Raw genomic sequence first — 138,461 nt, forward strand, 5'->3', positions numbered from 1 at the left:
GGGTGTCGCGAGACATTTGACATAATTTTTTTCTATTTGATCTCAGCTACTCAAATATGAAAAAAAACAAAAAAACTTTAAGGACAACGATAACAGGTATCGATGAGAGCTTAAAGTCAATTTGATGACTTGATCACTGGATGGACTGGGAAGTTTACATTCAAAAGAAGATTACACCAAAAGTACTTATCATAAATGTATTTTAATTATTTTACTATTAGTATATAGATGTATGTCTGCTGTGTAAAACTTTGGCGTGTCTAATTTAAAGTATCTCCAAGAAATTCAGTAAGACGTTTTTTAACTTTCTCCGGTCCAACCTACTCTATACTATAGTGATGATGTTGAGTTTATCTTTCAGAATTGATAAATTAGTCTTAGTATATTTTGAAGACTGTGAGGCTTTCACATATTTTAAATTTCAAATTAGAGAAATGTTGTGACCTTGTTTGATTTTAACTTCAAAAGAAATTACAGACTAAGAGCTTCAAGATGATATATAATCACTTTGAAATTTTTCTGATTTTTATCTAAACAATAAATTCATTGATCTAAAAGAAGATCAAACTAATTTAATGTGAAATAACAACCCCAAAAATGATTAAAAAAGATTTTATTACATCAAATATAGTAGTTGTATTATATAAGTGTTAATTAAGTATGAGAGAGATAGTCTTTATTCTTGGAGCAACTATTGATTCATTGGGCTTGAATATTTCTGAATTTCCTATTTGTAAGTCTTCTATCCAAAGGACACAAAGTCATCAAAGAAAAGATCGGGGAACACTTGATTTTAAAAATATAGTACCAGATGTTGTGGCTTTACTTTGGGATGGAAAATTACCATCTTCTTTGTATAACTGGAAAATGAAAGAAGAAGTTGGCTGATTGTCTTTACATATGGAAAACAATCCTAGACTGGGAACTCAAAGAAAATGTTGTTCAAGTTCTCTGCTGCGATACCACAGTGTCCTAATACTAGTCGTCTTAATTGTACCGTTATGCGACTGGAGCAACAATTTGAAAACTAAATGCTTTTATTTACTTGTCGTCATCATCTTCATAAATTGATTTTAAAAAGTGTTTTCGAAATGAAAATCTAAAATGTTACAACAAATCCAAATATTCGTTTCTTTCAAAAATTAAAAGATTATTGAAAAAATATAGATTCCTTCAAAATTTACACATTACGATCATTAGTACAGAGTAATCTATCCCTTTCAGAAATGGAAGATCTATTATAATATTATCGCAGTGAACTATCAAACGAAATTGTGGGAGATTATTACATGAAGCTCATAGAACAATGTATTATATTTTTATGTGAAGATAATGATAGCGTTTTTAGATTTATATTTATTGATTGTAACAATATATGATAAGGCTTGCCTTCAATGTATTTTTGTAGTCAAAGCACCATATAATTATTTATGGTTATTAAGATCATTCAAAGCTTACAATAGACGAAACAATGCAAAAGTAGTCTGAAAGAAACTTAGTCATCATTTATGGTATTTTACTGAGGAAGCTGCTGCCCTATTATTCTTCAATGATGATGTCGATCAAGGAGCTACAGATAAAATGGTCGTAAATTTGAATAATGAAAATATCTCAGGACATGGCAAAAGATATGTTGCATCGAATGGAGCATTTGATGTTTTTTGGTTTCGTGCGTGAAAGTTTTTAAATCTAGTGATAAATTTATTTATTGTTTTATTATCAACTCGTCTATCATTATATGAAATTAGATTTCAGATAAAAAAATATATAATACTTCATATCGGTCAAAAGCATGACACTGTTTTCCTCTTTCAAAATTGAAAATGATTTTCTTCGTGAAGTTCCATCTTTATAGGATAGTAATTCTACTTGGATTGAAGCCCGAAAAACTGTCAATGCTTAGAGCAATTTATTTTTCGGCTCAGATATACTTCAAAAGTTTACGAAAGACTTCCATGGTTTAATTCAGCGGTTGAGGGACAAAAAGCATATTATACTACGTTCCGTTCATAAACATAAGAAGATATATCTTGAATGTAAAATAAATCACTTAAAAGAAAATATTTCCAAAAACATTGATTTATTGTGTTATTAAGTAAAAATAATCCTAATATATGATATAAAGTCCTATTATTTATTAAATTCTGAAAAATAAACTCAACCTTTTTATTTTATATAGAGTAAGGTGGATCGGAGAAATTGAAACTAGTTTTACTGAATTACTTGGAGAATTAGACAAACCAAAGTTTTACACAACAGACATACATGTATTATCTTAGTTAAAATGTAATTATGACAAGTTTGTACTTTTTGTCTAATCTTTATTTGAATGCAAATTTACCAGTACACCCTATAATAAAGTCATTCAACTGACTTTAAACTCTCGCCGGCACCTATTATCGTTGTCTGAGAGATTTTTTTTTTCATATTTGAGTAGCTGAGATCATATGGAAAAAAATGGGGGTATGTATTTTTGAAAAATTACTTTTAATTATATGGGAAACCTTAATGTAGACGAATAGTACATATTTATAATACTTAATTTTTCCTTTCAGCTCCCTATTCCATGCACGTGAGGGTACAAATATACATTTATTTTGTACATCTATACACGAATATACTTATCTATATAGACTTATGCACATGATAAAGTATTTGAAAAAATAACTAATCAAGATATATAAAATGAAATAGATGATGAGATCTACGCCTTCACAACAGGGTATTCAAAATAACTACCTCTTTCTTTTTTAAGGGATTTCCCGCTTAGCAAATCATAATAATTACTTTAAAGATGGGGGGGAAGAGTCATTCACGGCCATAAAAATATATGGTAACCCTTGTTGGAGACATTATTTCATCTGATATCCTCCTGAGGATATCATGATGATCTTATTATTTTACTGGTTCATCTCAAATAGGGTTATGTCGGTCCTAATTTTTTGGTCCAGTTCTTCAAATACAGGAACAGTAGTAATGTTATATCATTCTGGATTATTCATACAGTGACTTTATAAAAATATAAATAATATAATTGAAGATTCTTTGAAAGAAGAAATAAATCTTCTTCCATAAAAATGACTTTTAGAAATCACAGTCTAGGAAAAGTGACCCACAAAGTGATTGAGCCTTTAAAAAAAAAGAAAAAAAAGTAAGTAAATATGTAAAACATGAAAGGTCTATAAGGTAGGTATGTACCTCAATTTGTTCAAAATTTATGGTTGATTTTGTATTTTATACGTTTTGTGCTACCTTGACGTCTCTAAATTTAATGATTTATTTCACCGTTCAACTTTATTGCTGGACGAAATGATTGCTGTCAAAAAAAAAAAAATTATAATTACAGATGTGAAAACTGATGGAATCCCAGTGAGCGTATTTACTTGTTATTACTTGTGTGCATCTTAATTAAAGACTGAGGGTATCACTAAAAATTTATTGGGGGAGTTTTATTTGTAAGTTCTTGTACAAATTGAGGATCGACATAAGAGTAATCCTTGTTTATGTCCTTGCTAAGTACGGATTTTTGATATGTGTGTATTCCTTTTCTCTCACAGCTACTTCCTGACGAGATTAGAGTCGAGATCCCTTTCCTCATTCTCGAATAATATACTGGGTTGATCCTATCTAGTGGTGCACATTATATTATTTTCAATCCGGAATTACATTGGTTCAAAATCACGGAAGAGGACAACAAGGCATCTTATCTCTGAACAGAGCAAGTTGAGACGGTTAGAAAGAGCAAAGAAGATCCTAAATTTCCTCAAAGCCAACAAAAATTCAGACAAGTTGTGCTCTTTTCGGAGGACAAAAAAATCACCGTTGATGCCACTGCGAATAAACAGACCAGCCGTTATATCGCCTTCAAACATCCAGACAATGTCTAAGATTCAGTGAGACATGTCTTCACAACAAAAAATACAGTGGTCATGATAAGTTTGCCCTCTCATTTTCCTGGAGAGGAAGGAACAACTTAATGCAGATGCTTCCATTGAACTTCTGGATAAGAAAGTGCTACCTCTGGCCAGAGGGAACAACTCTATTTTTACATAAGGACAGGGCTCTGTGTCATCGTACTGCTAAAACCTAGGGATTCATGAGAGACAACTTTCTTGACTTTTGGGACCTCAGCCTATGACTGCCCTCCTCTACAGACAGAATCCCTTTGTACCCTCTCTACGCGTGTCTGGAGGAGATGGCGTGTGGCACTCCTCACAGGAGTGTCCAGTTACTCGAGGCTTCCATCCAGAAGGAGTGGACACACTCTTGTCTGACTACATAGTCAAGGTCTGCAAGGGATTTAAGCCTCATATTGAGTCAGCTAATTGAGCTGAAGGGTTACATATTGAATAAAAGTTGTACCGAGCACTATTTTCCTATGATTTTGTTTTATAAATGACCTGATCAAAACATCTCGTTTAAATTTTACTTTTGAAAAATTAAAAAAAATAAAATTTGTACCACTAGATACGATCAACCCTGTATTCTGCGCTTTCCGTCAAGGTAGTTTTGTCTCACTTAGAGAAGTTATCAATTTATTTATTTATTGTTAAAAGATTGCGATAATTGAATAACGACTTTCTGCTGTCTCAAATTTTGAGATAGAAGGTATGACGTGCAGTCAAACTGATACACTGTACCCTACATTTGTATATATTTAAATATACATACTTAAAATAACATGAAAAAATGGATTTTGAATAATTCCATGGGATATTAATCTTCCTCGATGATAATGTCCTTGTAAAATTCAAGATATATAAACATGCATATACATTTTAGAAAAATAACTTATTTTAAATTCAAAATCATGATAAATATTCGTAGATAAATTTACGTCATATTTAGAACTCTTAATTCCCACAACTTAGGGGGAAAGAAATCCCACCTGAGAAACTCTTGCAAGCCTTTCAAAGTTATTTATTTGATTAAAATTTTATAGTCAAGACTCTTCATTACATTTATTATGTTCTTTAAGGATGGGACTTTTGTAGAGTTTAAGAAGAATGCCGAGGTAAGTCTTGTGGTACTATTGGTTTTAAAACCTTTTGTTCATATCTGCTTCCTGGTATAGTACACCATGCAACAAAATGAAGGTCTTGGAGCGCCTGCAGGCTGAAACCCTCATTCATTATTGTTATTCAATAAAATGAAAGAACTTTATAGATGAAAATCGGACGTTGATAGACTATGTCTGTGCCGAAAGGATTCGATCAAAAAGCAGGAAATACTCTTTTAAGAATATAATTAATTAAAAATTATATTCAATATTATATGTTATTATAGCAGGTTCTCTATAATTTGGGTAAAAAAGAGTATTTCCTTCTTTTTGCTCTTATAATTTTGCCACATATGTGACAAAAATGATTTTGCTTTATTTTTACACATCTTAGATGTTGTGTTGCACTAATGGGTGAATACAATTAATTTGAATATAAAGCATCTATAAACTTGTTTTAATCCCCTGTCTAGTTAGTTATAAACTCATAAGCGATTCATCCCCCTAGAATATTACTGTAATCTATATTCAACGCAAATGAACCAGCTCATTTTATTGATTTTCTTAATAAATATTAAAAACTAAATAGACCAAAAATTAATCAAGATCGTTTTTTTTTTCTCTTTATTGTTCTAGGGAAGTTATATACTAATAACATTATAGCTTATAATTAAATCCCTAAACTAAAAAAACATGATTAATATAAACATGATAAAAAGATAATGTAAATTATTACATGCCTTTTCTCTACAATATTGATAAAATATGTTCATAGGTATAAAGCAAACATTAAAATAATCCTAAGCACTCATATTAAAATATTTACAATTAAAAAAAAAAAAAAAAAAAAGAGAAACCGAACCTATAGTTTCAATGACAATAAAAAAGAGGCAACTTTTGAGGCGACTAACTTTTTAAACTGTCCATGGACGTGTATCAAGCGACGAAGAAACTTCCTATTGCTATTCGAACTTGAAGGGTAGTAGTGAATAAGATCCCCCGCATATTTCCATGATAGACTATCCAGATCAAGGATTTGGATGATGAAGGATGAATACCTGGCAGCGATCCCAATGAAAATAGCTCTCAGTTCTTCCTTCCTGACTGGTTTACCTTCAGTTAACATCCCAGCTATTCTACTTTTACAGCTCGAGATAGCAAACTCCAAGGCACGTGTCTCCCTTTGAGAATTAGCGACATTTGATCTGACCCCGAATAATAGTAGAGGAGTTACGAACATATCCTGTAGTCCAGACATGTTAAGGGAAATAAATTCCTTCATAATGCAAAGAGCAGGACAGTCAGCAAAAACTTTTTAAAGGCATTTAAAAAAATTGAAATATACGGTCTATTATATTACTGTAGTTATGATCTAAACCACTTGAAGAAAAAAAGATAGTCAAGTCCTTTATTTTACTACAATTTTTGGGGGTTATAGACAATTTTTATTAATTGTAATCAGTGTATGTAAAGTAATAAATAATTAATTTTTCAAATGCTGAAATGTTTGTATTAATTTGTTATTTACTTTGATTTTCTTATATATAGTGTTTTCATGTCGAAATATGGGACTGAATTGTAGTTATACCCTAAAACTCGATTAAAAAAATGCTTTAAAGGCAAAACCTTTAATGATTGAAAATTTTAATGGTCATTTTCGTGTTCTACGGCTTAAATAACAATAATAAATGTGGGGTTCAGCCTGTGGCCCAAAATTCATGATGTTATTTGTAAGGAGTAAAATTTTCAATATTATTGAGGTATATTATTGAACATTCTCGGTTCTTACATTTTAATATAATCTATTTTATTATAGATCATTATTGTAACACACATTATTAGCTAAAATACTTTAGATAATTTTTTTTAAATTATTTATTTTATTTTACTTAAAAGAGAAGATTTATTATGTTCTTTAAACGAAAACATCTCTCTTGAAGCATTTTCCCATGATTGAGTTGTAATTGCCTACATTTGATATTTCATATAGCTGGTAAATCAATAAAACATTACAAAAAATTTAAAATCCTATTTAAAATGAGTACTGTATGTTATAGCTTAAGGCAATACATAACTTATCAATCTATCGGACCAACTATTATTATTTACTCATCATTTAAGCAAATTTGGATAGGTTTAATGGTCATTTTTTACAATGTTTCGATGAACAATGTTGTAGAATACATAATTAACTGTCGATTGCTAAGAAAAACATTGTTCTAGTCGCCAACATGGAGACAAGTAGGAGAAGAGGATTGAGATTACAGCACTCCTCCGTGTGGGATTGTTTCTGAAGGTCATCCAGGAGCAGTCTGGGTCCTCGAGAAAGACGATTTACAATGTTTCCATGCGGTTGAAGGTCGGGGAGGACCTCAAACGCTCTCCAGGAGCAGGCAGGAAACCCTCCATGCCCGTCAGCTGACTGTTGACGTGACTTTCATGAAAAAGCCAAATTCCTCAATGGCGAACATGACCAGGAAGATGAAGAAGTCCCCCATCAGCGGTGTCCAGGGCTCTCAAAAGGTAGGAGGAATGTCTCTGCTGCCTAATACACGGCCTCTGTTGACAGGACACTTTGAGTATTAAAATGGGTATATAATAACGGTTGGTCCGGTATAAGTAATTGACCGACTTCATGTCCCTAGCTTAATTGGACAACTGTTTTCTGGCCACTAGATGAAGAAACGGTGTACTTCAACAAATTATGTATAAGGGATTAATGTACATTTATGTTTAGTTAGCACTATAACTCCACGATTATCAAAATTACTATTGGTAATGGTAAGGATTGGGTAACAAACAAAACTAATTTCTTTAGTGAAGAACTATGTATTCACCAAACACTTCAAACATTATGAAGCATAAGATGTTTTTTTTCTTAATTACTATATTTCTTTTATATTCTATACATATATAAGTATTTACACACACTATAAATCAAATATGACCTTAACACAAACATTAAGAACCTATAATTTGTAATTAGTCAGTTATATTTAAATTGGTAGATCAATTTTCATTAAAAAATGGTTTATGAGCACATCTATAATATAAAATTACTTATTTATATTATTAACTATAATTAAAAGAGACCAATTATCTAGTTTAACGACTTCCATATTTTTATTACTCTTACCTCTCTTAAAGAGGCCTTATAACAAGTAAATCTCCCATTAAAAATTCTCAAAAATATAGAAGCAGGTCAAGATTAATAAAAAACGCTCCTTGACTCCTTGAGTAGATGTTTTTTGTAAACATTATCATTAAAAATTATATCATGTGGCTAGAGTTGTGCCTCCACACGAGAAGGAGTCCATGATTTGAATCAAATTGGACACACAGTTTTGGAACCCGGCTGGAATAATCCCGTTCGTGTGCTTTGGCGCGTAGAGTATTTTTTGGACCTTAGAAATAATGTTCTCTATTTTGAGACACTCGTCATATGAAGTTGAGGTGACGACAAGCCAATCCAGCTGGGTGAGTCTCACTCCGAAGTAAGCTTTAAAAAATGGTGTAGAGAATATCAGCGCCCTCAGAAACATACCTAATGAATCGATCATTTCTTTTTGGACTTGCCGACAACTGCTTGGATTGCGCTAATGTAAATTCGTCGATCACGTTCAGGTGTCACTTTCTCGACTTATACGTAAGTTAAAGAGCTCAGGTTTGTTCTGTTTTGTAACTATTTTATTATGAATTAATATATCGAAATATGGACTAACTCCGATCATTCAGCCTTAATTAATTATTGAATTAGTAAGTTTTCAGATTTCAATGGGCGAATGTCAAAACCTAACAGGATCTCAAATTTTAATCACTAAGAGGAAGGTGAATTCAAATTACTCTATTGCTCTGTTGAGTTTTGCCACACCACTTGCGGCGGACATATACGGACAAGTCTTGCCGGACGTTAAAAAGTTCCAAAGAGCTCATTATATTCATAGCGCCATCTACAATTACAAGTGAATTGTAGAGTGGTTATTGCTTATAATTAAAATGTCCGTAAGCACGAAACAATTTTCTAAAGTTTATCAAATAAAAGTACAAGGTAATCGTTTGATCTACAAAAGTTCCAAAGAAAATACAGAATCCTTATCGAAAAAATCAAATAACTCCGATGCTGTCGAATGAATCTTAGAGATATGGAGCTACATCTAAAAAGTTAATTATATCTCGCAATGCTTGTTTTTTTTTTTGAAAACATACCTACTAATTACATATAAACACTATGAATAATTTATTTTCATCCTATGTAAGTGCATATTGGAGTATATTATAAATGCAGCACTAGGGAAGATTTCATAGAAAATATTTATATACCACAAAGTACCACGCCAACTATAGTCGGAGGCCCAGACCTTGTTGATAGAGTTATTCAGGGCGTAGGCGCTGTTGTGGCATCTTCTGCAGAAAGAGAGGGTCAACAGTAAAGGTATTCACATAAAAAAATATCACAATTAGTCCGCAGGTTCCCTTGAGGTGGTTCAGGATCTTTTTTGCCCACTGCACACGGATTTTTATCTTCTTTTCTGTCAAAAAAAGCCGAAGAATACACCCCTGAGACATTCTTCTTGCCTTTTTTAGAACCCTGGACACCACTGATGGGGACGAATTTATTTTTATGTCCATTTTGGGAACTGAGAAATTCAGTTTTTCCCTGAAGTCCAACTTCAGGTAGTTGACGGGCATTCAGGGTTTCCCGTCTGCTCCTGGAGAGTGTCTGAGGTCCTTCCCGACATTCAACCCTATGGATACATTGTATGTCCATACAGTATCCACACACAAAAATACTCGTTCGATAAAGTCAAGAATGATATTGAGTTAAGTTAATTATTTTGTGGCTAGGAGGAGGAAACTTTTTTTCATTTATTTTAAGTTGGTCCGAAAGCAAGCCACGGGATGAACATGACTGTGGAGCTTTCAGAGGCTTCATTTCAAAAATAGATCACCAACACTGTTTGACTGGATTTTATAAAAACTTCAACAAAATTGAACAAATCATTACAAAAAGTTTACCTACCCTTTACTTTGCACGTTCAAATAAGTCCAGATTTCCTACATGCCCAGATAAATTATGTAGTCGTTGCAAGTAGGCCTAATTGTATAATTTTACCGAGGTAAACTAATGATATTTTAAATGTAAAAGGTTCCCAATTCGCCCGATAAAAAAGTCGTATTCCTAGTTGTAGAGTAATTTCTTGTTACCTTTAGCACCCTTAGTGAATAAAAAAGTATTTTCGTAGGGTTTTAGGATGTTTCGCCACAGGGGGTTTCGCCGTGGGAACTTTTGCCCTCATATATAAATTATGGACAAAATATAATTTAAGATTTCAAATAGGTCTTCCTCTACTTGAAGTCAATTGTAATGCATTTTTGTATTCATTAGCGTCAAATGAGCGCATTTAACTCAATTTTAATATATTCAATTAAAAAAATAACAAACAGGGTTTTTAAATAATGAGTTCGAACCGATTTTTTTTTATTACCTTTGTACTTTTAATGAGAAAAAAAAGGAAAAAACAATATATTCAAAAAATACAACATTAAATTAAGTTTTTTCACATACCCAATAAGTTCACTGATGTGAAGGGCTTCTAATAAAAAGGGCCACGATAGATCTGGGGCCAGGAATCGCATGCAATACATCCGAATTAAATAAAAATGCCCTCATTTCAAGTTATTCGCCGTTGTACGTGAATTACAAAGGACTTCCAGTGAAGAAATACCCATTTTAAGCAAGAAAAATATAATGGGCAAGGATACAATTATCCTATAATATATATGTGTGGGGAAAAGTCACCGGTACAAAAATTCCTGGGGCGACTCTTCCAGTCACCAGTCGTCGCCAACTTAATTGGAATAAAAGTTGATGAACTGATCTTTTTTTTCTTATCTTTTTTGAGGCTATCATGAATTACTCTATAACTAACCAGGCAACCTCTATGAATTAATTCAAAATATTAATTCCACTAAGAGAAGAGAAAATTTTATACGTCACTTGGAAAAGTGACGTCATCTATTGTGTACTAAAAAAAAGCAAATAAGTTTCTACAAAAATTGAACATGCCTTTTAGTTTTGTTTAATATATATTAGCCATTTTATTATTTCTATGAATAAATATTGGCTATCATTTACAAATGTATAGCTATGTTTTCAATAAATAAAAATTATTATACAGTAATCAGTATCGAATAAAATCCTATGAAGGATTTTAATATATAAAATATTTATGTATATACATAAATGTAATTAATTTTAAAAATTGTGGAGAACTAATATGCCAATAATAGTTTGGATGTACTTGAGAGATAAATAGCAATTGGTGTGCTTTACTTTTTTGATTAACTACCTTTTTTCGGTTTCTTTTTAGATGAAAGGTTGTGTGATACATCAAAGGTAACAAACTGTAAGGTTTGTAGAAAAAAAAGAGACAATAAGGCAAAGGATTTTTGACAATAATAATACTAATATGATTGTTGAGGGAGCAACGGTTCGACTTGATTTTTTTTCTTCTCTAAACCTTATAATCTCATCTAAAAAAACGTTTTCAAAGATACAAACTAACATGCAGCAAGAATCATTTTTAGAATTTTACGGACTTTATTTTTTGCTACATTTGAAGCAGAAGAGTACTGAATTAATTTTGATTTCGGAATGTCGCGGGCAAAGCTGGGCAAAACCACTCTCGTATTAATGAAATCTTGGAGGTTTATTACATGTAGCATCGACAATGTATAAAGGGTATACTGTATATAGTGATTATTGATGTATATATTATACATATTTTTGATTTAAGGAATAATAATGTAGTCATATTAATGAAATATTGCAAGTGTTTTGTATGTAGCATCGAGCGTGCGCATCACATTAAAAAAGAGCAATTCGTATATATGTATAGAATTGTATAAGAACGGTATATAAAAATGAATGAAATCTCGCAGACGTTTGATCAACTCCTATTTTAATCAACTCTATACAATAAAATATGAGTTGAAGATTCAGTTTTAGGACTAAGGCTTTACCAGATACTGATATAGAGACTAGAGTTCTCCTTGGCTCATCATGTTATTTATTATTTTTCTGAAGCTGGTTACTATTATTCTTCTATTCTTGAGAAGCGAACATCTATGTAGAGGGTAACTACGTATGAGTGTGCTTGTAAAAAAACTGAGGGTAATACTAAGGATTTCTTGGGTAGTTATCTTATTATTATAGCAAAGTTTGTCGGCTCGACAAGTCTTAATAACTCTGAGCAATCCCGGGTATTATCGCTTGTATATAATAATGCAAAACATTCATTAGCAAAAGTTGCACCATGTTGCAAAAAAAAAAAAAAAATCAAATGCAGCGCAATCCTTTTGTTTCTGTTATTTATTTGAAAACAAGAACACACACTTTGGTCATTGGCGAGCCCCACATTGCCCTCTGTTTGTAAAACCTATTATCCACATGTGAACAACCACTTTTTTTGTTATTGTAAAAGCTATTAAGAATAACTAAATAGCTAATTACAGAGGATTAAGTCAAGTTACATTGTTTGCTTAACAATAGAGCTTATAAAAAATTTATCAAATCAAGTAAATATGGAAAACATCATTTATTCTGGGGAGGCAAGGGAAAAAACTAAATAACATGCGGATTATGACTTTTACATGCAGATGCAGGATAGATTTGGATTAGTCATGAATAAGTCCAAGGATACTGCAAGTCTTTGATTGGGGTCAAGTTGAGTTGCAAGTCTCAAAAATATTGATTCAAGCCCTCACCTTATCTAGGATTTATATATTTTTTTTTTTGAGAAACACTAGAATACATAGAAATTGGAGAAAAGCAGTTTATAAAATATAAAAAAATATTGATTTTACCATTGATTTTTTTTTTTATCGAATAAAATGTTTTGTTCAATAAGTGCTTTCTATCTATATCTGATGAAATAAATATAATTTGCAACGGCCACTTTTAGCGTTTAAAGTTATGCTGGATGAAATATCTTAAGAAATTGTTCCATCAAACCAACTTTATTGCCCATAAAGGTGTATTAAGAGAAGGAGAACATTAATAGAAGCATTTATCTTTATATTTATCAAATATAATTTATTGCTTGATACAGACTGAGTAAATAGACTAAAAAATAAATTATCGTTTACTTTATCAATATAAAAAATGATTTAGTATTTGCCAATAACTTTTGTTTATTTCCTTTAGAGTTATATTTTCGAAGGTGATATATTTAGGGGTTACTAAGATGGTGAATCTGATTTGTAAGGGTATTAATTATTGATGACTTTCTTGAGTGTTTAAGTCTGGTCTTTCTAATTTCTTAATTTAATGCTTCTCCAGCTTCTTCAGGAAAAGCCAAATTGGAAAAAAGGTTGAATCAATTACTTTTTTTTTCATGCATAAATACTTTTTTCATAGATGGAGGCATAATGTACATAAGTGTATATATAAATATTGGCTGACTGATTAAAGGATGGAAACATTTTAATTAAAGAAGGTATCGTCCCAAAATAAAAATTGAGATAGGAAAGATTTAACCATAACGCATGTTGCGTCAAGCTCCGTCTTGGCAATAGAAATGAACATAGATATACATATATATTTTTGAGGCACCCACTTTTCATATCCAAGTGTAGACGTGCAAGCCTTTATTACTTCTTGAACCCTTAGAAAGTCCCTTGATAATTTTTTTAGAAACATAAGATATTTTTTTATAAATATAATTTATTTAAATGACGCATAACAATATTATTTTACAACATATGGAAACCTTAGAGCGCTAAATTGGGAAGGGGTGTCTTCTAAAAATATATTTATTTTCGTTCATTTCTATTGCCAAGATGCAAATTTTGCTAGGGTTAAATCTTTGGTATCTCAATTTCTATTTTGGATGATACCCTCTAGATTGTTCAAGGTCATTTTGTTTTTTTTTGTGCTCACATCATTAAAATAGTAATATTTTCAAAAAATGAAAAAAATTATAAAACACACAAAAATTACTGTAAAATAGTTATTTTATTGTTTTGACATAATTTTATTAAAAATTGTATAAGAAGCTATACATAGCCTTGAAACTTTAACTGGATTATATTATATTATTGTTATATTCTCAAACGTATAATAAACTGGGGAATTAAGTAATATAATTTTTTTTTACTGTTCATTAAATTGATTTCTAATGCATGAACAACAAAATATAGACACATTTTTACTAGAAATATACAAAAAAAACCTAATTCAATAATATTAATATTTAGGGGTTTTGGCCGTTTTTTCTGTCAAATAAAGCACTATGCGCTGGGTAAAATGCCACCTTGTCACCCTTACATTTAAGGTTGAAAATTACGACGAAAAGAGAACATATTACTTTTGTTCAGATAGACCTGAAACTAAGGACCATATCATGTGGGCATGTCCTCAATTGCCATCAATCTACATATATGTTAAAGCTTTTGATGGGGGAGGGTTTTTATGAAAATATTGGAAGGGATAATTTTTTGTGGACGAGTCAAAATGATCAAGTTAATTTTGGTAATAACAAAGGCACAGTACATCGTTTATATTAGGTTGGGGAAAAGTTATTTCGTATTTTTTGCTTTATTTAAATGCTTTACAAGAAGTATTACAATCACATTTAGGATTTGATTTGAGCTAAGAATGCCCCGTTCTGTTCAATAACTTGTTGCCAACGAGAACCCAACTTCATAAAGCCCTTCTCGTGGAAGACCTTGTCCCTATTGAACAAAAACTCGGACAACCAATTTTCACTGTCCTCTAATGAGGCCAAATTTGTATCGCCAAGTACTTTGGCCATAGACAGGAAAAGGGGTAGTCACTTTGCACCAGGTCTTGACTGTAAGGTGTGTGAATAAGAACTTCCCATTTAAGCTCCCAGAGATTTTAGCGTTGTCTTGATGAAACACAATTTCTCTCCTATTCGATTTTCTTCTTGTATCCAGCCTTCTGTAATTGGTTCAAAACAATTTATTATTTATGTTCCTCTCCTGGGCCATGCTACTATTGCTAACAAGAAACTCAATCTTGATATTTCTATAATTTTATTGACATTTTCGGCGACAGGCCTGACAGTGCGTGGTGCATCATTAAGCTCCACTACACCAGAACGAAACTGCTCGAAACACTATTGTACAAGTGGCACGGAAAAAAGATCGGCCTTGTATACATCCCAAATTTTAATGGTCGCTTTCGACGTGTTTTTCCCTTTATGGTTGTAAAAATGTAAAATATGGCAAATTTCTTCCTTTGAGACCTCCATACTCGACTCACGATAATTTATGACTGAACTTGCCCACACAATACTATCCCATAAGAGTTTGTAGTATACATACATTCGCACCTTTACAACGCTTGATTGTATTATCCCATGTGACCAATAATGAATAAGATATACTTAGTTTTTAAAAAAATGCGATAAATACGAAAGTACTGTTCCCCCAATCTGTTACATTACGAACAATAGGGGAAAAGCACAAAAAAGATTAAGTATAATTTTCTCAAAAGGGAAAATCATACACCTGAAAAATAACATGCAGCCATCGATATTATCTCTTAACTTCAACTTTATGGCCTGTCTGAGAAGAGCAAAAAGATATTACATAATGAAATAACTCATATTCTAGACATAATTTTTTTAGTTGATACTAGACAGAATATCTATATTTATATATAGGGCCTTCCATATTATTTTATTTTTTAAGGGTTGACTTATATAGAAAAGACAAAACTTTTGGGAATTGTTTTTCTAACAAACAATAATTTGATGTAATGTTGACAATGCAAAAATTTATCTAAGAGGGCTAAGGCTAAGGCTTCTCAACCCCAACCCCTATGGAAACCCTGATAGAGATAGGACATATAGTCTAGAATAACTCCGATGTCAATCTTCGATTATTCTCTGAGTCCAAGAAGGCCTACACTTATTCATTCGCAGTGCCAAAAAAAAACAATTGTTTTTTTGTTTTTTTTTCTCATATAAAGACTTTATTCGTTTAGAGAAGTTACATATATAAATAAAAATTTTAGTTTATAATTAAATCCCTAAGCTAAAGTCAATACAACAATTAATTAGTACGGTGAGTCAAAAGATAAGAAAAATACTCCGTAGTCGTTTATCACATTTCATAAAAATCATCAATAAAATTAGTAAAATGATCTGGTAGAAAACAAATGAATAAAAATTATTAAAATCATAGAACTAAAAAAAAAAGTAGGATGGAGACAAAAAGAACAACATTTAAGCATTTGATGAACAAAACTTTTTAAACCGTCTGTGGATGCGTATTAGACGGTGAAGAAACGTCATATTGTCTTTCGAACCATTTGGGTAGTAACGTATCAAATCCCCAATGTACTTCCACTTTAGATTAGAAGAATCCGGAATTTTAATGGCAAAGACAGAGTATTTTGCAGCAGTCGAAATAAAAATAGCTCTAAATTCTTCATTTTGGATAGGGTCGTTTTCTGTCAGCTTCTCTGCTATCCTACTTCTACAGCTCGAGAGAGCTAACTCTATGGCGCGATTTTTTGTAGGAGCACTCGAAATATTGGAAGTGAGCCCGAATAAAAGAATAGCAGTCACGAATTTATCCCTTATTCCTGCTATGTTAAGCAATATGAATTTTTTCAGTATAAGTAGTGAAGGGCAGTCCGTAAAAGCATGAATAATTGTATTAAACAATTCTCCACAGTCCTTGCAAGGAGCATTGAAGAATATACATCCTGAAGATATTTGAAATTGCAAAGTAAATCGCTTTCCATCTTTTACTTTAGAAATTGAACCCATGATTCTCTTCTACCATGATATGGACAGTCCCAATATTTTTAAGAACTTGTCGCAGATTTTGTCAGCTTCCTCCCTATAATTTAATGAAAAAGATGCCTTCTCAAATACCATGGATCATGTGATTGTCTGCGGCTCTCTTTAGTGGATAAAAAAATTTCCCACAGTTGAACATTGAGTCTTTGCTCAAATCATGAAAGGAGATAATACCCCTCGATAAGGCTAACCATTCTAATTGTTTTGGTTCCACGAGGTTTTTAAAATAAAACTTCTTCTTACAGTTCTGTCGCACCACATTAATGGTGGAGGTGGATGAAAATGAGGGTGTTCTTTTCCAAATAATCCTATGTGCTGCCGCTAAAGATGGAGATAATTCCACCAAGTGATCATTTATAAAATATGTTCCCAGCATAACCCATGTGTACATCGGGTGAGAGGACATAGTGGCTCGCCACTCAGTCTCTGGATGTCTTGAAAGGTCAATTATAACTTTTTGATATACTTTGGGCAGTATTCTTGAGAGCAGAGATAATCCTCCACCCACAAGAGATCTAGGTCGTTTGATTTAGGGTAAATAGCTCCTATGATGAACATATTAAGCCAGGAGTCTTCTTCTTCAATTGCTCTCTCAGCGAGCCAGGGAATAGCTGTTGCCTTATATAGCATATTAGGAATAATTAAGAAATCATATAGGTCAATCCTCTTCTGAAGATTGAAACTTCTCCATTAGTAAATGGAAGAACACACATACTTTTATAGGAATGCCTAGTTTGAATAAGAGGCACCTTTTGAATCCCATAGAATTCCCAATATTTCCACTGTGTCCTTAATTGAACATCCGGCAATTTGAATAGCCTTACATGGGCTCAATTTACCAATAGGAAGAAAAAAGGTCTCGAGGTCCCAAAATCCACTCCAAACCCCTTAAATTTCTTTATAATGGAATCTCCAAGATCTTTTAATGCAGCTACGAATAATAGGGGGGATGAAGGACAACCTTGACGGCAACTCTTTCTTAAGGTAATTGGGACGCTTTCTCCCTCCCCCATCGAAATAGTTGATGTGCCATTAAATAGAAGAGCTCTAATGGGATTAAAGAATTCCTTTGGAAGAAGTCTTTTAACTGCTTTCAAAAAATTATCAATTTTCAAATGCTTTGCTAAAGTCCACAGCTATAATTGCACCAAAAACTCCCTTTTTACGTATAATTTCAACAGCAGACTGTACATTTCTTGAAATGTCTGTAATCTTCCTTCCCTTTAGGAAGCCTTTTTGTTCTTTCCTTAGTTTGGAGTTCAAAATGGGTTCTATTTTACTGGCAAGAACACCCAAAAGAATGCGATAGCTCTCATTGAGTATCGTGATTGGTCTCCAATTATTGATATCGGTAGCCACCCCCTTTTTTGGGATCATAACTATCCGGCCTCTTGTTATGGATTTTGGAAGCTTCCCCCGAATTTCCATAGACTTCCCCAGTTCAACTAAATAGGGAACAACCTCATCTACACATTGGGTGAAAATCTTCCCACCAATACCATCTGGACCAGAAGCTTTTCCATCCTTAAAATGCTTTGTTATGTAATTTGATATAACATTTTTTGTGAAGATTGAATGTTTTCTAACTTAGAACGAGGAAAATTAGCTCTTTCATCCCCAACAAGCTTTTGGAAGCACCTATGAAAGAGTTTCTAAATTTCCTGTGTGTCAGTGATAGTTTGGCTCTCGTCAATGATTTTCTTGATTAAGATAGTTGATCAGCCTTTCGGACACAATTTTTTTTAATCTTTTAGAAGTGTTTGTTTCCGAAACAATTTTTTCCTTAAACTCCATCTCAACAATCTCCGAAGTGCGATATAAATTGGCAGTATCTGCTGTAATTGAGCGTAAAAAGAGAGATCCGTTATTCAAAACATTTTCAAGATCCTTTTCAAATGGTATTGCTCTTTTCTTTTTTCTTCTAATAAATCGTATTGTTGTGGCCTTGGGGTCTTAAAACGTTTCCTTGAATGATACTTTTGAATATCAATTTCAATCATTTTATGATCAGATCCAGGATGAGGGCGATAGAGTGCATTAGTTGTTTTTGACCGGATAGAAGAAGCAAGAACTAAATCGACAATTGTACATTGTATAACTTTACCAGAACATTATGTTGAATCTTCCTATCTCGAAATTGCAAATAGTCGTAGTTCAATTATAGCAACCTTTTAACAATAAGGAAATAACATAGGTAACTGTAGCTAAGGATATAATATATTATTGAAGTAGGAGGAGAGAACACAATTACTTGAATTTTACGCTGAGACACCAATTGTATTTCCTTGGTTATTGTGTTGGAGGGTATCCCCCTCCTTAGGGAATAACTTTAATGAGTGGAAGATGAAAAAAAACAGAATTGATCCTTCATTAATTTGGATGGACCTTTCTGGCCTTAAAATTCATCAAGAAAAGATAAAATAATCAATGTAGCTGGATACATTTCAGGATCATTAGTGTACAAGTTTTCCTAATTTAGATACAACAACGTCAACATATATGATTATATCTACCATATGTTTATAAATGATCAAATATGTTGAGGCTTAGGGAAAGAGTTGGGTCCTTCCATCTCAAATAACCCAAAAAAAAAAAAACATAATTTGTAACCCTACCCTCTCCAATTTAAATTCTACTAGGCACAATTGATGCTTGTGGGTAGAAACTAACTCCTGGGAAATTTTGTCCCATTTGGATTAATGGAATAAGAGATGTGATCTTTGGAATTTTTGACTTTTTCGACAAATATGACCGGGACCCCAAATTTTAAAATCCCATATCTCCGCAACCACATGACTTATATCGATGTATGAACTATCATTGAAAAGGTAATAAGCCCAGCGAACCAATTCTGGTATTATTTTTATACTTGGAATATAAAAGGGTGTAATGACCTTCTAAACTGTAATTTGACCTTGAAGACTTCGTGACATTGACTGGACCTTGCATAGAAATTAAAGTTTATGCTGTCAGTATAACATATCAAAAACTGGAGGGTTATTTTTTTTTAATTCTCGCGTTGTTATCAACCAAAAAGTTCACGTCAGGATAGTCAAAAGGACTTTTTTAAATTTCAACTCAAAATAACACGAGAATAAGGAATAAATCAAAAAGTCATGTTGGAGATGGCAGTTAAATTATTGAGACTTTTTTTGAGAAATTATTCATACATCGGTATTGGTCAAGTGGTTACATAGATATGGGATTTAAAAATTTGGGGTCCATCTCAAGCCCAATGGCCTTTTGACGTTGATAGTGGAGTTGGAGGCTTTGACTGCTTGATGCTGCTCTGGTTGGTCTTGGTGTGCTGGAAGTGAAGAGAGGTACGACGGAAGATTTGTCCACAGTGACGGAAGAGTGTCATCTTTCAACCCCTACAAATTAATAATTAATTTTTCAATTAGCTAATAAGTAATACAAGTCTGTTCAGTCTTACCTTTGTTTTAGATCTATGTTTAGTTGGTGCCCATGGCCATGTTCCTTGTCGACCGATTTGGTGATGAAGTCATCATTTGTAAAATGGAGGCTGCAGACTCTTATATTCCTAGTTATTTTCTAAATTATGTCTTGGCTTTTTTTGTTAACTTTTGATCTTGGAATGATTCTTTCCCACTTTGATTGGAGCTCTTGATTAGGGGGCACATTGAAGCCTGAGAATCTGTAAAAACTGAGTCCATGGTTTTTGGGAGTATCGGCATACAGAACAACACATTTCCACCCCATCTTCTTGGAAGTAACGATGATTCGATCACAACATCAAGATAACTAAGCATTGTAGTTAGTACTTTTAATCAATACTAACAGAAACGAGCTAAATATCTAGGCTACCTTCTGATACTGGTGTGCGTTTCTTATTCTAAGGGAGCAGTCCAGATGAATTAAGAGCGTCGTTGATATAATACTTATCCCCTCTTCTTTAAAAATAATTTTAACGTCATGGCGTCTCAGAATCTTTTATGATCAGTGTTACCAAATAACTGATTTTTATCAGGTTCAGTTAACCTTAAAAACCGTGGCTCATAAGGACTTTATCACTTATTTTAATTAATATAAATTATAATACTCATATCAACAGATACATTTATCATACTGTTGCAATATTGAGAAAAATAATCTCAACTTGCTTTTATATTATCGCCACACATATCTAGTAATTCAGGGTTTATATTAATTTTCCATTTTAGGAGTTAATGGATTTGATGACATAGAAGTTACTCTCTTTGATAAAAATTACATTCATCCAGTAATTATACTGATATGGTTCATGGTAGATACAAGACAAAGTATTAGTGCTTTACTTCCGAACCTCCCCCCGAATATTCACAACTACCTCCACATAATGAGACCTTCCATTTATGTCATGATTTTCACATGGCACCAACATTTTTTATTTATGTTTATTTTTAAATTCATGCTATTCAATAAATACGGATGAATATCATGAGTGCCCCTTGAAAAACACATTTGATGATATATCAAAAACAGACTATAATCAAATACTGATACCCTTGAAAGGAGAAGTTTCAAAAATACTAATTTACGTAAGTCTAAAAAATTGTGTTATTTCATATACATATATTTCGAATATAAGAAATATATAATAACATAAAATACTCAACCTTTCATGCGAAAAAAAAAAGTTTCCTTAATCCGGATTTGACTGTATGTGCAATGTACATATATGTTATATTTAAAAAATAAACCTAATTAATTAAACTTGATTAAAAGCAAGTAGAAATACTTTTTGAATGATTATAATAAGATGTAGTATCGAAGAAGGCTACTTAGAAACTTTATTTCCGTGCACAGAAAATTGCCCTGAAGAAGTTTGCTACTGTGGAAAATTGCCATTGTGAAAATTTCCCGTCATTTACTAACAAAATCAGAATACCTCATCCCAAAACTTGTTTTAGTTGATAGTTAAAAACCATAGCAGCCACATCACAAACCATTGAGCTAACTTAATACTTCAAAAGGAACCACGGGTTAATAAATTCCAAAGTACATTAATTACGCTGCTAACAAAGAAAAACAATTATTTATATAACACATTGGTCAATAAGTCCAGGGCCTAACTACCAGATGACACCATTAACAAAATATTTTTCGGAAGTACAAACATTCAAAAGGTTACTGTCAAAATTTCATGACGTTTGGTTAATTATTTATCGAGTTATAGTGGTTTAAGTGACGCTACTTTTGTGATTCTTAAAAACGATGGATTCAAAGCAATTTCGTGTGTTGATTTATCATTGCTTTTTGATGGGAAAAAAGCCCAGTTGAAGCTTGGCTTGAAAAATGTTATCTGTACTCTGCTCCATCTAAAATAACAATCAAACTATGGTTTGCCGATTTCAAACATGGTCCTACGGATACCGATGATGCTGAACGCCCTGATTGGCCAAATGAGGGGTTACTCAGGAAAACTTTGAAAAACCCTGAAAATCATCATGAACAATTGCAAAGTAAAGTTGCAAGAGATAGCTGACACTCTGAAGTTATCAAAAGGTAGTGTTTACACCATTATACACGAACATTTGGGTATGAAAAAGCTGTTTTCCAAATGGGTGCCGCGTTTACTCACATCAGAGCAAAAGCAACAACGAAAAGATGATTCAAAGAGCAGTTTGGAGATGTTCACGTGAAATAAGAAGGAGTTTTTGCGTTGGAACATCTCAATGGATGAAACATGGATTCATCACTTCACTCCAGAATCAAAACGGCAGTCTGCTGAGTAGTGTGCAGACGGAGAAAGCCGTCCAAACACTCAAACATCGGCTGGGAAGGTCATGGCCTCTGTATCTTGGGATTCAGAGGGAATTTTATTAATTGACTTCTTGGAACATGGAAAAACAATCAACAGGGACTATTATTTCGCTTTCTTTTGAAGGTCTCGATAAATCGTTCAACACCCGTAGTATAGAAAAGCTAGAGAAATGTTGGAATGATTGTATCGTTCTGAAAGGAGATAATATTGATGAATAAAAATGAATTTTGGCACAAAAATGTTGTTTTCCTATCTAAGTCCGGAACTTATTGACTAATATGTTAGTACGCTATTTTTAAATGGAGAGAAGGGTAGAGCTTATTTTGTGAAATATAAAAACTGAAGGGTCTCAAATTTTTCCTCTTAGACTAAAGACATCGTATATAAATTTTACACAGATTTAAAAAAAAAAATAGAGCAAGCTCAGCTGCTATAATGCTTTGAAATTTTATAATTTTTTTGGAAAAAAAAATGTTTTGACCTTAATATCATCAATGCACTTCATATTAAAACAAAACTTATAACACAATAAATTGAGTTAAATAAATGTACAATCAAAAATATTTTATAGTTTCTCTACTAACATTTGGTCTAATTGCTCAAAAAGAGATAAGATTCTCATAACTTCCATTTTTTACAATATACCCATCTCCCATCTGAAAAGAAATTACATCCATATTTTCAATGTATGTTTCCCAAACCATTTGCATGGTTTAATTTATTACTTTTAGTAGACAGAGCAGGTTAAATTACTACAAATTTGATCTTTTTCGAACATTTTGTTAACCTTTTTTCAATAATAAAGCATTCATAACTTCAATTCATTTTATGTATTCAAAAACTTCGTAGTAGTCATAATTAAGAACTATTATGGGCTAGCTTAATTTGAAAAGTATCTCTATTTTATTACAGGGGAAGCATAAGAAAATATTTTTTTTGTCAATGATCTAACTTTCATATATTTTCCTAATTTATTATTAATCTAAATTTTGAATATTACGTGATACAGTTTTAGTAATTTCTATTATACATATGCTTTTAAATTAAAATTTTAGAAGATTATTTTCCTTGTATCAAGGAAATATAAGCTTCAATGATCTTCGACCACTTGGAGAAGGAATTGGAGCTCCTATTCATCATATGTTAGTGGACCACTACATTCTTTAATTATACCGACTCTGCGCTAAGCAAGATCATTAATAACTTTTAAATGAATGATAGTATCAAGAGCTTGCCGTTGGTCATCTTAATCATTCTATAAGTCAGGATATGTCTCAAAAAATATATCTTGGAGAAGCAGACTTTGAAACAGTTTCTTTGATTTTTTTTGTAGCGAAATCTACCAAGTTATTTTTTAGTTTTAATTCATTGGGAATAAAGAAAAAACTTTCTTGAGTTGGAATACTCAAATTTTGCAAGGCATATGCTATACAATTCTGAACTTAATGCACAGTCAAATAGAGCTAATCCAACAAGCTCCTCGGATAAATACAATAAAGCTCTTGAATAATTTGTTTGACGTTGACTTTAATATGTCTGAATTAATGGAGGAATATTCAAGAAGGGATTTTATTGAATTCAAGTAATTATTACATGCATTTAAGGCTTGAGAAGCAGACATTCAGGCACGAAGATACACTCTCAAGATAAACACAAAAATATTGCACAATCTTTGATCTTCTTTGTCGGTCAATTATAATTGAGATGGAAACATCTAAGTTTTTAGGCAGTATTAAACTTATGATAGCTATCAGACGTAGTGCATAACACCAGGTGACTTAAATTTTACATCTTGTGTATACATATCATCGAAGAATATAATTACCAGGTTAAAAAATTCTTTATAGTCGTGTCGAAGAAGATTTGTTTTCACGTATTTCTTGACATAATCAAGGGATTCTTATACCACATCTTCTCTGAGACTTTATATTTCACTTCCAGTATCATACTTAGCTCTATTAATGGATGGGCATTTTTAGTTAAATCTTTTGAACATATAAACATCAGGAGAAGATGTAGTTCCAAAACATGGCTAAAATGCTGTGCTTATGATGAATTCCGTAATATGTTGTCTACATGTCTAGCAGTCCAATTCGTATTTGAATTCTTTGTTTCAAATCACATGCCTTGAATTTGATGACGTATTTTTCGCATGCAAATTTTGACCTAAAATGCACTGCTCGGAAATGTTATCTGGGTCTAAAATAAAATAAGGCTTAATTACTTTACTAATTGATTAAAATTTGGCTATTAAGACTTTATTAAATCAAGGAAAGGTCAAAAAAAAGGTTAACATCCTTACAATGAGTATTTTTAATACTCCATTTCGATTTATTAAATTAAATTAGCCTATGAAGTAATTATATACGAAATAAGTTCAAATGTATCCTAACATAACCTTTTAATTATATTTCCAGTTATAAATTAACAATTGATAATCATTTAGGATACATAAATTGTATGTAATTATGTAAAATATTATTTCTCTTAGGAGCAGACAGATGGACACACAGCAAAAAATGCAAGTTATGGTAGTATTTACTCTTTTTGACCAATTAGTAAAAAACTATGACATCTTTCCGATAGAAATTTTATTTAGTTAAACTTCTTGTGTCATAAGTTTTGTTGTAACACGAAGTGCTTAGATGATATTCATTGTCAAAATGCTCTTCTTTTTTTTTTTTTAAATAAGTAAAATTTGAAAACTTTGGAGCTGTTGAGGTACCTCTAAATATTTTTCGAACCTGTTACGAAAATTTAAATTCGATGTTTTAGCCTAAATGAAAAATTTGTAAACCTCTGAGCTCAACATTCGTCAAATTTAAAAAATAAGCTTCACCCTCATACACGAGGACTCTTCTTTCTTTAGGTCTAAAGAAAACAATCGTTGGATATATTGACTCAATGGATTTTTTTAACCATGTATATTTATTTAATAAAGTGAAGTTGTCCCCGTGTTTTAATAACTCATAGATACCCTTTTAATTTTTATGGGATTTTTAATAACTTTAGAAAACTCCGTTCTTTTAACTAATTTTGTCTATTTTTGTACATTCTACATTCCTAGGCATAGTAAATATTATATCAAGTATGTGACAAAGAAACCAACCCTTTTTGAAATCAACTTTTGCGCTTTCAAATGTATCTCAAATTTGAATTCATATTTGCATCATTTTGGCACATATTGATTTATGTTTCTAGACTATCTAATCTGAAATTTTGAGTCAATGGCATCCATTTTCTGGTTACGATTTACATTTTATTCTTAAAATACAGCTTAAAACCTACCTAGAAAAAATAATCAGTAATCATTTCTTCCTATAAAGTATATAAGTATTTTTTTATTTTTTTATAAATGTTCAGCTTATTCTGAACAGTATGTAAAAATATTACTCTTGCAATTTTTGGCTTTTATCAATGTAATAATGACAATTTACGTCAAATCAAATAATTAGTACAAGGGTTTCAAAATATATTCAAACGTCTAAGACTTGGTTTCGGTATACCCGGCCATTTTGACAATTTGACGATTGATTTTTTTTCCAAAACTACAGAACACCAATTTCCCAGCATCCAAACGTTTCAGTCACATCTCTCCGACCTGGTATTATTTATCATCAGAGTAAAATGTGCCTCCCTCTCAAAATGTATTGCTTCAATTCCAAGTCTTTGGTACCTTCCTTGTATCTCAATAAGGTCTAAATATTTCTTTGATTGGCGAGATCAACAATGCACCAATATTTCTTTCTAACATAGTCGCAAGTTGTAACTCTAGACATTTTTCTCAGTTACAGACATGGAAGCATTGCTTCCAGAAGTGTTTAGAGTAGCTAAGAAATCAAGAAAAAAAGTCACAAAAACACTCGCATCAAGTCAGTCCAAACAACTGCGCGTCCAAAATGGTTGAAACTTTAGTGAGTTACTATTTAACAGATACTAGATAGATGTGAATAGCTTTTAGCTACAAGTGGTGACATCTTCACGCTGAGGTCGGAAACTTTTCATAGCATTCTCATATATGAAAAAGTAGTTTGTCAATGGGTGCCAATTTATTCAGTAATGTACCCAACAAAATCATCCTCTTGGAACAACAACTCAAATACACACACAAATGAGTGACGTCAGAAAAGAAAAAAAAACACAACTAAATGCTTTCGCAATCAAAAAACTACATACTTTGATAGAAAGAGGGCCTACCGAATGCATCCTTCTCTTTCAGTAGAGTTTCTTCCCTCTCCCTACAAACTGTCCATTAAACGAATATATGTGTGCATATTGCTTTCATGCCTATTCCATATACTTCTATATATATAAAAGGAACCTTTCCTTCCCTTCCTCTCTCTTCCTCTCTTTCCTTCTCTCTCCCACGTAAAAACACACTCCTAAGAACGCAATCTACAACAGTATACTTTGAGACGTATGTATAAAGCCATCAACACATACATCTAGCAACGAATTTGTAATAGTACTATGTAAACGGATGTAAAAGGAAATAAATACTAAATAATATTTTGTGAAAAAGAGCCATCAAAGGAAATCTAATTAGTTAAAGCCTAAACAACATGGCCGACAATTCAGGAGAAAACGTCAATTCCGAGGAAGTGCGTGGTGTATGGCACGACGTTAAAACTACAGAAGCTCGATTAGGTAAGGAAGTTTGTTATAAAAAAAAAGAGGATGAGAAAGATAGACAAAACAAATATTTGACAATTTTGAAAATATTTTTTTTAAATGTGCAAAAATTACAAAGGATCCATCAGGTGTGCGCCACTTTTGATCCATGTTCTTTAGTATACCATATTTTATAAAGTAGTGTGGATACACATCGTAATAAGATCTTTTGACATATATCCACTCCACCCCCCTCCCTTCAAATTTTTTTTGGAAGGATATACATAAATTATTTACTTAGATGTGAAAAGTTTAACAATATAAGGATTTAAGGATATATATTTAAGCGAGTTGTTTGTTTTCAATTTACTTTTTATTTGCAAAATCTAAAAACAAATTTTGTCCTTTTTTGATTATGTAAATACTTTAAATAAAAATAAAAAGCGTTGGTCCTATTTTATGGCCCCTTTTATTCATGCCCTATATCAGGGGCCTCTGAGCTATAGGGCCCCCACCTTTGCAGAATGTTCATAGTAATAAAAATATCATTTTATCTAAAAAAATCATAGTTTGCGAGGATCAAAAATAAATTTCCTTTATTTAAAAGAAAAAATTTCGTTCAAATTTATTTTGCTCAAAAAAATTTTTACTCTAAAATTTATAAAAAACATTTTTGTCCCATATAAAATAATTATGTGTCAAATTTTCCTTATTTCAAAAAAGTAGAAAAAAATTCGTCAAAATTGTCAAAAAAGAACAACCCATTCCCCGTAACAAAAATCTAATGGTACTCTTTATGAAGTCACCATTATATAATTTGCCCCTCCCCTCACTTCAAAATAAAAATACTGGTGTTTTTTTTTGCTCAACCCCTTCCCCCATTTTTTCATTTGGGACTACATTTTTTAATCTCCTCTTATGTTTCGGTTCTTTGTACTAGAACAAAGAAGAAGAATATTTGTATTACCATTCTCGGTTATGTCCTTAGCTTCCCTATTGAAATTGACTTGTGTCAAAATTCAACAATTGAGTGGAGCTTTTATGACACCCGACTCGTCTAGAAAATTTTACACTCACTCACGACACAGAATTTTTTTTTTTTTTTTTAAATATGATTCTTACTTTTTTTCCGGGTCGGAATACAAATATATTGGATATATTATCGATATTCTCAATTATATAGAACCTGGAACGAGTTTTCAATTCTGCTATATAGAACATTTTCTCGTGGATTCAGCATTGTTTATATTGGACATTGTAGGGGCCTTAACAATAATAGCAATCCTTTTTCAATAGTATTAGAAATAATAAACTATTGGATGTCAAAGAATGATCACCAAATTAAAGGAAATACTGTCATAAAAAATGTATCTATCCATTCCCAAGTTTTATTATTATGAGACACTAAAATGTGTTATAAATACCATGTTGTATCATCGTTATACAATCTTATTTCTGTTTTGTAGATACCATTTAACAATTACAATGGAAAGAATAACACATTTTTCACTAATTATCCTACTTTTTTCTTCTCTAATCGATCAAAAAAAAAAATCAATAAATCTATACATTTTAATTAAATTTAATTCAAGTATCCGTGTTTATATTGGCGTCAAGTATTGTTCAATGCAGATGTAAAGCTTTTTATTAGTCTTCAAGCTATTTGATAAAGTTTAATTAAGATTTATTGTAAATTTGTCCGTTTTATGAGGTAGAAACAACAGCTTTGAGTCCTAAAAATAGCGTCTCCTTTAATTATGATGACAGTGAAAATTATTAAAATACAGTATATTAATATTTTATTAAAAATGGTTCTATGGTTCTTATCCCTTGGACGACTACTCCCATCATCCTTTTACCACCTCGGATTTCACTCCCCAAGCCATTTACCTCAGGGGGCATTCTATAAGAAGTGTACCGACCCTCACAACATATTCTCATCCCCGATTTTGATCCTTAAAAAAACACTTTGTATGAAATTTTATACTTATGCAAGAACGAGACCCCATTTGGGAATCCCTCAAATTTTGACCCATTTAGAAGGACATCGAACTTGAGTGGAGTTCGAGGATCCTTCAAAAAGGCAGTCTTTGGGGGACATTAGGAATCCCAGAGAGATACTACACAAAATAGCAACATTACAACCAAATATTCAATCTTTTAACACCATACAAACGTAATTATAAATAACATAGGTATTAATGATATATCAGTTATTCTCAATTATATAGTAGAACTGGGACCAAGACTTCGGTTCTGGTATACATATTAGGGCTGGTACGGTAATGGGTTGATCTGGGGTTCAGTTCTCTTACGGGTTGGTACGTTTTTACCCTCAGTACGGTACGTATATCAATAATCACATATTCAGAATTTTGAGATTAAAATATCTATTTTGGTTATATTTTTTTTTTATAGTTATATATTTGGTTTATATATTATACATAACATATATATTTCAATAAGCCAGATGAATTGAGGTGGTTATTATTTTTTTACAAAATTGAACATATATTTTGTGTCATAAATATCTATTGTCTTAAATATTGACATGATACTCACGATTCTGAGTCAAAAGAAATAGATAATGACTTACAAAAAGATAAAATGGATCCCAGCTGAATAAAACCCAGTGGTAAGGCGGATGGATAATTTAGATAAATTTCCTCATGTTTTCAAGTTAGTTTGACAGCACATCATAACTACAGGTACATTTGTTTCAAGTGATTTTTTTTAAACAACTTGCACTATTGGGACTACTAATCGGTCTTGTTTAATCTTTTATCGCAAAAACAATTATAAATTGATTAGTAATAGTATTATATGTATAACCCTTGTATATTTTATATCAAGCTTAGTTTCTTTAAAAAAATAAGTATACTTTATTTGTTTAGCAAAGAAATGATTAAGGAATAAAATATCGAAAAAACTTGAAAAGTTACATTAATTCTTTTAAAAAACAAAACAAATATTACTATTATACCGTACAGAACCGCATACCGTGCAATTTGTATAGAACCGTGAGCTTAGAGTTCCGTCCTCCCAGCCCTAATACATATACCCAAAATTCCTCACTAACTACTACTACTGGAGAAATTATGGTACCCCTGTGATTTCAGCATATAATTATGAAGGAATGGAATTTATGAGGTAACACGTAGAGAAATATCAAACATTATGTGTAAAAAAATATACATATCATTATAAAGTGTATTACCTATATAATATTATGTTTATAATAGTACCAAGGCATATTTTGTAATATATATCAACACTTGTTTCTTCTACATTTTGTGGAATCTCAATAATGTATTGAAAGCAGCTGTGCGTAGTAAAATACGTCATATTTATTATCATTGAAGAGGGTATCTATATTGCATTACGTGTGGTAAAACATTGGGGGGGGGGTCTGGAGGGGCCTATATCCCCTCCCAAATTAAAGAATTTTTGTTTTTACTAAGAAATGTATTATTTGAAATTTTTTCCCAAAAAATTTATTACTATAAAATTAATTGAATTTTTCCAAGAAATCGCTATAGATTTTTGAAATAAAAATTCCCAAAATTGAATATTCGAAAAATTATGCTATTATGAACAAACTTGAATTTTTTGGATTTATTTTTCAAAGAGAAGCTATGGATTAAAAAAAAAAAAAAAATTTTTTTTTGCAAAAAAAATAATTTTCTGAGAATAGCTGTAGAATTTGAAATTTTTCTTTGAAAAATGTACTATTTGAAGTTTTTTTCACAAAATTTAATATTTGTAATAAAATTTTTAAAACTATTTTCCAACAAAAAGTCATGTTCTTTGAACAACTGTATTTTTTTTTCCAAAAATTTAATATTTGAAATATAATTTTTTGATTTTTTTTCAAAATAATCCACAATCCAAGCCCCTCCCACCCCAAATATATATGTATATATATATGATCCTGCAGACGTCGATGATTTCACAACATTGCCCAGAGTAATTAGGCGTTGTCTAAAAGCAAATTTTGTAAATATTTCAAACATATAGAAGATAGGGAAATCCTCATTTTTCATGATCACACTTATACGTAACTACTCAATACCTATATCAGTTCATATGACGTGTTCTCTCCTCAAGAATGAAAGAATAATAATAAGAGTTCGAAAAAAAAATAATAATATGTTTGGATGGCTAATGCGTACTTTATTCTGTAGAGCACTCACTAATAAGAAAAAAAAATTCATTTTAACATACCAGGGCTTATATTCAATTCAAATATTATCATATACTGAAACTGCAAATGAATTATGATCGTATACGAGGGTGGTCTAAAAAGTTTCGGACCTTAAGATGGCAATACTTGTAAATAATAGCTATTCACATCCATCTAGCATCTGTTGACACTTACTAAGCAAAGGTTTAACTTTTTTGGCCGTGCAGTTGTTATGTAAGATGCTGTGAGTGTTTTTGTGATAATGGACACAATCAAGTATCGAGATGTCATTATTTTTTCTTCTTTTTTAGTAAGTGTAACCTTTAAAAAGATTCAAACATTAGCGGACATATAAAGGCTTGTTATTTTAAAATTTGAGGCGTCTATTTAAATCTATCTTGGAGTATTTGAGCCAAAAGTAAATAAGTCTCTCGTGAACAATGGGTTTGCAGAGAAAAAGGCCGAGTAATATTTGGATGGCTTACAGAGATGGGAGAAGTGCGTAGAATTACAAAAAGACTATATTGAAAAATAAAAATTCAGAAAAAATGTTTGTTATTTTTGTTAGACCACCCTTGTATATAATAGACCAATAATAAAAAAAAACACACTGCCACATATTCGATGCTACATACACACGCCTGCAATATTTCATTCATACGACTATTTATTATTTCAAAAATATTTATATGATTTACATCAGGGAGCTTTATATACAAACACCCCTTATACACGAACAATGCTATATTCACACGCCTGCAATATTCCATTATACGACTCTATCCTTATTTCTTAGATCAAAATATATTTATGATACAAACCATTGGAGACATGTGCATTTAGCCTCGAACGTGTAGACATGGTGCACTCTATATACTATATAGTGCTCTCTGATGTACATCATATATATTTTGAGATCATAAATAATAATGAAATATTGCGGGCGTGTGTGTGTATAAGAAGGCAAGGTTTCTGTTATTTGTTTTGTGATGTATATCTTATTTTATGAGGATTTTCAGTATATGTTAAGAATGGAATTAAATACAAACGCTAATATCTTAAAATGAATTTTGTTTGTTTTTATTAGTGAGCACACAAGAGATTAAAGTACTCATTCGTCATCCCGACATATCATTTTTTTTCTTAAAATCTTATCATTATTCTTTTATTGTAGAGGACCGAACACAAATGAATCAATATGGATAAGTATTGAGTAGTTATATGCAAGTGTGCTCATGGAAAAATGAGTTATCTTCTATATAATTAAAGCAAAATTTTCTGGTCCATCTCGTATACCACCTGTAGTATTCAATAATTGCATGGTTATCAGCCCAAGTACTCTAAAAAAGATAAGAGTTGTTATTAAAAAAATAGTTAACTACATAGATATAATTAAAAGGATGAAAACAAAGGCAGACCTTATTTCAATTCTGTAGAAAGAAAATTAATCATAGTCTATCTATACACATCCAAGAAAGTAAAATCAATTATTCATCTCATTTTTTGTTTACAATTTATAGAATTGACTTATACCAGTCAAAATTTCTACAAAGTCGCAAATTGTACACAATAAATATATATAAAATTACTCCCACCAAAAAAATCCATAAAAACTAATTAAGAATCAACGATTTTCCTATTGCAATTAAATAAGCCATCAAATACAACTACAATTTATATATACATTTTTTTTTAATTACACTCATCAAAACCCAGCTTTATTAGACAAAATGTTCCTCACCACTCAAACTTATTACTTTGTGCAAAACGTTGACTCCTTTCTATGTTTGATTTTACTTTCCTGGGTGGTCTAAAGATAGACTCTGATTAATTTTGCTTTCTAAAGGACTTGGCATTGCTTAAAATAAGGTTTGTCTTTGTTTCCATCCTTTTAATTATATCTATGTAAGTATATATATTTTGTCATGACAACTCCTATCTTTTTTATTTGTTTTTTTTTGGGAGATATATAACCAAAGTATATCATAAGAAGGACTATAATTCGTATACATATTACAATAGATCCGTGTTCTTTTGTTTTTTTTCTTTCTAAGAAAGATAGGAAATACACACATATGTTATTAAGGAAGGAGTATAAATATATAAATAAATAATTAACTTATAGTCATATACCCCATGAACTTATAAGCCTAAAGTGATTATTTACAAAAAAAAACTTTTCTTATTAGTTTAACAAGCTTAAATTAATATTATTATATAGGTAAATATTGTTGTAATTTTGTGGGTTCCTTTCTGAATGAGTGGGTGGCTAATAAATCATATTTACAATAGAAATTTGTCAATTTGTTTTCTTTAAAAATATTTATAATTTTATAAGCCGCATAGTAATAAGGAAAAGGAACAAGGAGCTCTTTCTTCCCATAATGTATAACTATGTGAAGTCGGAAGCGTAAATGGGGCCGTCAGTACACCAATTATTACAAATTTTATTTCATTTTAATCTGTCTATTTCAATTTTATTCATTTTGACCAGTGGCAATAGTAAAAGCTTATAAGGGTCAACTTATATAAAAAAGGTTTAGTGATTATTTTTTATATTCAGTTTCCCTCGTCTTTTTTACATATACAAACTGCACTAAATTATTTAGTCATTTTATAACATGAGAGAGCACAAGCAAAAAGGCAGCACATCTCATATTTCTTAGATTCTGGAGTTTATGTGATGAATATTACGGATATTACTAATTGTTCTGAGAGCCTTGTTTTTAAGTTTGCCAAAATGAAAAAATAGAGAAGACCTCTCAAGGATGTCAAGAAGTAGAGGGCATAATTTAAATAGGAATACGAAGTTTGGAGAAGAATATAAAATAGGATCCCACTCAGTCAATGAATCGCATCGTCAACGACTTCTCTGTGGCTCCTTGGACCCCCAAAAGGGCTATAAATTACAACTTAGGATATGTTTGTTTCATTAGAACCTCACTCCATCTTCTGACAGAGAGCATAAAAGCTAGGAGGCTGGAGAGATGCCAGAAAATCCTTACATGGATAAATGGTCAATTGTGAAAAATTTCTCGGACAAGAAGATTTTCACAGCTTATCAATTCCATAACCACTGGAATGACCGCTGGCTTGTGGAAACAAAAGAAGAGGTCTTAGGGGCTTACTACACCAAATATTCGTCCCAAATAATTATCCTTGGCGCTGTGGCCTCTAATGGAAAGAAGATGCCTCCGTTCTTTTTCAAGACTGGACAGAAAATCGCACAGAAGGCCTATTTTAGGTGCTAAGGTACACCATCTTGCCACGACTGAAGACCAACTATCTGAGGGTAACTACGTGTTGGCTCAGGACGGAACACCTTCTTACACGTCCACCAAGTGCCAAGAGTTCTGCGCTCAATTCCGGTACAAAGAGATATGGCCCCCTTGTTTGCCAGATTTGAAACCACTTGACTTTTCTATAGAGGGAAATTTGTAGAAGGAAACAAACAGTAACTCACAACCAAATGTGGAGTCACTGAAGTACTTTATCAGAGGATTTTGTCATCAACTTCTAAATGGCCTTCAGGTGACGTTTAAAAGCTGCGATTGATTATGATAGTGCCCATATTGAGTGGAAAAAGTTTTGCAAAATCCTTGTCTAGATTTTTTGTTAATATTAATTTTTTGCCTATTATTGAAAATATAAAATTATTGATGCATTTTTAAATCCATCTCTCGAGTCCATGTTTTGCTACCCTGCCCTGTAAGTTAAAAATATTCCGATTTAAAAGCACTTTTTCAAGTAATAAAAAATAAGATTGAACTGGAAATCGTTAGATGTCACCATCACTTCCCTTATGACAGCATAGAGGTATGGAATTCCAGAGACTATCCGATCTATAAAAAAGAATACTTGTAAATTAATATATTTGGTTTGGTGAGGTAGATGGTGTTGTGATCAGAGAGTTTTGTTCTGTAAAAGAAGTAATGTTTTTTAGTACACATGATGTTTTTTTTTTTAAATTATGTAGAGCGTAATTACATATTTTATTGATGAGGCAAAGCCTTTTGATTATGCATGTATAGTCGTCGTTATCTCCTAATGAAGGAAACATCGACACAAACCTGACTCGTACCCATTTCCAAGGAATTAATCAAATAGTTTCTAGAATGATTCCAGATCTCAGATACGGACATTAAGATTCGGATGACATGAACTTTCATGATAAACGTTGGGTTACGTGCTTTGAAACTTCTTTTAATTGTTCCCCAGTTCCAATAGATTTACCTTATAATATAGTCAATATGCTTCCAAAATCTCAGATCAAGGAAGATATAAATTCTTAAGTATAAGCAATCATCTACCCCCTTAAGACATGGGTGGATGCACTTTTTTTTTTTTTTTTTTTTTTTTGAAAAAGGAGGCAGGACACATTTAAGAACATTAATAGGTAATCTCAATGTAACGCACTAGTTAAAAAATTTAGTATATACCTCACCGACAGTTTTTAAATCTTCTATGGGCAAAAAAAGTTGAAACTTTGTGAACCAGTGTTATTTTTGAATACAATTATATTTTATTTGTTTTCTTGGGGGTGGGTAAGAAGTGCCTTTCCTTTATGTGCCTACTCCCAATCTACACAAAAATTAATAACTTAAATATTTTTCTGTTTTTCAGCACCTTACATCATATTTGGAGGATTAATATTTATTGGTATTGGCTCCATACTTGGCCTTCTTGCACTGGCAAATTATGTCTATAAAAAGCACACAACAAAGAAGAAAAAACATAATTTTGGAATAAAGAAATCGTATTTCAAGGTAAGTTGGATTTGATCTGTATTTACTAAGGATCTTTGGAATTCTCGGGCTTTAAACCCTCCGGGAAATTCCGTTTTAAATTATTTCATATTGTAAGGTTAATTCAATTATGATAATTACATAAGCATACCGAGTTTCAGCACACGGATTGTGTATTTCACAATTATTTAAACCCCAAATCCACCAAAAGTTAACTTTTTTATGAATTATTATTCTAGTGTTTTATTATGGTTGGGATCGGACTAAGGAATTCAAAAAACAAAGGTCCGCAAGTTTTAAAAAAATTGTGCACCAGGGGTATTTCTAGCTTTCATTCTTGGGGAGGGGGCTTAGCCCCAATAATTATCAACACTGTTTATATTTACTTATATATGACTACCCAAAAATGTATTTATTCTTCAAAAAAGCAATATTAATTCATACTTAAGCTTCACTGATTTTTTTTTACTAACGGGATCCCACTCAAAAACAATTTTCTGGTAAATCCATAGTTTGTACTGTGTATCTAATCACATAGATTGAATCATTGTCTTCATGGAAATTAATTACCTTGCTTCTAGGATAAAATAAACTCAAAATTCAAGAATCCAACTCCTGTCATCAATCCCGATAAGAACTCCCATTATCTCAAGAAAACTCCAAGTCCTGAAGGCTCCAAATTCCCTCCAGGGATGCAACCAGAAGACTACACCCTTAATAAACAGCCTTGGAGTGAAGGAGGAAATATTGGGGCTAAAAATGCAAATTTAACCGTTTTTTCTGAAGTCAACGAAACTTACTCAAGATCCCGATCCGCATCTATTATAAGTGAAATTGGAAATGGAGGTCCCATTGGCATTTCTGATGTATCTGGGCCCCTGGGAAATCTTTTGTTCAGCATGAAATATAATTTTCACAAAACAGCTTTGATTGTTACTGTAAACAAATGCATTAATCTTCCAGCAAAGGATACAGCGGCCAAGAGCAGGTAAATCATTTTTATTTAAGCTATTAAAGCTGTAGTGTAGTGGGAAAACAAGATTTTGAATTATAAAAAAGCAATGATTGAAATATTTATTTTAAAGAATCCAAACTACCTTTTAATAACATAGTTTGGAAAAAATAAAAAAACAACATTATCATTTTAAAAAACTTCAAATCAATCGTCTATAGACCTCAAAATATATCCTGATGGGAGCATTATAATTTAATAGGTTGTTATTAGACTACTCACGTAAATTCAGACAAGTTTTTAGTTTGCATCAGACCCAAAAGAGCCTGCTTTTTTAATTTACTTTCTTTTGAAAAAAAAAAACAACAAGATTTTTTTAACACCAAAATTTTAAATTCAATTTTAATCAATAGAAAGATCAACTGTACTCCTAAACCAAGGCTCCTCTAAATATAATCCGGCGGACGCTCTTACAAATTCTGAGAGTTATAAAGAGCTTTGAAATTCCAAATATTAAATTTTTTCGAAAAAAAATTCAAAAATTAAATTTCAAATATTAAATTTTTTGAAAAAAAAGTTAAAAACTGTAGCTATTTACAAAGCATTTCAAATATTAATTTTTTTGTTTTCCTGTACAATTTGCCTGAAAAACTTTTTTTTTATGAAAAAAAAATCATCCTATTTTTGCATAACATTTTTTCATCCTGACCCCAAAAAAATCTAATAAAAAGCATATATTCCTTAAAGTGGGGGCTACAACCCCTCCAACCACCATCTTTGGACGCTTCCGCTCCTTCATATTCGAACAATCAACGTTCCGAACCCTGATAAGAGGAAAAGAAGGAGAGCGCTAGCAAAAAAAAACTCTGTACAATTTTATTCATATTTTTTGTATGTCAAAAAATGAGATGAAACTGGAAATAAATTAATAAATGAGAATTGAGGGTATATTGATGGATAAATGCATTTATAAGTTACTTACCTTTTTATCGTTAATTTTTCCTTCAATTGAGAAGGCAGTTTTTCATCATATTATAATAATAATAAAAAATAAGTCACTACATAGTTGTTGACCTCATTTTGGGTGATTAAATACGTGTAAAAAATAAATATATGAAGAATAGCTATACTTTGTGTTTTAACAAGCACATACTTTGTACAATTTAAAAGGTAAATATAAAAAAAAAAGATAATTTTACATTCTTATAGTATTATAGTCCGGAGGGGGTGGGCTGAGGGGATGTCCCCCCTCCAAATTAAGGAATATATGTTTTTTACTAAACAAAAATTTTGGTCAGGATGAAAAAAAAATTATGGAATCGCCTTAGTTCATCGACAACGCGCTCAGGAGAAGTTATTCTCCTGAATTTAGTGTGCGTTCCTGCCCAGGTGATTCCTAAAGAAAGAAATATGCTTTGTATATGGATTTCACCAAAAGATTTCTAGGTTAGATGGAGTAAATGTAATACTCTAATGTTTACTTATACTTAATCAGTGCATCACCATCTAATTAAAGGAACATTATTAAAAAAAAGTTACCCGAAAATAGGATGATATTTTTTTCCTAAAAAAATTAATATTTGAAATATAATTTATTATTAATTTTTTTTATTTAAATTTGTTATAAATTGCAGTGGATTTTTGAGATTTCTTCAAAAAATTTATATTCAAGAAAAAAATTTGAAATATTTTATAAACAGTTGTGAATTTTTTTAAACAGTTTTGGATTTTTGGAATTTTATGTGGACAACTGGATTTTTTACATATTTTATGAATAGCTGTGGATTTTTTGTTTCGTATTTCCTTTTTTTTTAAAACGAATAACTAGTTTTTTTAAACTAGGAATAACTTGTTCACTTTATGAATAGTATTGTCCTAGGCCAGTTTACAATCATATGATAGAAATTTGCTATATTTTACATTTTTAGTAAATGAAAGGAAAAATTTGTCTAAACAACCAAGAAAATTTACAATGTATACGGGGACGCAATTGCACACCCCCGCTCAATCTTCTTGTCTAAATTGAACAATTTGACCGTTTGAACCTGGCTATTGAACATAAGCTCCGAGAATAGGATGTTCTTATGTATCCAACCTACAGTCTGGAGCTGGGACAAAGTGACTACCACCTGATCCTGTCTATGGCCAATGGGTTGGAGGTACAAATTTGGCCATAGGCCTGTGAAAATTTGTTTGCCGAGTTTTTTACCAATAGGGACAAGGGCTTCTAGGATAAGGGCTTTATGAAGTTGGGTTCTCGTTGGCAACATGTTATCGAATAGAACTGGGGTCATATTTGGCTTAAATCGGATACACTTTTTTTTTTTTGGATCAATTAGAGATTAGGAATGAAGGAGAATCAAAGAAACAATTTTCATTCTTTCCACTATAAAAGTTACATTTTTAACTCCAACACTGAAATGAAATTGTATAACGATGTAATACATACATGTGTGCGCGTCTAAAACTGAACCCTCTGACTTTTTTAAAGCTTGTTAAATAATTATGTAATTTTTAAAGTGGTTGACAAATTAATTTATTTAACATGAAAGATGAGAGTCTTAGACACATGTCTATTCAATATGACCGCCCATTTTTCTCAACTACCAACCCCAGCCTGGACCGGAACTTGCTGCATGACTTGGTGATGAAGCTCTGGTCGAGGTCGGCTCAGGCCTTCTTGAGGGCAGACTTCAGCTGGTCCTTGGACTTGTATTGGTCTCCCGACAGCATTCCCTTAAAACGTCTAAAAACTGCGAAGTCAAATGGCGAACAATCAGGCGAGTGAGGCGGTTTTTTCTTAAGCTTGTTGAGAAGAATCTTCGACCTTGCGAGGCGTTTTTCCTTGTCTACAGGCCTGAGGGCTTGACGAGGGGTTCTCCTGTAGACCTTAAGACCAAGATCTTTCTTAACTAGCCGGTCCATGGTCCTTCGGCTGACGTTGAACTCCCTAGAGAGGCCGCTGACGGTGACCTTGCCTCTCTTGTTCTCGACATACTTTTTCAGGGCAGCAACCATTTCGTCCGCCCTTCGAGGCCTTGACTTAGATCTTGTGGTTGCCTCAGGAATCCCTTTGGCTACCATACCGTAAACGGTGGTACAGCTGCAGTTCAGAACCTTGGCAATTTCAGTGGGAGTTTTTCCCCCAGCGGAAAATTCCAAAATTGCTACTCGACGTCTCTCCATACTATCAGCTGTTGTTTCACTGTTTCTATTCATATTTTGCTGGAGTTTTGTTTGTAACTAGTCAAGACCCTTGCCTCAAAGTATAAATCGGTTTCAACTCCCCCGAAAAAAAAGATATTTGTAATCCTGCGACCGGCCCTGAAAATAAAGGAACAAAATAAGTGTTCTTGTAGTTATTGAATGGTTCAGAAGAATTAACTAAGTCGACAGCACCTTAACAAAAGCTCATTCGAATTCAACCCATCAACGTCCAGAACAATGACTATGGTAGACATCTAAATTACAAAACAAATGTGGTTGTTCTATAATTCTATTAAGTACTCTAGAATTTATAGCTTTAAAAAATAATACACTTCATAAATCAAGGTAATATTTATTTTTGTCCACAGCTAATTGAAGCTACGAACAAATAAGGATAATTACACAAAAATACATTAAGTTTCTACTTGTACCTACTTACTTTATTGTATGAATGTCCTGAGAAATTTGATCACCCTACATCAGCACGGCTATAATATAATAAAATCCTTTTAATAAGGAACTGTTGTTAAGGCTATCAGTTTTATAATTATGTTCCTTGTTCGTTAGCAAAGGAAATAAATCTTTCAAACGAGATTGGATTTGCCAAAACTTTCTCAAAATATAAAGTGGATTACATTTATAAACTTATAGCGTTTGTAGCAAGCATTGCTCGAAGTTTTTATTCGTCGACATACAGACAAATTTCTAATTTATTTTAAAAAATGATAACTCTCTAACAAATCATCAGTCTTACACTCCGTTTTTTATGAGCCCACGTAGTTACTAATGTTGTATCGGTCCTTATTTAGAAACGCTGTTTAGTCCGTTCTCATCCAGTCTAGTCCAACTTGTCGGTCCTGAATACGGCCTTACCTCACTAACACAAAAATACCGTATGTATTTGTTGGTCAACTGTTGATCCCTCCTCTCACTTGAAACAAAAATGGGATTTCATGGTTTATTATATTTGATAAAAAACGAAGTAATAAGTTTTGCTCCTTTTCGGATGTTTCGGGGTGTATTATAGGAATTGTGAAGTGAAAATTAGAGAGGCTCCTTAATGCTCAAGGACGGTCCATTTGCATATCCTGCGGTTGGGATCAATTATATTATATTAGAGGGTGTCCTTGATACTTGAGACAGCAGTGGGGATAGGTTTTGATCCACCTTAGGTACCAGCTGCCCACTTGCACAACCTGTTGACCGAAGTAACTTAAACTGTCTAATTTTACATTTTTGTCATGTATGTCTATTAGGATGGGTTTTTTTTCTTTTTTTTCTTAATTACGACTAGTGCATAATAAATATTGTTCTGATATAATAGAGGTAATCTGAAGGTTGCTTATCACTATAAAAGTTTGAAAACGAAATAATCCTTATTTTGCTTAAGAGCATTTTATTATACATTTTTCAGACCTATAAAATAGATTAATAAAGTTTTGTTTTTTTCTAGAACCATTCAATAGAAAGTGAAAAACATAAAAAGAAACTGATGATTCGTGTTTAACACGCATCTTTTTCTATGGTTGTAGGACGCTTTGCTGAAAATATTTTTGCGAAACAAACAGTTACCTGAATTACAATTTGGGTAAAAAAAATTTATTTTAGGATGATTCAAGCTCCAATATTATGTAATTATGATTTCCATTCATATTACTCCAAATTTGAAAGATAAAGTGTTTCATTATATGCCACGAATCGCAATGACTAAGGGCTCATTAATAAATAATTAATTGGGTTATTCCATTATGAGGATGCTCTAACTCGGCTCAAATGGCAATTAGAACTGGTGTATCAAAACGAATGAGAATCGATTAATAAACCACGGCCTTACCTGCATAGGACAAAAAATGTACAATTTGTATTGTTGTCTTCTATTAATGTTTGGAGTTCTTGTAAAAACAGTGCTCTTGTTATGGATGTAACATTTTACACAATAAAAAATGTCATCAATACGACGACATCATTATTTCGTATATCCAAAGTATTTACATCAGGGAACACTATATATGTTGCACCCTGTACACACGTTTGATGCTAAATCATGCACACCCCTCCAAATATATCATAAATACGACTACTACATTGTTATATCTTACATCAAAATATGTTTATGATATTTATCATGGAGTACTAAATATAATGGTCTCTGTGACTTGTTGTCATACATTCATAGATACAAACTTTGTTTTATTAATATAAATATAGGTGTATTTTACTCACATCAGGGGCATCCTCTGGGGGGTGGGCTGGACGGGTTGTAGTACACCCTTAAATTAATGATTTTTTTTTATTTTTACTAGAAAATTTAATATTTCAAATTTATTTTTTGAATTTTTTTCCAAAAAGTTTAATTTTCTATGAATATCTATAGATTTTTCAAAAAAATTCTCAAAAACATAATATTTCAAATAATTTATTCAAAAGTTTTGAATTTGAAATTTAATTTTGGTAATTTTTACAAATATTTTAATTATTTATGAAGAGTTCAGTTTTTTTAAATTTTTTTCCAGAAAATTTAATTTTTTGAGAGCAACACTGTAGATTTTTGAAGTATGTTTTCAACAAAATTTTAATTTTTTTAGAGCAGCTGAAGATTTTTGAAATATTTTTTCCAAAAAAAAAAAACTTTTTGTAAACGGCTTTGGATTTATGCAATTTTTATCCAAGAAATATAATTTTTTGAGAATGGCTCAAGATTTTTGAAATTTTTTTCCAAGAAATTTAATATTTGAAATTAATTTTTCAAAATTTTTTGAGACAAATTTAATTTTTCAAATATTTTTCCAAAAAAATTAATTTTTAGATGTTTTGTCAAAAATAAATCTACTACCAAGCCCACCCTCCTCCAAAAAAAAATAAAAAAATATATATATATTTATAATTCTGCGGACGCCCTATACATAGAAGGTACTTTGAAAATTATTCTTGATAGGCATTGGTTTAAACCGCTTACGGCTCTCACACCACTTTGCAGATCATATATATATTTTAGTTTGTTCATACTCACAATTGGCTTTCCTTACTTCTTATATCCTACAAATCAATGTCCGTAAAATACAGATTTAATTACTTTCTTTAATGCATGCAAGATTTTCTAACTCTAATATATCACAAAGGGATTCACTTATATATATTCATAGTTAGGTACATGAACACACATAAGAAATAAAAACAATAGAAACTATGCATTTAATTATTCATTCATTTAGAACGTGATTTATTTATTCAATTATATCGTTCCATCATACGAATGTAACATATATGTATATATATTTCAATTAGCGTTTGTTGGCTAAGTATAGCTTTGAGGAATACATGCATATATTTCAGACGTACATATACCCTGTTTTTGTAGTCAGCTTTCAATGTCTAAGGATTAAATCCGATATTTGGGAGACATGTTAAGAAAATGAAAGACGGAAATCAATAGGGTAACCCTGACAATTTGAAGAATGTTTTGGAGGAGAGCAGCTCCAATCAGCTGAGACAAGGTGGAGGGGAGAAGGTAATAAAAAAAATATAGGGTAGAACGACTCTGATGTCAATCCTCAATTCTACTCTGAGTCCATCAGGAGATACAATTATAACTCCGCAATAAATCCTCAGAGTTACGCTCAATCTTTTATGGGAACAAAAAAATGTTCAATCCAGTTTCAAATCAGTTGATATGTCTGTAGTAGAAAAGGAAGTTAACTCCTCAGGAATTAAAAGATAATAACAACAGCTGGGGAAAAGAAAATTCCTTCTTCAGTTTGCCCACTAAAAAAAGTAGAGTTAAAAAAAGCATTGGACTGATTCAACACTACCTTTATTGTTACTAAAACATACTTATAGTGATGAAAATTGTGTGTATTTTGGGCATGTTATAAAAAGAAACTGAAAATCAACCTGGAGACCCTCATAATTTGAAAAATGTTTTTGGGAGGAGAAAGAATAAAGCCTCAACACCCCTAGCGGGATAATAATTTCCCGTACCAATAGACAGTTATATTTCGATAGATATTGATAAAGTGGTCTTCGTTTGACCATTTGGTTTATAACACCAAAAAAAAACAAGGTAAAAAATTACATGATTTTTATGTAATATAGTTTTGGGTATTTGAACTTTATAATGTGCCGTAGAATACTTTATTTTTAGTAATTTGTATTAAAATAGTCAAAAATGACACTATTAATATATCAATCATCCAAGGAATATTCCATTATTGCATCATCCTTATCCCAAAAAGAACTGCAGGTTCAAGAGGTGGATCATTAACCCCCACCACCGCTTCCCTAAGCATCAAGAACTCCTTTGAATATCCTATAATACACCACTGCCCATGGGTTGTGTAAGTGAACCGCTGGTTGAAAAGGTGGGACATTAGCCACTGCCACCGCCTCATTGAGCGTCAATAACCTTCGTTATTTACACAACTCAACGGATTGACCTTTTTTTTTTGTTATTATACCTACTTAGTGGGTTCTATAAAGTTATGTGTAACTTTTGTGATGGCTTATGACCGTCATGCAGCTCCTCTATAACTGGAGGGTTCAAGTGTTACTAAAATGTAAGCAAAAAAGCAAGAAACTTGAATGAACGTGATAAAATGTGGGTATATCAGGATAACTAAAGCACAAGTAAAGATCTAATAAATATTTATATTAGAATTGTTGATCAGTTAGTCGCAATGTAACCTTTTTCTCTCTGGGAACTTCATCACCAATGAGGAATGACTCCTTGCAAGGCTCAAACTGCTTTCTCATATTGAACGGATCTAAGACAACATTTCTTTCCTAATATAAAATATCCATTCTATGCTACATGGATCACAACAGCCAAAACTTAGTGAGGATCTGATTTTTCTAAGATCAATCCTTGAAACTTGGACCTTGACGTACTGTCCTACCACAATATCCTTAAACTGCCTTGAGGAGAGTTGCATTATGTTGTTTGCATGTTCTTCTTCTTGTGATTAGCTCCTCTCTGTTCCACTTTGCAAACTGAGCAAATTGCCAATCTGAGCACTTTAAATATGTACAATCATCTTCATTTCCCCTCTTCGCAACCTTGGAAGGTTCTGAAGCGTGGTGTTTCAGGCCACAGATTGAACAATTTTGTTCTCAACATACATATTTTTTACAGAATACCCATTTTTTGTCATGAACCGCGTTTCTCTCTATGCACTCCACTTTGGGCCTTTCCTCGTAATGCTACTCCGTGGTTATATCACAGTCTTTGGATAAATGTAAGGACTCAAGTCAGACCTTTATCAAATGGCCATAAATTTCTTGGTATCAAAGTTAATAGAAATACAAGGTTAGACAATCTTGTAATCAAAAGCGGTGATTTTGGCATACTGAATAAACCACTATCCATTTGCCAACTTACTTGTTTTGTCGTCACGTTGTCACAACATAAGAATGTCTTGAATGACTCCATTTTATCTCACAAAGGATTCCTGATATTGTAAGTGATGGGGATTTCCATACACAACCCGTGAGCCTAGGTCAATTATATACTATTAGAAGGGATCCTTAATGTTTAATGAAGCCTTTGGCCCATTTTTTCGACCTGTAGTTAACTTGTGCAAACCATGGGCTGGGATATATTGCAGGATATTGAAAGGGGTTCTTGATGCTCAGGGAAGCAGTAACAGTGGATAATGATCCACTTCTTGAGCCTGTAGTTCTTTTGCACAACCCCTAGGAGGGGTGTTTCATAGGGTATAGAAAGGGGTATTTGATGCTCTAGGAAGTGGTGGCTATAGGTAAAATTTTTGGACCAGTGGTTTACTTGGACAACCAGTAGGCTGGGGCGTAGAATAGATTATCAGAGGGGGTCTTTGATACTCATTATAGCAGCAGCGATACGTTTTGATCCCCCATGTGGGCAAGCAGCTCAATTGCATAACCCGTAGACCGGGGTGTATTAAAGTATATACAAAGGTGTCCTTGATAGTCAATATAGTGGTGGCTATAAGTTGTGATCCAACATAGGGACCAGATCTCCACCTACGCAACCTGTTGGCCAAAGTAAATTTAGTAAAAATAAAATGGAATCTTTTGTGATAATTTCTTATCATACTATAGTTTGATTGTCTGAATATAATATAAACTTCAATCAAAATGTACTACATCAGGGAAGTAGTACATTTTAACATGATGGGCCTCATTGCCACTTGAAATATTTTAATGGGCAGTAGAACATATTACGAGTAAGTTAAATTTCTTGAAAAAATGCTACATTTATAAAACAAAACTATTCAATACAAATTTATTTCAATTTTAGACCAAATATAAAAAAAGGCCAAATCTATTTTTCAAGGCCAAACTCCTTAAAAAAAACTAATCTGGCAACCCTGTTAGAGTCTCATAATATACGAAATTCCGTCAAATATTTTTCAATATTTTTACGTATCATGAGCGTTCTACGCGTTTTGATAATATTGCAACAATATTGCTAAAAAATACTACTTGAAGTGAGAATGAGTAGTAGGTCAAACCTAAACATTATGCAGGCCACAATGCAGCCTGAAATCCAGAGGTTGGGCATCCCTGCATTAGATTATCAAATTGCTTGCAGTGAAGTTGTATCTTAATCAAATCCTTAATGATTAACTTACTTGCAAAGAATTGTTCATAATCAAATTACCCAAAATCATTTCACCTGACAATTGTAATGAAGTTAAAGGTACCATGGACCGCTCTATTAGAAATTTTATGGATTGCCCGGGCATTTTGCCCGCTCTGACGGGGATTTTGCTAAAATTTCCCGTAATAAATTTATTTTAATTCCTTTTAAAAATTGTAGAGAAATAATTTGAAAATGATAGTCTGGGTGTACATAAAAGATTATAGCATTTGGTATGATTGACTTATTTGGCTAACTAACAACTGATTTTGGGCCTGTCTGTTATTTATTTTTAGATGAAATGTTGCAGGACAGAAGGGATATAACGACGAATGTGAACTTGCCATTGGATAATCAAGTCAATCCAATTTTAAATTCTGAGGGAAATTGTAGAACAATTTATATACAAACTATATTTAATCAATTTGAGCCTATTTTATAGTGCGAGTACAGATAGGAATATACTAATTATTTGATTTTTTTTTAGCGATCCATACGTGAAACTCCAATTACTTCCGGAGAAGCAGCATAAAGTCAAAACACGCGTCTTAAGGAAAACTTTAAATCCTGTTTATGACGAAGATTTTACATTCTATGGAATAAATTTTAATCAACTAAGTGTAAGTATTAACTTTTTTTTTAATCGTCCTAGCAAATTAATTTCATCAAAAAGAATGAAATTGCATAGTTGTAAACAAATATGATCTTAATTGTGTGCAATATTTAATTTCTTTGGAAATCCAAATCAAAGGCTATGCTACGAGCCTTCCAGACCACATTTATTTCTAATTTAAATAATTCCTTAACAACAAATAGATGACGTCATCCTGGATTTGACGCTTTAGACAAAATAAGCTGACAATAACATCATTGATTATTTGTATGTGTTACACTTACTACCAACATGAATGATTACATTTATTACTGTCCTCTAGAACATAATGTTAAAACCTAAATGACTCAACCTCCATTATAAGATATGTAACATGCATGTTTGTAAGATATTTGATTGTGGGGTATTTTTTCCATTAACTAGTTATTACATGCTGAGATTTTAAATATATTTAGCTCTCATGAGTATATATTGGATTTCATATATTGTATTAATTCATATAAAGGGGGTTTCAATAAGCACGCTCACATTTTACGTTAATAGGTTTCGAAAACGACGTCATATTTGCTATTGTTTCTTTAACACCTGTGCTCAAAAATAATTGTAGTTTCATCATGGACCAGTACACACTCAAGCAACGCTTGCAAATTATTAAAACTTATTACAAAAGTGGTGAGTCTTTGATCCAAACTTTAAGAGCGTTAATGCCAATTTATGGTCAACGTAATAAACCTGCAAAATCAACAATTCAACGTTTGGTGAAAAAATTTGAGTCCACATACACGCTACATAGTGTTCCTGTGCCAGTGAGACAAAGAAATGCACGAAGTGTAAAAAATATGGCTGTCGCAAGCGCATCAATTCAAGATGACCCAAATTTGTCTCTTACGCGCCGTTCTCAATCGTTGGCATCTCTGTGACATCGTTGTGGCGAATTTTGTGAAAAGATCTTGGCCTACACCCGTATAAGATCAAGTTGACACAAGAACTGAAGCCGTTTGACCACTTCAAACGTCGGGAATTCGTAAAATGGGATGAAGGAAAATTCGAAAATGATCCTGATTTTCAACGTAAAATCATCTTCAGCAATGAGGCACATTTTTGGCTCAATGGTTTTGTTAACAAGCAAAATATGCGCTATTGGGCCGGAAAACCCCACACATGGTTCATAAGGCGCCATTACATCCCCAAAAAATTACTGTTTGGTGTGGATTGCATGCTGGCGGTGTCATTGGGCCGTACTTTTTCGTCGACGATGACAATCGCCACGTTACTGTGAATTAAAATCGTTACGGCGCCATGATAACCGATTTTTTTGGCCTGAATTGGAAGATATGGACTTGGACGATATGTGGTTTCAACAAGACGGTGCCACTTTACACACAGCAAATGTAACAATCGATTTATTGAAGAGTAAGTTTGGTGAGTGTCTTATCTCCAGAAATGGACCAGTCAAGTGGCCGCCTCGCTTGTGCAATTTAACGCCTGCAGACTATTTTCTTTGGGGTCACGTGAAAGCCCTGGTCTACACCAATAATCTGTCGACGTTAGAAGAGCTCAGAACAAATATTCAACGCGAAATTGCTGCAGTTTCTGCCAATTTATGCGGAAAAGTAGTCGAAAATAGGGTTCAACGATTGGACTTCGTAAAACGTGCACGTGTTGGTCATTCAAATGACATCGAATTTCATTCATAAATTACCTTGAATGTATTTTAACGGCAAATAAAGAAATTGTCGATATTTCAAACCGTTTTTGTTTTATGTTTAAAAAAAAGTGTGAGCGCTGTTAATGAAAAACTCTTTATTATTTATTAAAACCCGACAACTTGTAGCCGGACTTAGCTTGAAACCCGATATTTTCTAGCTCGATCCATCTCTATATCGGAGTAATTCCTGTATAGTATTTACTAGATACGGAGTAGGTTTTATGTTTATTTTTTTCCTCCCATAGCTGCATGGAACTAATATCATAATCAGAACTGTTACAAGAATGAGCTTTTTTGAAAAACAAATTTAAAAGAAATTTTGACAACAATGAAGATTATGACTCTCAAACTGTGAACAAAAAAAGTAAATGTATTCATTTTTTCACAGTCGAAAATACCCTTGTTTTTTCTACAAATTTGACGACAAAGATTTAGTCAGGGTGTATAGCATCCCTTACCCCCTGTAGTCACGGACCTGCAAATTATAGGCTATAACAGCTTAGCTGTTTTTCTTTCAAATACGCATATATATGTATTTATATATCTTTATTCATACCGAGTGGTCTATTAAAAACTGAAAACTTTTAATTTTAAACTTCAACACGATATAATTTATTATTAATTAACAATAGAATTTCAACAAAATTAATACTATAAATAGATGTGTGTCTGATCTCTCTTAATCATTAATTTAGCCACCCTTAGCGGCAATGATGACTAACAGGCGGCGGAAGGCCTGACACCAGCTTCAGATATCATTGCGTCCCAGAGCTGGATGATAGTGGCTTTGATGTCCTCGGTGTTTGGATTAAGGATACTTCAGGTCTTCCCCTCAATATGTACGCCAAAAAATATAGTCGATGAGGTTGTCATCAGGGCCGTAGGGGGGGGAGTATTAAAAAAGAGTTCAAAGTAACTCAATAGTCTTACAAGGGTAGAGATGGTTTTCTTTCATTGCTAGTGTCAAAAGTGGCCTCTTCATTCTCACAAGGCTCTTTCCACCATTTTTTTTTTTTTGGTAACTAATTTTGTATGCTTTAATATATCGAAAAATGAAATAATTTCAATCATTCAATTTTAATTAATTAAGGGAAAAGTAAGTGCTCAGATTTCACCCCGTATCATAGGTGTTGATATAATATAAATAGTTAGGAGAAATTGCGTTGTATTAACATGAATGAGGATTTTAGCTTAAAATTAGACCTTTTACCTACACCTAAAAATAATCAAACATTTGAATAAGACAAATACAAAATTATATAAAACAATATCATACTAAATATTTCAAAATATAGGAATCAATTCATTGGTCTCCCTCGATGAAAGTGTTCATACCTCCGATCAATTCATTTTAAAACTGGTCAAGAATCCATTTGAATTTGACAGTTTGTATTTGACAATGTCAATAGCAAAATCCCAGGAATCCTTTGTATTTTGAAAGAAAAAGAAGCTTACCTAACCACAAAGAACACAACTATTGATCTCAAGTTTCCTCTATGAATTGGTTCTCCTCTTTTCAACTGATTAGTAATAATGAAAGAATTGCCATATATTTATCCAGCGTTTTCGACTTTGCTTTATCGGCAAGACAAACAAAATAGTTGCGTTTAAGGTATTAACATTTTCCCCTTCCAAATTTAGAGAGAAAAGTAGTACTAACAAGGAAACCAAAAGGAATGCAAAATATTGTTAAAAAACTTTCCACAATCCTTACGGGGATCCCAGAAAACATTACATTCATTCGAAACCTGGAATTGAGATGTTTTTTTTTTTTTTTTTGATAACTTGTAACAAAGAATTCCCTGTCGTGTTAGCTCAAGACTTCATCAGTTCATTTTTTTTTTTTTTTTTTTTTTTTTTTTGACGAATGTTTGAAGTATATTTTTATATATACCAGCATTTAAAGCCGAAATCATTATCTTAAAGTGTCAGGGCTATGCAGTCCCATCTAGTTCAGTCTCCAAGGGAGTCTGCAGGGGTTGGGCTGGAGGAGCTTAGCCCTCTTCCCACAAACTAAGTTTTTTTTGTTTTTTACTAGAATTTGTTTTCTTCATTCGGAAAACAGCACAACAGAGCAAAAAAAAAAAAAATTTGAAATTTTTTTACAGCAATTTATATTTTTTGTGAATAGGTGTTGAATTTTGAATTTTTTTTCCAAAAAATTTAATATTTGAAACCTTTTTCCAAAAAAAATAATTTTTTATGAATAACTGGATTTTTAAAAAAAAAATCCAAAAAATTTAATTTTTCAATTTTTTGTGAATATGTTGGATTTTGGAAATTTAGAAAAAAAAAAATTAATTTTTGTAATTTTTGGGCAAAGCTATGGATTTTTAAAAATTTCCAAGTATTCAATATTTGATATAATTTTTGGTGAATAGTTATAGGTTTTTGAGATTTTTTCTAATTTAAGATTTGGAATTTTTTTTTTTTTCAAAAAATTTCAAAACCAAGCATATATACATATATAATCCTGTGGAGGCCCTCGACTGTGTTTCTTATTTCTTTAATCAGTTCTAGTACTGACAGTCCGAAGGACCGATACTTAGACTAAACAGCACTGTCGGCAAATAGTATGATTTACATCTGTAACCACAAAATTAACATATTTATGTATTAAATGAAGGAAACCAACATTAAATGATCAATATTTAAGAAAATAATTAATCATTTTAATCGATAAATACAAATGAAGGGTGAATAGAATATGCTTGAAGATAAGAAAGAATTATTTATTAAAATAATACATTTTTATACAATGTATTTTCCAATACGATTTGATTAAATTATGTACTTATTTGTATACCTTTGCATGTGTTGTAAGAGCCATTCATTACACCAAAATAATTTATAGATCCATCAATTCATTATGTCAATCAAATATAAGAACGGTTAGTTTATTATTCTGAAGTAGAATTTGAGTAGCCTTTAGAGTTGATTAGACAAAGTGCACTTCTTGAATTGTCACTAATTGTATTGAAGTAGATATTGGAGACAGAAATGGGGGAGGAGGTTTTGACCTTTTCTTTTAATATAGAGCGTTTGTATGTAACGACAGCATTTTTAATCCATTTTGTAGTGCTCCCATTTTTTACGGGGATATACTAGCAATTAGTCAACATTATAGCCTTTTTTATGATGTCATACCTCGTAAAAGGAAGATCGAGGCATTCGAAGGAAGAATACTTCTAACTTGATCATCAATCTCAAGAGATGTTCGGATTTGCATTCCCAATTCCACGAGGGACAACGGGAGAATAATTCATCTGAGGGAAACTACCAGACCTCATATGGGAGTAAAGTGGACTCTTTCCTTGGGAATGAGATACCAAGATCAAAACAATAAACCAATCTATTCACGATGAGTAGAGAATCTTGATATTTCAAAATGGAATCACTTAAAAAATACAAAATGGAACAAAAATCCGGAGAGATGCATATTTTTCTAATAGATCTTTCTTTAAATTATACATTGAATATTTTTCTACAATATAAAGTATGATATTCCTCATAACTATGCATCATGAATAGGTTATATGGGTCTAAAGACGATTATCGTTTTTATCATTTTTCAGCATAAAAATGGAAATATATCTAGTTAATAACAAGACACAGAATCAATAATAACACATTTACATAAGTTGTATTAGGCCTACTTTTAACTAGGTGAATGTTTTAAGGGTAAAAAATGACTGAATAATAATAGTACCGAATTACTATAATCCAAGATATTTCAGATTTCAGATGAATGAAAGAAAAAACTGAGATCATTTGAGATTTTAAGCTTAAATATATATTTGTTTTGGTTTGAATTCATTTGTACAAAATAAGTGCTCCGCTGTTTAATTACTAAAGAAATATAATTCTGCAAAAGAACAAACACTATGCAACAAAATGAGAACCTACATTTATTACTATTGTGATTTAAGCCGTAAAACACGAATATGACCATTAAAACTTTCAACGGACAATCGGTGGCGCCTTTAAAACCTTTTTTTTTTTTAAATCAAGTTTTTTAAGGTATAACTACGATTCAGTACCATATTTTAACACGGAAGAACTATATAGATGAAAGTGAAAGTAAATATAAATTGATACAAATGTTGTAGCATTTAGAAAATAAGTTATGTTATAATCTATCTTGATTGCATTTAATAAATATTGCATTTAACCACAAAAAAATGAGTAAAATGAAGTATCTTACTTATAACCTAATATTTTTTTTATTTTCTCTTCAAGTTCTTAATATCCTACCTGAAGTTATAGGATATATTTCAATTTAAAAAAAAAGGCCTTTAAAAAAGGTCGATTTTGATTGATTTTTGGACAATTTAGTTTTTAGTATTTATTAAGATATTTAAATATAATAAGCTGGTCAGGTTGCGTGAATATATTTTACAATTCTGGGGGAAAGTTTGAATCGTGTATTATAGTTTATACTAAGATTATAATTAATAATTTATATATAAGGGGTTTATAGATGAGTCATATATAAAAATAATTGGCTAGATTGGGCGCTAAGTAGCGCAAAAACCTTCCCCAATGATCATTTTTCCTTCATGAAATATCCTTTTTTTCTCTATTTTAAAGTCAAAAGTGTACGATGTTGAATTTAATGAAATTGAATATCTATTAAATTCATACTTTCATTTATATATATATATATATATTGTGCGCCACAAAGGGAAGATTTCCGCTCTGTATCTCAATTTGTTCAAGGGTAATGGTCGATTATGCATTTTTGACCTTTTTTGTGACTTTGACCTTCAATTTTTAAATTGTATTTTTTTGCTAAAAGAAGCAATTTTATGAAACCTACTTAATGGTACAAATTTGAGATCAATCTGTTCTAAAGTTATGGTTGATTATGTATTTTTAACATTTTGTACTACTATGACCTCTCAAATTTGATGGCCTCTTACTGGGACAACATATAATCTTTGTACCAAGTTATATCAAAATCAATAAGTAACTTTTCCCGTTAGTAATTGTAATCCCGGTGACCAACAGACAAAAACACAGAAGTAAAAACATATTCTCCGTTCAACTTCGTTGGTGGAGGTAAAAAAAGCTTCTATAATAAATAAAAAATAATATTTAGAGGCTCCATTATTTACCCAGTGCTCACTCTGTATAAGTTTAGCTAGACCCCCACGGAGAACAACTATCATGTATAAGGATGTCAAAATAGGACTGTCAAATGAAAGGGCTTTAGATTTACAGTCTAAGCATCAAAAATATATATCTTTATTGAATCTAGGACATTTCACAAAAGAATAATTTGCCGAAATATACTTTAGTAGCAATAGGATTCAAACTACATGCTACTGTGTTACGTTTATATAATAATCATCAATGAACATACTTGATAAAAATATAATTCCGCAAAATAATACACATTCATTTATCTATAGGTAAATAACATATTAACATTATCTATTTATAATACTATCATTTTAAATTAAATCAAAATATTCCATCACATAAATAATGCTATGGCCAATGGTACATTCACACTCTCTAACGTATAGTTTTATTATAACCCAGGTCCTAATATGTATTAAACATATGTTTCACAAATTTTTTCATTCAGAGATCTTCAAAAAGTGTATAAAATCTCAAAGTACCCAAAAGTAAAGTATTATTCATAATTTCACTGCATAGCTTAATGTCCTGTTTAATTAGATTCAACTGCAATTAAAAGAGCATAATACGAACTCTAAAAAATATTGACTTGAACATTAAAAAAAAAACATGTTTACAGACTTCTTTGACCGCCACACAATGCAGCAACGCAAAAACTTAACAATAAGGCTAGGATAACTCAAATGAAGTAGGCGGGGGCTTCATTTCACGGTCAATTATGTCCGGTTTTTGTTGGGCTTTTCTTTTCAGTAAAAGATCACGGGTCCTTGCTTTTTACTTGTTCTTTGTACAATCAAATGTATTTTCGTGGTGAAATGATACAAAAATCTGATCACACTGCAGTCGCTGACACTGGGGGCATTGATATGACACGTACTTGATAATTAGATTTGAGCCAAAAAATTTATGGTTAATTTTGTATATTTACTTATTTATAGAGAGTTTTAAATTTTATCCTTTCATATATAGAAAGAATGTATTTGAATAAATGTACTGTAGATATTTGTATTAATATTTTAAAAAATAGATATTAAAATACGTTTTTGTTTTTTGCGGCGTCCTAACACAATCAGTGGGTACCCCAGTGTGCGGGTAAAACTAATTTGAGAAATGTTGGAGTAGACAATACACATTCAGATTTATTTGTAAGAATATTTACCTCCAATTATCCTATTTTTATCCTAATCGACAAAAAGTAATTATACATATCTAGCCATTTCGTAGAAATCTTTAGTACCTATAAATTTTCAAACGTCATTGATTTTATTCTACATCAAGTAGTATTCACTATAGGTGTTAAATTTTTATTTTATTTTAAAAAGAAATAAGATGAAGTGAAATCATGATTTATTGGAAATTTGTACATTTTACAAGTATTTATTTAATATATCAAATATGAGCTTTGGTTTATGATGTCATCTGTGAAAATGTTCTACCTATATATATATTAATAGATACAATAAATCGAAATATTACAACATAGATAGATATTTTTAGACTATTCAACACATAAGTAATATAAACATAAATATAATTGTATTGAAACCTACTCATAAAACATTCACAAAAACTCATAAAACTATTTTAATATATTTTAGACTCTTACACTCCACTTTGTCATACTAAGTTTTGATCGATACTCGAGGGATGATGTCATCGGAGAAGTCATGTTGAATCTTGAGTCCTATGATCTGAGTCAAACTGATAACAATCCTCTATTATTCAAACAAGAAATCACTCCTAGGAGTCTGAAGGTAAGTCGTCATTGTCATGTTTCAAATTACGATTAATTATTTCTTAAGATGCAGGAAGATAAAAATAAATTATACAATCAAAACTAAAATAAATATTACATTTAATATTGTTTTAAAGTTATATAGAATATATAAAAAAAAAGATTTTCTTAGGAAACGAAGAAAAAAATATTACCTCCCTTCATTCTTAATGAGAGGCTTGAAAAAGAAATACATAATAATCTTTTTTAAGATATCCTAATTTAAAAAGTTTGAAAGCGTGAAAAAAACCAAAAAGTATATTCATTTAGAGTGTAAAAAAGGTTTTTCTTGAAGAAATATTGCCTTTTATAGAAAGAGTTTTTCGTTATTTTTAAATGCTCCTTAATTAGTGCAAAAGTTTTCAGAATTTAATGTATCATTTTGCTATCTGATTGGCTTAAATTTAATCCCAAATCAACCCTGACAAATGGTATAAAAAAGGTTAACAAAAAAAATCATACATTCAATAATCATTTATCCATTAATGAGGGCAGTTGAAGCATTTTACAATGAAAAAATACCCTGCAGCAAATTTATAGGAGCCTGGGTGACTTGATAAGCCTCAATAACATAAAATATATAATCTGGAAGCTTCGTAAGACTGGAAGCTGTCATAAAAAGCCGAGACGTAGTTGTACAAGGTCAGCAAGAACTCGAAAGAATATCGGAAGGTTCGATAAAAAAATTTATTGGAACTGTTTACGAACAAAGTTCAAAATTGTGTCAAGAATCGTAGTTTATCAGCCATCAATGCATAAGCTGGTCCAAAAAGACTTGAAGGTGAAACCTTTTAGACTACATTACGGTCAGAAATTCAGAAAGGGAATACGAGGCTAAATGATGTAGAGGCCCTATAAACTGTTGGAAATGTATATGTGGAAGATCTGCATTGTCTTTAATAATGTTGTGACGTGACCGAGGGAGAGTGTGAAAGGTGTGGAGGAGACTAAGAGTATGTTTAACGATTTATTTACATTGTCATACTGCCTGACAGTGACTCGCCTCTTAGGATATTTATAAGTAACAAATATAAAAGTACACTATAATACAAACGGCTTATGATAATAAAAGATATTGAGAGGGGGGAACGGACTTAGTGATAATAACACACAACACCACCCCTCAATCACCAAGCGACAACAAGCTTATGATTGAAACAATGATACAATATATACATTTTAAAAAGAAAATCTTGATCCGGAGCATTGGCTCATCTCCATTCCCGAAATCTTTTTATCCGTACATGTATCTAAACCACACCAAAGCAATACGACAGTGAATCACCTTTCATAATATTTATAGGTAACAAATATAAAGGACACAATAATACAAGCGGCTTATAATATACAAAAGATTGAGAGGCGAACAAACTTAATGATTTAATACACAACAAGTAACAAGAGAAATTTGTATATAAATTAAAAGTTTCACCTGTTGTCCTAGATAACAAGAAAACCGTTTTCCAACATGGTAGGGTCCAATTCATAGTGGTCGACAAACTCAGGAATGGCTGAAAGAAAGAATTCAATTTTAAGCCAAATTTCAAATCACAACCATATACAGACTGTTTTAATAAATAAAAACAATCAATATATGACAATTTACATATGTCGTGTTTAGGTAAAAGTGACAATATTGTTGGGCTAGAAATTTCAACAGCGGCTCTCCACAAACTCACTCATGTCGTGCCTCTCCTACGCGTAACAGAGCTCGTATTATTAAGTTTTTGAGCATTAAGGCATTTGTCAAGGCAAACCAAATGCAAAGGTCTCATTAACCTGCATGTGTCTAGTGTTGCATTTTTTGTATGTTTTTTGTGGGCCAAATAAATTGAGAAAAAAAAATATAAATAATTCTTTCATATGTATTTTATTTTCATGTGATAACTGTTAGTAAAAAATATAATATATGGAATTAAAAAGTAATGGTCATAAAATGGCACACAAAGTCAAAGCGTATATTTATGTACTAAACACTGCATGGGTTAAAATAAAACTTGTCAATCATGGATGCTGTCCTGGGACATGGAGATTTGGCTAATGAAAAGTGGGGAATCTGGGAAAAAAAGATGATGTACTCCTGGAGAAAATTTTTATTTTTACTATTTTCTAAACATAATTTTGTCAGATTAATTCTCATGCAAAATAATACTTCCAAGACTTATGAATAAAATTAGTATTTTTGAGCGATTTTTGTGGGCAAATGAGCAAAAAAAAGAGAGCTAAAATTTCGAAAAAAAAGCACCCAGAATCTCTGAATTGAGCAATTTTTATTTAAAGAAAGATGCACTTTTATAAGGATGATTTAAAGCAATAAGTCTTGTTTTATATTTATCATAATTTATTCATAAGAGTAAACGTACTAAAGGGCCATTCAACATCCACGCTATTAGTTGGAGTAAATTTGAAGTTGGTGAGATCCTCAGGAATCTTGTTAAATAGAGGCATCTAATCCTCACCACCACTGAAAATTGCTAACCTTCGCAATTTGGTACAAAAATATTTCTCATTTTCTTCAAAATTCAAGGGGGATTATTCAACAGTCAATTTTGGTACAAATTTCTCCCTTCCTCTAATTGGATGTTGTCAGAATCTGGCTCCCACACATATCTGAACCCGTAATCGTGACTCTGATTGCAAAAGAGAGGCTAACGAAGGAGGGTTTTTGCAAGTGGATTTTACCTCAAAAATGCCATCGAAGAGTCATCAAAAGTTGTTCTGAAAACTAAGTAGAATACAAATTTTATTTCTTACCAGTTATGAAAAAAGGAGTAATTTTTAGAAAAAAAAAGGCAAAATTAGTAAATTTTACGCAAAAGAGAGCAAAATGAGCTATTTTTACACCTAAAAAAAGTGAAAAATTAGCAAATTTTTCACAAAAGTAGGCAAAATTAGTAAATTTTACGCAAAAGAGAGCAAAATGAGCTATTTTTACACCTAAAAAAAGTGTAAAATTAGCAAATTTTTCACAAAAGTAGGCAAAATTAGCCATTTTTCTCTAAATTTACCAATAGAGGAATTTTTGAGTGATTGAGCGATCGCTCACCTAACCTAAGTTTACTTATAAATAACTCTTTATATATGGGTTGGATTTGTATATATTATATTTGTATGGTTTGACGAATTCTCGTGAATACATATCAACAAATTACGGCATGTAGTAAAATTCATTGTTACAGCAAAATAATTAGAAATTGATGGATTTTAAGTTTAAAAGGGGCATATCGGGGCTAAATTAAGTCTCATAAATCAAATGAAGTTTCAAAGCTATAGATGGGAAACATCTACTCATTCTATAAACTTGAATGCAAAATATATAAATCATGAAAATATTGGGCGGTATGAATATATGATGGTAAAAAAAAATGTAGATTTTTTCCTTTTCATTATTTTGTTCAATATTGATCTTTTTTTGTTGACACACCAGAAATAAAATATTTTGCCTTATCATTTTTCATGCTTAAGGAAAGGCTCAAAAATAAATATATTCGAATGTTTATTCTGATATCCAAATTGAAAAAGTTGTAAAGTCCGAAAACAAACAACAATAATATCAATCTAAAATATAGACATATAAAAGTTTCTCTGAAAGAAAAACAGCCTTAAATATTATATATATAGTGTCAAATAATATCGTCCAAACATTCACTATGCTAGTTCATTTGAACACACTAATTTTAAACTTCAATAAAATATAATTTATTAATTAACAATAAAATTAAAACTATAAGTAGATATGTGTCTGAGCTCTCTTAATCATAAATGTAGCCGACCTAAGCGGCAATTATGGCTTCAAGGTGGTGGAAGGCCTGGCACTCACTGCAGATATAGTCCTCTATCAGCGCGTCCAAGTATTGGATGACAGTGGCTTTGATGGTCTGTTTTTACAGAACACTGCAGGCCTTCCCCATGATATGCACACAAGAAGTTTTATTCAAGGGGTTGGTATCAGGGCTGTAGAAGGGCCAAATATGCCCAAAAAAGACTTTAAAAGAACTCAAAAGAGTCTTACAACGGAGGAAAGGGGTTTCTGTCATTGCTAGTGGCAAAAGTAGCATCACAACTCTCACAAGGCTCCTTCCACCCACTTTTTGTATTGCTCTGAGGAAAGTCTGTTGTGAAACACCCATATCTCTTGCGTGGGCCCCCATAGACATAAGGGATTGACCTTGGGGGTTTTTCTAACTCCTCTGGTCCAGTTAGTCCTTTTTGACAGAGCCCTTCTTCCTCTCTAACGTTTTGGACTTGCTGACGGCGGAGACAGGTGTGCTGGAGAAGCTCAACTACTTAACTTCTTGTAGTGTGCGAATGGAAATTCATTGGTTACATTCAAGTGTCATTTTCTCGACTTGAACGTAAAGAAGGAGCTCGGTTTTTTTTTTAACTAATTGCTTTAATGTATCAAAATATGAATTAATTTCAATCACTCATCCTTTATTAATTATTGAATTAGTAAGTGTTCAGATTCTAATGAAGCACCCGGTGTGTGCATATAAAATTCATGTTACCAATTGTACATGCTTGTAAGCAAAAATGTCTATCGTTACTTTATTAAAAAAAGGTGAGTAAAACAAATTTTCATTTTTTATTAATTGTTTATCTATATAAGGTTATTTTTTTTTAAAAAGTAAAAAATGCGTAATAATTTTTAAGTTATATAGATCTGAAATTTATTTTCTTAAATCAAATTGACCTGGGGTTTTTTTTTTTGACATAATTAATACTTTTCTCTAAAAAGAAAACAGACAAACATCGTAATTGTAGGATATATAGGTATTAAAACAAGCAATTATAGGCAGGTATGTGAGATAAAAAGAAACTCTCAGAATGAAGCGACAAAAACAGCAATGAAAAATAAATTATCACTTTGAATTCTGATAGGTTTATAATTGTCTACTGTGCTATGTTCATCATTTTTCAAAGTCCCATTTCTAGTCATTTTTTGATCCAGGGTTTGTGAATGAGCAAGCATAATTCACATACATATTTTTATGGATCATTATTATTTGAAGCATCTTGTCTCCTATTTCCTTAGAGTTACTTTAGTTAGATATATGTACGTACATGGTTGCTAGAAATTAGTGGAAGTTTTTACGCCGTAGGAGACACGGAGGAACACCATAATCGAACTTTCTTGAGCGGGACAAAGCCCAGCGTATATCGAGAAGATGCTCAAATATTCAAAGAGCACAGTCTACGACGTCTACAAGCGCTGGAAGGAGGAAGATGCATATATGAGAAAACCTGACAAGTCCCGCATTGATAAAAATTCCCACCCATATTCCTAGTAGGCCGGAAACGTTATTTGAAGTAATCTCCAGAGACTCCATTAACGTTCTTGCCAAAACGCACCAAGTAAGTAAAAGTCTCCAGGGGCAAAAAGACTGACCTGAGGATGAAACTGCTTATACGAAATACATATTGTTACAGACAAAATGAAAGCAACCTGAGCTAACCACGGAAAAAAATTGCTGTACAATTTGAAGTCCCATGGTAACTTCATCATCTTTTATTCGGATGATCAACCATGGACTGTTGATAGACCCCATAACATCTAAAAGGACAGATGGTTGGCCTCAGAGATAGCTAATGTTCCCAACACCAATAAAACGAAGTTTTCAGCCAACATCATGACCCGTAGGTTATTCGTAGGAGAAGCAGTGTCATGCTTCCATCTTCATTGAACCAAAGGATAGGGTAGGTGCCAAAAGGTACACTGAACTCCTGTCTAACCAAGTGATACCTTGGATGAAAGCTGAGACCAATGGTGTCGAGCTCCTATTTCAACAAGTATATGCCACTCTCACAGGACCCACAAGATCTAAGACTTGTTGATATAAGAGGAGGTGTCATTTTGACAGGCCATCCCCACCCCTGGAGTCCAGGTGGGGGGATAAACTACGTAATCTCATATTCATCGTAGGGCTGAAATGGTCCTTAAAGTATTTTCCTGGGACTCCCATTAACTCTCTTGCCAAAAAGCGCCCTATAAAGCCGTGTAACAGTCTCCAGAACCATAAACACTGACCTGAGGGTGAATTCGTAGTGCCTCTAAAAAAGACATATCCTTAGAGACAAAATAAAGGCAATCTGGGCATCTCACAGAAGAAAATTGCTGAGCAATTTAAAGGTTCATGGTAATCGAACCACTCTTATTCGGATGAGAAACAATGAGCAGTTGATAGATCCACAACATCCAGAACGATAGATGGTTGGTCACAGACAGAATGTCCTTTAAGTTTTTAAATCCATTCCCACAGCCAGCATCATGGCTCTTCGGGTAATTGGGAGGAACGGCAGTTTCATGCTCCCCATCTTCTTTGAGCCAAAGTATAGTGTGGGTGCCGACAGGTACTGTTAACTCCTGTCTGACCAAGTGATACCTTGGATGAAAGTTTAGGCCAATGGTGTCGAGTTCCTGTTTCAACAAAACTCTAGCCCTCTCACAATTCCCGAAAGACAAACAACATGTTTAAAAAAGAAATAGTGTTATTTTGACACAAACACCCCCCCCCGGGCCCTGTAACTCCCCCCTATATGTATTCTATGGATTACTTCTTTTAGAGGGGTTAGAGAAGAAGCTCTCTGCCAATGTACACAATAGCATCCAATACTTGAAGGCCTCCATCATCAAGTACTGGGGAAAAGTGTACCACGCGGACATGGTCAAGGCCTACAAATACTTTAGGCCTTGTATTGAGCGAATGATTGGCGAAAATGGCAAACATATTCAATAATTTTCAAACCTCCACTTACTTCCATTATTGATCAGGATGTAGTTAAAGGTAGGGTCGTCCAACAGTTTTGAGTCTAAAATGAACGAATTAAACAATGACGTATAATTTTGTATTAATTTAATATCCACAAAAATTGTATTTATATAATTTATAATCATGGGATTAAGAATAATTCATCTTGAATATGATCACCGTAGGAAGCAATAGCGGCTTCAAGGCTGTGGTGGAATTTACTGCAGGTGCTTTTGATATAGACCTCGAACATACCATCCCATTACTCATTAACAAATTGCTTTTAGGGTAGACAATTTGGTTGTCGGATTTTGCAGGCCTGTGACTTTACTTCTCACTTGATACTATAATCCAGGGATTCAGATTAGGGGATTAGGAAAGCCAAGAGTTCACCAAAAAAACTGGAAATGAAATCTTAGGTCACTTTTTCACCATTTCTATCGTCCGGAGGGGTACTTTTTTGGTTCGTTCAGGGATATCTGGGGCCTCCATAGGTGGTCGTCTGAAGGGGATATAGCCCCCTAATGAAGGAACTTTTGTGAAATTGAGAAAAATTATATCTCCGGAAGAAAAAATTAAATAGGAAAAAAGTGGTGTTTTTGTTTCAGGATTTCCTCTTCTAAAAAAAAAAGTCGTTCGACCAAATTATACAGCAGACCCCCCTTAAAAAAAATAATAATAATATTCAACAAACCAAGCCCTCCCCCCTCCACACACAGCAAAAATATTTACCCCTGCAAGCCCCTTTGGGACACCTCCAACCTTTATGATGAGCCTTGACATGGTGGACATTGACGTCTATGGCCTGTTTCGTCATAGAGAGATCTGGCTACTTTTTAAATGCCTTGAATACAGCTTCACTAGTCAATTTTCTGGGGGCCTTTTTGAGATCCTCATCCTTATCCATGTGCTCTTTGACATGATTGACGGTTGTATTGAGCCATATTTAGCCTCAATAACTGCTTTTGGGGACATTCCGCCGGTGAGTAAGGTTTGCAATCTTTGACCTTTGTCGTTCTTACGACATGATAATAAGCTCTGATATTTTAGGTTAACGTAAACAAAAAGAAGAGACTCTGAGCTCTCTGTAGAAGGAAAAAGGAATCAAATTGCTGTAGCATACGCTGAGTTATTAAATTTTAAAAAGTATCTCAAAACTATTGCACGACCGTGTATATGGTTTTTTTCAAAATTACTCGTAGTTATTTTATGCAAAATAATCTTATTTTTTTTTTTTTTAATGAAATACAAATTTGCTTCTCTTAAATAAGAGAAAAATAACTTATTTAATCAATAATTTAATTAGAAAGCATCGAAACTATTGATAGAAATAAGTATAAATTGAATGTATGTCATGTATTTGATTATATGTTATTATTTGATACATAAATTTGCTAATAGAGATGTAAATTCATATAAAATACGGGTGCTCTTAAAAAGAAGGCCAAGAGAATAGCATAGCAAATGTGGTAACTTTGAGAAACAAAATATCCACTGACAGAGATCACTACAGCGATTATTCCCTTCTGATAACGTTTCATTTTTCCAAATAGGGAGGAGGAATTATTTTATGTTGAGCAAGTTACTAAAGTGTAGACTATTTTTTTTTTTTTTTAATACACTCCCCAGGATTCCAGCAATTTTCACATTTCTACTATGAAATATACTTTATATTATTGTAAATTTTAAGCATTTACTTGCGTATGAAAGTTTCTATACATTTGAACAGTTTTTTTTATTGTCCATAGAAGTTATATTTATTATTTGATTTTGGAGAAGATAATATTTATGTAGAAGGTAAAGAAATGTGTGTAATGGTTTTTAATAGACAAAGAGTCACACTAAGGATTTGTTGGAGTGTTGTTGTCCTTCTTGGACTCAAAGTAGAATTGAGAATCGACATGAAAGTAATTCCTTTCTATATCTTTATTTGATATGGAATACAATTTGTGTTTATGTCCTTTGTATCATAGATGCTCGCACTTAAGCTAATGGAACGTCATCACAACTAAGCCTCTCTCTTAGAACACATTCTTCTAATTGTCAGGATTTCCAGCTTAGTTTTTGGTATCTTCTTTCAGTAATACCGGCAGAGTTTAAATACGAAAAACATTTATAATCATTTAATTACAGTTTTTATTTATATTGAAGAAAATAAAATGAGCTTCTTAATATAGTATTAAAATTATAAAAGATTCCAAAAAAGTCTCCATTAAACATTTAGTTACCATATACCGAATTATAATATGCAAATAGAAAGTAGAGCTATGGTGGCTATGCGATTGTATGTTTTAAAGCGATATAAAAGTGTTTTTTATCCATTATTAAAATAAATTGTATCTATCCTTTTTTTAAAGATATGAAAACACTTTATTCCACTTAAGGGTTTCTAATGGATATAATGATTACTGAAAAATATATACATATAGATATTGGTATGACTCCAGACTCTGTTATAAAGAATTATGGCCTTCAAAACAATGTGTATCTTAATAAATGAACATTTAAAAATAATCAAGAGTTGATTGGAAAGTTAAACAAAAATTGTAGGAATTTGACTTGATTGGAGTATTTTGATTATACATTTGATAATAACTACTTTCTAAAATTCGAATTCAAAAGTAACATTTCTCAGCAACCACTTCTAACAACCATGAAATGTATTATGACTTTGGACCTCTATCGTTTACTAGCTGTACATCTCAATAATAAAGATGAAAGGGGGATAGGGGAAGATGGCTCGGTGAGTGAAATGGTATGGAGTAAAATGACGGGTTTCAGGTGTCCACCACACATTAGGAGCAGATTAGTTACTTTTGAATTATTATAATCATCTTTTTTTATGATATTCGTGAAATATATGTACACCACTATATTTCAAAAAAAAAAATTTGGACCGCAGATTTTATTCTACTTACTCTTTTCCCACTAAGTTTAAAAATGTGTTTCCTTTTTTTCTACAGGCATTAGAAATGCTTCAAATAAAATTCAAATATATAATATTTTTACTTAGAAAAAATTACTTGTTTTTTTGTATTTCTTTCTATTAGAATTACTAAAAACTAAACAGAAACTGAACAGAAGATACAATCATTGAGAATATATCTCCATCAATGTAGCCTTCTTTTGTCTCAATAACGTCCTCGATTTTGGTCCTTAACTGTGCAAAAGCCTCAGAAAACTAGAGACCGATCTAAATTTTTGTACTTTAGGACGTTTGAGTTAACCAGCAGGGACTTCTTAGTGATGTGAGGACCTCGTTTGATCTTAGACTCAAGTTATATCATGTCAAAATAACCCATCAGATTCAGGTCAAGTAGCTAGAAAGCCAAATATCCTTGTACACCCAGTCGTAGGTGTGCTCCTGGACCCAATCCTGAGTTGTTTTGGTGATTTTGCAGGGAGCGGAGTCCTGTTAACAGACCAAAAAAAGATGGTTTCTGCCTCTAAAAATGTAATAGGGTTGAAATCTTCAGTTGTTGACTCCATGGCGATGTTTTGGCTACTAAAGGAAACGTAGCTATGTATATTTCACTACAAAGAAGTACAATTTTGTCATCATAAAGAATGTTTTTTTAAGAAAATGCAAGAAGTTTGTTAGGCAAAAATTATTTGTCGTTCAAAAAGCTTTTATTTCGTTTATTATACATCTCACTACGATAAAAAATGAACGAGCGAAAGGCTAACCGCCAAAGGGTACACGATCTCCTTGATGCCTAAATAAAAAGTTACAAGAACTCAATTTAACATTTCTATGGCCACCCATTTTTGCCTCCCCACTCTGTATATGCCAGAATCCAGAAATCTGAAGCGCCAGATTTGTTGTTTCACCTTGTATACTCTTCTCAATTATTGTAGCCGGGATAACATACGCTTCCTTCGATATTTACAAAAAAATGATATTGTGAATTATTCTATGTACACAATGACCTTCATCCGTAGCGATCCAGCCCAGATCTGGGTCCTGTCTTAATCCTTCGAAATTCATAGTCAACTCTTTGAATAAATACTAAAAGGAAAAAACTCCAAATGGCAAATTTTGAGGATCTATAATTATAGCATATACTTTTTCCCTGATACTAATTTAGCTAATTATATAAAATTGTTCGTATGATTTTTTATAGACATTATATTAATAAACTCATATATCCGCTTAATTAAATATTTATGCAAAAAATTTGATTTTACATGATAAAACTTTAATATTGTAGGTAAAATACTAAATGTTATACAAACTAAAAATTAATTATTTATGCTAACTCCTTGTAACATTTTAAAAATAACCACAAAGTGCAAAATATGAATCTAATCAAATAACAACAAAATAAAATACTGATAGAATAAAATATTAATATATATTAAAAAACTACAAACGAGGAATTACGTTGGTTACAACTTGTGCTGCATCAATGTTTATTTATTTGGTCCAGTCTTAGGAGTGATCATACCGGTCTTTGGGACCGGTTCTTAACTATCACTCCTGGGATTTTTTTCTAAAAATATCCCTTGTTTATTAAGCTAAATAATATAGCAGATGACGCATTTAAATCGGAAAACTTACTAATTCATGAACTAATGAAGGATGAGTGATTGAAATTAATTCCTTTTCGATATATTAAAGCATAAACAATTAGTTAAAAAAACAAATAAACCTGAGCTGTCTAGCTTACGTACAAGTCAAGAAAATGACACTTGAACATTATCGACGAATTTCCATTAGCATACTCCAAGCAGTTGGGCGTATCCAGGACCACCGTCAACGCCGTCAGTAAGTCCGGAACGTTGGAGCCAAAGAAAAGTCATGTCAAAATAGACCAAACTAGAACTGGAGGAGTTAAAGAAAACAGTCTTAACCAATCCTCTTAAGTCTATTAGGGGCAATGCAAGAGATCTCAAGATTTCAAACCAAACTGCCCCCGGGAAGCCATCATTGCCGGTTAGGGTGGCTACATTAATTATTAGGAGGGCTGAGACACACATCTATTCATAGTATTCATGTTGCTGAAATTCTACTGTTAATTATAAATTATATCTTGTTGATGTTTAAAATTCAATGTGTTCGGATTTTTAATGGAGCACTAGGTACCATGTCCGGACTATGGGGTGGATGCATAAGAACTTCTAATCCGAGCTCCCAAAGCTTCTGACGCGTCATCAAAGATGTGTGTGGCCTTGGGTTGTCTTCATGTAACACCATTCCGCTACTATTCCCCAATGCTGGCCGGTTCTGTTCAATTGCCATCTTTCAACGGTTGAGTTGTTCATAGTAGATGATAAAATTGAGCGTTTGGCTCATAGCAGATTATTCCCTATCAATCCCTCAAAATACACAACAACACCTTCCTAGAAGTCAATCGTAGCATTGCTACGCCACTTTGTTGGCTTTCGAACACGATCTTTGTGTCTTGACATTAGCAAATGTCTTCCTTTGAGACTTCCATACTTGACGCACGATAATTCAGGACTGAACCGTCCAAGCGCAATAATGTAAAACAAGCGTGTGTAGTATACACTCACACCTTTACAACACTTTATTGTATGATCCCATGTGACTAATTATGAACAAGATATACTTAGTTTAAATGAAAGAGCGTAAAAAAAATACAAAAGTACTAAATATTGATAACTCTTCTATTAATAAGTAAGGAGCTTTTTTAGTAGTTTTTAACTGTTTTTCTGATTCATGTAATAAATTTGAGCAATCATTTCTCGAATGGACGAGTTGAAGTAAATTTGAATGTTTCAAAAATTATACTTCGAGTTCTTGTATTTTTCATAAAATTTAGAAACATTTCATATTTCGAGTAAAACTATAAACCAACACTAGTCACAAAAAGGGCCACATTTGCTCTATTGATAGATCCTGGGACTAACACGATTGGTAGTAGTAAGTTAATTTTGGGAAATGAACAAATTCGATTTTCGCCCTTGGGAGTATTTTGTTGGAAAAAGTTAAAATCATCCCAAAAAAAAAATACTTTTTGAAACTTAAATACATAGTTTTTTATTGATTTTCAAAGTAATTAGAAAAAACTAACCAATATTGTGATAATTAAAGCACTTCTATACTTGAAGCAAAAGCTTTCTAACATTTTAAATTAATAAAGTATAGTTTTAAGAATGTATTAAAGGGAATAAGTCACAAAAAGATCAATTTAATCCAAAGTTTTATTATAGCATTTGTACAAAAGCTTCCTATTTTAAATTTTGTTTAATTGATCTCATGTTGTGAATCGATAGAATGAAAATATCTTTGAAAAGTTTTAGTCTTCAAAAACCGTTTTTGTGATCTCTACAGTCATTTGAAAATGATTTTGTATAGTAAGTTCTTTATTTTTAAAGGGATTCAGAAGCTTTAATCCTAATATTATGATAGTGAGTTTGACCTTTTAGTACAAGTTACTTATTGATTAATTGAACATAAAATATATAATGTATCATTGACAGTAATAATACATAATAAATATGTGGGGGTAGGGGGGGTGTTAATTAAAAATAGAGGAATTGATCATTTATATGGAAAATAAATTTTTGGGGCTTAGCTGCGGATTCATATTTTTTTTTCTAGAGACCTTAAAATGGAATTTAATTTTAATACCCTTAGCCTTCTATTTGTACACCCAAATTTGGAGCTAATCAGTTAGCTCTTAAATTTGGTAATATCCTAGTCTTCAGCCAAGGTTAGGCCTAGTATTCAAGATTATGGTCTCAACATCAAGGAACCTTATAGTTCTAAAATATTTCCTCAATCCTATGCTGATACACAAAAAGTTAAAATCAAACGATAGAAGCAAGACCCTACAATAATTACATGCTTATGGTGGTTCTAAATCAAAGGGCTTCCCTGAAGTAGGCACTTAAGCATAAAATATATCATTAACCAAACATTCAGGTAAAATTGATAGCTGCTACCATTGAAATATCAAATATCATCTTTTACTTCTATAAATATAAGGACTTATTAATTTACGCTTTAATAGATATCGGAATTATTAGGCGACGGCGAATAGACAAACTTTTCGTTTAATAATTTTAAAATATAATTCCCTAATAAATCCTTGTAGTTCTCTCCATTTTTCGTCAGCTCCCTCTCACTCATAGCAACTCACTCAATATCACTAATAATAACAGCTACAGAAAAAAATAATGCTATGATTTGATGAGTCCTGGAACTTTAACTCGTTGCTAAACCTCATCTTTAGTAGCCTTGATTTTTTTAAGTTTTATATAAAGTACCTTTTTTCTTTTTTGCTATGAGTTAAATTAAAGGCCTGTAAGATTTAATTCATTGTATGCATTATACTCCTTTTTTTTCTTTACACTGTATTGGTATATGAAAACCATTAGAGAGTACTGCGACTGTTTTTATACATACAGAGTATGTTTGCTTTAAATTAATGATATTTTATTCATGTCACTAATCTTGTATTTCAGCTGAAGTCTCAAGGAAGAGGAGAGCTCCTTGTCTCACTTTGTTATCAACCCTCATCCCATCGGATTACAGTTGTGGTATTAAAAGCCAGAAATCTACCGAAAATGGACATTACAGGCCTATCAGGTATGTTCTACTGTATATGTATGTATAGATATTTTAATTAATTAATTATGGCTTTAAATGCTTATAACAAGCCAGGGGCTTCCGCAGGATCATATTTTGTGGAGCCTTGGTTTTTGCTAAAGTCAAAAATTTTGGAAAAAAATTTGAAAAATTAATTTTTTCCGGAAAATACTTTAAAATATAATTTTTTTTCTTCAAAAATCTACAGTTATTCCCAAAGAATTAATGTTTCAAAAATTAAACTTCAAATTTTAAACTTTTTGGACAAAAAATTTCAAAACCCGTAGTTATTCGCAAAAACATAATTTTTTTTGAATTTTTTTGTTTAAATCTGCAACTATTTACAAAAAAATTTTAAAAAAGAATCACTATTCCTAAGAAATTAATTTATGTGGAACAAAAATTCTAAAATCCACAAATGTTTCCAAACATTAAATTTTTTGGAAAAAATCAAAAGTTAAATGTGAAATATTAAATTTTTTGGAAATTTCTATTAAAAAATCAGTTCTTTTTTCAAAAATTACATTTTTATAAAAGAATATAAAAAATCTGTAGCTATTTTCAAAAATTAAATTTTTTGGAAAAAAATTTCTAAACCCACAGCTATTCATAAGAAATTAATTTTTTGGAAAAAAATCAAAAAAATCCACAACTGACTACGAATTTTTTTTTTTTTTTTTTTTTTTTTTTTTTTTAAATTTTAAACTGAAATTTCAAATATTAAATTTTCTAGTAAAAGGCAACAAATTCCTCAACTTAAGGGTGCACCCCCAGCTCTCCCTTCTGTGTACCCCCCTGAATAACGTTTTGCAACTCACAAAAAATAATTCACATTTTATACTAAAATTAATTAAAAATTCGTGAACAATCTGATAAAAATATCTTCTTCTTTTTTTTTCTTTTTTCAATTTATTAACTTGAATAAAAACTACAATGATAAAGAGAATACAAATAAAGAAAGAAAGAGAAAGAAAACTATACACGTCATCAAATAAATAAATAATGCCTTTCTTTGATAGATTAAGCTGCACCTTTTTTTCTGCTAGCATTATTATTGTGTTTGTTCATTGACAAAAAAATATTTTTATTTTCTTCATGTTTTTCATTCATTCTTTTAGATTGAAATGGTTTTTTTTTTCTTTCTCCCTATTTTGAACTCTTTTTTAAGCTCTCCTTTTATACGAATTCTTTCCAACATTTTTTTCTCTCTCTCAAACTTCAAGGCCATTTATTATATATAATAGGGTAGTCCGGAAAGATTTGTAACTAGATAAGACGGAACTATATTTTTTTAGATCAAATAGGTTCGGATCTTAAGACAATTTGGGATCCAAGTCCTAAACCAAAATTTCACATATGTTTGTCTAAAATTTGAATGCATTTTACCTACAGTTCGAACTTTAATTAAGTAGACTTCCGAGTATTGTTACATTTTTATGATTAGCTGCGGATTTTTGAAATTTTTTTAAAAAAAAAAATTTAACATTTAAAATTTCATTTTTGGAATTTTTTTTCTCAAAAAATTAAGTTTTTCGTGAATAGATTTTTGATTTTTTTGTAATAACTTTGCACCTTTAAATTTATTTCCCAAATTTTTTATATTTCAAATTTTTTGTAAATAGCAATGGATTTTTGAAAAAAAATCCAAATTATTTTTCTTTATTCGCTGTTCCTTTATGTATATGTACAAAGCAATTACGTAAATAAATATACATAAATAAACATTATAGTTTAAAGTTGTTGCTTCATATAATAACTTTAGAAAAGGCCAAATGAAAAAAACAGTGTAGTCTAGTTGGGAAAGTTAAGTGTTATTTATTTAAAATAAAAATAAACAAAACAAAAAAACGAAGCGCATCTATAATGATAAAAAACATCCTTAATAAAACTTATCTATAAAAGTTACTATATAAAAATAATTGAAACCAAAATAAATCCGATGGATAAAATTTCACTTCTTTTACCGCCGGGATCTAGGACGTTTATCAGCATTGGGGACTTTCAAGGAAAGGGTGGTATATCTAGCAGCAGATTCCATAAAAATTGTTCTATGTTCGTGAGGGTATATTGGTTCATAGGATGTAAGCTTTTCAGCAACTAATGCCTTAGAGTTTAATAAAGCAAAATAAATGGCCTTGGACTTCTGTGGAGACTGCTTCTTCCCATGAAATAATCCAAAGAGTATTACTTTGATTAAATTCAAAGGTATATTTTCCATACCCTTAATGTTGATGGCAACGAATCGTTGTCGAATTTTGACAACCCTGTAATCTACAAAGGCATGCAGTATATTGTTGATTTATCGAATCAACCCCGATAACAGCTCCATATTTTTTTCAATTACTAACTGATTTGATAGTTATTTACAAGTTTCGTGACACATAGGAAATTTTCCTTTTCTTCAAGAAGCCTTTTTGAGCCATTCAACTATTTAATATGGGCTCTCCATTTGCACAGCCAATACTCCAGATAAAATTCTGTAATATCCATTCAATACTGTAACAAGCCTCCCCTGATTGAAGTACGACCCATTTCCTCTTATAGGAATGAAGTTTATTCTTCCTCTTGTGAATGATGCAGGCTTTTGTGATGATATTCGTTTTTCCCCTTTCATTTCCCGGAAAAAATTTGAATTAAAAGTTTGTATAGCTCGAGATAGAACAGGTATTCCTTGTTTTGCGTTGAATTTTGACTTATAACATTGAATAAGATTTTTTTAAATTTTTACTCTAAATTTTTCTTCGCCAAGAATCAGTCTTGATAAAATAAATAAACATTGTTTCAAATGACAATAGAAACTGATTTCTATTAGTTTATGATCAGATGCTGGCTGAGGTATATATATTGATCTGTTTACAGTTTTGTTTAGGTTGTAGGACATTAACACCAGGTCAATCCGAGAAGAATCTTTGTGTCTTTACCAGGATACTTTTTCTTCTGGACAGTGCTTTTTTAAGATGTCCACTAATTTAAACCTCACACAAAGCTCACCCAAGACTTTTAAATTTGGATATTGATTTGTCGACCTGTCAAGGTCAACGTTCAATCTCCAATTAATATGAAGGGAAACAGATTGGAAGAAAGGAGTGGGCAGCTCATTTGGTCCATATAAATATATTAATTACGGAAAACGTCACTCTATTCATGGTCATATATATTTTATTACAATCACTCTCTAAAAAATAACATCATTAACTTTTTTTTCATGATTAGAGTTAGAACACCTTATTGTCGTTATCTCCCTTAGTAACAAAGGTATGAAACTTTTTTGGAAGACAGGGAGGACAATTTGGATTGCAAGAAGATGAAGCTTTTGATTATATGTCCTGAAGACACATAACGTCTGGGTCCATAGACAAAAGATAGCTCATTAATGCATTTCTCGATTTCCTACCTTTTCCGTCCCTAGTGTTTAAAGAAAGTAGTTGTTTAATGTCCATATTCGATTTAAAGCCATTGAATAATGGTTCCAAATAAAAATTTGTGATTGTTAAGTGAATATAAAGGTTCCATGTATTTATTTATGATGATAGATTTAGAAATAAGGAAGAAACTAAGACTATGATGCCTGAGATGAGGATTCGGAATCAGGTTATTTCTTTCCACTCCTTATTGGAGAATGACCCGTATCAGGGTTATTTCTTTTACCCATCAATAGGGAACGAGTGTAATGTTCCAATTCCTTTGACAAATCAAGATGTGATTTGTTTGGTTTTTAGGATTAACCCTACTTCTCCTTTGGCATATCTTATCCGAAAGGACTCTATCAGATTGCCGGGTGAGGCTATTGTTTACTGAAACCGTACCCGAGTACTTAAGATCCGGGTCCACGATCCGTCTTATCTCTGGTTACCACCAGTTCTGTAACTATGATAGGAGTATTAGAGGGTATTTTCCCCACAAAATGAGTCACCTGAAATAAAAATATAATTTTAATTGTTCAGCTTGCAAAGAAAAGTACTGCTCCTTCCTACAATTAGAAGGCCCCCTCCTTGGATATGGGTTTTGTTACAAGACTGGTTGCTACCCTTTTTACTTTTGGGTAAATAAATCCGATTTTATCTTACTTTACCAAGGCAAATATATTATTATAACCTGAATATAATCATAATAACTTAGTATTGCAGAATGAGTCATAATCAAATAATAGGTTGGGGAGGAAAACAATTCACAGCCTATTATTAGATAGGTTGATAAGAACTGTTACAATTATCCGATGATAATGCCGAGAATGCCCTGTTCTGTCTTATGACTTGTTGCCAACTAGAATCCAAATTCGTAATACCCTTCCCGTTAGAATCTCTTGTCCCTATTGGCAAAAAACTGGGACAACCAATTTTCAAAGGCCTCTATTGAGGCCAAATTTGTACCTCCATGCTTGTTGGTCATAGACAATAACAGGTGATAGTCACTTGGTGCTAGGTCCGGGCTGTAGGGTTCAAAACTTCCCATCTGAGCTCCTGCAGCTTCTTGCGCTTCATCAAAGAAAGAGTGCAGCCTGTCGTTGACTTGATGATGTCCTGTTGTATCATATACACCAATGCTCTGGCCGTTTCTTTTCAATCTCCAGCTTCAAGCGGCTGAGTTGTTCACAGAGGGAAATACGAAATTACTTTTTCCCCAACCTAATAAATTTATTATTTTTTCCAACAATGTGTCCGAACACAAGACTAAAAATTGATTTTTTAAGAAATAAATAACCAGACTTTTTGACAAAAAGGAAACGTGTGGATCTTCTCCGACCCGGTGACAGTGCCAATAAGGCTGCAAAGACCCTTGGCATCTCCATCTGGACTCCCTACAACATCATAAAGTCCATTACAGTCCCGTACAACCAAGAAGAAGTAAAAATTATGCATCAACAATATGGCTGACTTTTGGCCTGCCTTCATGCAGCCCTTCTCCAGCCCTGACCCTTGGCTTTGCAGTTTAGAACGTCTTGAATGGTCTGTCACACCTCTCATCCAAATTTGGATCCGTTTCTAGCTCATATCATGACAGTGTGGTACGCCATGTACACGTCGAGAGCTGCCGATCTGTTCGCCAGCGCGTCGGGTATGTTATTGCTTGTGAAGGAGGATATATAAAATAAAAATATAGCTAAATATAGTATTTAAACAAATCATAAATTGGTTTGTAGTTGTTTCTTCTTGATTCCATAAAAATCCTATTTTTGTATTTTAGTGATGTTACTGCTAATTTTGAGTAACTAGGATTCGTATTTAAGCAGAATGTTTTCAGGAGAGAATAATTGTTCATGAGCACGTTGTCCACTGGGGGGCTCCATATTTTCCTCCCTCTCATTGGCAGAGGTAGGAAACATATCGTCAGCCTTGTGACTTGAGTTAGACTTGAAGTCACTGCATCATAAAAGGGTCTTGAAGTTTGAAGACTTGCGGCTCGACTTAATCATACAATCAAAGACTCGAGACATTACTTGGACTCAAAAGCAATTTCACTTGGATTTTTGCATTGGTTATAAGGTACTAATAAAGACTTGAGACTTTACTTGGACTAGCATTATATTAACTCTTTTCATCCTCTGCTTATTGGTCAGATGGAGTTTTTTTTTTCAAAACAAAGGGTTTGTTCCAACTCTACCTGTTCCCCAATAAATACACAATATGAAAATAATTTCATTTGATCATTTTTAAAGGTCAAAGTAGCTTGCCTTTTTTGCACTCATCGTTAAGTTTGTTGAATATACACTATGTCCCTATTTATAACCATATGTTAGGTTATATGTACTTATATTCCTATAGAGCTCTTATCTTTTTTTATAAGTGCTTTCTCCATGTCGTTTCATCATCAATTGATGATTGATTAAGTATCTGCATTTAATGATGTTTTTTTGTTACCATAATTCAATTCAGACTACCAATTAGAGTATAGATGTATTTATATGCAATTCACGAGAAAGACCTTAAGAAAAAAGAACTAGATAATAATAAGAAAAAACTATTATTTTAGTCTTGTTAAATATAAAATAGTATTCGTAGCAAAAATAGACAAGAGACAACTAAAGTTATAAGCATCTACTGCTTAATGTAACAAAAACAAAGTACTTTATTAAAAGGCTTCGAGGAGCTGCATTAAAAAAATGACATGTGTTTTGCAGAATGCATACTTTTGATGCTTGTTCAGATCCACATATGTTGTTAGTTTCCACAATTATTGGGGTTAGTTTTCAAACCTGTTTGAGGCCGTTATTATTATTAGTATGTTGAATTAATTCGGTCCTAATATAGAAGCTTGGTATGTATCGGTAAAGTTAAGTATATCGGGCCAGATGTTATTATTTACCCATTTTAAAAAACAAAGTATTGTAGTCATGGAAGGATACTTGGTGAATTAGGAAACACGTTTATTAACTATTAATTGAAACTCAAATAGCATGTTTAGTCAATATATTCGCCCTCAGAATTTTTGGTGAGCTATAGGCGGTGGTGAAGCTGCTGCAGACTCTCTGGATGGACTCGGCGCTCATGAAGTCCCAGGTCTAATTAACAGAGGTATCCCGGGCACAAGTGCTGTTGTGGCGTCTTCTGCAGGCCATGAGAGAACTTTGTTTTCTATAATTTTTACGTACCATCGGCCTTCCGCTTGTATCATAAAGGGAAAAACACAGGATAAATGGGTTTCCTGTTGTATGCAACCAGGCCTAGCATCCTCACAGAAAAAGATATTTGGTGGAGGAGACATATGTGTACTCTTTTGCTACATCCCCAAATGCCACTACTGGATCATTTTGCCTGTTGAAGACAGAGTAAACAGTAAAGGTCGTCTCATTAACAAAGATCACAATGAGTCTACAAATTCCCTTGAGGTGGTACGCCGCAGAGACTTTCCTCCTACCTTTTTTAGAGCTCTGGACACCACTGACGGAGACTTATTCATCTTGCTAGCCATGTCAGCTATAGAGGATCCGTTTTTTCTTGAAGACCCACTTCAAGTGGTTGACGTACACCGCTTTTTTTGCCTGTTCCTGGAGGGAGAGTGTCTGAGATCCTCCATGACATTCAACTCCATGGAGACATTGTAAATCGTCTTTCTCGAGGCCCCAGTCTTCTCCCGGATGGCCTTTTGGGATTATCCTGCGCAAAGGAGCTCTGAAATTTCAATCCTTTTCTCGTTATGTTTATGTTTGTTCATGGTGGCGACTAGGACAATGTTTTAGTTAGAAATTGACAGCAAAATCATTGCTCATCAGAATATTGTAAAAAAAAATTAACTCTCAAAATTTACATAATAGAACGGAGTAAATAAAAACGTTGGCTCAGTAGATCGATTATATACCGGGTGTGTAATTGAAAAGTTGATATTTGAATCTGAAAAGTTTAATTTTGGAAACTAGGGGAGCTCCATTAATTAAACATTGTACAGATATTGGTACATGTTTTGCCATTTCTAATCTTCAATGTCCCCTCCATCGACTTTGATAATGGTCTTGATGTGCCGCTGCTCATCAACGGAAGCATTGAGAACTTCGACATTCAATGTCCTTGTCTGCAGGTCCTGGCTCCGACATGAGGGCACAAAAAATAGTCAAGTAAGCTCGATTTGAAGCTCCTTTCGATAATTTTCACTTCCCTTTAGACATTTGAGGTTACGTGTGTTTCAAAAGCTCGACGAAAGTGACGAAACAAATTATGAAAATTCATTTTCTAAAGAGTTATACATAACAAATTTTTCATTATTTTATATTAAAAAGACGCCATTTTCTTATTGAGGCCCGAACTTGGAACATTTTAGCACGGTCTTACTTACATCATATGAGCTTCAGACCGGTCTACGATTTTTAGGGTGAACTTTAACACAAGTATTGACCGGATTACGTAATAGATTATCGCATTAGATTGCATTATTACACCGCTTGTAATATTTAATGACTACTCAGAAACTGCTCTAATATTAGATATATGCAGCATACTCGTATAATTACATAGATTAATGAATGTTGTCATAACCCTCATTTACAGAATATAATTACTCTCTGACTCTAGATATATTACACATTAATGGATATCATCTGTCCTTTTTTATTGCATTTATCGTTTGTATGAGTATATATGCCTTAACCTTTATAGTTTTATTGACTCATGAGCAAACAGGGGTGTCCTCAGGGGATGGGATGAAGGGACTGCTACCCACCCACCACCCCCCAAAAAAAAAAAAAAATGAAGAAATTTTTGCTTTTTACTAGAATTTTTTTCTTCATTACGACAAATTACATAGCAGAGGAAAAAATTTAATTTTTTATTGATAGCTATGGATTTTTGAAATTCTTTTTCCAAAATTTAATATTTTGTAAGTTTTCCCCAAAAAATTAAATTGTACAGAAAAAAAAATTAAATATTTGAAATTTAGTTTTTGTAATTTTTTCCTAGAAATTTAAGTTTTTGTGAATAGCTAAGGATTTTTGGAATAATTTTTCAAAAAAATTAAAAATCTTTGAATATCTATGATTTTTGATTTTTTTTTCTACAAAATTTAATATTTAGAGCTTAATTTCTGAATTTTGTGTCCTAAAAATCTAAAATTTGAAAGTTTCTTCAAAAAATTTCTTTTTGTATTTAAAAAAAAAATACAAAAAGACCAAATTAAGTATATATATATTATCTGAAAGAGGTTTTTACAGTCTGTAACTTGCTGTTTCAACTAGGTTTTTAAAAAATTCCGAATGCTGAGAATTATTTAGAGAGCACCCTATAACTTTTTCCAAAATTTCATTGGTTTTGTGTACATGAATTATTAGTTGGGCCCTCATGAATGTAGGTGTATAAAACATGTCCTAGAAAGCGGGGGTGCCTTTTGTAGTTGGTAATCTAAAAAGTATTCATAGCTGTTTACATTATTTTACCATTCTTGAAGACAGAACCTATAAGTATCGGTAGTTGCATAAGTACGCTGACTATTTGTGGCAAATAATTAAATGTGTAATAAAATTCGGTTGACGTATTTTTTTTTTTTTTGAGGATCATATAATAGAGAATTTATTCTGGCATAAAATTTAATATAATTACTGAATATAACCGCCATCAGCTGCTATAACACGCTCCAAGCGCCCGTGGAAGGCCTTGCACACATTGATGATTTAATGGTCTTCCATGGCTGCCCATTGCTCATTGACGCTGGCCTTCAATGAGTCCAAATTCGGGTGGTTTGCCACCACACACTGTAGTCAAGGGGATTCAAATCAGGTGATTAAGGTGGCCAAAAGTTTTTGTTCCAAAATGGCATGTTGGCAGCGAGCCAATCCTGAGGCATTCCAGAGGTATGGGACGGTCTTTCAGATCTTTTCCCTCCTCGACAAGCTTCTGGACCTTGAACACAGTAGTCCTGGATAGTCAAGTGTCCTTGATTATCTCCTTGACAGACCTACCAGCGCGGAGGAGAGTGGTAACCATATGACGTTTGGCCTCGTCATTCATCGTTAACAACTATGTTTGATGCGAGTAAGAAAACCAAAAACAAAGCCAAAAGATTTACCGAGTTACTTGTGCTGGAACTTTTTATTTCCGGTCACGGAACCTTCAGATATAAGCGTTTAAAAATTAGTCCGCGTATTTATGCAACTACCGGTATAGAGTAATAAATAGTGCGTATGCTTATGAAAGTCGAGGATTAACTCGGGATTTTATAGGTGTAAGTCTGTATTGGACTTTGAGTCAAATTTAAGATCGACTTTACAGTAATTCTGGACAGTTATTATTGCCAGATACGGAGTGGAATTTGTGTTTATTTCCTTGCTATAACAGCTGATCTAATAAAACGTACTGACAGCTAAGCTGCTCTCCTCCCAAACATTCTCTTCAAATTGTCCAGCTATCCATGTCTCTGCAGGGGGTGGCTGGAGAGGCTGTAGCCCCCCCCCTCCCGTAAAAAAAAAGAATTTTTGCATTTTAATAGTAAATTTAATTTAATTATTTTAATTCTTAACAAAAGATATAATTTTTCAATTTTTGGTCAAAAAAAAATTATTTTCAATAAATAGCTATGAATTTATCAAATTTTTCCCACAAAAATTTAAAATTCGAAATTTAATTTTTGAAGTTGAGAATAGAAACACTCAAACCCACATATTTGAAAATAATTTTTTAAAACATAATAACTTGCTCAGTTGCACGTTGTTTGCCAAATAGTTGAGAGTATCTCCCATTACAATTTTGCATAATTTTGTAGAATTTTCTATTGAGTATCGTTTAGATTTTCTTTAAAATAACTTGAATTTTCAAATACATGTTTTAGATGTAAACTTGGACATAAGTGTTCATAAATGTATAACAAGTTCAAAAATTTTGAATTTGAGTAAGAAAGGCGTTGAAAAAACTTTTTTATAGTTTGATAAATAACACCATGCAATGCCGAATTCATCCGCTAGTTGTAATGAATCGGTCCTTATCTATTTGGCAAAGTACAGTTTTAGGATATATTGTTATATGTTTAATGAACATTGCACATTATAATATAATCCAAAACAAACCTTATATATTTTTACTTAGTTATATAACTTAGTTCATTATATAACGGAATAATTTAAGAAAGGAAAAGCACCCTCGTCCCTCAATGACGTCAAGAGTAGTGTTGTGTCGGTCCTTATTTATTCGCTCCATTCCAGTCTTAGGACCAGTCCTATCGACCCTCACAACCGTCCGCCTTCGGGACTGGTCCTTGGGACTTAACTTCGGGTCCTTTGAATTTTTCATAAAAATATCGATTTGTTAAGCCAAATAAGATATATTTATTATGCAATATGATTATTGCTCATATATTAATATAAAAGATATTATTTTTCATTATAATATGAACATATAATGTTGTTTCTTGGTTATACAATTTATCATTATATAAGGAAATAATTAGAAGGAGGAAAAACACCCTCAATGATGTCCAGAGGGATCGATTTTAACTTCTTAAAGGACCGACAAGTGGGACTGGACTAGAGTGTACCGCGGTCCTCGGTCCTAAATAAGGACTAACACAACACTAGTGAAGAGTAGTCTTGTCTCACTCCATATTTATTCGGTCCAAATCAATCATATTACTACTACCATTCCTCAACTGTCGTCCTTGAAATTTTTCATAAACATATTAAGACAAAGTATGATGTATGAGATATGTCATAAAAGCATTGCAAATATTCATTTTTTTAATGATGCAATATAAAACGACAATATTATATTTTTTCATTTATATATAATTTATTATGTTATATGACCGAATAATAAAGTAAGGGGGAAAACTCATAATGACGTCACGAGATATCGATTTTACCTTCTTTAAGGACCGAATAGTGACTCGAAACATTAAGACCGTCATTTTTTCGGATTGAGAAAAAAAGTCGAGTGAAGTCATCAAGGACCGAACTTTATAATTTTAGAACTGAACTTTACTATGAGACAGGTCAAACGCGAAGTTGGGCCAAATTAGTTAAAATTAAATTGGTCTTAGTGTTTTCTATAATTTCCAAACGGAAATCAAACGTAAGTTGTAGTGAGCCAATTATTTCCGGCATTGAAATTACTATTCGATCATTGTTGGAGATAGTTCAAGGCTTACCAACAAGAGCTTTTACCTTCTTTAAGGAACAAGAATTGGAACTAAACGGCGGTACTAAATAAGTACCAACACAATACCATCCTGCCAATGTACCTATATAATAATTACTATTGACGTTTTTATGCCGTTTTGTAATGGTAAATGAATGTATTAGTTGAAGAGAACAAACAAGAAAACAAAAAACAGAAACCATTTTCTTTTAGGTCACATAATATTCTATAGTATGTAAATATAGATTAGAAAGCAACCAATAATAATATATTAAACTCCTTAAGCGTCATAAATGAAAGGGAAGAAGCTAAAACCTCATGGATCATCATTTATTTTTATTCATAATATAATCAACAAAAATCGATCTAACAACTCTATGACGTCAAACAATTGAGCGGATATTACAATACATATTTACACAATGGAGGATTTTTTGGTTATACAAAAGGTGTGGAAAAAAGTCATTTTACTTCATGTCCAAGCTGAGTCTCTAATCTTTGCTCACAAGTCAAAATCCTTGAAATATTTTTTCAAGCTTCAGATTTTTTTAAAGTTCATTTCAAGTCCATAATTGTAATATCTTAAGGTACAATGTGTTAAGGTTTTTTTTTTTTTTTTTTGGAGTTCAGTATAAAATAGTGTTTGAGTTCATTCGGAGTCGCAAAAATGGTGCCATTGCTTTTCTCCCCACTTTTGCATAATTTTTATAGATATCACTATAAAAAAATCCCTTTATTTAAAAAAAAATTAAATGGCATCATTTTAGAGAGAAGAAAATCAATTTCCATTTTTTTCGTTTAAATTTAGTCTCTTCTGAAAAATTTTAACTCTAAAACTTAAAAAAAAGTTTTTAGTATGTTCTAAATTTTTTTTTTTTTTTGTAAAAATACAAAAGACAAAAGAATTGCAGTCAAAATTGTCAAAAAATACAACGGGACAACCCTTTCCCACCGAGAAAACAACCTACGACTGATGACATCACCATTATATAATTGGCCTCTTACAGTTGAAAATACATTCCAATTTTCTATAAATATCTATGAATTTTTGAAATTTTTTTACTAAATAATGAACTACTTGAAATTTAATTTATGAAATTTTTTTTTACAAAAAAATTAAATTTTGTTGATTTTTTTGCTTGTTCTATGACTCCAAATGTTTATTTTGATAAAAATCGTAATAATATTATACACAAGACTACTTTCTCTTAATTGAAATTCTCTGGTGTGAAGTCAGTGAAAGGATACCAGTGTTATTATCAATTGAATTTTGTCCGGATTTATCTATGCAACCGTTTTATAATTAAATGTAAATGTAATCAGGAAAAGGAATTTATATATAGCTACACCATTCCAAAAATATGCATTACAAATATTAAAAATACTCTTTATGGTATATACAAGGATATTTGATAACCTTGAGCAATATTGAACTATTTTTCTAAGAAATTTATTTTATATTTCTTTCTTTACTTCATAAACAGTTTCCCTCATTATTCCTTGTTCATATATGTAAACATTTGTTTTTGGCACTCCACAAAAAAGTAATTTCTATTACTTTAGACACTTGTAATAAAATTTAGGAGTAATCTCTGATACTAATTTCATTCGATTTGGAAGTCAGTAAACTGGTTCTGACCCTTTGATTATCCGAAGTATTTCGTTGGATTATAACTTTTTTTTCTTCAAAATGAAAAAAAAGGATTATACTCTTATGTATTACTTGAGAAAAGGAACTTTAATGAAACTTTTGACATTCAACATTCAATCCTCTGAAATTCAGCAGCATAACTTTAATATTGAAACTTCTGAATTCATTTACAAAAAAGAATGTCGTTCAGAAAAAAATATCAAATGACTATATAGAGTTAAAAACTGATAGCCCATTTGATATCTTTAAGTAACTTAAAACTGTACTTTATGAACTTAAAATGTTATATAACTATTTATTTAACCATAAAAAGGATTTAATGTACACGACTTTGGCGAGTTTCTTCTTTCCAGAATGAAAGAATAATAATAAGATTTAGAGAAATTACTTTAAATCAATGTAATGGCTGATGACCAACTTAGTCTCTTGGGTACACACTAAAAAAAACACAAAATACATAAAAAATGCCTGGGAGAGAAAACTCATTTTTACATAACAGCGTTTATATTTTATTTAAATATTAACATAAACTGAAAATCCACATGAGTTATGAGGCACATAAGAGACTAAGAACAAACTGAAACATGGATTTTATTATACGCTCATCCCTACAATAATTCATTAATACGACTACATTATGTGATATATATCAGGGATCACTATATACAGTGCACCCTCTATAAAAGTTCGATGCTATATACACAAACCTGGAATATTTTATTAATAGGACTACATTACTATTTCTTATATCCAAATATGTTTATGAAATATATCAGGGATTACTGTATAGTGATATCTTCACTTTGTGCCTGTTTCCCATTCAGACAGACAAACGTTGCTTTATTGAAATGGGCATTGCTTTAGAAAACAATTTATAGAGAGTTATTCATTCTTTATACACAAAGAAAACTTTTGAAGTTTATTTCTCGAGTATTTATAAGAAAACAGATATTAAAAAAAAAAATCAATAATAATCGATATCGTTAGTTATGTAAAATCTTTGATATCAACCTGTATCGAACTTTGAATCTTAGTAAAAGTAAAAATCTTGATTAATGAATAATATAGAAGATCTCTTTATAATATTAATGAAAAAACACAATATGAGTTGAGAAAATCATTTTTCATTAACAAAGAGCCTACTTATATGATCGATGCATTAAAAGAAACTTTATCTTTTGTCATTCTGCTCCACACATGTAATTAATAATAATTAATTAATCAATCTTTGTGCCATTATACATAACATGTATAATGGATATTATACTAGATGTATACCGAGTGGTCCATTTAAATTTGAACACTTACAAATTCAATATTTCATGCAGTTTAAGTATTCAAATTAATTCATATTTCGTTATATTAAAACATAAACAATTAGTTACAAGAAAAAACAAATATGAGCTCTCTAGCTTACGTACAAGTCGAAAAAATGATATTTGAACATGATCGACGAATTTCCATTCGCGCAATCCAAATAGTAAGGCGTCTCCAGTACCACCGTCACCGTCGTCATCAAGTCGAAACGTTGGCAAGGAAGAAGGAATCTGTCAAAAAAGCCAAATTGATCTAAGGAATAGCTAAAAAAAAATAGCCCTGGCCAATCTCCTCTATTCCATGAGCGGCCATACAAGAGATCTTGGGATTTTGCACCAAACTGTCCATAGAGCTATTCAAAAAGTCGGTGGAAAGATCCTTATGAGGGTGGGGGCCAATTTTAACATTATCCATGAAATAAACCCTTCTCATCCTTTGCAAAACTCTTTTGAACCCTTTTTTGCTCTTTTGCGTCCATCCATCCTCTATAGCCCTGATACCAACCCTCTCGAAGGCCTGCAGTGTCTGTCATCCAAACACCAAGGCCCTTAAAGCCACTGTCAGCCAGTACTGGGACGCCATTAAAAATGACTACACCTGCAGTGGGTGTAAATACACCCCCACTGCCAGAAAGACATCATTGCCGCTAAGGGCAGTTTCATTATTGATTAAGAGAGCTCAGACACACATTTATTAATAGTATTAATTTTTTTGAAATTATATTTTTACTTAATAAATTATATCTGGTTGAAGTTTAAAATTCCAAGTGTTCAGATTTTAATGGATCCCTCGGTATGTAGAAATGTAACTACGAGGGTGGTCTGAAAGGTTTCAGACTTCAACATGAAGATGGCAGCACTCGTAAAAAAAAGCTAGTCATATCTATAAAGTATCTGTTCATGGTCACTCACCAAAAGTTTCAGCCACTTTGTACGCGTAATTGTGATGCACAGTCGTTTGAGTGAGTTGAAAGGAGTGTTTTTGAGGAAAAAAAATCTGATTTTTTTTTATAATTTCCAATATAGCTCCTTGTAAATATACACAAATTCTCCCAGCGAAGTTACAGACGAGACGGGTCATCCCTGGGAGAAGTGTAGTGAGTTACAGAAGACTTTATTGATATATTAAAATAAAAATTATGAATTTTTTTATAAAAACACTAAAGTCCACCAGTCCAAAGCGACAATAGGACTAGTTCTAAGACTAGGGTGGGCCAAATTAATGAGGAGTGAGACACACCTGCCTCAGTACCCAATATTATAGCCGCACGAGTCATGGTATCTCTATTTTTTTTTTTTTTCAACCTTTCACTCTACTCAGCTGTGGCCTCTACTGCTCGTGCCACTCCATTCCAGATCCGGTTAGCTTCCCTCCTAGAAGTTTATAAGATAAGCATATATGAGGATACAATGGTTTACAGTCACTAAACCTTTTAAATTAAAACAGTGTTATTACTAATAATAACAAATCAAAATCTAATTGAATGTGCATAGTTTTTATACCAGCAAAGCAAATTTTAACTTTAAAAGTTGTTCTAAAGTGGAGATATATCTGCATACAAGCAAATAGACGTGAGTGGCATATGATGTAGAATACAACTTTTTAATCTAAGAAATAAACGAAATATCAGAGGCGTTTTGTATGTAGCTTCGAGTGTGTTTAGCTAAGGCTCAGCCAGATACCTCTCTAGAAACTAAAGTACTCCATGGCTCATCAGTCATAATTAAAGAATGGATCCATTTAAAGAAAAATAAGGATTATAAAAGAAAAAACGGTTGAGCGTGTTCTCTTTGTTCTTTTTAGTAGATTATTTTATCCGTCATGGGTATGCTAAGATCTCTCTCTAAAAGAAGAATTCTCGCCTATCTTTGGTGAAAATATGTATCTTTGGAAATATAATTATAATATTTTACTTGTACTAATGTCATTTATAATGTAGAGGGTTCTCTTCTCTATAACTTAGTAATTCATTTTATCTCCCTAAATCATACACAAGGCAGCTGATATTAATAAGGGTCTTAATTTAGATGTACTGTATTTCTTGCTCCCGCCTTTTCCTCACGGAGTTATCTTCAATGTATATTATTATGGCAAAGTTTGTAGGTTTGACGTTGTCGCTAGTGAATTAATAAAAGAGTTCCTTCCTGGTATTGGACTATTGATTCCTTTTCCTCTAACAAATCCTTTCTATTTAATAGTTATTATACAGGCTTTATACCACTTTAATCATATGTATATACAAGTATCTACACTATAATATAAGTGTAATTACTTTTTTTAATTAATCATAACGTTTTATATCTAATTTGTATTTCCACCAGATCCGTATGTTAAAATATATTTGCTGCATAACGATCAAAGGATCGCCAAAAAGAAGACAATTGTCAAGAAACGAACTTTAAATCCTGTTTTTAACCAGAATTTTGCATTTGAGCTACCAACCTTTGATGAGGGAGAGCATGGTGGTATTAAGAACATTAGTTTGGAGTTCCTACTCCTGGATTGGGATCGAGTAACTAAAAATGAGGTAAGTGTTTCTATGCCATCTCAATTTAAAAATATAATATTACTTTTACCAGGGGCATCCGTGGGGGGGATTTAATATGTGAACTTAATTTTTCAATTTTTTTCCCCAAAAATTTAATTTCAAACACCAAGCACGCCAAAAAATATATATATATAATCCTGCTTACTTGGATTATAATAAAATGGAAAATAAAATATTTGACTTGGACATTGAGCAGAAAATGATCGCCTTTTGTGGTAATTATTCATTTTTAAGTTTATGAACAAATGGGAAATAATTGAATGATTAATGGAAATTATCTTCGAACGACGTAGTGTACATTTCTTCACTCCATTTTTATTGATCCTCCAAAAAGACATATCTTACCCCAAGACAAATGCTAAAAAAAAAGTGACGAAACGTCGACCACATCATCAATTCTTGGACTAATTTAATTGGCTACCATAATACTTTTTTGTAGAGTAGGAACTCTGAGGATAATATCTATTGCTTTACTGATAAATGCCATGAATTCACAAAGTGCAAAGAAAAAAGTCAATTAAATTGGGGTAAAAATTGATTACTTGATTCTTGTTTCATTTTTGAAAAAAAAAAAAAAATTAACGAATGAGCGCATTGAATGAATAGAAAAAGTGTATACAGATTCAAGTCTGTAATACAAGGTACACCCAATGTTAATAGAAATACAAAGTTAGCCCATCATGTAATGAGGATTTCTAGAATTTTCAATTTGATGTATCATACCGATTGTTAGGCAAGACACACATGTTTTGACGTCATGGAGAATAACAGTGGTATTCTCACACACATCCAGGAGGGCGATATATAGCTACTCTTCGTAACATTTATAATCTATGGTGTTACTATTAACAAGCGTGGTGGAAATCAAACATCAGTCGGAAAAGCGTTATGGTATAACCTTGTATTTCTATTAATCTTGGGGTACACAAATATAACTTCCTCTATTATAATACATGGTTATCTGGTTATAGAAGTACTAGGGGGGATACGTGGTTTCATTCTAAGGGCGAGTGCTCAATGTTTTCTAGGAAATACAGTCAATTACTATCATGCGTTGGATTATTGAGGAACGTGTACTTATAGCATAAAATAAATATTTCCAAAAAATGATTTGATTGAAATAATATTTAAATAATTAAACTAATTGGAATTTAGCTTTTAAGTTTTTATTGGTACGATTTTTGAAAATCCATTAATTGCTTCAATTTTTTAATATTCATAAACAATTTTTTCAATTTATTTGTATAATTTGAAGAATTAGTAATATCAAATTTAGTGTAAGAAATATAATTTTGTGGTTTGTCTAAAACGGGTATGGAAACCGGATTTATCTCAGAAAACCCAACGTTTTTACTATTTCTGCGAAATCCCCATTCACAAATCATGTAAAATACCAATCTTCTACAATTATAAAATAAAATATGTTTTATATTAAATTTTACATCGTTTTGTAAAAGATAATTATCCTTCTAAAAACTCTAAATGAAAATTTATTTAAAGAGAAAACAAAAAAATTAAAATACTGAAGTTCAGTTTATGGACAATGGAGGCGCCACCAATTTGATAGGATTTTCAAAACTATGTAGAAGAAAACTTTAAATGTGTACCATCATAAATAAAATAAAACTTTTTTCATTTATAAAACTTGTTTTATTCCCTTTTGGATAATATACAGAAGCGTCAGCAGGATTACATTTTTTTCCGTAGGGGTTCGGTTTTTGGAATTTTTTCGAACAAAAATCCAAAAATTATTTTTTTTCAAAATCCATCGCTAATCATAAATAATTATTTATTTTCTTAAATAAGCAGCTGTTCACAAAAAATTAAATTTCAAGTAAAAATTTCAAAAATTTACAAAAATTCTCAAAAAATGAGACTTCATTTTCTAAAAATTTCAAAAATCCACAGCTGTTCAAAAAGAAATTAGATTTATTGGAAAAAAAATTCAAAATATTAAGTTTTTTGAGAAAAATTTCAAAAAACTCGCACAAAATTAATTTTTTTGGGAAAAAGTTTGCAAAATTAAATTTTTGAATCAAAAAAAAAATCAAATGTTACATTTTCAGAGAATACATTCAAATATTAAACATTTTGAGAAAAAAGTATAATATTAAATTTTGAAGTAGAAAGCAAACATTCCTTAATTTAGGGGGTGGCTACAGCCCCTCCAGCCCCCACCCCCTGCGGACACCCCTGAACTAAGTTATGTTTGTCGCACCTATCACTTATCTATATTTTTATTAGTCAGTCTATCTAATTTTGCCCTTCATGTCAAAAAAGAAATTAACGACTAGCCAACATAGTAAACTTTATATATATTAACAAAAAATAATCATTTCATTCCTTACACATTAGGTGATTGGCCGCTTAGAACTTGGAGGAAGCAATTGCAATGGCAGTGCTCTTCAACATTGGAATGAAGTTATTTCCTCCCCAAGACGACAAATTGCGGAATGGCATAAATTAAAGGAGTAAATTTTTTTGAAAACTTGTATCAAACACCTCCAGACACAAACATAGCCAGCCTCCTCACCCTCCAAAACAAACAACAGAGCATAAATAATTGTATAACTTTTAATACAGAATTATATTTATTTTTGTACAAGACATATATTTTACGAAATTCTGTTAAATTGTTTGATATTTTTATTTGATTGTTATATTATAATCAAAGACCTTTGTTGGTATGTAAGCATTAATTATTATTGAAATAACTATCAACTCCTTGTACCACAAAAACATAATAGATCATTCCTACGTGTCATTTTTATTCAGAGGTCAAGGAATCATTATTAACTGTAATATTATAACACATGCATACATAAATTTCAATTTAGAAAAAGTCAAAAGATGACAGCATAATTTTTTGTTCTATTTATAGTATCCATTAATGAATGTTTGTATTATGTACGATAAAATAGACATAACTGAAAAATATAGAGGAATTATAGCATTAAGTATCTATAAGAACGCTGTAGTTAATAGTCCTATGCTAAACTCGATTGACGTCACCACATAATATCTTATAATACATTAAATATTTATTATGCCCACACACATTCTTTAAGGGACCGTAGAAAAGGGAAACTGTATGAAGTTTTAGTCTTTTTTTTAGAAATAAGCACATATTATACCATTACAAGTGAAGTGAATCAGTTGCTACATAGCAACATGGATTGCACAAGGAAGGATAGGAACAGGAGTAATGATTTTCTGCATGATTTACATTAGTCGTCATAACATTCCCTCCTAATTATTTATAAAAAATAACTCCCTTCAAACTATTGTCTATTAGTGTTGTGTTTATGCTTATTATTTTAGAGCTGAAGACTGCAGTCCCTTCCAGTTAAGGCTAAGTCTATCCAGTTTAGTCCTGCATATCACTCCTTAAAAAATCATAAAGTTCAGTCCTTGATTATGTTATTCAACTTTATGTCTTCTTTGGCTGGTGTTCTTTACTAAGCTCGTCGCCAGGCCAGGGGGCATGTAGATAAGAACGTCGGGAAGAAAGAATTATGCTTGATTGAGATTTAACAAAAGGGATAATACATATATTCTATATAAATCCACAATAGACACGAGGACTGGCAACATCCTCGCGGAGATTCACACACTGAAAATCCATAAGATAAAAGTAAGATAATATTCCAGTACTAACAGTCCAAAGGACCAGCAGTCTTAAGAACAGGTTCTAAAGGATTTGCAGATCTTGGCCACGTCTGCAGGAGAGTATTTGTCCTAGTAGTTGATTATTTATCCCTTAACAGTTCCTAAACAGGAACTCGATATAATTAGTATCAGCTTTCATCCAAGGTATCACTGGGCCAGACATGAGTTCACAGTACCTGTCGGCACCCACCCCATCCTTTGATTTAATGAAGATGGGGGGGGGCATGACACTGCCGTTGCTACCAATAACCCCAAGGGTCATGACCCTGGTCGTAAACTTGGTTTTAAAGGACATTCTCTTTGTTAACAACCATATGTCGTTCTGGGTGTTGTGGAATCTGTCCATTATTTCATGGAACTTCAAATTGTTCAGCAATTTTCTTCCGTGGGCAGCCAGGGGGCTTTCATTTTGTCTGTAATAATATATCTATTGTAGAGGACATATGACTTCATTCTCAGGTCAGTTTTTATGGCCCTGGAGAGTGTTAAACGGCTTACTTAGCGCTTTTGGCATGATCATTCATCGGAGTCCCAGAAGATGACTTCAAGCAACGTTTCAAGCCTACGAGGAAAATGGGAATGCATTTTTAACACTCTGAGGCTTGTGAGCATTTTCTCTTATACGCCTCTTCCTCCTTTCAGCTGTTGTAGACGTCGTAGACTGTGCTTTTCCGACATCTGAGTATCTTCTCGATGTACGTAGGGATGTATCTCACTCAAGAATAATCGATGATGGTGTTCCTCTGGGTCTCCTACATCGTAAATACTTGTTTGGAATTAAAAGTTATGCAATTAACTTAAAACTAAGGTTCAACTTCTCACTTTAAAATTGATATAGCCGAGTAAAATGATTTCCTCATTGTTCAGTATGTAGTTAAAGATGGTCTGGATTTACCTGCACGACCCTGTATGTACTGTAGATAGGCATGTTTAGAAATGTATAAAATAGGTACATGATGTATATAAAAATGAAAATGAAGGTGGAAATTCTGATAAGTTAAAAAATGTTCGGGAGGAGAGAAACTTAACTATAATGACGTTTAATTTGATAAGCTACATGCAGCCATGAGATAAAGGTAATAATTACAAGCCCCACTACGTATATAACATTACTCCCATTTCGATCTGCAATTCCACTCCGAGTCAAACAAGGACTTATACCATAACTCCCGTGTAAACCCTCATTGTTACTCTCCGTCTTTCAAAAGCAGACGCACTATTTATTTCTTAATACTTAGATGGTCTATCTTCAATAACTATGTAATACTGACAACATCTTTGAAAAATAAAAAAAAACCTGTTCAGATTGCCAACTAGAAAAAGCCGCTCCGGCTTTTTAGGACATGTGTGATGTAAATTGTGTGTATTTTTTAAGGGAATCACTTTTTTTTGGAATTGGTAATCCAAAGAATGAATTTACTTTAACTCTTGAGTAGTTTTAATTCCTTTCTTACTACATTCAATTATATTCAAAAAAAAAAATTGAACATTCACGTAGATGGAGACTAACATTGATGATTTGTTGTGGAGTTCTAATTATGAGTCCTTGTTGAGCTCAAAGTAGAATTGAGGATCGAAATCATAGGAATTCTTGACAATGTCCTTGTTTATTTCTTCCTCCCTCATCACAACTGATTGTGGATGATCTAGTGAAACGCCATGACATCGAAGCTGCTCACTTACAAAATATTCTTCAAAATGTGAGGATTACCCTGCTGATTTTCGCTTTCTTTTTTTTACATGCCCAAAATAAACACGATGTTTATCACTATTTATACACCTCTAGTTATGTTACAGCGGTGCCGGAATGTATTTGCAAGTGGAGGGAAAATCATATAATGGTGATCCCATCAAGGACTTATTTTTTTGCAGGATTTATTTTTTAGGAGGTGGTATTTTTTGAACAAGTTTGACATAATGTTTTTGTTTGTTGTATAATTATTTTTTTTAGATTTAATTATTTTTAGACAAGACTATCATGTTATCTGAAGATAAAGATGAAAATTTCTGAAAATCGGTGCAGCTAATGACCCCTATAGTTCTGGTGCCACTTGTATTTTAATATATTATTTTTAAAAGCTTTTCCTCTCTTAACATTTATTAAATTTTAGGATTTAAATTTAGTGAAAATCGGTATATTATCTTGGGATGTTAAACAGGTCCTTTGGAAGTATAAACATTTACATAAGTGTCCATCGAATCTCAAGAAGAAAGAGAAATGAATAAAGGTAATATAAAAAGATTAGACTTATCCCTCAAATATCAAGAAACTTATCTTCCTGAAAATATTTAATAAAGTTGCCCTCCCCACAGCATAAGATATATTTATTCCATGGATCAAATCCATCGTTGGAAATTCTAATTGGGTATTTTATCAAGATGGAGCACCTACCCACACGGCAATAAAAACCCAAGAGTGGTTCTAGGCCAACATGTACTAATGGGTAAAGAGCCCAGACCTCATCCCCTAGACTATTCCATCAAGGTGCTTCCTAATTCATCCGGGATCCGGACTTGGACTTCAACACATTATGCGTTAAAATGTGTAAATAATAATGGTACTAACGAAATAACTACTAACGGGCTGTTAGTATTTATTTCGTAAGCAATTTCGACAAATACATTTAGAAAATAGACACACTCTGAAAATTATTTATAAATTCAGAAAGTATTCCATCTTTATTTGCCACTGTAACCATTCAGCAAATGGAGGTAGAAGAGTTAATTAATATAATGTCTAATAAAAATGAAAATTCAGTCATAGCTTTCGTAACAATACAAACATTGGAAGCTTGGAAAATGATCTCTGTATTCATGAGAAATTTAGTTACAGAAAAAAATGCATCAGGTTCGACAAAGTAACAAGGGAAAAAACTTAAATAATTGTAATACTAATCAAGGAAACACTTTAAATTGAATTTTGTATTGCAAATATTTTCTAGTGCATAATATGTATTTGAAATGTAAGTCTAATATTAATTTAATTATAAATTATTTTCTATTAATGTTGTTTCCTAGTTGTTTTTTATTCTTATTTATCTCATGTCTCTAAAAGTGTTCTAAAGATGCAAAATTTCAAGAAAGAGTTAGTATGATTTATTCAGTGCATTTAGCTATGCTTGTTGAGACGACTAATGTATTTGTTTATTTTCCCAGTTCCACCACTTGTTAGTGTATCCCAGGCTTATGACCTCACGTCATTATTTTTATTGTATTTCGCAATTTCTTCTTTAAAAAAAGAAGGAGGTAAAGAGGCCCCAAACTCAGTTTGTAGTATTTAGTCAATTCTTTTTAACTATTGAATTATTATTCCATGACAGTTAGAAATTGTTCACAGCACCTTAACAAGAGCTAGTTCAATCAATATGTACCTACAATGTTGACAGAGTGGTAACCCAAAACTTGCAGTAGCATAACTTAATTACGAAAAAAAGGATTTTTATGTAATCAAGAAAAGACAACTCAAAACCAATCTGCGACAAATTTCATTACTATATTTTGTTATATTTTTTATTCAATATGTCTTCTTTAACAAGCAATAACAGGCGAACCGATTGGCAGTTCATGAGAATGAAGTATGTTTGCATGACGTACCCAACTGCCATGATGACAGCTCGAGCGAATCCAAATTTGGGTGAGAGCTGCGGCAGACATTTTTCTCCAAGACGCCCCAAACTGCAAAGTCCTGGAGGTAGAGGTCAGGACTAGAGGCAGATCCAAAGCGAACTAAATGTTTACTCCATAAGTTTCTTGGATGTATATTACTGTAATGAACTTCTTGAGGTTGTCCAAATAAAGATACCAACGGTCTCAGCAAGCTTCTTTGCACCACCAAACCCGTAATTGAGTCCTCATTATTAAAATTAACGTGCATTAAATCGTAATTCAATGCTACTGCAAGTTTTGTGTCCCCATTCAATCGAGGGGACCTCGACAGCTGACAACATAATACAATGGATATTTCACCGATATTTCGGTCAGGATTGCGCTTTGAAACCAGGTACCGAAATTTAAATTGTAGACTAAAAAATTCCAACCTTGGACCAAAATTTTAATTCAAAAGAGTATAGTAGTTTTTTACTTCCTTTTTTGGTTACAATTTTTTCATGCATGTCATATTTTCTCTTTCTATATCGAAATTAGAGATAGTGACATCGGAAATCGAATTATTTTTGCAACCTTTTAATAATAAGAAAAGGCAACGCGAAATATATATTGGAGTAGGAGAAGGGGATAACGAGAGGGATTTGCAAGCTACCGTACAACAAGGTACTCCTGAAAGAAAAAATACTCTCATTATTCATGGAAGATACAAAAATAGCCGTGATACATTGCATAATGAGTAAAACCCAATGAGAAGCGATCTAGTCCACCCCTGGCCTCATCCACAGTCCAGGGATCGAATCCAAGTGCTTTATGGGGAAGGGGGCGGATTGAAAAGATATCTTACAGGCCCCAATTTGTTTTTTTTTCAATTATAACTTGTATTATGTATTTAAATTTCACTCTATGTATGGGTATTGATGAAAAATTTGGGCATTTTTCAACTTGGTATCTTATCTATTTTTTTGATTAAAATGTTTTTTTTTTAGATTGGAATATGGAGAATGTAATGAACATGATATTTACAATTGGTCTATATTGCTATATCTTTCTAAAAAATAAATAAGTGTTATTGGCACTAAAAAAAAATAATTATATCTCCCCATGATGCTCATTATACTGAATATAATTCTCCCTGAAACCTGCATTACATATTTTTTATCTAAGAAACAACAATGTAGTCATATCAATGACATTAGGCTTTGCACTACATCGGTAGGCTCCGCCAGTCAGCGCTCTATGATAAGTTCGCTCAACAGCTTTAGCATCATATTAGTATTATTTTTTCAAACTATTAATATTTTGCCATTCTTAGGGAAGCATATATTCATTTTCGTGTGAGTATTTGAAAAACCTTATTAAAAGAGTTGCAATTATCTTAATTTTTTTCAAGGCATATCTGTTCAACAGTTTCACTATAAACCGAGCACTCCAATTTCGTGTTGAGTTTAGGGAAGTAATTTCTTTATTATTAAAATGTTGAAACAATTTCGAGATAGAAAGAGAAAAAACGGTGTGAAGGAAAAATTGAGAAAACGTATACAAACTATACCAATGATTTTTATAAATGAACCATAGATAAACATATGGATGTATGTTTATCAAAGTACATGTAAAGAGTGGTCCATTAAAATCTGAACACTTTGAATTGTAATCTTTAACAAAATTTAATTTATTAATTGACAATAGAATGTCAACAAACTTAATACTATAAATAGATGTGCATCTGAGCTATTCTAATAATTAATGTAGACGCTCTTAGCGGTAATGATGGCTTCTAGACGGACGCTGCAGACCTTCCCCTCGACATGCCCCCAAAAGGTAAAAGGTGTAGTCGAGAGGGATGGCTTCAGGGCTGTAGTTTGGCCACGGTGTGATCTCTTGCATGGGCCCTCATGAACTTGAGGAGATTGGCCTGGACTGTTTTCTTTCATTCCTCCAGGTACAGTTTAGCCTTCTTGACAGAGCCATTCTTCGACTCCAACATTTTGAACTTGCTGACGTAGTGGATGATAGTCCTGGAGACGCCCAACTGCTTAGAGAGCGCCAATGGAAATTCGTCGATCACATTCAAGTGTCATTTTCTCCACTTATACGTAAGCTAGAGGGCTCAGGTTTGGTTTGTTTTGTAATTAATTGTTTATCCTGTAAATTTCGAAAAGTGAATTAATTTAAATCACTCAACCTTCATTAATTACTAATTTATTAAGTGTTCAGATTTCCATGAACCACCCGGTTCTTGGATCGATATGCATAAAATATGTTATCTAAATTTTATGTAGAGGTGTAAAAAAATTTTCTTTAATATATATTCAAATTAAAAGAGTAGGTACTAGTTAGTTCGAGCAATAAACGAATAAAACAAACAACTTGAAAGTTGAAGCACATTTTTGTTAATATTATTAGGGCTATAACAATTATGGTGTATCTCTAGAATGTATATATTATTTAAATCATCAAAAATATTTATTATGAATCTATAAATATAATCGAGAAAAGGGCTTGAAGTTTTATATATTAATAAATACTAATAAAAATATAAAAACCAATATATGATGAATAAATGCAGTTCTATTGACTAATTGATAGAACACTGTGATGAAAGTTTATGCAATAGTTTCCAAAGGAGTGGCATTGTCTACTATATGCGTCTTTTTTGGCTGTTTATATGCTGAAGGATTCTTATAATAGAAATTACGTATCTCTTCAAATGGAACTCCCTTTGTTTCTGGAATAAATATGAGAGTAAAAAGTCCTCCAAGAGCTGTAATCCCTCCATAGATCCAAAATGCACCTGATTCGTTGACACTCTCAACAAGATCTACAAAGGTTTTTGTGATAAAGAATCCACAGAAAAAGGCCATGGAGAGGAGAACGGAATTACATGTATTACGACACTTTGGAGGCATGATTTCCGATGTAACAGCCCATGTGAGTGTTCCATAGCCAATATTTCCTATGAAAATAATACTGGTGATACAAAAGAGGGGTAGCCATCCAGAACCAAAAGCAACAGTGTCATTCATGGTGAGATGTTCGTGTGTATATATGATTTCACCAGTTGCAGATGAGTTATAAGCTACCATGAATAAATGTTTACCAATGGTTCCGTTGTAGTAGGGGCCCTTGGCATTTTCATGAAAATGCATGCATCCCCCAAGTATAAAATGAAATACTGCAGTCAGAAACATTGAAAGAACCATTACCCATTTTCTTTTCGTTTTTGATATAACAACAAGAGACACAACACAGGAAAGAAGGAGTACAAGTCCACAAATAATGACACCAGAAGTAGGCTTAATAGAACTCCCAGCTGTTTCAAGAATGGTTGATAAATAGAATATGATCATGTTTTGTGCACTGAAAATCATAAAGAACATGATGAAAAGAGATACGATGAAGGGCTTAATGGATCCTTTTAAAAGCATGATACCAGCAGAGTTCTCTTTTTGCCGAAGCATAACATGCCTTTTAATTTTTTCGATTTCCCGATCAATAGCTGCATCATCTCGTCCTCTTAGCCACTCCAAACTTTCCGAAGCTTGATACTCATATCCCTTATGAATAAGCCAATGGGGACTTTCGGGGAGGAATGTCAAGCCTAGTGCAAATGGTGCTAAAAAGATCAGATTGATCAAAGCAAGAGTATTCCAGTCCAGAAATAATCCGCCAGTGATGAAGGAGAATAAAACACCCAGCGTTCCCATAAACTGCACAAAATGCTTCAGTACTCTTCTCATATCAGCAGATGCAATTTCCACTACATATACAGTTGCAACAGAGAGTTCTAATCCAAATCCAACTCCGCAGAAAAATCTAATACGAGATAAGTAGGTGATTAGTCAAAGCATTAACAGAAAGAAAAATATCTATCATACCTTCCGGTACAAATCATTTGCATGTTTGACGCTAAATAAATAAATAGATAGCCAAATAAGTAAAACGTACTCGTGATGAACAAAAGAGTTTTCTTTCTACCAAGCTTTTCCATGACGTATATGGACATTAGTCCACCAAAAAAGCAACCCAGGGGAAGTAAACTTGCTGTAATAGAAGAATAAAAAATAACATTATAATAACACTCTTGATAAAAAAATATCATAAAGAGCAACTCACTAATCCATGATATATCTTGCTGATTCAAATTCAATGGATTTTTATATATGTTGGTTCCATTCATCAGAGAAGGGATGGCGATTCCGGTATAACCTATCGAGGAGCCATTGAGGAGACATCCCAATGTGATTATACCTGTTGCCAAAGTCTAAAAGAGAAAAATATAGAATAAATATATGTACGTAAGTTTTTATCTCGAACATATATTATAATAGGTACACAATATTTCCTAGAACGCTAACAAGAATAGTAAATATAGGCTTTTAAGGCATATCAGCCCTACTCTAGGTACATGTATAGGCATAATAGGAAATAATTAACTGAATAGTTAGGAATGAATGAAACATCACCTTGTATTTTTAATATTATTGTTGGTTGCTATCAAGACCAATGATCATTCAAATGAAAACTGAGCTGGTTAGCATCCCTATTAATCTAGCACCACTGCAAAGCCGGGTAGGAATGAAGTCCATCCGGCGATTTAACAGTGCAATTTAATACTTATTGAAGATTATTATCACATATTATGTACATAAATATTTATCCAAATATTCAATAAACAAAATATAAAATATGCAAAAAAATGTTCATAGAAAAATACTACTACTAACTAGGAAATGAGCATATATGTATCTATACCCACACAGTGCTTTCACCTTCAAAGCACTGACCTCATTTATAGACATATTTATAATACAATAGACCACACCTTCTATTTCGACAGTATAATCCTACATAGTATTGAAATAACTTATGTGCTCGAAATAAATCTGAGGACTCGATAAAAATATTCCTTCAGTCGAACTGGACTTTATAATGGATCACTAACTTTACACTTCCAACTGAAGTAAAAAAGATATAATGTATGTCATTGTGTCGGACCTTATTTAGGACCACGGTCAGTCCGGTCCCACTTGTTGGTCCATAAAGAAGGTAAATTGATTCCACATGACGTCACTGAGGGGTTTTTTCCTTTTTTTCATTTGATTAAATTAAATAACTATGTAAAAATATAAAAATTGACTTTTTTGAAAAAAATATTCAAATATTATATTTTTTCTGAGTAAATTTCAAAAATCAAGACAAAATAATTTAAATATTAATTTTTTAGTGAAAAGAAAAATATTCCTTAGTTTGGAGGGGGCTGCAGTCCCTTTATCACATCCCCTGTAGACGCCCCTGACTTGGCTTAATAAAACATCGAGTTTTTTTAGGAAAAAGTCCTAAGACTGGGCTGGACGAATAAACAAGGTCCAACACAACCCTTATTGTAAGGGATCCTTTATAATTAAGTGACATTTTTAAGAGATCAATAACAGAGACGAGACTGGACGGAGATAGAATGGTCTAATTCACAAATCTATTGATATATGTACATCACTAATTTAACTAAAATTTTAGTCTACCTATATCTAAACGCATTCTATTTCTTTATATAGAGAGATATCATTCCTTACCTGGAAAACAGACAATGATCACTCATATCTTTTTTTTTTTTTTTGAAAAATGATTTACATCATACATACATAATGTGCTTGTACGTAAGTACATATTATCATTCATAATAGTTATCCATTAGCCTTTATGTGAACTGCGATCAAAATAAACTTTAGCTCATTTATAAAATATCCAAGAATAATGTTGCTACGTGATATGAATCCTATAACATGGAATTCGTGACTATGAGAAAAACTAGGATTTTTCAAAAATATAAATGATCTAATTCACGGCCTTACCTCACTAATATAAAAATGTACAAAGTATTTTGTTGTCAGCTGTTGATGTGCTAGCTTCTTTTCGTCATATCAATGTTCTGAAAGTAGACTGAATTTGAATTGGCTCTCGCTGTTAAGCAGTGAACAGTTCCCAAGAATGAGCAAACAGTAATATGAACGTTGGAAATAATTGGTCAACTACAAGATTGTGGAGTGTACATTTCCGTTTGGAAATCATAGACCGTTCTAATTTTTACTAATTCGGCCCAACTTCGCTTTGGACCGGTCTCATAGTAACGTTTGATCTACAAAATAAAAACGGGGTTTGACCCCGTCCCACAAAAAAGAATAACGACTTCTTTTAAAAATGAAATTTCAACCACGGAGTCCAACCGTGGTTTGGCTCAAAATATCGATAAAATTCGAAGACAAAAATCGGCCTCGAACGGAGTCTCAACTATAATAACTACCAACTTGGGCCTTTTTCCGATTATATTTGGAGTAAAGGTTGCAAGGTATAATACAGGAAACGATGTAAATTATATTATAGAGATTAAAATAGGGTAATAACTCCACCCAATTAATCTCTGATATAATAATGAACACAAATTAGTGTGAGTCCTTATTTAGGACTGAAGACTGATGTCTTGTCCAGTTCAGTCTCTGTCCGCATCAGTTTAGGCCAACATATCGGTTCTTAGAACTTTTACAGTTCGGTCCATGATATTTCACCAATGTCGTTATGGCCTTTTGGGGTGGATTTTGACTTTTCTAAAAAGAAATGATGTATAAAAGGTAATATTTAGTGAACTCCTCTCTTTTCTACTTGATTCAATTATATTCAAACCCTGATTGAACATTCCTGTGTCCTCACTAATCACCTTGAGGATTGGTTGCGAAGTTATAATAGTAGGCCTTTGTTGGACTCGGAGTAGAATTGAGGATCGACATCGGATTAATTCTTGTCAATGCATTTACTTATATCCTTCTCCTCCCTTCTCACATCTGATAGTAGCTGCTCTCCCACAAATCATGCTGCAAATTGTCAGAGTTTCCATCTGGATTTTCGGTCCCTTTTAGAGCACAATTTTAATCGCTACGTATAATTCTACCGATTTCCCATTCTAGTTTGCGTTTTAGTTTTTGATTTAAAATTACAAACTGTTTTTAATTATTTATTCGTACATCTCAAGTCAAGTATAAACATAATATGTATTGTATAAAATGCATTTCCTTTTGTTCCTCTCATTAATAAGTATTTAATTATCAATAGACTCATTATGTTTGTAGGTCATAAATCATTCTGTGTTTGATATGTGTATGTATGTAATGTTGATATGTTGTACCAACAATGGAATATGGATAGACAATTTACATACACATTAATATTTATAAAATAATATAATTATGAATGAATGAGATATATGAAGGATCTACTCCAAGTATGTGTGTGCGTGCAGAGAGGTGTATAAAATATGTTCCAGGAAGCCGGAGCGGATCTTTCTATCTGGCAATCTGAACATAATTTATTATTATTTTCCAAAACTGCTATCATTAGTAAATATTCTTTAGTAGCAATCATTTTCACAACTATTCACCATTTTTTTTTTTTTTTCATAAATCCATAGCTAATGTGAAAAAATCTCATTTTTGTAAAAAAAAAAAAATCCAAAATGCACAGCAATTCACGAAAATTATCATATATTACATTTTTTGGGGAAAAAATCAAAAATCCACAGCTATTCACAAAACATTTAATTTTTTGGAAAAAAAAATGAATTATGATTTTTTTTTTTCCAGCAGCTGTGGATAATTGATTTTTTTTCTCTAAAGAATTGAATTGTTTGTGAATAGCTGTGATTTTTTTTTTTAAAAAAATTTTTTTATACAAATTTATTTTTCATTTTTTTTTTCTAAAAAAATTTAATTTTCTGTAGATAACTGTTGATTTTTGAAATATTTCAAACAGCCGTTGATTTTTGATTCCAAATTCCAAAAAATCAATATTAAGTGAATAATCCCGAGGACGCCTAAGGCGTTAGTCCTTGTTGGATTTGGAGAAGAATTTGAGGATCGACATTGGAGTCAATTCAGCCTACAACCTTTACTTAAGAACAAACTTTGAGCGCCTATAGGAGCTGCGAATGCACAGTTAGGACGTTGTTTGTTGTTTTGCGGCTATCCAGAAGTGTATGGTGTGAGTTAAAAAACTGGCATTGACCAACGAAGTGTTTTTTTTAACAATCGTAGAATAGGCGGTGTCCTTGTTGCAATCCGCACAGGAAAAAATAATGTTGAGATTTCTATCTTCTTAAAAATGGACAGTCCCTTTGTTTGGAGATTCAGGAAAGAACGGGAAGACTATGGAGGTGAGCATGAATGAACTGCAAAGCGTGCTGATCACAAGATAAGGTAAGACTGCCAGAAGGATAAGGAATTCATTGCAAATTTATAAAAAAATCAATGATGATGAACCATCCAAATCGATGAGGGCCATTGGCAGAGATCGCAAATGTTCTGAAATGCTGATCAGGAAGTCGTGGCAATTGATTTGCAATACAAACCGTACAAGATGCGAATAGCTCAACTTCGATCAGAAAATACAAACGTTGATCTGGTTGTCAAAATTATGTTTTGACTTTGTCGGACTCAGTATTTAGCATCCAAACTCACCGGACCTCAATCTCAAGGACTTATATGTGTAGGGTGCAGTTGAGCTACACACCAACAGATCATCCAGCAACACAGTATCCAAGATAATCCGGGAGGAATTCCGGAATCTGTCAAAAAAACAAGACTGTCCTCAAAACTTGTTCCTGTTTCCGAGGTCGAATGGAGGCTGCTAGTGACATCAAAATGATATTATCAATTTTTATTGAGCTTTCAATTGGCATTGCTTTTTATTAAACTCCAATGATTAGTTTAGGAGAAAATCCATTTAAAAAAAAAGGTATTGGTTGTTAAATAGGGTGGCTCCCAGTACGTACATGCATAGAGGTATATAAAATATGTTCTAGAAAGTGGGAGCGGGTTTTTCTAGTTGGTAATCTGAACATTTTTTTATGTTTCAAAGTTGCTATCATTAGTGTTTAATTCTTGAGAAGGGAACATTTAAGTATATAGTAACAACTCATGTGGGTGCTCTTGAAAGACGGAGAGTAACAATGAGGGTTTACTCGGGAGTTATAAGAGTAAGTCCTCATTAGGCTTGTAGTAGAATTGAGGATCGTCATTGGAGTATTTCCAGCCTATATCCCCTTGCTTTATAATTAGTGGGATTTGTGTTTTTTTTCCTTGCTCTAACAGCTGCTTGCAGCTGATCTAATGAAACCTCCTGACAGCTAAGCTCCTCTCCTCCAAAAAATTCTTCCAAGTGTCAGGATCACCAATTCATTGTCTGTTTCTTTTATTTTAATATACAAACAGGACATTTTTTATGCATGGCTACTGAGATTACACGTAGTTTTTTTCATACTTCTACTCTTTTAAGCAAATTAAATGGCGAAACTTTATATAATGGCTGAAGATAGCAATTAATAATTACATAACACGATGAAGGGAATGAGTTTGCTTCTTGACGACGTACGCAACACCAAAATTACATGAAATCTAAATAGGGTATTAGGTGGAAAAAATGATTATGAAAGGATTAGCATATTTTATGTAGGTACATGGATGTGATATTAGATCCAAGGAAAAACAAGAATAAATACTCATTCTTATTCAAATTTTGAAAATGTATTTAAGGAAAGCATGTAGAGATCCCATCACTCAAAATTAGTTTTAAAAAAATCCCAAATAACTCTTACTATATATAATGTACATTACAAAACTTTGAAAACTATATTAACTGCTCTAAAAAAAGAAATCTTAGATTTTTTCATAAGTAGAAATAGACTGCTCGATTCTACAGCTTTAACTCCCTGCAAAAAGAAAAAAAGAAATATGAAGAGTTATGAAAATTGTGTGTATTTTGGGCATATTAAAAAACCCCAACAAGGTAACAATTTGAAATCTTATGTAGTGAACTTATTTTCCTAATACAATAAATTATATTTAAACCCTGATTGAACATCATGTTTGCACTTAAAAGACGGAGCATACCCCTGAAGATTTGTTGCTTATATATAATTGTAAGTCCTTGTTGGACTCAGAGTAGAATTGTGGATAGACATAGGAGTAATTCGAGCAAATGTCCATGTTTATATCCTTTTCCCCTTCCTCCCCAGCCACAGCTGATTGTAGATGATCTAATGAATCGTCATGACAGCTAAACTGCTCACCTCTAAGACATTCTTCAAATTATCAGGGCTACTATGTTGGCTTTTGGTTTCTTTGTTTTTTTAACATGCTCAAAGTACACACGATTTATATCACTTCAAGGTGGTCCAGATAAATGGGGAACACTTTCAATCGCGAACATCTCGTATTCTATATGTTATGTGATAAAAATTCCCTTAATTCCTAATAGCCACGTGTTTGTTAGTTAACAAAAAAAAATGAAAAAAATCAGTCGAAAGTTAGAGATGGAGCAAACCAGAAGAACCGCTATATGCGAATTTCGTCATGCAGGATTAACTCCCCCCTGAGATTATCAAGCGTATCAAGTACTCAAAAACAAATGTATTTGACGCCGAGGGGAAGACCCAGAGGAAACATCACAAGGTGATAGCTTACAAAAAATTATCTCCCAGTTTCGTGGCGGGGCTCAAAAAGTCCATCGATACCAATCTGATCTCCCCCCCATTGCCAAGCTCGCTAAGATAAGGAACGTGAGCAAGATAACCATCAACAGAATCATTAATGTTGACCTGTGATATCTTTCTAGGGGCAGGGCTGTCAAAAATATCCTCACTATGGACAACAAGGCCACCATGGTGATCACAGGCAGCAAAATCATTAACTCGATGAAGTAAATTGGAGGATTCTTGAGATTTTTTTCATGCCCAGAAGAAGTCAATTACCTGTACAATGGCAAAGCTAGAACCGCACGAGGTCGGCCGGGCCTTCCAAAGCTTCCAGTGCCAAGTGGCACTATAAATAATTGAATGAAGTAAACTGTAGCTTTCAAGTAATAAAAAAATTATGTTTTACCCCATCAAGTTCGTTCGTTATAAGCCTTTAAAAATTTCCCAATTTATCTTAACCATCCTGTACTAATGATGTTGAGTAACAAGGATGTGTAGGTAATGTATCTAGATTCTTAAGTGCTCCTTGACTGATCTCATCACATTTTTTTTTTTTTTAAATCAAACTTTTATCATTATTGAGGAGGGAACATAGTACCTATATGAATTGATATAGGTATTGAGTAGTTACGTGTGAGTGTATTAATAAAAAACGAAGAATAACACCGAGGATTTCTTGTGGAGTTATTTTCTATATTATTAGAGCAAAATTGGTCTATTAGCCGACGTATAATTACTCCGGGCAGTCCGCTACAATTAAATATATGAATATTTAAAATAATTGTCATTATTAACTGTCTTAAAAAGTATGTAAGGTATCATGAAACACCTTGTGTTATATATATATGTATAGGGTATGTATATGTATATTTGAACTCTTCGTAAGAAGCGAATAAATATAAATATCTTGCGTATCATTGTATTTCAATATGGGCCTCATTTAAAACGTCATGTTAATAATGAAAAGGTAAATTTGCAATTTCAAAATCAAATTTCTTTTATTTTTACAAAATATATGAATAAAATAGTTATAACTATTATTCATGACTCAATTACCATTAGTTAATGTATGTTGATGTGTCAACACAAAAGTAATCTTAAACAAAAATTAAAAATATACATGAATCAATAATATTTTATTTGGCGGCCAATTAAGGCCAAAAACGTGTCAAACTTGAGAACTCTATCGGTACATTTTACATTTTAAAAAAATAGTAATGTTCTCATAAAATAAACATATTGGATGATAAATTTGTCTAGGCGGCTCTGGGAGTCCACAATTATTAATACTGTTACTATTTCTTTTTAATAAAATACAGCTAAATCCAGATAGAGTAAAATACACTTAAAGTCAACTTTATCTCCGATACCAACTTTGTACTTAATAAAATACTTGGTATACCGGACCAACTTTTCGCCACCATTAGCACACAGTACAGATTTACAATTCCTCGAGGCCTCAGTCTGATCCTCGATGGCCTTTTAGGACAATCCCGCGTGGAGGATCGCTGCTATATCAAATCTCTTCTCGTACATTGTGCTCATGGTGGCGACTAGTAAAATGCTTTTCTCGCTATCGATTGCAAATTATGTGTAATTATGAGTAAATATTAAACTTTGGCTAGTAACTTGTAGTAAAAAATCCACTTACAGAAAATTATTTCTAAAAAATGAAGAATTAAACTGAGGATTTTTTCTATTTTATAGGTCCAAATTTTAATTTGACACCAATTTTTTTACCTACGCAAACAAAGTTGAACGGGGTTATGTTTTTGCTCTGTTTATTTGTTAGTCACCAGGATTATTGCAAAAGTTACAAATGGATTTTGATTAAACTTCGTAGGAAAATTATAGATATATGGTTACTGAAGATGCCATTAAATTTTGAGAGGGGATTTTTAACAGAAATAGAGCTCATTTTAGTTTTTTTTTTTTAAATTACCTTTATTTTAATATTAATATTTTTTGAGGAATTTTCAATATTTTCACATCCTACAGATTATATAAAAGGTAAAACTTAACTAGTCAAATGAAATAGTTAGTATCTACTGTAAAACTAGCAACTAATTAATTAAATATCTGAGGTTTTTTTCTTTTTTTTTAATAACTCGGTTGCAACTGAAATTAAATATCAAAATATATATTCTTACTTAGTATTATAATAACTTGGGCCTGTAATAATCTAGTCATGACTCAGACTCGGAATAGCTGAGCTCATATACAACTATGGTTTAGGATCAATAATACATTTGCCTAATTTAAATATATGAGAACAATCATTTTTAATACATATCTACTCACTCGATATAATTATTAGATGGATAAATGATGATCTAATATTCAGTGTATCTCAAATATCCATCGTTTAACTAGATCATGGATTAAAATATCAAATTCTATTTTCGTAAGGGGGAGATAAAGATATGTTTGCGTATATCGTAGACCGCCAGATTTGATAATTTATGACATTAACAAGTAAAACAACTTGGAGTAAAATTTGAATTACTTTTATTGGATATTACTGTTTGTGTTATGACAAAAATAAGGGGTGAAAAGCTGATTTCTTGTTAAATAGAGGTCGCACCCTGTATATCATATTTATTGAGAGGTTAATTGGCAATAATGGATATGAACCACATATATACATTGTCGACCAAATCAATTGAAGATGTTGTACGAGTATATTTATCAAAATTTATTTATAAATATGTATTATATTATGAATTCTTCTCTTGAATGTTGATAAATTTATAAGTATTATGCAATTAAAACTTTTTTTTTAATATTATAACTGGCATTATAATTAAATCAAATTCTGTTCATTTCACAAGAAGGCATAAATTGAATACATTTTTTAACATTTTAATGAAAAAAACTACCCCACCAAAAAAAATCTACTCTACTATTTCCACAATGATCAATTATGATAATTAATCCCAATCGATTTATTACAATGACTAAAAATCAATATCGATCTAAACATTTAGCAATGAACCAAAATATATTGAATTCCTGGTATAACTATTAATCAATGGATTTATTTACATAACCAGGAATAAGTGAAAAAAATGCTAAGGGACATAGACCGTGAATATTCATGACTTTAATAATTATCGTAGAATAATTTACGTATTTACTAAGTACCATACTAATTATTATTAATTGAATAGTAAGTACATAATATCCAACACGAATACTTGATCGTATACAAGAATGGATCTAATAAATTATTAGAAACAAGGAAGGTACAAAACAACATTTAAATTATTTTTTCCTACCTAAGGCACACACATACGATGACTTATCATATATTCTTAAAGCTTAATAAGGGTCTCATGAGGGGAGGGGATGAAGGTTACATTCATGTGCTCGTAATATAAATAAATAAGAGAAATTCTATATGACACTTGAGTTAATAAAGAAAATGAGACAGGAGGTAATTGGATCCCTGCGAAAATATAAGAAAGAGTGAGACATAAAACAATCATTACTTTTGATCTGCTAGTGAAGACTACATACTATAATACCAACTAACCCAGGGACAGAGCATCGCATAATTTCCTCTCTTTAGGTCAGATAACTATTTCCCCATGATTCAAATGGTTATAGCCAGACGTTAAAAAAATATGAGGATCGCTCTCCTTTTGTAATTGCTACCTAATATATACCAAATTGTTATTGTGACCACGTTAACATACCAGTAATTTAATATTATTTGAATATCTGGTTATGGCTAGAGATACCGTAAGTTAGTTTAACTAATTCCACCACAGCAGAAAAGTAGACAAACAGTGCTTAACTTAAATACAATTTCGATCAAATATTATTCACGTAGAAGATGGAGAAAGACAATCACCCAAAAGTAAAGTAACTCATAACGGCGCATTGGTGTAGGCAAGAAGACTGTGTACCACTTCCCTGAGGGTAATGCTGTCTTGCAACAAGATGGTATCCCTGTATGACACATATCAAAGTGTCCCAGCTCTTTCTTGGGTAACACATGTCTTTATGGGAAAACACCAGGTGGCCACCATTTTTGTTTGATGTAAACCCACTGGACTACTGTTTAAGGCCTGCTGCACACCTCACCCCGAGGCTCTAGAGTAGTGGTTGGGAAACAGTGGTAATTTACCCCAAATCGGGTAATTTAGAAAATTTTGGGTGTAGTGGGAGTTGATTTGATATATGGTTTAAACCAAGGTTAATAGAAATACATGTATTTCTATTAACCTTGAGGGAAACGAATATGAAAGTTGAAAAAAAAATTGCATCGCGTAGCTGAGGATCTTCAAACTTGAGAAATTGTGCATGGGACTTAACACAATAAACTTAACTATGCATCACACGTCAATAATGAATAGCAATTATATATATTGTATATGTATTACGCCATGTTACTTGTGTGTTATTTCCATGCCATAAAGAAGGCATTTTACTTCCTAGAGTTAAATGAAATAAACAAAAAAAAACACCATGGCACCACAAATGTGTCCTCTGTGTTTATTATACATTAATTCTGCAAGTAGATTGGTTTGTACTGCAGAGTACTTGAAAGTTTAGTGTAAATCAATTCTAATACAAGTTCTTTTGGGGTAACACTAAAAAAGTTATCGGGCCTCTGCTCTAGAGTACATCCGTCAATTCAATGTGTGAAGAGATGGAACGTTACAATGGCAAGCAAGACCTCCAGGGCCCATTTGATGCAAATAGTGGCTATATTGAGTTCTAAGCTATAGATAGTCATCAAATTTTCTTAAATTTTTGAAACATTAGAAGATTCAACTCTTGTAAACCTAATTTTTTTCGCCTAGATCTTGATTAAGTTTTTGATGAGGAATAGGAAATGGTTGTCGACACTCGGTATATCAAAAAAGTATGCAATTGAAAATCGTAACATTAATTAGAGGAACAGAGAAAAGAGTTGGGCTATAACCCAAATTCCACTTTAGACAGATATCTTATTTTGGTAAAGCAAGAAATCTAATTATTATTGTAATATAAAAAGTAGTGCAGAGATGACTTCTTTCTTCCCTCGAACATGATATGTATATGTAGTTAAACTTATTCATGTATTAATCAGGGAAAGCCTAAAAATAAACTATGAAATTTAGACATTATAAGAAGGAAGGCCGGAGGAGGATTTATGTTGTCAAAATAACATTAAAAATACAACAAAACAATAATATTTTATTTATACTAGGATCTAAGTGCAGTATCAAATTTTGTCTGAATACATTAAATTTATAGAGAAAAACAACAGTATTTGAGTGAACATATAAAATAGTTCATTATTTCATAGGCAACTCCATGTTAAAATATACTCAAAACAAGTCCCTATAGACCTTTTAACTCTACGAAAAAATACAATTCATTTTGTTAATAAGAGGAACTGGTTTTATGCCCATTTCAAGGATACAACTACCACTTAACCCATTGCAAAAAAAAAAAAAACACAATGAAAAGATAACAATGTACGTCATTCAAAACATATTCCGTCTTTATAGTCGCAGATATTAAACATGCCATTTCCCAAATGAATATGATTGTTAGTATAATATTAATGATTACCTGTTTCTTTTTAGAATACGAGGTTGAGTGTTCAGCAGTATCGAGGACAGAGGTTTGTCGCACAGGAAGAGGCACTGTTGTGGATTTATAGGGGCTCTCCGTACGAGGAACATTCTTATACAAGTCCTTTTTTGTTCCTTTAGAGTCTGAATTCGAGGGAATATCCATGATTTGATTGATTTGAACTCTGCTGTTGTAGATATTATGTAGTTATACGATCCTAATAGTTCTATAATTAATAGGCACCTAAATCTCCATCCCAAAAATTAGAGTATTGACCACACCACCATAACGAAAGAAAGCCCTTGAGAGCCGCACTAACACACAAACTCCACAATTCTTAGGAATAGAGTCTGAATATAACTCGATGCAGGCTATTCCAAATGAGTATTGTTGAATTCTCTATGTAGTATGTACACTACATATGTAACTATGTCTCACTGCGTGTTTATATGTGAATAGAGCTAGGGGAAAAAATAAAAATGAGGGAAGCTCTGTAGCTGCTGCTAAACGAAGGTATAAAATTCCATTAAAAAATATATGTGTAGCCCCTTGTAAGTAGTGAAGGAAGAGAAGTGCGGACGCGCGTGTGTGAAGAATCCAGATCGAGTAGGTATCTTTGTGTTTATGATGACGATGAATTATGCAGTACTGTAGAATATTAATATGTACAGTATATTGACTGTATAAATCATAATCACCATCAGTATACCTCCTCAGTGATGAAGGAACTAAAGAACCTTTTAATCTGTAAAATCTATTATTCAGACCTCTCACCTAAAGCATTTTCCATAGTAATAAGATTTTTCATGTTGCGCATTACTCCTAGCGCCTATAGCTTCATTTATTGTATATTATGTATACCTATTATCGAGGAATCCCGTAACACGCCCCTTCAATTTAATTATGACAGGTAAAATAGTAAATAAGCAAATATGGGGGCATACTAATATCAAATGATATGATGCAATATTCATATTTACTTAATAAAACAGAATACAGGTATTATTTCAAGAGGTTGCGTGATTTCGGGTGACATATCCAAATAAAATATATCTTATCGGAGCCATTATTGTTTTTAAAGAAATGCATCTAATTAATTAATGTTTGCATATGGTAAAGACATGATTAAATATAATTTGATTGTCTATTCAATTACCTATGTGAGGCTAATTAAATGCATACCTACTTTAATGTGTAAATATTTGTTAGAGTTGTATCTAATTAAACTCTTTGTCATACGTAGTTGCTATGAAATGTCAATGGCATCTAGCTTCTACAGAAACAAGTTCATATGGTGTGTAAAATTTGCGATTTCTGATAAAGTTAATACTTGTATAAAGAAATTTCACTGTCATCATAAACTGCATCATAATTAGAAGAGACGCCACTATAGGGACTCAAAATGGATAATTTTACAAGAGAAAATGGACAAATTTCCAAAAAAAACTTATTGAAACTCTATCAAATGGCTTTATGAATAAAGAAAGGTTCAATACCTATGTTGAATTCTACTTTATACCAATGCTAAACACTGATATTTGAATTGAATCAAACTAAATATGTACTAAAAATCCTTCAAAATGGATGGATTTGAACAACTTTTCATTTTATTTTACTCGGTTAGACACGAAAAAAGTAGGATAATTTGAGAAAAATATCTTATCATTTCCATTTAAGAGTTAACTTTTATCTATAATATGGAAATAAGATTGTGTAACGATATAATAACATTTTTATTTCTGATATATAATAAAACTAGGAACTAAAGGGGTATATTTTAGAAAGACAATAAGGCGTCCTCCATTTAAATGTCCAATACCGAGTGGTCCATTCAAATCTGAGCACTTTGAATTTAAACTTACTCCACTATAGAATTTGATATTTTAATCCATGATCTAGTTAAACGATGGATATTTGAGACACGCTGAATATTAGATCATCATTTATCCATCTAATAATTATATCGAGTGAGTCGATAAGTATTAAAAAAGATTGTTCTCATATATTTAAATTAGACAAATGTATTATTGATCCTAAACCATAGCTGAATTCAAGTTCAGCTATTCCGAGTCTGAGTCCAGACTAGAATATTACAGGTCCAAGCTGATAAAATATTAAGAAAGAATATATTTTGAAATTTAATTTTAATTGCAACCGAGTTATTAAAAAAAAATAACCCTGATATTTAATTAATTAGTTGCTAGTTTTACAGTAGATACTAACTATTTCATTTCACTAGTTAAGTTTTACATTTAATATAATCTGTAGGATGTGAAAATACTAGAATACAGAAGAGCGTTAATTTCTCAAAAAATATCCAGGTTAAAATTAAAACTTAAATTAGCTGCGGATTAAAAAAAATAATAATACTATGTGAAATTTATATTTTGAAATTTTTTAATTATTTATCAAGTAAACTCCAAGTAAAAAAAAAATATACATATATATATGTCTTGCAGACGTCCTGAATTAATATATTGACTTTCCATAGAATATTCACTTATTGTCCTATCTTCATCACAGGTCTATCAATTAATAATAATTATTATTATTAAAAAAAAAAATCTTCTTAATAAATCCAAAAAGTGTTATTGCAGTTTTAAAAATTGACGATTAAAAAAAAGAGCATCTTTTCATGATTCTACCATTCTTGTTATATTGTGGGAAATATACACGGTAGGGCAGCAAAACGTGGACTCGAGATATGGATTTAGAAATAAATAAATAATTTTATATTTTCAATAATAGCAAAAAAAAATAATGTTTACAAAACATGTAGACAAATTTTTTGCAAAAAAAAAAATCACTCTATATGGCCACGCTCATTATCAATAGTAGCCTTTACACGTCGTCTGAAGGCTTGCAGGAGTTGATGACAAACTTCTCTGACAAGTTGTCCAATGCAGCCACAATGGAGAACTTCAGTGAGTCTACATTTGGGTGTGAGGTCTTGTTGGTCTCTTTCTCCAAAGTGCCCCATATAGAAATGTCCAGAGGGTTCAAATCTGGTGAGGAAGGGGGACATATCTCTTTGGACAAGAACCTATCCATGTTGTCTAAAAAAAATTGTCATGTGGGCAAAGTGTGGTCCAGAATAAAAAATTTAATATTTAAAGTGAATGGGTTTGGATGTTTGAAATTTTTTCCCTAAATAGCCATAGATTTTTGAACTTTTTTTTCCAAAAAGTTAAATATTTGAAATTTAATTTTTCAAGTAAGTTTTCAAAAAATTTATTTTTTCAAGTCAGTTTCCAAAAAAATTTATTTTTCAAATTTTTTCACAAATGGATGGTATGGATTTGTGAATTTTTTTTTTCAAATATATAATTCTGCAGACGCCCTTGTTCCGTATATATTTTATTCACTTTATCATGTACGTTTTGTATAGAATTGAATGGATGTGTTATCCAAATTAACTTACAATATTCTTTATATAATATCAAAGGAAAATTGGGTAAACATTATTTGATGTCTATGTATGTAGTATAAAAAATAGTATCATTGAAGATATCAGTGAATTTAAGTTAGTTTACAATACAAAGGATACATTTATTTATTAAAGAAGAATTGGCTCTGAAATAAATTGAAATTGTGTAGTAAATCATTATTGGATCGGAATTCAGTATTCATAATTAATTAACAACAATGTTGTTCTCTAAAATGTAGGTTAGGTTACTCCGTCAATCCAAAGGAAGACAATATTTTTTTCCAAGGGCTACCTCTGAAAAATGAAACTACTCTATATTTGAATCAAGTTCTTTCATTATATTATTTCTTTGCGATTACTATTTATTTATTTCTGTTTCAATTATATTTATGTTAACTTTGAAAAAATGTATCAATACTAAAAGTTTCTATTATTATACTTATAAGAAACATTAGTAACGGAGTAAAATTTATGGTTATGTAGCAAACATTTTAGACATAAAGACTATAAATTTAAAAGAACAGATTCTCTCACACTGTATCTTAAAGAAAGATGCAGTTACATTTAAATATAAGTTTTTTGTAGTTAAGATTTCTTGCCTACGTTCACTTCTTCTCCTAAGTCTGTTATTTTATCCAAAGAAAAAATAAATTTATACTTATATGATATTATTTCGAGACATCCCTCTGAAATATTATTTTCTGGAAACACTAAATATATTTATTTAAAATGTATTCATCTTTCCTTTTTCGCATCAATGATGGTCTAATTTGTCGGTCCCGTTGTGTTTGCAATTTCCAATTCACTAAAAATAGATTATTTACTAAGGGCTTCCGAGGTTTAAAAAGTCTTATGTTTGTGATAAAATTCATAACTCATCACTACCCTGAAGAACTCTATAATTAAGAATGGTAAATCTTTACATATTAAGCCCTCAAATAAACAAGTTGCTTCATTTTCTAAAAATAGATTACTTAAGATATTTATTAGTCAAATGATGGGTTCTGAAGTACTAACTGAGATTTGAAAGCTCTTTTACCAACAAGTCCTGGTTGTGTTCCAAGTCTTGTTTACAAATCTGAGTCCCCAGCTCTTTTAGTTTTAGAGGAAATTTAACTTTTGAACAACGAAGTTACAATCAGTGTTAGAACACATTTCCCCCTCATAAATTGTTCTTTTTAGTTAGAGTAAATCAACTATTTAAATAGAAATTGAGACCTAAAAACCACAAGGCCCCCTTTAAAAGAAACAAAATCTCTAATATCTGTTATCACCCTGCTCCCTATATGAAAATGATTTTTATACCACTGAAAATAATTTAGAATCTGAAAAGTGATTACTTTAATAATTTTTTTTAAATGAATCAGACTGTGTATAATATTAATAAATGACTATGATAAAACAACATTAATTTTATATTATCTCACTCTCTAAAATGATTAACTATTAAATGTTATTAGTAACTTATACTGAAGAATGAAGATATAAATGGTTAAACATTTTGAATATTCAATAATAAATTAAGCAAATTCCGGTTGTTCTTCAAGGTGCAAACCAAACTCTCCCTTAAGGGGGCTTTTTTTTTTTTTTTTGAAACAACAGGTATTCGTGAATTCATGCCGTCAAACTACCGATTAAACAAGAGTACATTCTTTTCAACTATTTCGGCATCTTTATTTTCCTCCTCGAAAATGAAAGCATTTGTATTGGAGAATATCATACAAGCTAGCTTAACCCTTTGACGAACAATCCCTTTGCACTCAATATGATGTTCAGTCTATTTCCATGCAACTTTAAATCCACCACAACAAATGTTCTTTTCCGAACCTAATTGATTTCCTGTTACAATAGGGAATGATATATATCTCGTCAAGAAGATGGTTTTGGGCCAAAAAAGTGCAAAGGAATATATCAAGTCTTATGAATGAATCTAAACCCCTGTCTTCCCATATGTCCAATCATTAATATTTGAAATACTATTTTTTTTTTGGCATTAATTACACTCCAGAATTAGCGCATTGGTTGCTCGCCCAAAAATGGAGATGCACAAGAGAAGGAAATTGTAGGAGCAGATGGCGGCATCGATGGGAACAGGACTGTTGAAAACAGGAGGAGAGAACAGTAAAGGAGGTCACAAAAGTGGATTCAGAAAATACTGCAGATGTGGATGCTGATGAATACACTGATGACTTTCACATTGTCGCGGCCAAATATGGGTTTTGAATTTGTTAAGCGATATTGGAATACCTTTATTGCATAGATTCTCATATTTTGGCTTGAAAGCCTGCAGTTTGGCCCAAACCCGACATCTTGTAGCCCGATCCACCTCTAATTAAAACATACTACGCAAGGTCATAAGTTATATATTCAAAACCACTATTTGCGGATAAAATACTCCTTGAATTTTAGAACGTTTTTATGTAATATTAGCATTTTTGATATCGGCCATTTTGGGAGCTTAAACAACCAAGTATTATAACAATAAAATTCACTTTTTCATTATTATTATGGAAAATAGTGTATTAATATAAGATGTCAAAATGGGACCAACAGACAGACAAAAGACTTAAAATTTACTGTTTATCTCAAATATATCCCTGTATTTCCTAGTTTTATGATTAATATTATGAGAAATTAATATACTGTATAAAAAACATGTTATCACATCATTATACAATCTTATTAAATAATATAGATAAAAATTAACATTTACAATGGAAAGAATATGATATCTTCTCTGACTATCCTATTCTTCTCGTCCCTTATTGATCAACAAATAATAATGGTACAAATTTAGACATTTAATAGGGATAGTCAGTACATATTGAGTAATATTCAATGCAAGTGTTGAGTCTTTTTATTCATAATGCCATTTGATGGAGTTGAATCAAGTTTCTTTTTAGAAATTTGTCCATTTTATGTAGTACAAATATCAAAATATAAATAATAAAATATCCAAGATGGCGTCTCCCTCAATTATGATGCAATTTATGACGTCAGTGAAAACGGTCTATTTTAATGAATAACATACATGTATCAATAATATTATGTACGTATTTTTATACGAGGTGGGAGTTTTTCATGTGGCACCCCTAGGTAAATTTCACCTTCCTAATTCTCTTTTTTTAATTTTCTAGTCGTCCAGCTGTAAATAAGGTGTGTGTGTGTGTGTTCGTGACTGCAGCTCTCCTGTCGAAGATGAGCAGCAGTGTTCTCTGGTGCGCTGCTAGCTACGTACCGATGAATTATTCTTCTATGTAGAATGACGTCATAGTTCCACTCTCTTCTTCTTTTTTTATTTTATTCCTTCTTCTGCTTGAAATAGAATTTCAAGTTATCAAACCTTTGAACATCATCGTCACCTGTCTCTTTATTTGTGTTTTTCCACTCATGTCGTTGTTCCTCCACCTGTAATCCAACATGTCCATCTTGGATTCGTCTCTAACACCTTCTCTCAATGCATGGCTCTCCGTACAAGGATACTCACAGTGTAAGTGAGGAGTTGGGAGATTTGTCTTAGAGGAATATGTCATAACAATGAACAAGTGGAGTTGTGCCTCTTTATTGTGTACATTTTTCTCAGGGTCTTCTCCTTTGACTCAACTCATCTCCACGACGACCTTTTCACGAATCCTGTTTTTATTTCTGTTGAAATCAAATAATTAAATAAGATGGAACATGACATTAATTATATCTTTTGAGTTGAGGGCAAGATCTTTTTAAATAACACAAGTGTCAATGTAATGTTTAAGTATATTTTACTTATTTCAACATTTTTTTTTCCCAAATATATTTAATACCTGTAATTCTTCTACTTAAAGTTAAAACATGAATACAAAGAATCAAAGTCATCCAAATTAGCACTTATTTTGTATAAATTGAGGGGTTTTTACATTATTTTTAGACATGTTTAACCTCGAATTTCTCGTAAATAACACCTTTTTGATTGATGATCCTGCGTCATTATTCTTATTTTTTGCATAAGGTGTAATTATTCTCCATCCTTTCTTCGTTTTCTTCATGTATACATATGTTATGCTAGGATTTGAAAGCTAATTTTAACTATTGTACTATTTAGATCCAACCTCATTGGCACAATTTTTGAACCACGTTGACCCAACACATTTCAATGAAATCTGGAGAAACAAAATTAAATGTAACGCTGAGGATAATGTACGGATGAAGACTCTCAACTACAAACGTCTTCTTGACGGAATAAATGAGTATTACTCAGAGAAAATAGCTATAAGCATCGCGGATTTTTCTATGCCTGATCCTCAACGTGTAGCGGATGATGCTCCAGATGATGTTGGACGCTTGCTTCAACTCGTCTTGGGCTGTGCTATTAATTGTGAAAGGTATTTTTACATGAGTTAATCATTATTAAAGGATCATTTCTCTATATTTATCTATCTATTTCAGTAAACACACGTATATCGCAGTCATCATGGAAATGGAGGAGTCGGTGCAACGAGTCATAATGCAAGCTATACAAGAACTGATGGCACTACCTACATTGTCCACACTATCCGCCTTCTCTACGTCTTCATCTGTCGCTATTGATCCCCTGATGTTCAAAAAAACTAGAGGACGAATTACGAGAGGCAAAGTTGGAGAAGGAAGAGCTCCTTCAGAATATTCATATATTGGAAAACAAAATTAACTTGTTGACGGATGAAAAAACGAATCTTAAGGATCAACTAAGATTCAAGGTTTGACTCAAGTTTATTTATTACTATTAATAGACATAATCACATAATTATGTGTGGTAGAAATAACGTAAATATATATATGTAAGATTGACTTTATGGTGGGATACTTCCCGTGGAATGAAAATAAAATAAAATATGGCGGTATTTGAAAGGATGTATGTATACTTGTATATACATATTTTGATTTAGTTTCATGGTATTATTCATTTTGGAAAACTTATAGCTTCTTAACCACGCGTTATTAATTAATAAGCGTGCGTGATAAAAAAAAATGTATACGATTATTTTGTTTCCTTTATGTTCATTACCTTATAATAGGAATAAAAAACAACTTTAAATGCTAGGAATACAGTGATGGAAGTGTTTTTTTAATGCTAAGCTCCTTCTTCTTCTTCTTCTTGATAGGACGACGGTATCACGGATGCTCAGAATAATCCCCCCCATTGATGGTAATGGAATTCGTATTCAAGAGTTGAGACGTCAAGTGGAGGGTCTACAAGAAGATTTGGTGAATTTAGAATCCTCAAGAGATGAGTACCAAGTTAAAGTGGAGGTTTTGGAGAAACAACTGGAAGATGCTTCCATAAAGGAGACGGAACTTCAGAAACTCGCAGATCAGGCTCAGAAGTTCAAAGATGAAGTAGATATACTAAGGGAATATTCTGAGAAGGCAGCAAAATATGAAACATCTATAGAGTCCTACAAGAAGAAAATGGAAGAAATGTCAGACCTTAAAAGACAAGTGAAACTACTCGAAGATAAAAACATTCAGTATATGCAAAAAAATTTGGATTTGGAAGAGGAAATAAAGAAAACTGGAAGTTGGAAACCTCAGGCATGTATTAATAATTTTCTTTCTTTCCATCTCTTTATAGTCGTACACTTTTTCATTCTTTCGCAATTATCTGAGTAAAAAAAAAAAATAATAATAATAATACTTAGTATTTTTTTAAATATGTATGAACATAGTGTTATTATTTTTATTTTCGTTGTTGCAGGTGGATGTTTATAAAAAAAAAATTGTGGAATTGCAAACGAAGTTAGACTCTGAAACCAAGCGATCTGATAAATTAGACTTTGAATCAAAAAAATTATTAGAAAAAGTTGAGAGTCTCAGTCTCGAAAGAGATCGTCTTCTCACGGAAAGGGATCAGCTAAAGGAATGCAATATTGATTTAAGTGATGAAATTAAAATGTCTAATTACACAACCCGCTCTGGAGGTCTAGGTGATAATCTTTTGGATGAGCCAGAGTCTGCAATTTTGGAAAACATTCCGTCCAATGTGAAGGAAAGGATTCTTAAGTTACAAAGAGAAAATAGGAAGTTGAAGACACGTCTTCAAGGTGGAGAAGGGGCTTCACCTGATGGAAGCGCATCCTCTACTTCCATTCTACAAACCATGGTTGAGGATCTTAAAGATAGAGAAGTTGAGCTTCAGTCTCTCAATCGAAAGGCTAATCAAAGGTAGAGTGTTTTTTTTTTATTTGATATTTGTATTTATTTTTTGTTAAAATGTTGCAACATCATACTATGTAGAGTCAACAATTTATAAAATATATGGCTGTTCCACTTATATATAATATTATTGCATGGTCATAAATGTTTATCAGTTTGATCACGAAATATAATTACTATTGAAAAGGAAATACGACTTCATATTTCCTTGTACATAGAATAGTATTTTGTTGTCAAACTCATGGAATTACCCTGTATGAACGAACACATGTCGTTGATTTTTTTAACAATTTATTAATAAATATACACATACCTTACTTTCTTAGCATGTTATCAAATATTATGTGGTTTTCATGGATTAATTCCAATCGCATGCAGTTTCTTAACACAATAAAATATTATTATTCGAAATTTTTCAGAATTCTTGAGCTTGAGAGCCGAGTAGAAGATATGAAGGAAAGCGTGCCTCGAGTAATCCCGGGTTCTCGTGAAGAGCTAGAACTCAAGCTTTCGGAGTCTTCTAAAGTTATAAACATTCTAAACTCTTCACTTCAGAAGAAAGAAGCGGAAATCTCTGCGATGGAAGAACGTTATAAAAAGTATATCGAAAAAGCTAAAGCAGTCATTAAAACGCTGGATCCTTCAAAAGGAGTGGCGGGTAGTGGAGAAGTGACGGCCTTGCGGTCTCAGCTTCAAGATAAGGATAAACTAATTGATGATTTAGAGCAGGACAGTGAAAAAAGTAAGGCTGTGAAAGAAATGGAGGAGAAGCTCATGGCTTCTGCCTTCTATAGTTTAAGTATGCAATTGCACCGATCCGCCCTTGACAATCGCATAAATGTCTCTTCTCCATCTGCTCAACAAACATCCTTTTTAAATAGACAAAGACAAGTTCCTCCCGCCAATACAGCTACAACACCCAAAAGTAGGGTTCAGGGAGGAGAGTACACAGACTATTGATCAAATCCTCTTCCACTCTCATTTGTCAAATACTCATCCAATCATCTGTTTTTCTACTATACATCCCAAATTTATATGACCTGGATTATTCGAAGATATGAATATATATTAAGATATTTCAAGGGTGATCCCTTTTAAAACAAACACGCACATTATGAAATACTCTAATTAAACTTTGTCATTCCCTCTTTAGAGTGTATTTGTATTCAGTCACACGACCAAAGATTGTATCCATTTCTACTTTTATCAAGTTCACACCTCTCAAATAGTCCATTCCTATTTCTTTTTTCACAATTAAGAGGAAGGATCTTTTTGTTTAATTACTGACTTCATTACGCATTTCTCACATTATATATATATATATAAATATTTATCAATAACATTCTATTGACACTAAATATATAATCATTATCCGTTTTAAGCATATATATTTTTTTATAAATTATAGTAACATAATAGGTGATAAACCCCTAAAACAGTGAATTACTTACAAACAAATAATTATCTATTTTTGTTATATATTGTCTCTCACATTTTATTGTATACTTTATGGTTTTAGAAAAATAATATATATGATTAAATCAATGCAGAAGCTTCAAATGCCCCGTGATTTCATCCACTTTGGATTCTAGGTCAGGTCCTACAGCAAGAACGGTCAGCGTTCCTGGCTCTACTTCCGTCCTTCCTGCGTCTTTTATAATGGCGTTTGTGACACCTTTAAAAGTAGCCATTTTCTGAAGCTCTAGAAGTTGTTCTTCGGAGTCTCCTTTAAGCGTAACTTTTTTCTGTCCATATGTTTCCCATAGGCGAATCACTTGCTTGGCACGAGCTCCTCCTTTCTTACCCCTCTTATAGGCATCTAAGGTCGCGTGTGAACATTGAGCGGCAACTTTGCCCTTGCTCATTTTGAGATCATTACGGACCACAAGGACCATTTTACATCCCTTTTTTCGAGCTTCCGCGGTCAATTCCCTATCGGATCCCATTTTTTCATCCGAAAAGGAGTTAGAAGACGCGTTTCGTAGCCTTCTCTTCCAAGTTTGGAAACAGGCGATCCATCCAGTTCCTAGGCCTAGAAGAAACACTAAAGGAAGTATTCTCGTCAAAGACGAGTCTTCTACCATGCTACTACAAAATATTAAAGTGCACACCTTCAACAAATCGACGTGTTTACTTTACTTGATGACGTCATAAGCGCAAAACATGAAGTTCAACTCAGCTTCTGGAGATATAATTAGGGGAGACGGAGGGATGTTGAAACCCATGTCTTATAACTTATATGTTGACTTATGAATTAGTAAGGGATTGCTTATTTTGCCCTTTTTTGTGCGAAAATGATTCATTTTACTAAACTGGTATGAAATGAATATAATTTTTTTTTGTTCCAGTTAGATTACACAACAGCTTTTGATGATATTTTTCGAGTGAATACTTACCTGCCAAAACTTTCCTTTGATAGGTACTCTTTTTGGACGTAAAATATATATATAGTGAAATCAAGTAATGGTTAAATGATTGGATATGTGAGGGAGCCAGATTCTATGAGTAGCCAATTAGAGGAACGATACATTTTGCACAAAATGGACTATTGAATAATCCCTTTTGAAACTTGCTACAAATGAGAAATACTTGGGCCCCAAATTGCCCATTCCTGATCTTCCTACTGTACATACGGTTGGACGTAATATCAGTGGTGGTGATGATGAGATGCCTCCATCTAAAAAGGCTCCTGAAGATCTCACCTACTTCAAATTTTCTTCTACTACTTATGTGGACGTCTTTTAATATGTTTAAAACTACCATTAAGGATCGAAGGCAAAAATTAACGGAAGAAAATCTTTCTAAAGTCTAGAATTTATGAATTAATTATTATAAATATAAAATAACACTAAATACTTTAAATAATTTTTATATAAAACTGTATTTTTCTTTAAATACAAATTGCTCAATTTGATATTTTGGGTGTTCATTTAAAAAGAAATTGAACACTCTTTTTTCCCGGTCATTTTGGCCAAAAAAAAATCGCTCAAAAATCCTATGTCCACTCAAGGTTAATAGAAATACAAGGTTATACCATAAAACGTGTACGACTGATCTTTGACGTCCACTACGCTTTTTAATAGTGACGTAATCGAATATGATTGGTTGAGTGTTTTGTCAAAATCTATCTGTCTCACCCAGCAGTCGGTACGATACATCAAATTGAAAATTCTAGCAAGCCGGATTACATGACGGGTTAACCTTCTATTTCTATTAACCTTGTGTCTACTTAGTTATAAGTTATATTTAAGTATCTTGATTATAACTAGGTTAGGTAGCAACGATTTTTAGTTCTTACTGAAAATTTTCTATTATAACGATTGACGTCTGTAGAACCTTAAATAAAATGATAAAACAATAGAGAATGATTGAAAGACCTAAGCATAGCTCTAGTAAATAAAGAATCCAAGGAAAAATACATTTAAACTACGACATTATTTACTTTTTATGTATTGCATTTAGCTAGTGTTGGATTGGTCTAAAAAAATAATTAAGACTGCAGTCCGGTCCTTATAAAATTTGTCAGAGATGGGTATTTTCGGTCTTATGTAGATACTATTAGTATTATAACAGCTAAAATTACGTAGTTACTACTAACTACGTGATTTGAGTCATTGAAGTTACATCATAATTCATAACCTCTTTCAAAGAGACAAGATGCCTGTGACTATAATAATACGTTATAGTTATTCATTATTTTCTTAATTATAATATTCTTCAATCCAAGCTATGAGTAAAGGGAATAAAAAAATAGCTAGGACTGAAAGACCGATGTGTCAGTCCTTAGAACATTTGAATGGTAAAAAAGATCGGATTGATAAAAAAATGAGACTGAAAGAGGCGCGGAAAAGAGACTGCATTTAGCAAACAAATGCTCTCAATGACGCCATCAGAAAGATATTTACTTAATAAATCTACTGTGTTTAATTCGCCTTCAATTTTCTTGTTGCCTAACTTTGGTCTGATAACATTGGTATGCCTCACAAAACTCCTCTTCTACTGATATAGTTAGGGGAGACCTCGGGACGGTGGGAACATACCTTTTCCCTCGAACATCAAGATAAATAATACTATAAAATTTACATCCCAATTTTATAAGATAATTCCAATTATTTATTTTATATCAATTCGACAACTTTTCTTCAAGATATTGAATACAAATTGATGTTGAATAGTAAAGTTAATTTTTGAAGATCAATATATGTATTTATAAGAATACCATCAGTTTTTCATTGTTTTTGCTGTAATTATATCACTTTTTTTTCCCGTATCGTTTGATAAAATTTTGTCAAAAAGCAAAATATATGAGATATAGTAATTTTGAAATTATAAATATTATTAAATCTTAATGTGCTATAATCCTTATTGGTATAGCACTTAAAGTGCTTCCGGTTCTTGAACCGCTGGAATTGGAACTCTCAAAGCCGAACCAACACTACAATACTGAGTAGGCTAATAAAATCTGAAAACTTTGAATTTTAAACATTAACAAGGTATAATCATTAATTAATAATATAATTTCAACAAAATTCGTACTATAAATGAATGTGTGTCTCTGTTCTCTTAATCATTAATGTACATGTCCTTGATGGTAATGATGGTTTCCAGGAGGCAGTTGAAGGTAAGCAATCCGCTGTGAATGCAGTTGTCTGTCAGGCGTCCCAGAGCTGACTGAAAGTGGCTTTGAGAGCCTTGGCGTTTGGATGAGGGACACTACTGGCCTAGGTCTACATACAACCAAAAGTTGTTGTCGAGAGGATTGGCATTAGGGCTGTTGGGGACCGAAAGTGTCAATAAAGATTTCGAAAGGACTCAAAAGAGTCTTGGAACGCAGGAAATGGGGTTCTTTCATTGTTGCTGTCGAAAGTGGCCTCTTCACCCTCACAAGGCTCTTTCCGATCCTTTTTTTTAAAGCAATCTGGACAGTCTGGTGTGAATCCCCGAGATCTCTTGCATGGGCCCTCATAAACTTGAGGGTATTGGCCTTGTGCTCTTTTTTTATCTCCTCCGGTCCCAGTTTGGTCTTTTTGATAGAGCTCTTCTTCCTCTCCAAAGATTTGGACTTTGCTGACAGCGTAGACGGTGGTCTTGGAGAAGCGTAATTGATGGGAGTTTGTGGAAAGAAATTCCCCGATCACTTTCAAATGTCATTTTCTCGACTGGTAGTTAAGCTAGATAAGTCAGTTTTTTTTTTGTTAAACTTCAATACATCGAAATGTTACAAAAAAGGCTCTGAAATTTTGTTCACGTCCTGTAAATTCTATTTAAGTTGACAAACCAGTTTTATCGGTAATGGATTAAGAAAAAGGCAACTCAATACATGAAGCCGCTTGGCATGTTGGAGAATACGCCACAATGGCACATATCAAACGAAACTTTTTATAAGAACATGGAGCAATAGCAATGATTAAAATGATGATCAAAGAGTGAAATTAATGTCAAAAGCGAAAATAACAAGGCATCAACATGTTCCCTTTAATCCTCCAGTTAACCCATCAACTACATTTAAGAACATATCAGTGGATATTGTTGGGCCATTTGAAGAATCAAGTCTAAAAAAACAAATACTTCCTCACTTGCATTGATTTACACATCAAATGGATATGTGCTCAACCAATGCCTTACCAAATTTAACAAGAAGTGGTGAAAGCTTTAATGAAGTGTTGCGTATCAAATTTTGGAGTACCTGACACTATTCATTTGGATAGATGTCGCTACTTTGTGTAATTTCGTCACACGTTAGGGGATCAAACACATAACTACTCCGTTTTACAGACCACAAGCTTATGGATTACTGGAGAACAGGCATGGAAAACTAAAGGAATTAATTAGATCAAAATCTTATTACAGATGAGAAGCAATCAAATGACCGATAATGAGTTTACCTCAGCAGAAATGGGATATTGAGAAAATATACGAATTTGCGACGAAACCATTAGAAAATCGTGTATAGATTCAACACCATATTCAGCTCAATAAACTATTCGAGCTATACTGTATACTGGAACTAATCATCATAACCACAGTAAAGTTTGAACTTGGAAGGAATTACGTGAATATAAGAGAGTTTGGGTTAGGCTAATAGGAATGGAATAACAGAATGTTATTTAGATCCATAAACCATTCTGGCTAGAGATAACTCAATTTTCAAAGTGGAAATAAAAGGATCTCCAGAATAAATGCCTATCGACCGACTGACACCTACATTGAGTTCATCAGAATAAAAATAATTTTTATTCTCTGTGTGTTACATGGTTACGTCTAATTTATAATTTTTATGTTCTTTTTTTATATCGTTTATTGTTGCCTGTTTTTCTTCGAAAAGGGGGAAATGTAGTGACCATGTTTAGGCATGGTAGGTGGCACCCCTGATCGGAAGAGGGACCAGAAGGAGTGAGATGGTTAATAAAGGAAGATCTATAATAACTAAATGGGTTTACTTTAATTACATATACTAAGTCTCGTAGAGGCCCGTGTACCACATATCTAACACAACAATTCCAAGCACTGCCTCATGTGATGAATGTTTAGTACGGGAAAATATTTATTTTGCTGGAATCTTAATAAAATGTGTGATGATAATTTGAAATGCAACTTTTAATGTGCCTAAATAAATTATGACATTTTAGATGTATGTATTCTTTTTTATAAACTTTGTTCCTATATAGAAAATATATAAAGAAAATACTATTTATATTATATAGAATAGATTAGCTTTAATTAATAAGGCAATTTTATTAGGTTTTTTTTTGTGCAATTTCAGCGTTAACGAATGATTTTTTTTCAATCACGAGGGTATATGAGTTCCAAATACCTAAGGGCTTTTTATGCATGGGAAAAAGTGGTTTTAGGCACCAGACGGTAAAAATAAAAGAAGGAAGGGGTTGGATAGAGTTTGTATCCAGGTCCGCTACTAAGCTTGTCGAGGCCCATAATACGATAATTATAATATTTATTAAGCCAGGGTTTCCAAAACTTTACAATGTCAAGACATCTCTATATTCATACATTTTTACCTGAGGTCCCCTTCATACAAACATGTGTACTATGTATGTGTAGACTGTAAACAATCCTCAATGTCAAAAAATTGCCAAATCAAAATTATTTAATAGCATTTACTTTCATTGTATGGAGGAACACATAAATACCAAGATATTTTTCGTACTTGCAAAAAGAAAAAAAAGTTATGGAGAATAATGACGTAGAAAAAATAATCCTCGATAACTGTCAAATGTTGCAAAAATTATGTAATAACATCTTCAACAAATTGAAAATACTGTCTGAAATTTAAGGTTTATTATGTCTACGTGCATCTTTTTGTGGCATTTCTTTTTAAAAATTGACGTTTGATAAAAAAAAAAAAGAGGGGGAAAAAATACGAAAAACTATTCCGAAAATAATAAAAATTTTAGTTAAACACCAATTTTTTTATGTAAAATTAATGTGCAGTTCCATTTGACTGATTAAAGGAATGCTAGAAAAAATGTAATCCACGTTGTTTCATATATGAAACCAATGATGCGAATCGGGGGAATTTTGGGAACTTTAAAAACCTAAAATCAACATGTTAACCCTGGCAATTTGGAGAATGTTTTTGTTTAATTAGATCAGCTACAAGAAATGGTCTCTATGAGGGAAATATATAGGTACACAAGAACATAGACAAAAATTACTCCAACAAGGACTTACAATTATAAACAATCGGCGGGATTACTCAAATGTTCAATCCGCTTTTGTATGTATCTAACAGTAAAGGACCGTACCGTAGAACCGTAAAAACCGGTCCAAGTGTTTCTAACCGAGTATGACCATTGCACTGTACCGACTTACATCGGTTGACCTACAAGTGTCCATCACCAGCTCTCCCTTTGTACATATTTTGCTCTAACGAGTGATTATTTTAGGTAGTGTTGTGAAATTGTGTCATTCCTTATTTAGGACTCAAGACTGCAGTCCCATCCAGTTCAGACTCTGTCCAGTCCAGCTCAGTCCTTCATATCACTCCTAAAAACTTATTAAGCTCAGTCTTTAGTGACGTCACTCAACTATTATTCCTTCTATTTTAAATCAGTTCTATTACTGACAGTCCGAAGGACCGACAGTCTTAAGGACCAATCCTGAGGATCGATAGGACGGGTCCTAAGCTTGGACCTGACCGAATAAATAAGGACTGAAAATACACTAGTTTTGGATAAGTAAAAATATGATAAGATGTAAGATAGTCTAAAGATCGTTGGAAGTGTTATAATGATAAATATGTTGGAATTGGATGTATAATCGAGATATGTAATTTTTACTAGATTTGTGTTATTTTTTTTGAAATCGTCCCATCACTAAAATGAAGCATCACTGAAAGATTTTTAAATATGAACCAATTTTAAAAATGTACTTTTATTGAAAATTTTCTTCTTCTAAATATTGATCCTTGCGTTTTGATCAATAATTAGATGAGTAATTGCTCATAAAATATGCGCCTGTTCTTTTTATAAGATGTATCATTATAATACAAATTTATAAAATTTAATTCCCACCACCAACAAAGTTGAACAGAAGTTATGTTGTTCCCCTGTTTGTTTGATAGTCACCAGAATTACGACAAAAGTTACATATTGATTTTGATCATACTTAGTACGAAGATTATACATATTAAATTTTTAGAGGTCAAAGTCAAAGATCAAGGTCAAAGTAATACAAAACATGAAAAATGTACAATCAACCATAACTTTGGAGCACATTGAAATGCATAACTCAATTTGATTTGAGGAGGAGGTTTTGCTCTCTACCGAGTCTCTATTCTACTTATGTCTATTTTTTTAAATGGATATTGAATGGTCCATTAAAATCTGAATACTTAGAATTTTAAAAGTTAACAAAATATAATTTATTAATTAACAATAGAATTTCAACAAAATCAATACTTTAAATAGATGTGTGTCTGAGCTCTCTTTATCATTAATGTAGCCAGTCTACGCGGTAATGATGGCTTTCAGGCGCCAGTGGAAAGCCTAGCACCCCCTGTGGATGTGGTAATGGCGTCCCAGTGCTGGAAGGCAGTGACTTTGAGGGCCTCTGTGCTTAGATGACAGACACTGCAGGCCTTCCCCTCGACATACACACACTTCATTTTTTTATGTTAGAGCGGGAGTCATGGGTTTATGCCCCTCATACCGACCCTGGTTGTGAGTATCAATTTTATTTATATTCAAGCTATCTTAAGTCTTCAACTTGAATTGATATAAATAGACTTTAGAAAATACAACAACAAATATTTTATTACCAATCTTTAATCCTAATATTATTAACATATTTTTAAGAGGGGATTTTTTTATTAGGTATATATATATTTCTTATGATGATATAAGATGGCAAAATAATCATTTGGTTTTATAAATTTGATTTCAGGCACAGAAAAATAATGCTAGGTTTTATGAAAGTTTCCATATCTATCGCTCGGTTTCAATCTGTATAATTTTGAAACGGACCAATGGACAATTTATTCTTAAGAATTCTAAAAGTTATAACCTTCAAAACCATTTAAAATTAAGAAGTTCTGTGATTTAAAATATTTATTGTTTGTTAGAGTGAAAATGCCACTTAAATACAAGCCGTGTAAATGGTTTTTGGACGAATTATTAACTATAAAAACAAAAATATAGCCAAACTAAGATGTGTTTCTACATCTATCGGACATGTACACGCTACGACATGCTTAGGAATTAATATCCTATTTAGTGTTAAAATAATTTATGTGTGTGTGTCTGATTTCCGTTCGTCCTGCTTTGAAAAACAACGAACAAAATTTCAAAAATGGAGACAGATACAAACTTTAGACATAAAATAAAAGTTGTTCAAAATTCTGAATTACGTATAGAGCTATCTTGTATTTTTGACCAGATTCCTGGGCTTTGGTGTTTTTTAGCTAATTATGTGATTATATTCGTATAACAATTTCGATTCCCCGTGTCTCAAAGTGTTTTTTAAGGTATGGGGTGTCGATTCGAAAATGGACCAAAAAAATTCAAAAAAGAAAGAAAAAAAAGAAGAAATTATGGTCCATACGGAAAGGGGAGAACGTATATTCAATACGAATTAAAAAAGGGAATTGGGTAAACGAAGGAAGAAGAGGATTAGCGAGTTAGTCTTAGTATGTATCTTCATTATGGTGGAAGAAGGAACATGGCAAGTTAGCAATGGCAATGACAATAAATAAATCACAGAGTCAAACGTTTGAAAAAATTGATTTATATTTACCAATATCACTAATGCTTTAGGGACCCAATACTTCTCTGACGTTGTCTACTAGCCATGCTTTCAATTCGCACTCAGATGCTGTAATGAAGAGGCTTTATTTTGTGACCTCCAGATGAAACAATGCCGAGCATCAATACTGAGGCCGGATGTTTGGTGGTGGATATTTCACAAGGTTGCAGTTGACCTCTCCAAAACATACGAACCGATCATTTTGCATATTAAATACGTGATCCACTGTAATTTTCTTCTCGTCCGACAAGAACCGTGATACCTCAGGTCATTGTAAAGATTTTTGCACCGATCAAATGGTAATTGTTCAATATGTCGGAGAGACTTGCCGCCAGCTTTTTATTGCATTGGACACTGTGTAATGACTTAAAGATTGCTTCTTCGCCAAGTCCGTCATCGTCCTCTTTGGATTTTTCAAAAAAAGTTTTTTTTGCCGTTTCAGTCATTAATTTGATTGGCTTTCTGCTTCTATGATGATCACTGATTTCTTTGCCATTGTTGACCTTAACCCTGATCCTTCAGACGGTGGTTCTGCAGACATTAAGTGTCTTTACAATATCAGAGTTGTTAAATCTGGTGCGCACTAAACGAACCACTTCTTGCCTTTTTGCTCCATTTTCGTTAATATTTATCCTACAGACTTGGTAAATAAAGTTTTCAAAAGGTATTATATCAATTTAAAATAATCTTGCCATTTGTTCACTTACTCACTTTTCCTTTTTTTTTTTCCCTTGCCATTTGTCCACTGCCATTTTTTTCTAAAATCATTATAATATTCAAACTCCCACAACTGATTTACAGTAAGCATTGACTACACTATCATGGGATGGAATAACAAAATAAAAAAAATACATAAGTAGTCAAACAAACATAGGCACACACACTAAATAATTTTTTTTCCAAAATTTGTATATTTTGAAAACTTTTCGAGAAATGATTTGTAACATATAATCAAATCCCTAAAAAGAACAGGGAAGACAACATTCAAAAAAATATTTGGAATTTTTTTTCTTTTATAATATTATATTTATCATACTAAAATATATTTATAAATGATCTATTCATTTTTGATATTTTTCTTTGATCACTACTACAATCTTTTTGGTTACTTTTTAGAGCATGAATACATGAAGCATTTTCTCAGCAGTAATATCTACTTTGTTACAGAAATAATGATCAAATTTGTATTCTTTTTTTATATTATATTTATTGAGTCTTTCACCTCCATTTGCAGAGTAGTGGCCAGAACAAATAAAGATTGATTGCATCGGAATTAATAATTAATTTTCCAACAATATGGTTTTTCCAAATGTCTTAATAGAGATTGTTTACAAATAAAACTACTATATATATCACTTCTGTTAATCAAGGATGTAATTTTAAAAATATAAAAGGAGTGCAAGGAGATGGGGGGTGCTAGACGTATGGTATTACAGAATTAAGACCCTTGTTAAATACAGCTGGCTATTATATAATTTTTGAATGATAAAATGAATTACTGCTTTAAAGAGAAGAATCTTTTATATTTAAAATAGCATAAGTATATGGAAAATATCATAATTTTATTGGAATTTATATATATTTATTTTATTATGCATTTTTAAAAGAAAGATAGACCAAAAATAGGCGAGAATGCTTACTTCAGAGAGAGAAGTTAACACAACAACGACCTATTCAATTACGAACAAAAAAAAGAGTACCCACAAAAACTTTTATAATTTCTAAACACTAAGGAATTCAACAATAGAGGTTTCTTGGTATTTAAAAGATAAGACTAATCGGCCCTGACTTTTTGATGGCCTTTTTGCATTTCTCTCTTCTTGAGATTAAATGGTAACTTATGTCAACATAATATGCTCTCTGTTTTTTCAATAACCTGACTTGATTTACTTCCCGGAGTAATAAACGATCTGTCATCTCACGGAAATTAGAAATGGAAGTAAAATAGATTTTCAGAACAAAACAGTTCTTAAAAATAATATATTAAATTCAAGGTATTAAGTGTATATAAAGTTAAATAGAAAAGCTGAAGGGAAACATTGTTGTGACGACTAATGTATAACAAGTAAATTTTTTTTTCTCTAGTTTCTACCCTTCTTTTGTGTGATCCCTGATACTAAAAAATTATTTGATCAGTCTGATACACATAATCTCTTAAATTATTGGATGGATTAAAGTAATTTTTAGCATGTATGTATGCGTAGAATATGTTACTGTTATTCTGTTCCAAGTGGCAATTCTGTAAATACAAATTTTTATCCGACTTATGCTATATTCTTGCTGTTTCTGTAAACACATATTTACGAGGGTTGTTTGAAACATCCGTGCCAAGTCTGTGAGATAGCACTTCTAGCGCGTATCGAGGTTATATTTAGAGAATAGCACACCAACTTTCAGCCAAATTGGTCAATTGGTTTTTGTTAGGCATTCGTTTGAATCGAGGAAGTACAGCGAAGTCTTTTGGCGTGGATTCCCCCTTGATAAACCATTGCTTAGATCCATGTTTCATCCACATTGACGAAAAGACGCTTAAAGACCTTCAAACTCTTCTGGAATAGCTCAATACAGTCCTTGCAACACTTCAGACGATTTCATTTTTGATCATGCGTGAGCAATTGCGACACCCCATTTTGGATAGCTTTGTCCTTTTCAAATGTTGATGATGGTAATTTCAGGCAGCTTCACTCTTATGTCATCCATCACCGTATCATGGATTTTATCAATGATTTCTGGAGTAGTAACGTCAACAGAGCGTCCAAAACGTTTAGCGTCACTTGTGCCCATATGGTCACTCTGAAAATTTTGAAACCGCTTATAAACTGTTCTAATTGAAGATGCAGAGTCCCCATAATATTTATCATGTTATTTTTTAAATTCTACTGAGGCGTTTTGTCTTTCATAAAGTAATGTTTAATCAACACATGAAATTTTTTTCCGTCCATTTTTTGCAAATCACTCCACTTTCTCGATTCAAACGAATGCCAAAAAGGAAGATCGATTTTGCTCAAAGTTGGGCTGTGTTCTTCCCAGATATACTATTAACTAAACATAACATCGATACGTGTCAGTATAGCCATCTCTCAGACTTTGTACGAACTTTTCAAACGACCCTCGTAAAAAAAAATAGTAGTATTAGGCTCTTGGATTAACTTAAAAGTATATATCTTGAAAAATGAGTAAAACTTTTTTTGGGTAAGGATTTACACAAAACAAGATAAGGAGTTTTATCCAAAAAAATGTTGTCTCATATTGAGTCTGTACAAAATTCATTTTTAACATTTTTGATGATACCCATTTTTATAGAAACACCAAGAATGTTGGATAATCGGTAACAAAAATTAAATTTATATTATTCATCATACATAAGAGAAGCTAAGCCTGAGGCTTAAGTATTATATAATTACTTTAAAAATGTATTGTAATTTATAAAATGCTGGGGTGTATAAGAGTTAACGACTTTTAAAATCGATGAAATGCAAAAATTCTTTGAAATTCCTACATCAAATTTCAGTATATGAAATCAGAGTTTTTCCATGGTGTTTTACAAATTTTTATTTTTATTTGAAAAAAACAATTTAACAAAATGAATTATGTTCAAAATTTATATTTTTTAACTTATTTTTTTTTTTTTACAAATATTGACCCATCATTCAATTATTTTGTTTCACAAATAAATTGATACTAAGATTAATTTATGAAAAAAATATCACTTTCATACCAAAAAAAAAGTAGAAGCATGTGCCTCCCCCAATCGGAGAATTTTTGTCATTATCCCAAAAAATTATCGCAAACTGTGATACACGACCCACTGGCGGTACGCAACTACCTCTATTGGTACTTAAGGGAACGTTATATATTGGTTAAACCTTCGCGATTACATATACAACTTATTAGTTATAATGATGAAAGGCTGAATATTTTCTTAGTTATTACGTAGTTTAGACTATAGAATCATTTTTCTAGACTTTAAGACAGTGGCTCTTAACATTTTTACAATTCAATGAACCAATATCAGAAATTCAAAAAAATTTCATATTTTTTCAGTACTATAATAATTTTCCTTTATTTCTAGATAGATGGCGTTTTATACAAAACAGCGAGATAGCGGTTTTTATTTGAAAATAATGGTTGACTAAGTACAGATTGTTATAGGATAAAGTATTGCTAATGCAAAAGAAACGTTCAATTTGCTTGAACTATCCTGTGACCTAAATTCACCTCCTGTTGATGCATTTACAGAAGTGAATCCTTCGCTTCTAAGAAATCACAACTTCTGTAGGATTTTCCAATTTTTAAATCCTGTAAAATCCGCTCTTGGAGAGCTGGTAATGGAACGCTTCGGAGACTCGGTAAGAAGAAAGGAATTTTTCACACTGGTTTCCAATGAAAAAATATATCATGAGCACCGAGGCAGTGATCGTGATAATTCAATTCTGCATCTACGCCATCTTTAAGCTTGACGAGGGCGTGATGGATATTCAAAAAAACCTATATTGCATTCTAAATATAATAAAGTTTAGGTCTTGAATATTTGTGTGTGCATGTTTTTATTACTCTATTGCATCATTCTGTAACATGTTTCCAGTATTTCAAAATCTTAAAAATAAATTGAAAAAAATAAAATGCTTAACTATAGGATATAAAGTAATGATTTTTGCATAGTTTTGGCAAAAACCAAAAGTTTTATCAACCTTCTTTTTCAGTGATTTAAAAATATAGTTTCTAAACTTATATTTTAATATTTCACATTGTAAATGGTATAATTATAACCTTCCTCAATGTATTCAATAGGTACCACTTTGGATATTAAGTGTCTTTTTTATACGAAACAAGTTTGAACTATTTTTTTTCATAGACATTTGCTAAAAAAATATCTGTTTTTTTAGATAACATGTCTTACTGTACCTACTCTAATCAATATATTCTGCTTTACAAATAATGCATTTTAGAAAAAAAAAATATGTTTTAAAATGTTATGAGTGCTAATTGATTTTATACGATTTATATCACATCAATTATTCTGATGTCTTTTAAATATCCAAGATTTATAGTAGTATCGGGATTGCTCAGAGTGATTAGACGTCGACTAAAAGACAAAAGTAGCGTTTATGGTTTTATATCAAATAACTCTCCAACAAATCATCAGTGTATTTCATGTGCAAACTCACACGTAGCTACTCAATTTGTATCTTGTTCGTTCGAAGGATCTTAACACACCAAATATTTTTTCCTCTATGGATGCGTATCTTTTTTCTACTACAAATATAAATCTTGACCCTGCTAGCCTAATTTTCCATCCATTATCCCAATATCCGAGTATATAAATGCTGCATTCACAGTGTTTTTGGACTAAAAATATAGTCTTTACCAACTGGTCCATTAAAGTCTGAACATTTTAAATTTTAAACTTCAACAAGATATAGTTTATTAATAAACAATATAATTTCTACGAAATTAATACTAGACTCAGATGTGTGTCTGAGCTCTTTTCATCATTAATGTAGCCAACCTTAAGTGTTCAGATTTTAATGGACCACCCGGTATATGACTAAGTGACTATTAATTTGACCAAAAATTTCTTATATCCTTTTTTCTGGAGCAGTTTCATCATCATAGAGCCTTATGGGATTGTAATGTACACGTTGCTCAAAACCACATCAAAACTGCCTGCAATTTGCTATCAATTATAACCTTTTCCATACATTGACTCATTTACAGAACCATAACCAATACTTTACACTTTGGAAACATTTATAGAACATTTCTGGATGAGAGACAATTTTTTTTCGATAAATCGAAAAAGAGATCTCCACAACATTTTTTCTCTAAATGTTAGGGTACTGAATGGATAAGTAGTCGAGTGTCAGAGAGAATTTATGAGACCATTAAAGGCAAATTATTTTTGTTTTATCTTAATTTAGAAATACGAGGACTCCGTTCCCTTGTGATATTTAACATTTTGCATAAAAGATTTGTGTATGTATTAAATTTACAAAAAAAAAAAATAATAATAATTGTATAATTAAGAAAAAATATAGAAAAATAAAGTTTTAGCTAGGTACAAAACTACCTGCAATTGGTTTTCCTGTATCGCATTTTTTTAAATTATTTTTAATTTGCGTATTCTTACATCACAATTCCTTTTTTTCAATAGGGGTATATGTCTAGTACAACATTTCATTTAAGAACCATTTGTTACAAATAGAAATTCGAGCCTCTTTCAAAGTAAAGAAAGCTTTAAAGATATTTATCTATGCCTTTTTAAAGCACAAATGATACTAAATCGATGTTAACACTTGCTTCAACATACAAAAGCATCAATATATTTTGTGTAGTTTTGTATACAGGCTGTCCAGAATTAAACTTAAATGACTTTGATGCTAATTTACGCCATCTGGCAACCCTTTTTCCAGTTTAGCTAAAGTGAACAAATAAAATACTGTTATTTTTCTTTATTTTTGTCAAATTTCGTCCAAAAAGCTTAACAAATGAATTCACAAGAACAAAATGAAATTCATTGCCACACTTTCCCAAATCAAAACTAGTGAGTTTCTTAGCCTCAGAATTATGGACCTCAACATCTCCCGACCTCAACCTTCTAGATTATTATTGGTGGAACACCATGGAAAAATAGTCTTAAAGCACCCACTTCAACAGCATTGATTCCCTTGAGTGAGCCATAAGGAGGGCATGGGAGGTCTGTCCATCGAGGAGATTCGCTCAGCTTACTGCTCATTTGGTCATGTGTCGAGGTTGTCATTGCAGCTGAGAGAAAATACTTTGGATACATCAAATAGTAGTTATTGCACTCTCAATTTGCTAGTTTTCAATTCTAAAGTTGAATAAATAATAAATTTAATGCTATGAACCAATTCCTTTATTTTTTCAAAGTTTATTTCAGCCCAACCTGTAGAGACAAGTTTTGGTGATTATTTTTTGGAAATCAGGTTCAACCATTTTTTGTGCCTAAACAAACTACAAAAAAATTCGATCATTTCGTTTTCGTGAGTGATTAAAAAGCCAAAAAGCAGCACATCTCAGGTGAGGAATATGGACAATGTGAAGTGCTTCAGGAGCTTGGTTTTTAAGGTGCCAAGATGAAGAAGACCTCTCCATGAAATCAGGAAGTGGAGGACAGAATTTAAATAGGAATCCGGAGTTCCTTTCCAGCTTGGAGAAGAATATCAATGAGGATGTAGCCCCCTTCCTCACCAGATCAACCCCCACTGGACTTTTCTGTATGATGCACTTTTGAAAGAAAGACCAACAAAAGTCCACACCCAAATGTGGACTCATTGAAAGCCTCCATAGTGGCTGTGTGGGAAAAGTTATCTGAGGAGTTTTTCATTAACTCCTGCAAGGCCCTTAGGCGACATTTAAACGCTATGATTGATGCTGAAGGTTGCTATGTTGAGTGAGCAAGTTTACAAAGGCCTTATTTACAAGTTTTGTTATTTTTTTGTTTGTTTTGTTATTATTGAAAAAAAATATTGAGTTATTTCTAAAGCAACCTCTCAAATCCACGTTTTAATGCCACACCCTCTACCTCAAAGAATATCCAAGCTAATGAAATAAAAACCTAAAAGAAGTCTCAGCTCTATTTTCCTTAGAAAAAAAAAGATTATAATAATATATAAATAAGCTCACATTTATCTCCGTCAAAAAGAGAAAGCTCATTGTATCAATAACCTATTGCCAAAAAAATTGGTTTTTTT

The 138,461-nt window shown here is 32.2% G+C and overlaps 4 protein-coding genes and 1 long non-coding RNA gene across 5 annotated transcripts; 2 read left to right on the plus strand and 3 right to left on the minus strand.

The window, feature by feature from the left end:
- Nucleotides 1–26,816: 26,816 nt before the first annotated feature.
- LOC121116638 (synaptotagmin-4) lies at nt 26,817–90,493 on the plus strand. Its single transcript, XM_040710902.2, has 8 exons — nt 26,817–27,250; nt 36,021–36,163; nt 36,724–37,130; nt 47,405–47,537; nt 55,982–56,137; nt 70,341–70,464; nt 87,303–87,508; nt 89,885–90,493. Exons 1-8 carry the CDS (start codon nt 27,166–27,168, stop codon nt 90,002–90,004), a joined length of 1,374 nt encoding a protein of 457 aa, XP_040566836.1. The 5' UTR covers nt 26,817–27,165; the 3' UTR covers nt 90,005–90,493.
- LOC139905124 (uncharacterized) lies at nt 90,102–92,466 on the minus strand. Its single transcript, XR_011779618.1, has 4 exons — nt 92,228–92,466; nt 92,021–92,112; nt 91,697–91,964; nt 90,102–91,611 (listed from the first exon to the last, which is right to left on the minus strand). It is a non-coding gene; the product is annotated as an uncharacterized lncRNA (long non-coding RNA).
- A 4,712-nt stretch (nt 92,467–97,178) lies between these two features.
- On the minus strand, nt 97,179–111,706 carry LOC121116640 (trehalose transporter 1-like protein). The gene is made up of 4 exons (XM_040710903.2): nt 110,889–111,706; nt 98,918–99,065; nt 98,680–98,845; nt 97,179–98,617 (listed from the first exon to the last, which is right to left on the minus strand). The coding sequence occupies exons 1-4, from the start codon at nt 111,054–111,056 to the stop codon at nt 97,408–97,410; spliced, it is 1,692 nt and encodes a 563-aa protein (XP_040566837.1). The 5' UTR covers nt 111,057–111,706; the 3' UTR covers nt 97,179–97,407.
- Nucleotides 111,707–117,618: 5,912 nt separating this feature from the next.
- LOC121116642 (protein Hook homolog 3) lies at nt 117,619–122,031 on the plus strand. Its single transcript, XM_071887501.1, has 6 exons — nt 117,619–117,808; nt 118,397–118,676; nt 118,741–118,978; nt 119,410–119,865; nt 120,029–120,495; nt 120,906–122,031. Exons 1-6 carry the CDS (start codon nt 117,739–117,741, stop codon nt 121,444–121,446), a joined length of 2,052 nt encoding a protein of 683 aa, XP_071743602.1. The 5' UTR covers nt 117,619–117,738; the 3' UTR covers nt 121,447–122,031.
- Nucleotides 121,855–122,631, minus strand: LOC121116641 (peptidyl-tRNA hydrolase 2, mitochondrial). Its single transcript, XM_040710904.2, has one exon. The coding sequence runs from the start codon at nt 122,568–122,570 to the stop codon at nt 122,028–122,030; it is 543 nt and encodes a 180-aa protein (XP_040566838.1). The 5' UTR covers nt 122,571–122,631; the 3' UTR covers nt 121,855–122,027.
- Nucleotides 122,632–138,461: the final 15,830 nt, after the last annotated feature.

This window comes from Lepeophtheirus salmonis, chromosome 4, assembly GCF_016086655.4.
Source record: "Lepeophtheirus salmonis chromosome 4, UVic_Lsal_1.4, whole genome shotgun sequence".
NCBI lineage: Eukaryota > Metazoa > Arthropoda > Copepoda > Siphonostomatoida > Caligidae > Lepeophtheirus > Lepeophtheirus salmonis.

Coding starts and splice junctions, on each gene's coding strand:
- LOC121116638 (XM_040710902.2), top strand. CDS start 27,166: ATGGCCGACAATTCAGGAGAAAACGTCAATTCCGAGGAAGTGCGTGGT. Junction 27,251..36,020: donor AACTACAGAAGCTCGATTAG/GTAAGGAAGTTT, acceptor TCTGTTTTTCAG/CACCTTACATCATATTTGGA. Junction 36,164..36,723: donor TAAAGAAATCGTATTTCAAG/GTAAGTTGGATT, acceptor CCTTGCTTCTAG/GATAAAATAAACTCAAAATT.
- LOC121116640 (XM_040710903.2), bottom strand. CDS start 111,056: ATGGATATTCCCTCGAATTCAGACTCTAAAGGAACAAAAAAGGACTTG. Junction 98,846..98,917: donor GCAAGATATATCATGGATTA/GTGAGTTGCTCT, acceptor CTTCTATTACAG/CAAGTTTACTTCCCCTGGGT. Junction 98,618..98,679: donor CAAATGATTTGTACCGGAAG/GTATGATAGATA, acceptor ATCTCGTATTAG/ATTTTTCTGCGGAGTTGGAT.
- LOC121116641 (XM_040710904.2), bottom strand. CDS start 122,570: ATGGTAGAAGACTCGTCTTTGACGAGAATACTTCCTTTAGTGTTTCTT.
- LOC121116642 (XM_071887501.1), top strand. CDS start 117,739: ATGTCCATCTTGGATTCGTCTCTAACACCTTCTCTCAATGCATGGCTC. Junction 118,677..118,740: donor TGTGCTATTAATTGTGAAAG/GTATTTTTACAT, acceptor TATCTATTTCAG/TAAACACACGTATATCGCAG. Junction 119,866..120,028: donor CTGGAAGTTGGAAACCTCAG/GCATGTATTAAT, acceptor TCGTTGTTGCAG/GTGGATGTTTATAAAAAAAA.